This window comes from Triturus cristatus, chromosome 4_1, assembly GCF_964204655.1.
Source record: "Triturus cristatus chromosome 4_1, aTriCri1.1, whole genome shotgun sequence".
NCBI lineage: Eukaryota > Metazoa > Chordata > Amphibia > Caudata > Salamandridae > Triturus > Triturus cristatus.
Genome location: NC_140585.1, coordinates 21,959,037 through 22,103,215, shown reverse-complemented (window position 1 = coordinate 22,103,215; position 144,179 = coordinate 21,959,037). Strand labels below are relative to the sequence as shown.

General features: G+C 44.6%; 1 protein-coding gene and 1 long non-coding RNA gene across 2 annotated transcripts; one reads left to right on the top strand and one right to left on the bottom strand.

Moving 5' to 3' along the window:
* Window positions 1-7,619: 7,619 nt before the first annotated feature.
* Window positions 7,620-8,561, bottom strand: LOC146839346 (olfactory receptor 5V1-like). Its single transcript, XM_085650788.1, has one exon. The coding sequence runs from the start codon at window positions 8,559-8,561 to the stop codon at window positions 7,620-7,622; it is 942 nt and encodes a 313-aa protein (XP_085506914.1).
* A 31,430-nt stretch (window positions 8,562-39,991) lies between these two features.
* LOC146839345 (uncharacterized) lies at window positions 39,992-92,340 on the top strand. Its single transcript, XR_014981062.1, has 4 exons — window positions 39,992-40,122; window positions 40,653-40,717; window positions 40,874-42,270; window positions 91,679-92,340. It is a non-coding gene; the product is annotated as an uncharacterized LOC146839345 (long non-coding RNA).
* Window positions 92,341-144,179: the final 51,839 nt, after the last annotated feature.

Below are 144,179 nucleotides of genomic sequence, written 5' to 3'. Positions count from 1 at the left end.
ACATACATATAAAATACATACTAAAATACATAACACTAACATAAATATTGATATTATTAACATTGATAATTTTACTATCGATATTACTAACATCGATATTTGCAACATTGATATTTCTTACCATAAGTTCGATATTCTGGTTGTCGATATTCTTGATGTCGATATTCTGTTCCTACGATTTTTCAAACTCGATATAAATGTACTTCGATATTTAAAAATCAATATTTGGAATGTTCACCACCTACCTCACTAACAACCCACAAAATAGGACCAAAATAGTCATCCATGAAGCTCCAAAACCATTCTCCTTTTCCCTCCCAAAATTCATGAAAACCAAATCCCTGACTCGATCCTTCTTGGGAAACGCTCTAAGAAATTGGAATGCCCTTCCTAAGGAACTGAGTGACATACAATCTTACCTTAACTTCAGAAAAAAATAAAACTGTCTACTCTCAATAAATTCATAAACTGATTCATCTAAACAATTTGACATACCAACTACCCTGTCTAACATACTCTTTGATTACTCTGGTCTCGACCCCCAACACTCCTCTGGATACCCTTCCCTGCCATTTACTGTATTGATACCCAACTGTGTCCATCTCCTGTAAATGAGACATGCTTACCTGCTGCCCACCCTGCACTGAATGACAGTTCCCTCCCACTTCTACTATGCCCACTGTGAATGATGTAAATGATGTAACTCCTGTAAAGCCCTATCCTATGGTTGAGCTCCTGTACTTGATCAACATATATTCTTGTAAGGCGCTCTGATGCCCTCAGGTCTAGTTCGCACTATAACAGCTCAAAATAAAAATAAATAAATTAATATTTGATTTTACTCTGCTAATTTGGTGGATTTGATGTAGTGGAGGGTAGTGGCATTTGCTGCTAGAGAGTATCTGAATTATTAGGGTTCGTGTTCCCACATTGTCACTGGTGTGCCCCTGTGCTTCATGATATACATATTCTGAAATGTATTTGGGGTGAGGGCTCAAGCCCACCTGCACCTCACTTGTGCTATTTAAGGCAACATCAAGATTAAAGTCAAAACAAAAGCTGAAGACCTGATCACAGATGCACAAGCAGAGTTTTTCCAACACCTGTAGACCATGAGCGAGCCTTCTACAGGGTGTGTTATCACAACCATTCGTCTTGACCCACCCGTCTGGTATAGCAGATGTAATCCATTTAGCAAATATGGAAGAACGCACTTAAAGTATAAACTTGCAGTAACCATACCATCAGCAAAGGTTGTAATGTAAAGAAAGTTAATGTTAGTTTGCAACGATGGCGCGACCTGTGCCCGATACTCGCATACATTGGTGAATAGCTGGTCACCAATGGTACCCCAGATCCAAAGTGCACAACTTCCCTGCCCCTGGGCTTCCATTGTAAACTCCGTCCAACAATATCCAACCGTCCTTTGAAGGTTGAGGCTCCACAGTACTGCAATTACTTTTTTGAAGACAGATGATGTCCGATTTATTGTTCAAACATAATGTTGCTCCACATTTGCGAAGTTAGAGTCTGACAATATGAAAACCTTCGTATTTGAATAAGCATATTCAAAACCCGACGCATTTCGGGAAAACCCTTCATCAGGGATAACTATATAACAGAAATGAAAAACAAGAAGGGCTAGTCAGGACAAATCATAGGGAAAGTGAAAAAGGTGTGATTGCGACCTCGTATCCCATGCAACACTCAGGTGCAGGTCACATGTCTGTGTGCTTTCCAGGGTTACTCGCGAGAGACATCCATGGTGAAGATATAGATGATGAACTTCCATCTATCAGATACCTGCAGGAGATGACCAGTCACCCGACCTTGCTGAACATGCAACCTCAAACCACCATAATGGTGGTTCATCCGTAATATGTCGGAAATATACGGATGTAGAACCATAAAGTGCTCACAATCTGCAAGATGCCTTCGGTGCGCCCGAAATTATCAGTATAAAGTGAGATGCAAGTGACCGAGTGTGAGATGCATGAATGGAATGGAGTATTTGTAGAGTACTCTCCTACTCCGAGGAGTGTCACACAGCCCCACGGCAGAAGACTCACGCCCCCCAGAGACAAAACAAGTGAAGAGAAACCAAGATCATTGACAATGACCCCTGGTCGCTGTCTTACTTACAAACATGACGAGGCAAAGTCCTGCCCGGTCTCCAGAAGGTAAATTTACGTGGTGAGCAGGCAGCGCTCAGATGCTACTGGAGACAATTGCAAGACGGCCCTTTATGGTTGGGCTACCCCTGGGAACACTGCGCGACCACTAGGAAAATGGACACTAAAATTGGTAGAGTGCAATAACGTGTAAGCCGGGACAACGATGGTCCAAGATGGTTATGGCGGAACCTTTGAGAGAGGACAGCGTTACGTTTTGTGAGGGAAATCCTCCACCTTGCGGTTCACCTACTGACACGTTCAGATCTGCTTAATGTTTAACATTGTCCCCTCTGCTACCTTTACATTGGATCCACATATACACCAGTGGGGTAACTGGCGGAACATCAGCACTGCGCATGTGCTTTTGGATTCGCTGGGATTATGCACAAGTATTAGAGGTATATAGTTGTCTCAATTCCAGCTGGAGACTGGCCGGCATAAATGTAATCATGTGTCCGCCTGTCCTGTGCCCTACGCTGGCCTGTGGTCAACCAGTGTACTCAGGGGCATATTTACAAGCCCCTAGTGCCACTTTTCAGGACGTTGTGGTGGTGATACGGTCCTTATTTACAAGGCAGCATTAAGCCGTTTAAAGCCCCCTTTCATGCTATACTTAGCATGAAAGGGGAGGGCGATGGCGTTCCACCACAACACCCATTGATCTTGGAGCTGCCCCCTATTTACAAGGGTGGTGCAAATAAGAGGCAGGGCCAAAATTAAGACCAGGGAAAACCTGGTCTTAACCTGGAAAATTAAGAGAAATGTTTAATTTCTCCTCATTTTTGGAGCTTCCATGTGTGCTGCGTTGTGCAGCACACATGGAAACAGCAACATACCAATGATTGTTTATGTACAGGAAGGTCTCCCTTGTTGCTCATAAACAATCATTTGAAACATAGAAGTTAGAAAATGCCATTTAAAGATTGTTCTGAATCAAAGTTCAGTTACTTTTAAACCTATCCTGGGAGCAATTTCTACTATGACAAAACTGGGAAATTATCCCTGAATAGATCTTGTGCCCTTATATTTTCCTGGGATGCATTTTTTACCTGGATCTTTCACAGTCTGGCACCTGGCAAAGTTTTGAGAGTGTTTGAGTGACGTGAAAGACAATCTCTTCTGATGGTGTGGTCGTTGCTTTACATTTAGATTTTGTCTAGATGACATCTCATCATTAACTTCTGAATATGTGCCGCGTACACATATTCTTAGTTGGAAGGGCCCTCATCACTGCCTCCAGGTAGACAGGTGTGTCGCTGAATCTCTTGCACCACCCAGCAGGGGATGCTATGAGGCAAGCGGCATGCTCACAGAAACACCACACATCTGGGCAATTGAACTATTATGGTTATAAGATTGTGCTTAGCTGAAATGATGATTATGCCAAGAACAGTATGAATGGATGAAAACCTAATGCTCGAGAAGTCCTTATCTATGCCAATCATCCAAGTGCTTACCAGGAAGTGTAACGTCAAAAGGAGGTGACCTACCACCCTGTACTTGCGTCAACGCAAAGAATGTATGTTTGACAAGACAATACACAGGGGACATAAGAGTGTGTTTAAAGACTCACGGCCTGGTTTAGAGTTAAGCCGATGGGTTTCTCCATTACAAACATGATGGATATCCTGTTCCACTGTATTACAAGTGCCAGAGAATGTAATGCTCTTTTAATGGGGGATCTGTCACTTTTCAGATGGAGCAACCCGTCCGCCAAACTCCAAATCAGGCCTTCAATTTAAATACATATAAGCCACCCCTTAAAGTAGGCCCTGGGGAGCCCCAAGGGCAGGGTGCAGTGTATTTAAAAAGGTGGACATGTACTTTTATGTTGTAAATGTCTAGGTACTGAATGACTCTTAAATTTGTTTTTTACTACTGCAAGGCCTATCCCTCCCATAGCTTAACATTGGGATTACTATTATTACATTTTATAACTCCAATTTCCAATTGGTAAAATATACCAATTTCAGGTTTAGTGACTCTGGTGGATTTTAAGTTGCAGACCTGAAAATGCCACTTTTAGAAAGTTGGCATTTACTTACTTTAACCATTCTGTGCCTTCTGCCTGACTCTGAATACACATCTGGGGTGGGTGATAGCTAGGCTTGTTCATTGCCTCTAGACAACCACACACAATGGTAGTTCAGATGTGACTTGGTGGGCCTCAATGGGCCATTAATTGGCTTGATACGGTGGTGGGGCTACACGCAGCCTCACTTGCACCTGAATAGGCTGTGCCCTGTCTCCACATAATAGATCTAACAACCATGCATTGTCATTACAGCCAGCTTGGAGCCAGGTAAGGAGAGAAGGGGATTCCCTGCACTTCAAAGCCAATGTCTGCAAGCGCAAGCTTATCCCACCTTCCAGAACCAGGGCACCAAAGTATAAATACTAGACCTCAGACCCCACTATTTGAGTATTCTTCTGGATCTGTGGATACTCTGCCGCGAAGAAGGACTGTTGTGCTGCTGAAAGGACTGTCACTCTCCTGACTTCTGCAGTGCTGCCCTGCTGACTGATGCCCTCCATGCCTGATAGCGAGAAGGACTAGACCTGCCTCTCTCCAACCCAGAACCAAAGTGACTCCATGGGCTTGCTGACTTGCCTCCTGTTTTCTGAAATCACAAGCTACAAAAGACTTCCAACTCACCTGCTACTGCACCCGGACCCTGCCATCTGTGAGTCTACCCTGCCAAGTGGTGCTACCCCAGTCCAGGACCCTTAGAAGTGTGCCTTCTGCAGTCCTTTTTGGAACCGATGCCAGATGTCGGAAGGTACTGAGTTCAGCGGGGGCAGGCGGACCCTTGTACATGACCCAGCCTCCAGTACGGTTGGTGAAAGCTTGTGACTTTCCTCCTGTCTGCTGCAACCAAATAACCACAGTTGTCGCTTTGCGCTTTGATGCACTATTTTCACCTTGTTCTCTGAAAAGTGATATCTCAGGTACTACTTATTGCATTTTTGTCGTTTTGTTTTGCTTTGTTCATTAAATTAACCCCTTCCCCGCTCATGACGGAACCGTTCCGTCATGAGCCACGGTTGCGCTGTGCTCATGACGGAACGGTTCCGTCATGACAATCCTGTTGGCGGCTGCTCCGCCTGCGCGGCGCTGTTTCCCCGCCTGTGCGGGGGGACAACGCAACTGGGCGGAGTCATGACGGAACCGTTCCGTCATGAGCACAGCTCAACTGTGGCTCATGACGGAGCGGCTCCGTCATGAGCACAGGCCCACCGCGCTGCCCCCCTGCCCCCCCCAGCGCTGCAGCGGAATGTCCCCAGCAGCGAAGTGGTTAAGCTCTATTTTTCTAATCAGATGTAGTGCTTTTTTGTGCGGTGTTTTCACTGTTTTACGTGTTGCATAAATACTTTACATGTTGCCTCTTGAGTTAAGCCTGACTTCTCTGTGCCAAGCTACCAGTGGATGAGCACAGGTTAATTTAGGGTGCGTTTCTGACTTAGCCTGACTAGGATTGTGGTTCTTGCTTGGACAGGGTACATACCTCTCCCAACCAGAAACCCAATTTCTAACATGCAGTTTTCCAATTCCAGATCCAAGGGGGCTCTGCTTACTGGAAAACTGTTGTGTGGAACTGACAACAGTGGCAATTGCTTTGGTGCGCTACAGGCTGGGGTCCATTCTTGCCAGAGCCACCCTGTCAACCACAGAAGTCACAGGCTGTAATGTTTTGAAAATATATCCCATAGGATGGGAGAAAACTCTCAGCTTGTCAGGGACTTCAGTTATGATGTTATAAAACAGCTTTGGGTCTGACATCAAAATAATATCAGTGATCGCAGCCCTCAGAGCTTGGTGGGCCGGCAGTCACTGTTTTTTCCCCAAATTGGCTTCCTCCATGGGGGGAGGACATGCTTCAATGCAACACATGTCTTCAAATCTCTTCAACTCCCGTACAGCAAGTGCCCCAAAGGATAACTTTAGGACATGGAAAAAAGGGAATATAGAAATGATAAAGCTTGGAAATTATGATCCCCGTAGTACTTCTCTACATATCTGTATCTGTCCAGGCGTTCATGGTTCTAACTACAGAATGAAGTGTTCTTTCTGCTCTTAGGTGTACAGAAAGAATACCTTGGTAGCCCAGGAAAGGTATCTTTTCTGCCAGGGCCTGGAGATGTGTGCACTGGTGGGTGACCCTCTTCAGAGTCATTACATTTTACCATCACTCTGTCGCAGTACATGCCAGTTGGTAATAATATGTATACCATAGCAGCTGGTTAATCACAGTCTTTCCCACCTGCCAGAATTGTTTACCTTTGTTGCTTTTTTTCAATCTGTCCTCCTCTACCTCACTTCCTACCAGACAACCTCAACACCTGCTCCCATCTCAGACTTAGGATACTTTTGCGATTTTCCAGGTGGCCTGCCAGAATGTCAGGTCAGTGCAGACCCTCTTCTTCCCTGGTTGAGAACATCTGTAATAGGGAGAGGTCCCACCAACCTTCCTTGGTTCTTGATGCCTTCAGCTCACCTGCCGGTGCAGCGGATGCACTAAAGGCAGAGTAGAAGTCAAGTGGAAACTATGTTTTCGTGGTCTTGCCTGACTGTATTCCCAAAACTAACCCCCAAAGACTGAGATTGTTTCAGAAAAAAACTAAATGGCCCAGAGGCACATGGTCATTGTTTCTTTTCCCTGACCTGATGCATCGTGGATCCATTCTGGGATAATCTTTAACCTCCACTCCCCCCTAAATACGACTGGCCGACCATAAATGATACCCACAAGTCCATTGCAGGGCGGACCGCCATTTCAAGGGTTTCTGCGGCCAAAGTCAGCTGATGCTGCACCCATCTTGTGTTATGTTATATCTATTAGTATAAAACACCAATCCCTCATTACGGTAAGTAGTAGCTCCAGTGGAAACAGTGAATGAAGCCAGGAACCCGTCGTTTGACAGGACAGGTGAACCACCAATCTAGAGCACTAGTCCTGTGATGGAAAATCCTTATTAATCCTTTTACTCTCTATTCTCAGTGCATTTAATTGTATTTACTCTTCATCTGTGTCAACTCCCCATCCTCCTTTCAATATCTCTGTGACTGCACTCTTTTCAATCAACTAGCAGAGACAGAGCTCTGAAATAGGAGGTTGTAGGACAGGGCTTGTCTGTATGTGATCAAGAGCTACTTATGAAAGCTTGCACTTCAGTGAAAGAGGGATAAATGTACACAGCTGCCCTCCAACTGAGTGCCTTGGGGCAGAATCATGAATATGATTCAAGTTCATCAGGGAAAAGAAGCATAGCTGTGTGCCATAGACAAACCTGGAGCCAATGAATGTATGCATGTGATGGTATTTACCGAGAGCTAACCTAGCTACAATGAAGTGTAGCGCTGCACAAGGAGGATACATAAGGTGTCGCGGAGTTAGCAGAACTGATGCACTTCACCTTCCGACACTCATCCATCTGTATCTATGATCACTTTGTCGCTCTTTGCATTCTATCAATGGTTTTTTTGACTGCCTGCTTTATCTCAGTGTTTCGAAGACTATAAATCAATGGGTTCACCATGGGAGTCAAGATGCTGTAAATCACTGACACAAACCTATCAACGGAGAATGAGTTAGTACTTGTGGGACGGAAATAGGTGTAAATCAGAACTGCGTAGAAGATGATGACCACTGTCAGGTGGGAGGCACAGGTGGAGAAGGCTTTTGCTCGACCCTCAGAAGACTTGATGTTCAGAATCGTGGTGATAATGTAAGCGTATGACACAGTCTTAATGAGGAGCGCCCCGAAACCGACAAACCAGCCCAGCGTAAGAATCACTAGTATGTTAATGAATGTGTTGGTGCATGAAAGCTTCAGCAGAGGGGGGAAGTCACAGAAAAAGTGTTGAATCTCATTGGACCCACAAAACGAGAGCTTGCTCATCAAAGTCACATGTACAGCGGAGTTAAGGAATCCTACAACCCACAAGCCAGCCGCCAGCCAGGAGCAGGTACTCTGGTTCATGATCATGGCGTAATGTAGAGGGCGGCAAATTGCAATGTAGCGGTCAACTGCCATGGCAGCCAAGAGAAGTGCCTCTGAAGACACCAGGCTAGCAAAGAAATAGAGCTGGATCATACAGGCAGTGAACGAGATAGTCTTCCTCTCGGCTAGAAGGTTTACCAGCATCTTAGGAACAGTGACAGTGGAGTAGCCGCAGTCTAGCACGGACAGGTTACAGATGAAGTAGTACATACCGGTGTGAAGACGTGGGTCTAGGCATATTATTGTGATGATGAGAATGTTTCCAGCCAAGGTGGCCAAGTAGATCAGTAGGAAAATCAAGAAAAAGAGACCCTCTACCTCAGGAATGGAAGACAGGCCCAACAGGATGAATTCTTTCACAAGAGTTTGGTTGGTCCAGTCCATAGCCAGGCCTTTTGTCTACAGAGGAATATTGGAGAGAAATATAATATCAACAATCATACAATATTAAATTAATAAAACAATCTTTTTAGTCATTGTATTAACAAACCTAACCGTACTTATCACAATACATTGTTATGCTAAAACACATATGTATACATCTTATTATGCAGAGCGTTCATGTGTTAGTTCTCTGTTGAAAACAACATTTTTGTTCCATAGTACAGGTCATAATTGTCTGCTAGATATTAGCTTGCAGTAGCTGCTTTTAGCAAACTAAATTATACTCATTTTATAAATCTTGGAATTGGTAACATGTATTCGGGTGCACGCCTGCTCAGGAGTTGTACATAACTCAGAGTGGTATTCATGTTAGTTATGGCAGTTGCTTCTCAACCCCTAAACTGGGGTGGCATGGTGAGCAAAAGAATGATGGGTCTAACCCAGATCTTCTTGACTGAGGGTGAATGTTTTTATTTGTTCTGCATTCCGTCCATTAATTGTGTGTCCCTTGCTTTCTCGCCCCAAGTGCGCCAGGTATGCCCAGACGTGGGTCCTGGGCTCACTGTGCCACTGGAATCAAGCTATCCTGGCTGAAGAGGGGTGAAACTCCGAAACCGGTCCTAGGATGCTTGTTTCCGGTCCAGGGAGGACCTGCCTGGCAAGTTCGGGCGGACTGTTCCCATGAGGCACAGGGTCAAGACTGATTTGCATATGGCCGGGTTAAACTGAGGTGGCATGGTGAGCAAAAGAATGATGGATCTAACCCAGATCTCTTGACTGGGGGTGAATGTTTTGATCTGTTCTGCATTCCGTCCATCAATTGTGTGTTTTTTGCTTTCTCAACCCCCAGGGACATATCGCTCTCTGCTGGAGGACCATATACTATACTTTGAAATCTCTTCCTGCCTGTAGGGGATCTTGATGCCTTTAGTTCATTCCCCAGAGAAGTAGATGCACCTAAGGCCGGGCTGAATGCCTAACGGGCTTAATGTATGTTTTTACTGACTGATTGATTCTTTTTTCTTACTGAATCAATTTTCTTTTGAAGAAATTTGTTTCAATAAAAATAAAAAATAAAAACAGGGGCATTGTTTTCCTTACCTCGATCTAGACAGGGCAAATCAGTGACGGTCACTCCACCCTAAATATTGTGGGGCAACATCTACTGTCACCCAGAAGTCCACTGGTGGATGAGCTACCAGGTCAAGGGTCTCTAAAGGCAGAGCCAGTTGAGGTACCACACTGCTGGAAACCCTGTGGTTTACCTGATTCAAAATAACATGACAGAACAGCAAAAGGTTGGATGGATGGCCACTGTTGGTGTTGATGGTTGTTCACCAAACATTTAAACCTTTTTTATTTTACATAAACAAATGCTGAAAGCATAAAACTCCTTCTGTAAAACACGTAAATGATAAAGCAAAGTTTAGTCTCACAGAGTGGGGTGGTTATTATTAATTTTACGTCCCCCATCACCAGCATTTACCTGGCAGTGATGCACAGAAAAAAGGGCTTTATACTGCACACCCTATTTAGGGTAGACAATGCAGTCCTTCCTCAGAGAAAGCTATCCATTGATAGAGGCGAAAGGGGCTCCATCACTAGAAAGCATATGGATCGCCTATGTCAAATTGACGAGCGCGAACCAAGAGTTTGACAGATAGGGTACTCTGTCTGCCAAACTGTAAATCACACCTTATATTTTTAATCTCTACTCAAAGTTCAGAAAGCCTGTTATCACTCTATAAATCTTTAGGTGTTGGTCCTGATGCTCATGCTGTCCCTCCTGAAATAGATATTGAACCATGTTAAAATTTTAATACAGCTCGTCACGGCAGAATTCACCCAATTAGAGACTATTCTTGAGCTTGTCATTATGTCGAATTACTTTATATATATTCACTATATATGAAATAATATCTTTTGCACAATGGTATTTTTTTATTGTAAATCAAGGAAAAGTATTGCACAACTTGACTTTAGTGTAATGTCATGTACTTATTGTGTAGTTCATACAGTGCTGAGCAAGCAGCAATTTTCTCTGTGAAACATGTTGGCTTTTACAGTGTTCACATGTTGCATGAAGGGGTACTGTTGAGGTAAACAATAAGATGATGGATGATTCCTTTATCGATAATGTGAGAATTTGGCCTGGTATATGCTGTCCAATAGTTATAGTGGGCACCTTGCACCAGTCCAAACTACCCTTATTTATGATTAGGTTATAGACAAGCTTTATTAAAAGCTATCCTAGGGGTAGCTATGGAGAGCAGCCTTCAGGCTAAGTCTCGAAGGAATGTAAAGCAGCTTGGTTTACCAGATTATAACCTCTTGAATGACCAAATGAAAAGAGAACCACACAAGGTATATATAAAATATATGTATTTATTACTAAACACTCTCTACTAACCTCTTTATGAGATTGGAGCACAAGATACACAATATTAAATCACTAGAATGACAGTAAATAGCACAATATACATTGGGCCCCAGGGGGAGACCAAACCATATATTAAGAAAGTGGTATAAGAACCATGTCTTGACTAGACACAGTGCCTAGAGCACGTAGAATCACTGGGACCCTAATGAACCTCTCAAGGTAGTTACACAGGAGACCCACAGAGGACACGTTCAGTGTGAGAACACAGCCGCAAGCTCCATACAATCCTATGGGAAAGTCGCGGTTGGAATTTTAAAGATTAAGGACACTTAGGAGAGGACTTTGAGCAAACCCTTTCAGACTTAGAAGGTTCTAAGGCCAGCACCCATGTGAGCACCAGAGTACTAGTGTTACCTAACCCAGGGGAGCCGGGTACATAGGTGTCAAATGTTGTCGGGAATCTTCCTCGTTTTCTATGGCGGGATGATGCAAAGTGCTGCTGCCGCGAAGAGAAGTGTCCGGTGTGATCCAAGCCTGGATCAGAGATGTGAAGAACCTGCAGAGAGGACAGAGTCTGGGTCACTTCAGGGTGACCAGGGGCACGGTAGACCGATGCCCACCAATGTCTGGTGTTTCAGTTGCAAAGAGGTGAAGCTTGACTCCGCTGCCACGGGGACCAGGAGATGTCGACAGCAACCAGAGTCCACAGAAAAGCTGTCCCAAGAAGGATGTCGAGTGCTGGGGGGGTCAGTGTCTGGATTGGAGACCAACAAACCTTGACAACTGTAACCAACGTGGTGAGAGTAAAAAGGCTTTCGTGTGAACCAGCAAGGTCCTGTGGACTCCCCAAGTGATGTAGAGTCAGGGCACATCTGGAGCAACCAGGTAAGCCCACTGAAAGTTAAAGTACCCTTCTCAGGGACCCACAAGTCGACAGACAAGGGCTTGCAAAGGGACCTCAAGAGGAATCACTAAATAACAGCCCACGGGACACTTGTGGTGTGTAGGCCAGTAATCTTCAGTTGAATCACTGCCGGTGGTCTGGACTACAAGTAGCCAAAAGCACAGCCTTAGGGATCGCCAAAAAGCATATGCTGCTGCAAATGTGCACAGTGTTCAGGGGTTCGGGTTGCACGGTCCCCACAAGGACTTTGGATCTCAGGTTTGCTGAGAGCATGGATCGGCTGCGGGGAAGCTTGGAAACCCACCCCCTGGGTTGCAAAATCTTCGGAGTACTTCAGGAGCTGCGTAGTTGCAAACCGGACAGATGCGTCTTTGATGCCTGTCTTTCAGGGGAGTAACTCCTTTACTCCAAGGGAGATTGTTCGGTCATCCAAAGTCGTGTAGATAGTTGAAATTCTGGGATTCTGTAGCAGAGTTTCGTCCAGGTAAATCTAAAGTCCAGTAGCCCGGGGTTCCTACTTTATACCCAAGAAAGGGGTGGGACAAACTCTGGCGACCCACCTATGGGAGGGTCAGGACAGAGGGGTGGCTACACCCATTTCCTTTGTCTAGTTTTGTGCCAGAGCAGGGGCTGGTAGCACCTGCAACCGGTTTGAACTGGACTATACACAGGGACACCAAATGTGCCCCCAGTGCAGACATCAAAGCACTCTCAGAGTGCACCCACCCAGCCCCAATACACTAAAGCCTGTCTGGGAGGTGGTCACACCTCCCTGTGACAGGAAACCTATCGTCCAGCCTCCCCTGCTGTATTTTCGTCCAGCGTTACAACAGTGGGCAAAAGAACGATGGATTTAACCCAGATCTCTTGACTGGGGGAGAATGTCTGCATTGTCAGCATTCCATCCATCATTTGTTTGTTGTAACGCTTTTCGCCCTAAGTGGGATGGGTATGCCCAGACGTGGGTCCCGTGCTCACTACGCCACTGGAGTCAAGCTATCCTGGCTGATGATGGCTGATAGCCAGAAACCGGTCCTAGGATGCTTGATTCCGGTCCAGGGAAGACACGGCTTGGCAGTTCGGGCTGGACTGTTCCCATGAGGCACAGGGTCAAGACTGATTTGCATATGGCCATGTCTGAACTGGGGTGGCGTAGTGGGCAAAAGAACGATGGATTTAACCCAGATCTCTTGACTGGGGGAGAATGTCTGCATTGTCAGCATTCCGTCCATCATTTGTTTGTTGTAACGCTTTTCGCCCTAAGTGGGATGGGTATGCCCAGACGTGGGTCCCGTGCTCACTACGCCACTGGAGTCAAGCTATCCTGGCTGATGACGGCTGATAGCCAGAAACCGGTCCTAGGATGCTTGATTCCGGTCCAGGGAAGACACGGCTTGGCAGTTCGGGCTGGACTGTTCCCATGAGGCACAGGGTCAAGACTGATTTGCATATGGCCATGTCTGAACTGGGGTGGCGTAGTGGGCAAAAGAACGATGGATTTAACCCAGATCTCTTGACTGGGGGAGAATGTCTGCATTGTCAGCATTCCGTCCATCATTTGTTTGTTGTAAAGCTTTTCGCCCTAAGTGGGATGGGTATGCCCAGACGTGGGTCCCGTGCTCACTACGCCACTGGAGTCAAGCTATCCTGGCTGATGACGGCTGATAGCCAGAAACCGGTCCTAGGATGCTTGATTCCGGTCCAGGGAAGACACGGCTTGGCAGTTCGGGCTGGACTGTTCCCATGAGGCACAGGGTCAAGACTGATTTGCATATGGCCATGTCTGAACTGGGGTGGCGTAGTGGGCAAAAGAACGATGGATTTAACCCAGATCTCTTGACTGGGGGAGAATGTCTGCATTGTCAGCATTCCGTCCATCATTTGTTTGTTGTAACGCTTTTCGCCCTAAGTGGGATGGGTATGCCCAGACGTGGGTCCCGTGCTCACTACGCCACTGGAGTCAAGCTATCCTGGCTGATGACGGCTGATAGCCAGAAACCGGTCCTAGGATGCTTGATTCCGGTCCAGGGAAGACACGGCTTGGCAGTTCGGGCTGGACTGTTCCCATGAGGCACAGGGTCAAGACTGATTTGCATATGGCCATGTCTGAACTGGGGTGGCGTAGTGGGCAAAAGAACGATGGATTTAACCCAGATCTCTTGACTGGGGGAGAATGTCTGCATTGTCAGCATTCCGTCCATCATTTGTTTGTTGTAACGCTTTTCGCCCTAAGTGGGATGGGTATGCCCAGACGTGGGTCCCGTGCTCACTACGCCACTGGAGTCAAGCTATCCTGGCTGATGACGGCTGATAGCCAGAAACCGGTCCTAGGATGCTTGATTCCGGTCCAGGGAAGACACGGCTTGGCAGTTCGGGCTGGACTGTTCCCATGAGGCACAGGGTCAAGACTGATTTGCATATGGCCATGTCTGAACTGGGGTGGCGTAGTGGGCAAAAGAACGATGGATTTAACCCAGATCTCTTGACTGGGGGAGAATGTCTGCATTGTCAGCATTCCGTCCATCATTTGTTTGTTGTAACGCTTTTCGCCCTAAGTGGGATGGGTATGCTCAGACGTGGGTCCCGTGCTCACTACGCCACTGGAGTCAAGCTATCCTGGCTGATGACGGCTGATAGCCAGAAACCGGTCCTAGGATGCTTGATTCCGGTCCAGGGAAGACACGGCTTGGCAGTTCGGGCTGGACTGTTCCCATGAGGCACAGGGTCAAGACTGATTTGCATATGGCCATGTCTGAACTGGGGTGGCGTAGTGGGCAAAAGAACGATGGATTTAACCCAGATCTCTTGACTGGGGAGAATGTCTGCATTGTCAGCATTCCGTCCATCATTTGTTTGTTGTAATGCTTTTCGCCCTAAGTGGGATGGGTATGCCCAGACGTGGGTCCTGTGCTCACTACGCCACTGGAGTCAAGCTATCCTGGCTGATGACGGCTGATAGCCAGAAACCGGTCCTAGGATGCTTGATTCCGGTCCAGGGAAGACACGGCTTGGCAGTTCGGGCTGGACTGTTCCCATGAGGCACAGGGTCAAGACTGATTTGCATATGGCCATGTCTGAACTGGGGTGGCGTAGTGGGCAAAAGAACGATGGATTTAACCCAGATCTCTTGACTGGGGGAGAATGTCAGCATTGTCAGCATTCTGTCCATCATTTGTTTGTTGTAACGCTTTTCGCCCTAAGTGGGATGGGTATGCCCAGACGTGGGTCCCGTGCTCACTACGCCACTGGAGTCAAGCTATCCTGGCTGATGACGGCTGATAGCCAGAAACCGGTCCTAGGATGCTTGATTCCGGTCCAGGGAAGACACGGCTTGGCAGTTCGGGCTGGACTGTTCCCATGAGGCACAGGGTCAAGACTGATTTGCATATGGCCATGTCTGAACTGGGGTGGCGTAGTGGGCAAAAGAACGATGGATTTAACCCAGATCTCTTGACTGGGGGAGAATGTCTGCATTGTCAGCATTCCGTCCATCATTTGTTTGTTGTAACGCTTTTCGCCCTAAGTGGGATGGGTATGCCCAGACGTTGGTCCCGTGCTCACTACGCCACTGGAGTCAAGCTATCCTGGCTGATGACGGCTGATAGCCAGAAACCGGTCCTAGGATGCTTGATTCGGGTAAAGGGAAGACACGGCTTGGCAGTTCGGGCTGGACTGTTCCCATGAGGCACAGGGTCAAGACTGATTTGCATATGGCCATGTCTGAACTGGGGTGGTGTAGTGGGCAAAAGAACGATGGATTTAACCCAGATCTCTTGACTGGGGGAGAATGTCTGCACTGTCAGCATTCCGTCCATCATTTGTTTGTTGTAACGCTTTTTGCCCTAAGTGGGATGGGTATGCCCAGACGTGGGTCCCGTGCTCACTACGCCACTGGAGTCAAGCTATCCTGGCTGATGACGGCTGATAGCCAGAAACCGGTCCTAGGATGCTTGATTCCGGTCCAGGGAAGACACGGCTTGGCAGTTCGGGCTGGACTGTTCCCACGAGGCACAGGGTCAAGACTGATTTGCATATGGCCATGTCTGAACTGGGGTGGCGTAGTGGGCAAAAGAACGATGGATTTAACCCAGATCTCTTGACTGGGGGAGAATGTCTGCATTGTCAGCATTCCGTCCATTATTTGTTTGTTGTAACGTAGTTTCGTCCAGCAGCAGGAGGGCAGACGCGTGTCTGGCAGCATCCATTTTGTGATGCCAGGGTTTTGCAAAGCTGGTACCGGGTGTACTGGTGCTGCCATATTTCTCCCTCTAGTAGGGTGGAATCATACCTCCCACACCAGTTACTTGTGTGGAGGTATGATTCCAAGGTGTTTGACACTAAACACAACATGTTTCCGTGCAACCGTTTTAAAGTTAGCATTTACCGCATGGTTATAATGCACTTAAGAGTATATGGTTGTCTGCATCACAAACAACCCCGGAACAAAGGTTTTGAAAACTGCAGAGGGGCTCTGCTCATGCATGGGCACCCTCTCACATGAAACCCAGCACCCTGCCTTCAGAATTGATAAGGCCTGCCATAGGGGTGACTGATAGGTTTACATGATATGGATAGATATAGGTAACCTAGATCTAAGTAAGGGGTGCATACACCACCTTACACAGGCTGCTTTAGCAGACCTGTTGTGCCATTTGGAATGGTCTCCCAGGGGTGGCATAATACATGCTACAGCCCCTGAGAGGCCTCTGGGGTACCTATGCCCTGGGAATATATAGTGTACCATATACTTGGGACTTATAAGGGTACCCCAGAATCCAATCTGTGGTGTACCTAAAATACATGAACAACCAATTTAGGGTGAAAGCAGATAGACTGGGGTCCTGATTAGCAGGATCATAGTCAAACTAAGTCGAAAACCAGCAAAACACCAGGCAAAAATTGGGGGTAACCATGCAGTCAGATTTCACCTTCCTGCAAATAAGCTAACATGATTCGTTACACCTACCAGCGTTGTTTGTATTATAGTTGAATCATATAATTTGTGAAAATAACTTTGTATTCAATAGTGTTTTTATGGGTTAATCTTAATAGTATGTTTTGTATTTTTTCTTAGTTATTTGTACAAATTTACTAAATTATTTTCTTATCAATTTTATTGATAATTATAATTAATGTATATTTAATTATAGAAGCGGGATGTCGGGTCTTTAGGGTAAAAGGTGGGGAGATTAGTAAAATCAATTAATATTATGTCGTTCGTATGCCAATTTTTATAAAATATAATAACTGATAAAATTGTTTAAATTGATTGTTTTTTAATTTTAACCAATTTTATTATAATGTTTAAAATCTATACGTTTTCTCTAATTTTTAAAACAAATGTGTTTATTAGTGTGCATATAATTTAAGACATTTTGAAATTGTTTAAGATAACTTATACATTCAAATACAATAACCAATATCAGTTTACACTTTTTTATGTTTACCACAAAATACTTTTCTATTTGTCAATATTTATTTATGTTTACATGTACTTTGTAACTTATATATTTATTTAATACAAATTAATCCTAATATATGTTGGTTTTCTACTTTTAGAAATAAATACTAAATTAGTTTATTTTAGTTAATTTGTGTATAAAATATTTAAGAATGATATATCTAAATGTAATATTAAAATGTATTTATGAATTTGTGTTTGAATGTTTAATTTCTATGTTAAAAACCTTTTGAATATGTATGAAAATAAATGCATAATATTAAAAAATGTTTTCAATTTTGAAAACCCTGAGTTTTATTTTGATTTTATGTCATTTGAAAAAATTGGTAAATTACAATATTAAATGAAATATATATGATTAAGGTGATCTTATACATTAGAAGTAAATATTTAATGTGATAATGTTAAATATATAGGAAATATTTATTTTCTAAAAGTCGATTATAAGTAAGGTTTTCGTTTATTTGAAAAACGTTTTTAGGAAGTTTTACTTGGAGTATGGATAGTAAATGTAAAACTTTAGTGTCCAGTAACTTCCCCAAAATTATTTAGATTTGAGTAAGATTAGTAAATGTGACTTCTTTACCTTCCAATACCTTTTGCAAAGTGGTTTAGATTGAAGTGAGAATAGTTAAATTAAACCAGATTAGTTTAAAATCCTTTGCAAAAATTGAAGTAGGAATAGCAAATGTATTTCCTTTAGTGCCCAAGACATTTTCCTCAAAATGGTATCGGTGGGTATTGATTTTCCATTTTTCACATTGTTGTACATTTTTCACTTTTTCATTTTTTCTCATTGTGGTGCATTTATTTTTTTGTACATTATTACAGCTGTTTCACATACATATTTTACACAATGTTACAGTTTTCAAGAACATTTCAATAAATTCTGTGTTCTTTTTATACACACAATTTTAAATACTTTACATCATTATTTCGTATTTTGATATTACTTTTTTCGACATGCTTTACATTATATAAGCATTGTAATATGTTTAAAATATGGTTGCATAAAAATTGGTTTCCATGGGATGAATGCATTTTATTTGTTTCATTTAGCTGTTATTTTTTGCTGCTCGCTTACCTTTTGCAGAATCTTTGTCTCAATTTTGGATCATTTTCCTGGAATTAATGGCCTGATTATGAGTTTGGAAGTCTTACTACCATGGCCGTGGTCCCAAGAAGACCCTTGAGCTGGCTGTCTTCTGTCTGCCTTATTACGATGCATGCAGCCTGAACCGCATCAACAGAATGTGTTCTGCCTGTGCCGTGGCAGACTGCAATGTTGGCAATGGGTACTCTGTCACGATAAGAGCCGCAAGTTCCCGCCGACCCATTTACAAAAACACAGTTGGACTTGCTATCCCCTTGCAGTGGTTCCATGATGGCGACCGTTGGATGGATAGGAATACTACATACCTGATGTCCATTCGCAAGGCAAATACACATGCAAATCACACTAGAAAACACACCCCATTTCAGACCAGATCCTTTGCCGCTGCACTGCAGCAGAGCAAGTTAGAGCCCAATTTCTGATGAGTAAAGGCATCCCTTTCTTACACCATCCCTTCAAACACGCTCCACACACTTTTGTTGCACATTTTCACACATCCCTAAGTGGATATTTTCTTTTCATTGTCACTTACTTCAATTTGAAGTTATTTTACGCCAAACAAATCCACGTTTTTCAGCGGCTGCGTTGTCAGTCATGGTGGATGAAATTATAAGAGCAGAGCCACAGTGGTTTGGAGCCCAAGTCCAACACAATCCTCTCAGTGAGAAAAGGGAAATGTGGTCCAGAATAGTCAACACAGTGAATGCTGGAGGTTCCACCCTGCGCACACAGGAGGGAATTTGGAAGAGGTGGAACAACCTGAGGCGTAAGATGTGTTCCCTGGCCTCCAAGCAACACCTGGAGGCCCAGAAGACTGTTGGTGGCACTCCCAGCTCCCCAATACATCTGCTTCCCTGGGAGTAGAAGTTCTTGGCCATCTTACATTCTGATGAAGAAAGAGTGGAGTCTGGTATGTTAAACCTCACTAACTGTCACAATACCTCAATGTACTGTTTGCTCTCAACTCAGCTTTTGCCATTGTGTTGCGTAACTTGGGCTTCATTTACAAGCCCCTGAGCTCTGCCAGAATGTCACTTTTAGTGACAGTCCAGTGGCACACACTGCAGGACCATATTTAACAGGGCACGTAAAACCACTCTGAGTGGCTTGTCATGGCCTTGCAGATATGGAATGAGGCATCAAAGCTAAACAAAGCAACACAAACAAAATTCCCATGTGTCAAACCCTACCTCAACAAACACCTTTCACCTGGATTTTCCAGAGCTTGAAGTATTTTACCTTAACTGGTTCGGTGTTGAGGACAGAATAGTTCTGTCCTGAGCCGCAGTCCTCCTGTGCTGAGGAAGTAACCATTCCATCCTCGGCAGATGACCAGGAAATCCTGCAGCTGTTTACAGCAGAGGGGTTTCCATAAGCCCTCTAGATACCAGGGATTTCTTTTTAATAAAGGAGGGGTGGGGCATGCCCACAATGGGCATGAACATGCCCCCACACCACATAAATAGGAATCAAACTCTCTCTGCTTCCTTTAGGGGATAGGTGAGGCAATAGCCCCGGATCTGACACTCAGGTGGCAGAAAGCCTGCTAGGCACCAGGAATTTTTTTTCTTAGTGTAGGAGTGTGGGCTGCCTAGAATGGACATGCCAATGCTCCCACCCCCACAAAAAAATGTGCACAGTCTTTCTTCCCTTCTGGGAATATTGTAGTAATAGCCCCCGATCTGCCTCCCCCGCAGGGGGGCAGAAAGCCTACTATGCACCAGGGATATTTTTTCTTTGTGCAGAGGTGGGGGCTACCTATATGCGCAAAAAGGAATCCCCCAATTAATTTTAGGACTAAGAGGAGGGGAAAAAGGTAAATACATACAAAGAGACCTCTTATCTGACCTTTCCAATGTCACAATGGTGATTACTCACATATAGACATTCCCCATAGACAAAATTACATTACAAAGCCAAATTTCTTTTTCATCATTTTATTTGACAAAACATTCATATAATTTTTTTTAGTATCAAATGTATATCATTGTTGTGTATTTTCATAAAAGTATTCCCACACGAGAATTAATTCAAACAACCAATTAGATTGAAAAACAAAATAATTAACTCAGCTATTTTGTTTAAGAGAACAATTTTGAAAAACTCACTTTTGACAAGACAAATTTGAAGTACCTCCATAGAAAAACACCATCACCCTTTCATTCTCACCTATCATTCTACTCATACATACCATCAATCAAACCACATAAAACAATCACTACAATACACGTCTAAAATGGTATCCTACTGATAAATTTTGATCCATAGATCTAAAGGTCTATAGTAAACAATCAAAAAGATGTCTTATTCAATATGTTGGCAATTGATTCTTCTGTAGGTCTCCCAGATGTGTGATCACTGGTCTACGCACGTTTCGGAGACAAGTACAGATTTTATGTCTCCTTCTTCAGGACCAAGAGTATAAGAAATTCTTTATCATCTGTGTGGCAAACTGGGGGTTCTCTGCAATAGTATAATAATAAATAATATAAGACTGGGGAATGTCAGCTATAAATTTAACTTATATATTAATGCTCATGATTAAATAAAGCCCATAGAAAAAGGGAATTTATTATATGAGATGCATCCTCTTATCACTTCTGATAGAGTTAATCAGGTATCTAGAAACAGGGAAGTATAGTACCAGAAGTTAGAATATCCCAAATGTGCTCTAGAGAAAAGATGCAGTATAAAAATCAAATCTCTTAGTGAAGTGCTCAGTGATAATCAGAACAAGTTTGAAAGTTACCCATAGGTTCTCAAGATAAGAAAGACACATAAAGTCAAAAAGAGGATATTTTTGAAGAGGTGCCTACATATATAATGTAGCATAGGATTCTCTCTGGCTCAAAAAGGAATGGTCCGTATTCCAAGTTAGTGTCATCCAATGCAATTACTGTTTGGAAATGATTCTGTTGTCAGAGATAAAAATGAGACTTCGTTTTCTATACATTGTCCTTTACTTTGATAATACTGGTCTATAGGACAAAGTTGTAGCATCGTGCTACAAAGAACCACGGACACTTCTTGTGGTTTTAACAGGAGCTTTATTATCAGCCTCTTCTCTCTGCCTTGTCCCTACGCTAACCGCCTCTATCCGGTCCTGACTCCTCCTCTTCCTTCCACCACCCTGGCTCCGCCCTCCCCAACTACTAGGCTGCTAACTCCATTACATCTCCCCCTTTCTTAATAAAACAAACAATCAACAATGTTTCAGTCCATTTCTACAATGAGTCTCTTGGGTGGCTGGATTTCAGGACGTGGCCGTAGTGACATGTTCCCAGTGGACACGCCCGGCACGGACTCACTCTGCTGACCTCTGCCTCCTGTATCACTAGGATCAGGTTCTTCAGGTGCGGGAGTGTCAGTCGGGCTCAACCCAGGTCTTTTGGTATCTCTCAGACACCTCTTGAAGGGGGAGGTGTTCCTGGTGATTCTGCATTGTTCAGATGCCGCCGTCAGCATCGTGCCCTTCTGCTGGGTAACTAATAGTGGCTCGTCACGGAATCGGGAATCAGTCTTTCTCTGCTGCTCCCGTTTAACGACGACATGATCCCCTTCATGCAAGGATGGAGACCTCGCCCTCCTCTTGGCATCGGCACACGATTTCATTTTGTCCTTATTATGCTTGTCAGTCACGGCTATTTCCTGGTGCATGTAATTTGGTGATATCGCTTGCAGAGCACCTTCCCCTGTCAAGATGTGATTTCTCACTGGCCGCCCTAGCATGAGGGTCGCAGGGCATTGTCCGGTGGTGGGGTGGGGAGTTGCCCTGTAGGCTCTTAGAACTTCATTCAGAGCTGCCTGCAGTTCATTCTTCTCAGCAGTGGCTTGCTGAAATGTCTTTTTGATCGTAATCATCAATCTCTCAATGGTGCCATTCTCTTGTGGCCAGAGTGGTGTAACTTTTCTGTGTTCAAAGTCCATGTGCTTCGCAAAAGCACTGAATTCGTGGCCATTGAATGGGGGCCCATTGTCTGTTTTGACTTCCTTGGGGAAACCCCATGTTGCGAATATCTCATTTAGCACTTTGAGAGTGCAGGAGGCGCTCGTAGACGATATTATTTGTGCGATGGGAAATCGTGAATATTCATCAATTATGGCAACCACGTATTTTCCAGACTGCAGCGGTCCTTAGAAGTCCATGGCAACTTCTTGCCACACTCCACTGGGTAAGGTGGTCATTTGTAGTGGTGGCAGAGGGTGGCGGGGCATGTAGTCAACCAGGTTCTCCGCTTTCCCCGGTTTGGGAAGTACTTTGGGAAACTTGCTGACACAGTTCTTATTGTCGTTGACCGTGAATAAGACTTTCACCAGATGAAGACGCTCCGCAGTGGGGAGGCTAAGGAGGCAGTCGGCTTCAGGCCCTTTGATGACATGTATGACCGCCTGTACAGTGATGTCGCCATGGGTGAGAGTTGTGTGAAATTTACCCAGACAGGGGAGTGGTCTTTTGGACATCCACGTGAAGACGCGGACCGGTGCAAAAGTTAGTGGGGGTTTCGGGACCATTTTCTCGTGTTCCGCAACCGGGATATAGTTCAGCGAGGCTCCGCTATCCCATATAAATTTGGTGTCGTGATTCCCCACTTTAATAGCTAGGCGTGGATACTTTTTCAGTTGATCAGGGTCCGCAATCAGGTTCAAGTGTTCCACAGTGTAGGTCGAGTCTTTGGAGGAAGATGATCTCGAGTCCCGAGATGGGGATCTGCGTCCCCAGCGTGACCTGCGTGATTCCCAGCTGGAATGTGATGAATCTGGGGACCACCTGGGCTCTCCTTGCACAGCTCTAATGTGGTGTTTCCTTGTGTCAGAGCGGGACGATCTCATTGTCCCACCTCGCCTTTCTTTGTGATAGTCCCCACACATGGCTTCGAAGTGGTTGGATCGCCCACATTTCCTGCATCGCTGACCCATGGCCGGACAAGTGTCTGTATGGGGATAGTCATAGCCACACCGATAACATCGGCCAGTCCGTTCCGGCCTTTGGTCCCTTCGCCCTGTTTCTCCTCTCCTGTACTCCGGGCACCGTTGGTGAGACGACGGTCTCTGTCTCCATTTATTCTCCCGCGAATACTTCCTTCTGCTACGAGGTCGGTCTTGAACACGGTGCGCTTGCTCATGACTGACGTTGTGGCCTGTTTCAATGGTGACAGCGTGTTCCTCCGCTTGGTCATATATGCGGGTCATTTCTTCAATCTCTTCTAATTCGTGGGGTTTCCTCAGTAGCCGTCTCCTGAGTGTTTCTGAATGGCAACCGGTTATGATTTGCGATTTGATGGCAGCGTCCGGCGAGAAGGTTTCAAACTCGCAGTATCTCGACAGCCGTCGTAACCGGGTGATGAATGCACTCATTGCTTCCTCCTTCCCTTGGCGTGCCTGGTGGAATGCATGGCGCTCATAATCTACGTTTCTTTTATGAAGGAACTTTTTGTTCAGTGCCTCACACACTTTGTCATACGTCCCCGTTTCAGCAGGCGAAAGATCCTTGATGATTTTGCTTATTTCTCGGCCTGCCAGGTTGCGGAGGGCGATTAACTTCTCTTTGTCTTCCGTCACCTTGGATCCCTCAATATAATCTTCGAAGTCTTCTAACCATTCTTGCCACTTGGGGCCCATACTCCCTCCTGTGGTCACGGGCAGAGGTTCCGGAGCCCGCAGGTGTGATCCTCCCGCAACAAGGAGCTTCCGTTGTGGTGAGGTCGCCATTGTGTCGTTGTCTTCTTTCCACTCCTTCGTTGGTGCTCGTTTCTTTATGTGTTCTCGCCAATGCTTGTTTATTTGCTCTTGTCAACGCTTGTTTATTTGCTCTTGCCAATGCTTGTTTAACTGCCCTCGTCAAGGCTTGTTTATTTTCACTTGACAATGCTTGTTTGTTTGCCTTCGACAATGCTTGTTTATTTCTTCTTGCCAATGCTTGTTTGTTTGCACATATCAATGCTTGTTTGCTTGTACTTGACAATGCTTGTTTACTTGCTCTCGTCAATGCTTGTTTATTTACACTTGACAATGCTTGTTCGTTTGCACTCGACAATGCTTGTTTATTTCTTCTTGCCAATGCTTGTTTGTTTGCACATATCAATGCTTGTTTACTTGTACTTGACAATGCTTGTTTCACGTCCCTTCACCAATGCTTGTTTATTTGCACTTGACAATGCTTGCTTATTTGCTGGGCGCCTGACTTCAAAATGGCCGCTCTGCAACACTCAGTGGGACTGTCTCGAAAGCTGCCTGACTTCAAGATGGCCGCCGTGCCTGCACACACACGAGGCTCTCTCTCCGGGTTCAGTCAGTCCTCTCCATGCTGGACTCACCGGCGGGCAGCTTCAAGGGTGGCACTCTTCGCGCTCTGCTTATTTTCGACGGCGACAGCTAACAGGTGAGGTCGGGGCGGGCTCCCGCCTTATTCTGCAGCCTCCCGCTTTTCCCTCGCGACAGCGTGCCAAAGCTCACGCATCGGGCGTGAGATCAGCCGACATCGACGGGCTTTCAGCTCGCGTTTCAATGCGCTCAACAGCGCTCGCTGGCAGGCTTTCGGAGACAGCGTCTCCAGCGTAGAGGCACTCCTCTCTTCACTCTGGGGCACAAGGCAGGGTCGGGGTAGGCTCCCGACTTCTGTACTCACTGGTGGCATTCAAATATCACGCATCCAGCGTGAATCGCGCTTCGGAGCGATCGGTCGCTTCGGACAGGTCCACACCTGCTCCTGGGGCTGCTCCCGGCTCTTCAACAGTCTCGGGGGCTCCTTGGACAGTGGGGCTTGCTCATCCCACCCTCGTCGCCAGTTGTAGCATCGTGCTACAAAGAACCACGGACACTTCTTGTGGTTTTAACAGGAGCTTTATTATCAGCCTCTTCTCTCTGCCTTGTCCCTACGCTAACCGCCTCTATCCGGTCCTGACTCCTCCTCTTCCTTCCACCACCCTGGCTCCGCCCTCCCCAACTACTAGGCTGCTAACTCCATTACAAAAGTGATTGTATCTTACCCTCTAAAAGGTCTAATATGTAAAAAAAACAGAGGGTGATAATTGTTCTAGGTTCCTGTAGAGGTCTTACCTAAATGAGTGGGACACATGGTTCCACAAAGAATATGGATAAAGCTGTTGTCTTCTCCTATAGAGGGTCCTATTTATAGGGATTTCAATTCGCAAGATTTCATTCTGTAATAAAGAAATCCTGTAAGCGATCGTTTAGACTTGGCTGGTTATAGATAGCAACAAAAGCAACACAGTCGTAACGTTTACACATATCCGACAAAGGTATGGTTCAATGTTGATGGGGTTCCATACAAGTTAATTAAGGGTAAATACTCAGTATTGGAGTGAGGAGAAAGCATACTTGCTAGGACAAGTGTTTTATTTGTTTTTGTAGATGCTAGAGTGCTGGCCTAAAGTCTATCAGGAACGATAAGGTGCTTCAATTATACATCTAAAAGTAAAGGAAAGGTCAACCTGTGGCAAACATCAATAGTATAACTCTAAGCTCATTTATTCAAAGCTCTAACAGTGGTATTCCGTCGAAGAAACTAGGCTGCACGATGAACATAAAGCAGCACTAAGACGATGTTATACATTTGCATATCCCACACGGGATACCTATCGCTTAAACCTCTCTGATTTATGTGCTTCTCATTGTCTTACTGCTCCATTGTCCAAGTACATGGGTTAACAGTAAACAAATCACTAAGGATGAGTCTACCAAAACTCTGCTAATTACACAGAGGCAAGAAACCTATACAAGGAAAAAAGGTACACTTGTACCTCAGCTAACAGAATCCTTACCCGATGTTTTACAGAGGTGACCCCATCCAAATCTAACCCAATCAAGAGGTGCGGGCACTACCGCGTTTGTTTTTTATGACGCACTATAGCGTGCGTCCTAATAGCACTCGCGATATTACGTATGTCGGTGCACGGGCTTCTTTTGGGAGATTATCATTATGGTCGCCATCTTGGAGTGCTACAAAACAATACGCATACCCAGTATTTTAAAATTGGGTGTGACATATAGTTGTCTCATTACAGAGTTAGCTTCAAATGATCCTTACCACTTATAGCGACTATATTTTCAAAGAGAACACAACCCAGTGCCTCGTAATTATATAAAAAATGGTTGCTTCTATATACTTAGGTCTTGCCAGCAGTTAACCTAGTAAGAGAAAAAGCTGTGTCTCATTGAGAGAAACGGTATAAGAAATTTTCTATTACAAACTAAAGAGATACTGTGGCTACTAACTTCCTTACCCAATAACTTTAAAAGTTAACGCCATCCAAGTCACGCCAGTTCAAAGGGACAAAAACTGTCCCGCTCATGTTTTTTATGTGGTGTAATTGTAATTGCGTGCATCTACGTCACGCTCGCGATATTATGATGGTTATTGGGGCATAAACTACATACAAAGGATTGCTACTATGGTCGCCATCTTAGAATGATAAAAGGTGCGATCCATGCATCCGTTTATAGTAGATGTAATGAGTGTAACATAGTCTTATGCGGTTGTAATGATACCAAATTAGGCACACTAACAATACAATGGAAACCTCGTGTAGGTGCCCTCCAACAGTTTAAAAATGATTTTTCTTGGTCTTACCTAAACGTAAAAATTTGCCAGCAGTAAACCATAATTAGAGGGAAAGCTGTGTCCCATCGAAACAAAGGGGATAAGAGATTTTCTGTACAAAATAAAGAAAAGAAATACTGTAGCTACTTATTTGCTTACCCGGTAACCCTCAAAGATTGCGCCATCCAAGTTCCGCCAATTCGAAGGGACAAAAACTATCCCGCGTATGTTTTTATATGATGTAATCGCGTGCATCTACATCATGCTTGTGATATAATGATAGTTGTTGATGCACAAACTGCATACAAAGGAATGCTGCTGTGGTCACCATCTTAGAATGATAAAAAGTGCGATCCATACATCCGTTTATTGTAGATATAATGAGTATGATATAGTCCTATTCAGTTGTAATGATACCGAATTAAGCACACTGACAATACAGTGGACACCTCGTACTAATGCCCTCCAACAGTTTAAGATTGATATTTAGTGGATTGTGATGTAGGCACCAAACGATGTGTGGCACTAAAGTAAATGTCCATGGTGCCTAAAGAGTGAGCAAGTGATAGTGAAAAGTATTTTCGATCAAGTAGATACAGATACCTCAGTGAGGGAAAAACGTTTATTTTGGTTATAAAACCACCAGTCGGTCCAACTGATTGGTCCAGCTGATCTGCTCATAGGCTTTACACGATGTCTGGTGTTGTTGGCCATCCATATCAATTGAGATACGATACTAAAGAGAAAATATGGCCCTTGTTAGTGATGATAACTGCTGTGCTCCAAAGGGGTTTTTCTTTTATTCAAGATGTATTATTTTTGCAAGTGAAAGATAAGGCTATAGCACATATTACTAGTTTACTTCGTGGACCCTGCCCATCCTGGATAGGGAGGCTTGGCATCTTGTCCCAGGATGTGCTTTGTTACAGGACCTCGAGAGCGGTCGGCTCTCGACCCCTGTGTTCAGAAACCTGTCTTTTGATGGCCGCTGGTGAGCAGCCACTCGGTTAGGACCATAGTGTTAGGTAATTTTTCAGGGTCATCTCTAAGATGCACTCTGAGTGCATTTTTCATTAAATCCCACACTTGCATCAGTGTGGGTTTAATGTGCTGAGAAGTTTGATACCAAAGTTCCCAGTTTTCAGTGAAGCCCTTATGGTGCTGTGGAGTTTGTAATGACAAACTCCCATACCATATACTCTTTATGGCATTACTACACTTACAATGTCTAAGAATTGATTTAGACACTGTTGTTGTACAGGGCTCATGCACCTGTACCCTCACCACTGGTATAGTGCACACAGCTGAAGGGGTGACTTAGCTATTCCTGGGCAGTAGGTAGTAGGCATGGCATACAGGGATGTGTGCCATGTCGACTCTTGACTTTGTTCTGCACCAAACTAGGGGTGGGCAGAATTTGCGAAATTCACTTTCGCAAATTATCGCGAAAATGTTAAAAATCTCCGCAAACACGCGAAAATATCGCGAAGAAGCGGAAGTTTTTTTCCCGCCCATTCACGGTATTTTCTGCGTGGTCGCGGCTCGCCAACTTACCCATGCGGTTGCTCGCGGACGCGGCCATCTTGTTTTCACTTGTCTCGCGGTGCATGATCGTGAGAAGAAAGACGTGATCGCGCGACGAATGACGTTACTGCGGGTGCGAACTGTCGCGAGACAGCGCAAATGGATACCAACAATCCAACATCTCGTGGAGAACGCGACCGGATCCGGAAAACTTGTCGGCGAACGCGGGGATTCAGGTAAGGCGATCGCGCGCACGCGAGAATGTATTATTTTACAGCGCGAGCAAGCAAAAAATTTCCGGTAAAATGCGGATTGCGGAAATTTTGACATTTTCGCACTCTCCGCTGAATGCGAAAATGTCAAATTACGATTGGCTCCTGAGGCGAAAAGCCGGGAGCGGGGACTAATTACTTTTAAAATCATTGTGATGTGATACTGTGTTTTTTAACTGTTACCCCCACTTACCTGAACATTTGGCTTCTCAGAAACAGCGCTACTCGCTGCAACGACTCCCTTCCTTCGGCCGCCATTCCCGAGGGCGAGGCGAGACACGCCCCCTCGGCTGGCCACGCCCCCCCGCCAAACTTACAAATAGAGCGCGCCAACGCTAGGCGCCGCATTCACGATTGGCTCCTGAGGCGAAAAGCCGGGAGCGGGGACTAATTACTTTTAAAATCATTGTGATGTGATACTGTGTTTTTTAACTGTTACCCCCACTTACCTGAACATTTGGCTTCTCAGAAACAGCGCTACTCGCTGCAACGACTCCCTTCTTTCGGCCGCCATTCCCGAGGGCGAGGCGAGACACGCCCCCTCGGCTGGCCACGCCCCCCCGCCAAACTTACAAATAGAGCGCGCCAACGCTAGGCGCCGCATTCACGATTGGCTCCTGAGGCGAAAAGCCGGGAGCGGGGACTAATTACTTTTAAAATCATTGTGATGTGATACTGTGTTTTTTAACTGTTACCCCCACTTACCTGAACATTTGGCTTCTCAGAAACAGCGCTACTCGCTGCAACGACTCCCTTCTTTCGGCCGCCATTCCCGAGGGCGAGGCGAGACACGCCCCCTCGGCTGGCCACGCCCCCCCGCCAAACTTACAAATAGAGCGCGCCAACGCTAGTCGCCGCATTCACGATTGGCTCCTGAGGCGAAAAGCCGGGAGCGGGGACTAATTACTTTTAAAATCATTGTGATGTGATACTGTGTTTTTTAACTGTTACCCCCACTTACCTGAACATTTGGCTTCTCAGAAACAGCGCTACTCGCTGCAACGACTCCCTTCCTTCGGCCGCCATTCCCGAGGGCGAGGCGAGACACGCCCCCTCGGCTGGCCACGCCCCCCCGCCAAACTTACTAATAGAGCGCGCCAACGCTAGGCGCCGCATTCACGATTGGCTCCTGAGGCGAAAAGCCGGGAGCGGGGACTAATTACTTTTAAAATCATTGTGATGTGATACTGTGTTTTTTAACTGTTACCCCCACTTACCTGAACATTTGGCTTCTCAGAAACAGCGCTACTCGCTGCAACGACTCCCTTCCTTCGGCCGCCATTCCCGAGGGCGAGGCGAGACACGCCCCCTCGGCTGGCCACGCCCCCCCACCAAACTTACAAATAGAGCGCGCCAACGCTAGGCGCCGCATTCACGATTGGCTCCTGAGGCGAAAAGCCGGGAGCGGGGACTAATTACTTTTAAAATCATTGTGATGTGATACTGTGTTTTTTAACTGTTACCCCCACTTACCTGAACATTTGGCTTCTCAGAAACAGCGCTACTCGCTGCAACGACTCCCTTCCTTCGGCCGCATTCCCGAGGGCGAGGCGAGACACGCCCCCTCGGCTGGCCACACCCCCTCCAACCCCCCGACCCATCGGCATAAAGCATGTGTCTTGGTAGGAAGCGCAGCGGACGAGCGCAGCGGGCGCGACGATTGCGCGCCGAAGGCGCGCCTAAGGCAAGCCCGTCTGCGCCCGTCCGCGGCCGGACGGGGCTAGGGGCACGACACCATGCCAATTTTATCTCCTACTCCTCTGAGGAGCTTATCACCCTCCAGGGCCACTTGCCACTCTCGGACTCTGTCCGCAGGCATATCACTTCTCTAGGGATTGCACCCTCTCCCACTCCTACTCTGCCGTTTTCTCCGCCCGTCTGTTTCCCGCAATGCCCTCTCCCACCCGGCCCTTCCCCTCCCACCCCGTCACTATCCATCCTCTTGCTTAACACCAGGTCTGCGGTCAAGCACCATCATGAGCTCTTTGTCTTGCTTGATTCTGAAAAGACTAACTTATTGCTCTTGACCGAAACCTGGTTCTGTGACTCTTCCCTGCCCGTTCTCTTGGCTACCCTCCCCTCCTCCTATGTGGCCTTACGCGCTGACCGCCCAGCAGGTAGGGTTGGCGGTGGAGTGGCGATTATTGTTCGGTCGGAACTAAATTTTCAACCCATCCCCTCTCCCCCCATCTCCTTCACTGAATTCCTCACTGTTCGTTCCCTCGCCCTCTCCCCTCCTATCACCTGTCTCCTAATGTACCGTCCTCCCCAGTCTTTGCCTCTATTCTTGCCGGCTTTTCAAGACCTTTTGGCCAACATGGTGGTCAATTATGCCTCGGTCTTGGTATTAGGGGATTTCAACTACTGGCCCTCGGACCCTTCTGAGTGTACAGCCTCGAAAGAATTCACAGAAACTCTCACATCTTTAAATTTCATACCACACATCTCTGTCCCCACTCACTCCCATGGTCACACTCTTGACCAGGTCTGGTCTCTTAATCTTCCAGTTTCCCCGTTGACGGTCTCCCCCTGTCCCTGGTCCGACCATGCCCTTATTTCCTTCTCCGTCTCTCTCAACCCGATATCCAAAGTCCCCCACGCTAAAAACACCTGGGCGCTGAATTGGAATAGAGTTGACTTTCCCACTCTTATGTCTCACCTTCAGAATTCTACCCCGTCCCTCTCCGATCTCTCGTCCGATTCCCAAGCCAACACTATCAATACCTGGTTGGCTAGAGGTTGTGACTCAGTGGCTCCCCTGCGCCGCATCTCCGTCCGGCGACCAAAGGAATCTAACAGGTGGTTTAATGACCACCTAAAAGAACTAAAGCTGTACGCTCGACAGGCAGAAAGGCACTGGAGGAAAAATTACTGTTCCTCACTCAAATCCCTTTATCTGAAATCACTCGCCGACTATAAGATCGCAATCATTTCCGCCAAAACCTCCTATTTCTCAACCAAAATAATGTCTGCCGAAAACAAACCTAGGGAGATCTTCAGCATAGTGCAGGACTTGGCTTACTCCGACAGGGCTTCACCTCAAATCTCCCCATCCCAGCCCCTTTGTAATCAACTAAACACTTACTTCCTCGATAAGATCGCTACCATCAAAGCCAACATCCCCCCCCCCTCATCAGCTTATGTCGACCCCTCTCCTCCTACTGTTCAAAATCTTCTCACCTCCATCCCTCCCATCACTGAAGAGGTATTCCTAGACTTACTCCCCAAAGTAAAGTCAGGCTCTCCGGCAGACATCTGTCCGGCGCGAATTCTCCAACGAATCTACTCCTCTTGTCCTGAACCCCCCATTACCTTTCTTAACAGCTCCCTAACGCAGGGAGTAGTGACCCCTATGCTCAAATCAGCCACCATAGTGCCCATCCTAAAAAAACCTGGCGCTGACCCATCCATCTCAGCCAACTACCGCCCCATTTCCCTGCTGCCCTACTTGGGCAAGGTGCTGGAACGCTATGTCACCACGGTACTCAGCACCCATGTAGAGGCCAATGGGGGATTGGCTTCCCGCCAGGCTGGCTTTCGACCTAGGCACTCGACTGAATCAGTCGTGGTATCAGTCCTGGACAACCTCAGGAAGGGTATGGACCATAACAAACACCAGGCCCTGTTACTCCTCGATCTCTCGGCCGCATTTGACACGGTAGACCACACCATCTTACTGTCCCGTGTCAAGGCGGCTGGAATTGAGGGAGCAGCCCTGGTGTGGCTTTCCTCCTTCCTGAGGGACCGCACTCAGGCGGTCCGGCTCGGAGATTTTACAACCATCCCACTCCCCGTCACGTGTGGTGTCCCCCAGGGTTCTTCCTTGTCCCCCCTACTATTCAATCTCTACATCTTCCCCCTCATCTTCGCTCTTCAACAGCTGGAGGTCACCGTGTTTAACTACGCGGATGACCTCCAGCTCATCTTTGATCTATCCTCTTCTCCCCTTTCTGTTTCCAGCTTCCAGTACACCATGACATTTATCAGGGACTGGATGAACCATAACCATCTCAAGTTGAATCCGGACAAAACCGAGTTGGTTCTTACCGGAGGTTCTTCCAGTCCCTGGAATTCTCTCTTCTGGCCCCCTATCCTTGGTCCCGCCCCCACTCCTTCTACCACAGTCAAAACTCTGGGGGTTAAAATGAATAATCAGCTTACCCTCCACTCTCAAATCAGCTCTGTAGTCTCCTCCTGCTTCCTCACTCTCCGAACTATCCGCACTGTCGCTCGCTTCTTCTCCCCCCAGGCACTCAAAATGATCATGGCCGCTCTAGTCATATCACGACTGGACTACGCCAACGCCCTCTACAACGGCATACCAGCATACAGTCTAAGGAGGCTACAGGTGGTCCAAAACCAAGCCGCCCGACTGGTTTTTGGTCTCCCACGCTACCACCACTCCACACCCCTCCTCAGGGAGCTTCATTGGCTCCCGATAAAGGAACGTTCTCTGTTCAAAACCGCCTGCATGGTTTTCCAGGCTCGTCAAGGCACCGCACCTGCTTTCATCTCCTCACTAATAACAGAATACGCTCCCCCTAGACAACTTCGTTCCTCTTCCAAGTCCTTTCTCCAAATCCCACGCTTCAGACGCAAAAAGTGGGGTGGGTCCAACTTTTCCACCTTGGCCCCCACTTTCTGGAACTCCCTTCCAGACCACCTACGTGCGTCTACCCACTATCTATCCTTCCGTAAGGATCTTAAAACGTTTCTTTTTAATCAGGCATTCCCTGTGTAAACCCCCTCTCCGGCCCAATCCCGGGCTCCCTTCTGTCTCTATAGCCAATCCCCTCCACTAGCGCCAAGAAACCGTTCGGTGCACGCTGCGCTTTATAAATGTTTTAAATTAGAAATTAGAAATTATCGCAATTTCCGCCAGCGGAACGGAATTTTAGCCCAGGCCTACACCAAACCACGCAGCCTGCAAAGGCAGTGTGTGTGTGTAAAGGTACAGGGCCTCTAAGCGTGGCACAGTAAGTGCTGCAGTCTTTAGAGGCCTTCCCTGGTCATAGAGCCCTTGGTACCTAGGGTACCATTTTCAAGGGGCTTACATGTGGTCAGAGAGTTGCTAATTGGGTTTTGCAACAGTACAGTTTAGGGAAAGAACAACAGACCTGGGTACCTGGTTGTCAGGAGCCCAGGGCACACTCAGTCAAAGTACATCAACATTTAGGCAAAAATTGGGGGAAACCATGCTAAATGGGGCACTTTCCTACGCTGCCCATAGATTCCAGAACCTTTCATCAAAAAAATGTGATGGAAATTTGTTTTTCAGACAATTCTTGCGTTTGCAAGTGATTCTGGGTAGAATAAAATAGAAAGAGCCACACAAATCCGCCCATCCTAAATTTACCTATGTGTCTATTTTTAAAAAAATGTAGAGGTTTGCTGGGTTATCCCCAGATGCTTGCTGAGCTAGGGGTGAAAATTCACCGCTATGCACTTTGCAAAAAGGGTAATTTTTTGTGGAATAATGTGATATGTCCATATTGCATTATGGGCCGTTTCCTGTCGCAGGAACTAGGCCTACCCACACAAATGAGGTACCATTTGTATTGACTTGGGGGTATGCTGGGAGGAAAGAAGGGAGTGACTGCCCACAGATTCCATAACTTTCAAGAAATGTAGGGAATTTGTGATTTTATAGTAAAAATGTCATGTTTTCAAGGGATTCCGAGTAAAACAACCTAGTGAGAACCACACAGGTCACCCATCCCGAATTTTCCTATGTGTCTAGTTTTCACAAATGTATAGGTTTTCTATGTTTCCCTAGATTCTGGCTGAGCTGGGACCTAAAATTATTAGCTAGGCACATTGCAAAAAAAGGGTCAGTTTTCAGTCGAAAAATGTGTCCACATTGAATTTTGGGACATTTCCTGTCGTGGGCACTAGATCTACCCACACTAGGTAGGTACCATTTTTATTGGGAGACACAGAATTGTAGAACAAATGTTATTACCAATTTTCATTCTCTGCATTTGTGCCTTACAAATGTAAGACATTGTGTAAAAAAGAAATCATTTTGAAAAATGCTCCCTAATTCACATCCCTGTATACGTAACCATAAGTTCAGAGCTCTGAATATAACCACTGCTTCTGAACTCCATATCTTGTTCCCATATCATAGGTTTCCCCACACCTATTTTTCACTCTTTATATTTTACAAAATGAATTGCTATATACCCTGCACACAATGAAGAACCATTGCAGGGTGCAGCTTAGCTATTGGCTCTGGGTACCTCGGGTTGTGGGTAATCCTACAAGCCCTATATATCCCAGCAACCAGAAGGGTCCAGCGGTCATAACAGTATATTGCTTTCAAAAATCTCTCATAATTAGAAGGTGAAATTGTAGGCACAAATGGCTGTTTTCCTTACACAAGTTAATTATTTTTTGTTTCACAAATGACCCTTTGCTGAATTTAGATTTTTGCATACTATTCAGAAATGTATAGCTTTGCAGAATCCATTGTTGGTTTTACACTCATTTCTACCATTAAATGGAAGGAGGTTGAAGCACAAAAAAAAGGAAAAATAGGTAATGTCCCAGTAAAATGCTTTAAATGTGTAGAAAAGTGTGGTTTTCCGACAAAAGTGTGAGTGTTCCTGAAAGCTGGTAAGATGTTGATTTCAGCATAGAAAAACCTTCATTGATACCATTAACAGGAGAAAAACAGGGCACTTTCTTCTGCAACACTTTTTCAAATTTTTCCCATAAGACCCAAAATGTAGCTCTATTTAGGCTAATTTCTCAGTCCCCTCCAGGGAAGTGCACAAACCCAGGGTATATTTATAATGCTCAAGATGTTGGTAAAAAAGGACAAACATTTGGCAAGGATAACTTACATGGACACAAAGGTATGTGGTCCTAAACTCAAACTACACCTAATAGCCAAAAAAAGGCTTAGCACGAGGGGGAGGCCTAGCAGCGAAGGGGTTAACATACTCCTCACATCGTCACGAAAAGAGTTGCTGTAATAGTCAAAGTCATTAAATTTTACAACATTCTTACAATCATGAGAAGAAGTTGTCCATGAGATCTTGACGCAAGTCAGCTCCTTTCTCTTGACCACTATCGTCATAATTTGGCATTTCAGGATCCTCACCCGGTGGCACCTCACGTTTTCCATACTCTGAGATATCAGGGATGTACAGTCGCGGGGCGATGTTATGGAGCATGCAGCAGGCCACAGTGATTTGACACGCCTTTCTGGGTGAGTAGAGGACGGCCCCCTCAGTCTTGTCCATGCATCTGAATCTGGTCTTCAGGAGCACAAAAGCCCGCTCCACTGGCTGCTGTGTCCTTCCATGGTCCTCACTGAAGCGGAGTTACTCTGACGTAGTTGGATTACTCAGAGGTACCGACAACCATGAATGGTTGGGATACGCAAAGTCTCCTAGATAGAAAACAGACATAAGTGCAACAATAAGTTAAACATTTTCTGATTACACTGCCTGACACTAACCACACAAAGTTAGGACAAATCATACTTACCAATAAACCAGGCCTTCTCTGGTATTAGTTGTGACATCAGGTGGGGCATGGTGCTGCTCCGCAGGTTGAAGGAATCATGAGCTGATCCTGGGACAATTGAGATATACAAATCCAGTAAACAGACAACTTTAAGGCTGATAGAATGGAAGTGCTTCAAGTTAAGGTACACTTGTTACCTGGCTTGTGGCGGTCCTAAGGCAAAATCAGTGCCATCAATGGCTCCCACCACATGTGGGAGGCAACCAAATCTATGGAAGTCAATCATCAAATTGGCTAAATCCTGACGCCTGTGGAACTGGATGGAGCTGTCAATGAGTCTCATCATTGCTGAAAGCACATCTTGTAGTGCACCACTGACCATTGGTTGTGACATACCACCAGATATAGCCACAGTGTATTGAAAGGAACCTGTGGCCAGAAAATGCAAAACTGCCATAAATTTTACAACTGGTGGGATACATGTGGGATTAGGGTTTTGAGGAAGGATGTCAGGCTCTGACTGATGATATAAATCGTGGATCATTTGCCTTTTCAAACAAAACGACTTGATGACATCCCTTTCTTCCATGGTCTGAAGGTCAGGAAATGGGCAGTTCACTGGAGGCTGTCATTTCACGTGTGAAGTGTAAACTATTTTGAACATTGGTCACAGTGTCAAGAGTAACAACACCAAATAGTAGAGGGTCCAAGGGACGTATTTTTAAAGACCAGCAGAAAGGGTGTCCCCTATTAACAACATTTTATAACACAAAACCTCTCTGGGTCTAGACTAACAAAGTGTGTCTTGAATAACACACTATAAGAGGGTATGTTGACTATCAATCAAGGGGAGAAATCCCTTTAGGACGATTACCCTCACTCACCAAAGGTGACATGCTCCATCATTGGGGAATCTCCTCTCGGAGGAAAGACCTAGTTCCACCGAGGGCTACAACCCCCTCACTTTGAGGGAGGAGCTCAGGGATGTTTAAAAGTTGAAGCTACTACTTCAAGGGATCCTAAAGTCCCAGGATAAGTGAGATACAATGACAAAGAACCGCAGAGCAAATGATAATGAAAGTGATTTAAAACTACCTAGTGAGCTACAAATAGAGCTAGCTTTATTAATTTGTTCCCACTGGCAGGAATAAAAAGCAGTGCAACAGCAGTATGGAATTTAGACTGCTGGTTGTACACAAACGGTCAACATGTTTCAGCCCTTCTGATCAAACAGTATCTGGGCTTTCGTCAGGACCATCAGAGAATACAAAGCTGCTGCTTGAGTGACAAAATCATAAAAGTGCAATATAACACAAAATTAGCGTAATACTGAGCCATCATCCATTGTATCCATCAGTGATACTGGAAATACCTAAAAAACAAAAATTAGGCATTTTGCAAAGTCAAAATCCCATAGTAAGCAAACGAGACTCACAGAAGAAAAATACATTACAAGGGCATCGTTCACTAGTCCCTTGCTCCAGCCAAATCAAGTAGGTAGAAATTAACTCACCCGATTTGTTGGATATTGAGAGCCTCACCTCAACCTGGCAACAGCTCAGGGAAAGGGGCCCCGCTCTACAAAAAAGAAGTATAGAACTGTGCGTCATATGACCATTACAACACACAGGTTACTTATAAAGAGACAAAGGAAAACACGAACTGCTCACAAGTCAAGAGTAAAACAAAAAAGTTAACCAGAAATTGAATTAAAACTGCTGCTATATACTAGTGCATATAACTTGGTTTGAAAATAAATGCTTTACATGATGTATGCAAATACAAACAGGATAAACATTCCAGTCTCGTCATATCCTTATGTTACTGCTGTATCTTTGCAAGTAATCTTCATAATCACCCATCCAATATTTGCCCCCATCAGATATAGGGTATTGACACACTTGCACTTGAGTGCCACTAGGCAGAATGTAGCCAAATACAAAGGGTCTCTCTCGAAAACCTGTGCATACGCCGTGAAAGATTAATTAATTACCAGGCGTCGATAAAAACACCCAAAACACATAATCTCAATTGACCCCTCAAAATCGCTATCTCAATACGTATATTAAAGACTACATGGGGTGTCAAAGAGGGTAGCATGCACTCACCTATCCGTCGGTACCCCGTCGCAGACTGAGGCTGTGACTGGAGGCACCGCCCGGAAGGCGCCAATGAAATTTAAAACCCTCCGCTCTTCGTCCACAGACCCAGCGAAGGACCCATAGTGGACCGAGGTTCGCCTGATCAGCGGGAGGACGGAGTTAGCGCGCCTGCGCAGCTCCCTTTCACTGATCAGTTGAAAGAAAGGAACTATCCAACTAAAGTGATTCATAACTCAAAAAAAAAAGAGCGGCCAATAACAACAGGCAGGCATTGATTGAGCTTACTGCTCCTAAAGAAGTGGAAAAGAGACTCACACGTGTGAATACCTTCAGTGGTTATTCTAATGATATTAAGAAAAGTATTCTTAAACACTGGAATATTCTGAATATTGGAGCCTCTCCAATACCATTGCCACTTTTTGCCTTCAAAAGAAGCTCTAATATTAAAGACCAAGTTGTGCATACAAGACCTAAGTTGAAGAAAACAGGTTTTCAGACTTCCCTATGGGGATTTCCTCCTGTACAGGGACATTTCCCTTGCGGCTCGTGCGCGGTGTGCCCACAAACTAGACACACCACAGAGATAGATATTGGGATGGCTCGACCATGGAAACTATCTAAACACACGAATTGTAACAGTGAGAAACTGATATATATGATCATATGCCCATGTGGTTTGCGCTACGTGGGCATGACAACGCGCAAAGTGAAGATAAGGATTCTTGATCACAAAAGCACTATACGCTGTAACAGAAGATCTACCAAGATGACCAATCATTTTATAGATTTGAATCATGGAGGAACTGATTTGGAATGGGAGGTTTTAGAGCAACCGTTCATTCCACTGCACATGGCTGATATCTCCAAGTTTCTATTTAATCGTGAACAGCGTTGGGTGTTCAAGCTCCACACAGATACCAGGGGGCTGAATGATGATATCCCCTGGTTATCACTGTGATTGCGCTCATGTTAAGACTTAACAACAGTGGCTTATTGATGTGGTCCTGTCAGTTTTGCCATCACAAACAGAGGCTCATGCTTGCCTGATACTTCAACAATTATTTCTCTAGATTAGTCTATAAGTGCAATTATGCTTGAACTGAACATTTACATCGTGGCTTGGTATATAGTATTTCATACTACCTAGGGTTAACCATTATAAGTTTGAGGACAGGTGACATTTTCATTTATGTCGATCTGACTGCATGTCATACATCATTATACACATATTTTTTGACATGTCCATGAGCTGATTAAGGGACTTTCTATTTGATAATGTTTTGGGTCTATTTAAACATATTCGGGTATAGTACGGATAGGTTACCTGTTGGCACAATGACTGTCCGCTATAGCCCGCACTACAATTTCACTGGAGAGATATTTCCTCTTGTGCCTGCACTTCATGTGTATTAAGCGTTATTGCGCTCTAATTTTGAATTTCGAACATTTGTTGACTTTGCCTTTGAATCCCAGTCCTGCTTTCATTGAGGGACTTACAACGGGACTTTCTACACAGACCTTGCCAGCACACGCTGATCAGTGAAAGGGAGCTGCGCAGGCGCGCTAACTCCGTCCTCCCGCTGATCAGTGAAAGGGAGCTGCGCAGGCGCGCTAACTCCGTCCTCCCGCTGATCAGGCGAACCACGGTCCACTATGGGTCCTTCGCTGGGTCTGTGGACGAAGAGCGGAGGGTTTCAAATTTCATTGGCGCCTTCCGGGCGGTGCCTCCGGTCACAGCCTCAGTCTGCGACGGGGTACCGACCGATAGGTGAGTGCATGCTACCCTCTTTGACCCCCCATGTAGTCTTTAATATACGTATTGAGATAGCGATTTTGAGGGGTCAATTGAGATTATGTGTTTCCGGTGTTTTTATCGGCGCCTGGTAATTAATTAATCTTTCACGGCGTATGCACAGGTTTTCGAGAGAGACCCTTTGTATTTGGCTACATTCTGCCTAGTGGCACTCAAGTGCAAGTGTGTCAATACCCAATATCTGATGGGGGCAAATATTGGATGGGTGATTATGAAGATTGCCTGCTAAGATACAGCTGTAACATAAGGATATGACGAGACTGGAATGTTTATCCTGTTTGGATTTGCATACATCATGTAAAGCATTTATTTTCAAACCAAGTTATATGCACTAGTATATAGCAGCAGTTTTAATTCAATTTCTGGTTAACTTTTTTGTTTTACTCTTGACTTGTGAACAGTTAATGTTTTCCTTTGTCTTTTTATAAGTAACCTGTGTGTTGTAATGGTCATATGACACACAGTTCTATACTTCTTTTTTGTAGAGCGGGGCCCCTTTCCCTGAGCTTTTGCCAGGTTGAGGTGAGGCTCTCAATATCCAACAAATTGGGTGAGTTAATTTCTACCTATTTGGTTTGGTTGGAGCAAGGGACTAGTAAATGATGTCCTTGTAATGTATTTTTCTTCTGTGTATTTTTCTTCTGTGAGTCTGGTTTGCTTACTATGGGATTTTGACTTTACAAAATGCCTGATTTTTGTTTTTTAGGTATTTCCAGTGTCACTGATGGATACAACTGATGATGGTTCAGTATTACGCTAATTTTGTGTTATATTGCACTTTTATGATTTTGTCACTCCAGCAGCAGCTTTGTATTCTCTTATGGTCCTGACGAAAGCCCAGATACTGTTTGATCGGAAGGGCTGAAACATGTTGACCATTTGTGTACAACCAACAGTCTAAATTCCATACTGCTGTTGCACTGCTTTTTATTCCTGCCAGTGGGAACAAATTAATAAAGCTAGCTCTATTTGTAGCTCACTAGGTAGTTTTAAATCATTTTCATTATCATTTGCGCTGCGTTTTTTTGTCATGGTATCTCACTTATCACGGGACTTTAGTATCCCTGGAAGTAGTAGCTTCAACTTTTAAACATCCCTGAGCTCCTCCCTCACAGTGAGGGGGTTGTAGCCCTTGGTGGAACTAGGTTTTTCCTCTGAGAGGAGATTCCCCAATGATGAAGCATGTCACCTTTGGTGAGTGAGGGTAATCGTCCTAAAGGGATTTCTCTCCTTCATTGATAGTCAACATACCCTCTTATAGTTTGTTATTCCAGACTCACTTTGTTAGTCTAGACCCAGAGACGTTTTGTGTTATAAAACACAGTGTCAAGAATAACATATATGAAGAGTACGCCAAACGTCACGTGACAAAACATAACTGATTCTAAAAACATTACACATTTTCCCATAATAATTGTCTACTGTCCAACATCGACCAATAATCCCAATTGTGGTCTTCACATCTGTCTGTAACATAAATGTGCACATTTTTCATCCAAAAATTTATTATGTTAACTATACATTTTCTATGAAAATACCGTTACTGGTGGTGTACAGTGCACCGCTCTAATATAGCTTTAATGCACAGTAACACACTATAAAGATGTTTGTGTAATGGATATTACATGGCAGTGGAGTAGTACATAAGTAAACATTTAACACTTCTTTTGGAGTGGTGGTGATACCCTGAACAGTCACCAATACAGTACTTCCCACCGCTAAAATAGTGGATGCTTGACCTCGCATATTGGAAATTCAGAACCTGCCACCTCCGACGGAAGTTGACCGCGCAGTGGGCGTTTTTGTCCAAGATGGATAAAGCCATAGGCTAACGTTGGTTATTGTGACCGTAGAGGACCAATGGTGATGACCACTTATGTGGCGTACATGTATGCTGCTGTTTGAAAAATACCTAATTTGCCTTCTGACAGTGCTGCTATCAATGGCTCCTCCACTTTAGCTGATGTTTATCACCACTGGGGGCAATCATGCCAGGCCAAGCAGGTGAGAGGACCCGTGCCGTCTCTGCAGAGGAGCTGGAGTTGCTGGCTGATGAGGTCATTTTCCCTGTATGGCCAGCTCTATGGTTCACCAGAGGAACAGGTAACTATTTTACATACATGTTTAATCTTTGTAACTCCATCATTTTCATCCCCAAAGGGTACAATATACCTCGGAGGTCCAGAGTGAAGTCTGATTACTGTTGTAATATTTTGTGGTCCCTACATAAAACAGTTATGTAATGGATTGTTGAGAGCTATACGTTATGCACTTACCATCACCATTGTGATCTGTGATGTGTGGTAAGCCCTAGATCCTACTTGTGGTGCATGCACATATCTATGTATCCATAAATTGAATGGTACCAATTATATATTTACTAATCAGATCCTGGTGACTATGCAAACAAATGTATAGACTTTTAAGCATAAGCTGTGTATGTATACTGTAAGATGTAGTTGAAGATGATGTTAGCTATGTGTACAGTCCACAACTCACTATGCCCAGATCAGGGCTCGCCAAACTGTTGTCTGGGAGCTAGCTATAACTCACAGACCTCCTCATAGTGCCACACAACCTTAAGGTCTGGTATTGGATGGCCAGAAGATGTAAATTTATGTACTGAAGTGGTGAAAATGTAATGCTCATGTGGTATCAGTATGCTCAGCCTGCAGACAGCAGGCCCTGAAAATGTGTTGTGCCTAGTCTGTGCCGTGACCCAGGCCGAGGCAGAGTTACTCTTGCAATACAACTGATGCACAGAGTGATATTGCTGTAGACCTCAAGATCCATGGATGATCCCAAAATGAGTTTTCAGAACCAACAGTAGCCCTGACTACTTTTACGTGGAATACATTTGGAATGGTGACTGAGTTAACTCCTTGAACTGATACTTCTTTCCATTGACACACATTGTCCATGTGCCTCATTTACTCATTGGAGGCCTCTTTCTCCCACAGGTCTGTTTTCACTTTTCCATAATTCATGCTTGCTCTGTACAGGCCTATTGCACATGTGACACATTAGCAGTAGAGCTGGTTGGTTACTTCAGCAGAAATGTTAAATTGTGAATCACAGGCTTTGTTACATTCAACTAATCAATCAATCATTCAAAAACATTATTTGGCTGCCATGCAGTCATGAAAGTACAGAATTATCAGTAATATATTTAAAAAACTTTCTCATACACCAGCTGGTTACAATATTCATGTACAATTTTAAAAGATGAAGAATAAAAATCTATGTAAGGAGAACCTACTTAAAGTGCTATCTGCTTCTAAAACACTGCTACAGTACATAGCTCTACGTTAACATACAGATGGAGGACAGCAGCTCATTAAGGTGCATTGAGCATCTAGAGCGTTCAACAGTCTTTAAAGCAAACTTAAGTACTAGCATGATTCATCATCGTGAAGTTGTTTTTAAAAAAGCAGTGACTGAGTGCAATGCATCAGTTTATTACACCTAATTAAAGGCATTAAAAGTATTTTGGAGTTTTTTCGGCAAAAAACACCAAAAAATGTAAAATGCAAAATAGATTCTTTAAACATTCAAAAAATCAAACAAGATATACTGTCCTCCCGGTAACAGGGCCATATATGGGTAACGGTGTGTCCTGTGATGACAGATATACCACACAAATGCATTCAGATGTATCATGTCAACCAATCAATCAATCAATCAAACATTTATAGAGCAGGCCAAATCACCCATGAGGGTCTCGAGGCATTGGAGCTGTTAGCTTCTGCGTGGGGGTTTGATCATTCAAGCATCCAGGTCTTTAGTTCTCTTCTGAGTTACTGGAGTGAAGTCGCAGTCCTGAGGTACAGGGGGAGATTGTTCCAAGCCATGGCTGCCAGGTGTGAGAAGAAGCGTCCTCCGCTATTGGCTTGATGGATCCGTGGGTGTCTGTGAGGGAGAGAGCAGCTGATGGAATGTATCTGGTGGGTTGGTGGAGGGTCAGGCATTTGTTCATATATGCTGGTCCTTTATTGTACAAGGCATTTTAGAAGTGGGTCAGCATCTTAAACTGGCATCTCTTCTTAATCGAGAGCTAGTGTAGATTCTTGAGATGTGGTGTGATGTGGGTCCTTTCAGAGAGGCAAGTATGAATTTAAATGCTGAGTTCTCTGTTGTCTGGAGACTTTTCAGGAGGCGTGCAGTGATACCCATTTAGAGCATGTTTCCGTAGTCCTGTCTGCTCGTGATGATGGCCTGTGCGACGGTTTGTCTGGTGTCAGCCGGGAGCCACCTAAAGATCTTGCGGAACATCCAAAGATTGTGGAAGCAGGCGGATGAGACTGTGTTGACTTGCTTCTCCATGGATAGCTTGATATCCAGCATGATGCTGTGGATGAGGGAATGGTCTTTTGGGACGGGGCTGTGACGAGCTCCACAGGTCACCATGCACCCTTTCATGGAGAGGTGTTGTTCCTAAAGATGAAGACTTCCGTTTTTTGGGTGTGGAGATTGAGACAGTTGTACTTCATCCAGTCTGAACGTTCTGCAATATCCCATGAAGCAGTCCACATATCCACACATCCTCAGAGAGGAAGCTCTCAGTGACACACATGGAACCCATTTCATAGTTATCTACGTCTTGGGATGTAGTGTATAGTATGGTACCAGGCTGTATGGACTGTATGCATCAAGACGATGGGCCTGGCTGGAAAGGTGTCTGTATAATAATGCACAAGTAGTTTACCCTTCAGAAGGTTGTCACACTGGTGTGTCGTGTTTCATTGTAACTCACATCACAGATCATGTAGGATGACCCTGGGCTACATGATGTCATTGGGCTGGTATAGTCAGTGTAGGACATGAATGAATGAATGAAAATATTCTTATATAGCGCATGGCTACCCGGAGTCATCCCAGCGCTGCGGAGGAGCGTAAAAGAGCAGGTGGAATTATGGGAATAGTCATGCCTTCAGTTGTTTGCAAAATGTTAAGTAATTGGCTTAATTGCGGATAGAGAGGAAGGGAGTTCCAGAGTCTCGAGGCGTTGTAGGAAAGAAGGCCACCCCCTGTCCGGGCCCTCTTAGTTCTGGGGACTTCTGCTAGATGAAGTTGGTCTGAGCGGAGACTTCTGGCGGCTTTGTAAGGCTTAATAAGGTTTTTGATGATGGGGGGGGCCTTTACCCTGAAGGCTTTTATGTGCGATGCAAAGGGCTTTGAAGTGTGTTCTTTCTTGTATCGGGAGCCAGTGGAGTGCTTTCAGGGCAGGCTTGGCTGAGCAGCAGTTATTAGTGCCCATGAGGAGCCTTGCTGCCGAGTTTTGGACCACCTGTAGTCTGGAAATAACTGAGTTGGGCGCGCCCAGATAAAGGGCATTGCAGTAGTCCAGCCTAGAAAGAATGAGCGCTTGAATTAAGAGCTTTCTAGAGTGGACAGGTAAAAGAGGGAGTACTTTCCGTGTGGTACGGAGCATACCATAGCAGGTGGCGGCAGTTTTCCTAGCTTGTGTTCTAAAGGTAAGATCATGGTCGAGCCAGATGCCCAGGGTCTTTATTTCCTGTTTTGGCAATGGTGCAAGCCCCATGCACGGCGTCCACAGATTGTTAGAGTTAAAAGTTGCTTGGTTGCCTAACAGCAGGAGCTCGGTCTTTTCACCGTTAAGTTTGAGGTGGCAGGAGCTCATCCAGGTGGCGACTTCTTTGAGACATGAGCAGAGGTTCGTGGGAGACTGCTCTTCCTGGTTCAAAGTCACAATAAGCTGGGTATCGTCTGCGTAGGTGACCAGTTGGATTCCAAAAGGGGCAACTATCTGTGCTAGTGGGGACATGTACACATTAAAAAGGGTAGGGCTCAAAGAAGAGCCCTGGGGGACCTCACATTGGAGTGGTACTGGTTGGGACCGGGTGTTGCCTTCGAATACCTGAAAGAATCTTTCTTCCAGGAACGATTCCAACCAGGACAGGGCCTTGCCTGTCACTCCCACTTTTTTGAGATGGTGTAGCAGGATACGGTGGTTCACCGTGTCCAAGGCTGCACTCAGGTCCAAGAGCATGATGACTGGGGATCCTCCGGTGTCAAGAATCTTTCTTTACTCCTCCACCACCGCTATCAGTGCAGTCTCAGTGCCCTGGCCGGGAAGGAAGCTGGTCTGGGAGGAATGAAGCAGTTTAAAGGTTTCGAGGTGCGCGGAAAGTAGGTGATTTACGTATTTTTCTGCGACCTTGCTAATTTCAGGGAGTAAGGAGATGGGGCGGTAGTTGCCCAGCTCCGTGGGATCTAGGTGGTTTTTTTTTAGTAGTGCCTTCACCATGGTGTTTTTCCTGTCCTGGGGGACTATACCCCATGCTAGAGAGGCATTGATTAAATTAGCGATAGGAGTGATAATAGTGGGTGTTGATAGCTTCAGAATATTGAAAGGGGCAGGGTCGCTTGGGGAATCACTCTTAATTGAGTTTAAGATGTGAGGGAGGAGTTCCTCAGTGAGTAGAGCGTATGCTACTAGGTGGATGGTGTTTTTCTGAGGTTCCAATTCGAGGAGCTCAGGGAAGTGATCAATATTATCAGGTGGGAGGAGATTAAGGATATTTTTGATTTTGGTGGAGAGAAAACCTGCCAATTCCTCACAACGATGGCCAGTCGGGTCGGGGGCTGGGGGGAGGTCGGGAATTCTCAAGAGTTTTTTTGCGATACGGAATATTTCTTTAGAAGAGTTGGAGGACAATTGAATTTTTTCCTCCTAGTAGGCGGCCTGTGCTGCTTTAAGTGCTGCTTTGTAGGAGATAATTGATGCTCTGTAGGCTAATTTATGCTCGCTTGAAAAGTCTTTCCTCCATACTCATTCTAATTTTTTGCATTGCTGTTTCAGTTTGCGGAGGTCGGGGGTGAACCAGGGAGATTTATTGGGTCCGGTTTTTTGTAGACTGGTTTTTCTGGGGAGTACTACATCTAGTGAGTTCTCAATCCATGTGCAGAACTTTCTGTTGGCAATTGAGGAATCGGGGTCGTGTGTGGGTGAGGTCTGTTTCAATTGACAAGTCCAATCCTCAACGCTTACTTTGGGCCAGTGGCGAGCTTGGGGGCGGGATGTCAGTAGGTGAGTGCGCATGGAGGACGGGTGCCATGAAAAAGGGACTAGAAAGTGGTCTGACCAAGGGAGGGGGATGGGCTCCTTTCCTTTTAATTCTGCTATGCTTGAAAAAATAGGGTCGAGAAGATGGCCCTTCGTATGAGTGGCGAGGTGATTCTTTAGATGCAGCTGGTAGGCTGCAAGATCCTGGGCAAGGTCATCAGCCACTTTATCTAAAGGCTTGCCAAAGTGTAAATTGAAATCCCCAAGAAGATTAAAATTGGGCAACGCACTAACTAGGTTTAGGACAGAGTCAAGTATTGAGCTACAGAATTGTCCATGTGCTCCTGGTGGGCGGTAAAGGAGAATGCCAGCAAAAGTAAGTGAGGGGGTAAATTGGATAGAGAATAGGGCATTTTCACAATCTAACAGGGGGCTATCTAGGATGCGGAAAACTAAATGATCTTTGAAAACAATAGCGATCCCTCCACCCTTGCTGCTTGTTCTGTCTAAGCGCTGGATCAGGTAGCCCGGGGGGAGTGCTTGAACAACATCAGGGTCTGAACTAGGCGACAACCAAGTCTCCGTAATGAACGGAGCGTCTAGTCCTGTGTCATGTAGCAATATAGAAATTTCCACAGCATGTTTGGGCATGGATCTGCAAATCAGCAGAGCCATGTTGAATTGGTTCCCTGTAGGTGGCAGGCTACTTAGCATTGGGGGCAATTTGTACAGACAGTGTGGGCATTTCTCTTGAAGTGTCTCCCTGGGGATGGAGTGACTGCTCCATCACATCTCCACATAGCCAACAAGCATGGACCCACAACATCCCCACCATTGCATCCACAGTCAGCACAGACAGCACTACCCCCACCCCCAACCACCATCACTTCCACACACCCACCCCACTCAAGCACATCCACTGTCACCATGACATTGGCATCCACACCACCCACACCCAGCATTTCCACTGCTGCAACATCCACAGATACACCAGTCACATTTTACACACCTAAAAAATATAGACACACGAAATCAAGCACCCAACAGACACCACAGAAACAAGCCAACCCCCTACTTGCAGCACATACTCCTGACACACATGTACCTGAACCTGCAGCAGACCCAAACGCATCACACACAGTCACTCCCTTTACCTTCAAGACCCCACTCCTTACCATTTCCAATACCAAGTACCCTATCAAATATCCCTCATTTTCCCTTGCCATCACCCCTTCCAAACTTCCAACCACCACTTCCAAAGACCTAAGTACTCCTCCCAGACCCAATACCACTCCTTCCACCTCCAAATCCATCCCTCTTACTGACCCATCCACCCCTTCCACTTCCCTAGGCACCCCTGCCAAACCACCCTCAACTTCCCATTCCCAAAGCCCCACTCCTAAATGTAATTTCACACTTTCCTCTTCCAAAACCACCACTTTCTAGCCCAAGGACACCCTTCTCAAAACCAAACACCCCCATCCCAAATAAGATTCTGAGGTGCCTGGCCAATGGCTGCTACTTTGTGAGGAAGTTACCCTAGCAGTGTCAGTTAGGGCACATTTTGTGGCACAGCAGTGTACTAAGCCACACAAATTGTATATGGACTGCCCATTGGACTTTTGTTATGTTTGGACCCTGTGATAATTTAATTTAATTAAATTATGCTTTGTTTTGGAACTCATTAATCCTGGCATTACTATTCCCTAGATAGTTTTGGGAACCTAACAATGTTGCAGAGTTTAAATTGTGATGCAATGTTATTGTGTTCACACTTTATGGTAGGTTATGCTACCAATATTTTTGGAGTGTACTTTGTGTGCATGCACAATTTGATATGGTATGCGATGCTGATTAGTTTATATGAGCAGGCATTCATCATAGTGATGATGGCTTGCACCACCTAATTGATCTGAATAATCTGATCTGATACATTGTAAATTAGGGAGGAAAAAAAACACCTATAGTCATACATTGCAATTTGTAATGTATGACTATAGGTGTTTTTTTTCCTCCCTGATTGGTGAACAATATAAACAAGTTTGTATATTTAAAGCTTGGCCCAGTTCAAGAGTCAACCAGGAAAAGGGTAAATGTTGCATGGATGGATTTGTGGGAGGATTCCAAATTGGGCCAGACATTGAATGGGGTGTTATTTCATATGCTAAGATTTTAGCTTGTCTTGGGAAATGTGTACATAATTGTGCTTGGTCGTCTCCCTATGATGTATGTTGAATATGTTTTTGATGTGTGCAAGTTAGTTTTTTGCTTTTCCATACCTGGCGGCTGGTTAGTTGCTGTAACCTTTTGTGCTATGTTTCTTACACAATATGCACATATGAATGGCACTTGGTGATGCTATTGTTTATCCCTGATGTACTTTAAGCCAGTGGCCTGTGCACAGAGACATTTAGCGGCCAAGGAAGCCAGACTTTCAGGGTGCCCCCTGATAGATCCAACCCTGTTCTAGAGTTTCACCATGATGACCTTGAAATAATTCTCCAACAGATTTGTTTAGTTCACATTTTCCCAAAACTACTTTTTAATGTGGGTGATGTGTGTCTAGTACAGAAATTGTACCGAACAGGTGTGCTTTTGTTTCACGAAACATCCATACTTAAGTGTAATTCATATTAAAATAGGTCCTAGCATGTGACAATTGGGAGGGTGTCACAAAGTTTATTTGATGTAATATTATTAAGGAGCTGCTGTTGTGTTACAATATTAAAAACAAAAATCACTATCCATGGATATTAGATGTAAACAGATTTGAAATTTGGCAGGGTGTGCCTCTGCAGTGATCTGCCCGATGTTGGCATCTAAGAAGTGAATTTAGATCCTACATTCAAAGCTGTTTAAATAGGGACCCACAAAATAGGTTTGGGCCGGGACACCTAAACACCTCAAAATGCCCCTGCCTTTGCATCTATTTACTGGAAAGTCAATGGAAATGGGGTAGATTGTGACTTACCATTGGCTAGGCCCAAGACAGTGTCAGTTTGGAATGTCATCAAGCAGCAGTGGCAGGACATGTACAATTGATTCCATGGTGGCACAGAAGGTGCAAAGCGGAGTACAGGTGTGTTTCAGCAATATATCCATCCCTTTCCACCAGCTCACTTGTGGAGGTTTGACAACCTCATTCATGTTGGTGAGAAGGCACGATGTGATTGGGGTGGGGAAAATACTGTTGGGCCACCCTTTGACAGAGGCATTGGCCTATCCAGCGCTGTGGTTGTCAAGATTTCGTAGTGGCAGTGGTGGTGCCACAGAGGTCTTTCATCGATGAAACCATGTGCATCATAATGTGGCTGGTGGACCACTAACTGGGTGGTGGTAAATCTGACGCCATTTCGATAGGGGAACCATGACCACCAAACTCATAATCAGGCCTTAAGTCTGGGGACTGTGCTGCTGTTTGTCAGAGCAGGTAAGGCCTTTTTTAAGGATTTTTATAGGGTTTTGAATGTAGGTTGGTATAGGGAATACTAGTAAATGGTAGTTGTAGTCTTAGTTTGTGATCTTTTGAATGTTTACTAGTAGTTTTGGTAATTTTGTTTACTAGTATTTTGTGATAGGCTTAGCTAATGTTTGCTAGTAATGTGTTGTTATCTTATGTAATATGTTTTGTTATGTGCTTTGTATAAATTACTTTTAATGTTTATCTTACATTTGATTATACTGTTTTTGTGGGTGGGTATTGTATCATATGTTACAGGGTTACAGATCATAAGGTATTGTGTGGCCATTTGGATTTTGCAAAAATATCTGGCTTCTAGTAAACAATTTTTTCAATTTTGATTTCTCTAGATTTTTCAGGTTTCTGGGAACGTTTCCTTTTTAAAATTTGTTGTGGGTTTTTGTGGTTCATTAGGACTTCTGATTGTTTCTGTTGATGTCTATTGCACCTGTCTGATATGTAATTATTATATTTTTTACAATAAGTTTTCAATTTTTTGTGGATTATATTTTTGACTATATGGATACAAAGGAAAATCTGCATCTAGACAACAGTTAGCTATATTAAAGTACTTTGTGGCAGGTGGAAAATGTTATATTGTATTACGTATGCATATTGTATGTGATTGGTACCTGTTATAATACATTTTATGTGTTGTAGTTAACTTGTTCGGATATCGCGTCGAATGTGGTCCTCATTCGGCCCGACGGCACCTTTAATTCCCATAAAGGCAAAACAGCTAATACACCGAAAGAGCAAAATAATCACTTAACAATCATTTCTTGGAATGTGGCTAATCTTCAGAAATTGTTAAAAAAAGATTCTGTCCTAGACTACCTTCAAAGCAGTGATATAATTTGTCTCCAGGAGGCATGGGCAACATCCACTACAGCTCTTCCCGGGTATTTTGAAAATCATGTCCTGGCTTTAATACGTAATATTTTTGGGCAGCCAATGGGCGGTCTCTCTGTTTACATCAAGCACTCTCGAAGGCTGGATGTAATTTCACTTGCACCTCCCTCAACTGGAATTCAAGTATTACTCATCAATGGAGTAAAAAATCATTATATTCCACTCAGATTACTATTATTTAACTGTTATGTTAATCCAGTCTTACATCAGAGAAACCATGCTCTCGATGATCAGGCAGCCATTATTGGAGACTTTTTCATCAAATATCCTCATCACAATCCATTTATAGTCCGGGACTTCAACAACAGATCTCTCGACAAAACAGGAAACGGAAACAAACATCCAAAAGAGGTTGCGACACTTCAAGCCTTATTTGATGCCTGTTCTATATCATCTGCTCACAATCTCAAGAAAGCAAAGGACCAAACATGGGCCCCGCTTCCAACATACAGGAATATTTCTACAATTGATTACCTATTAATTGGCAGCACATTAGCTTCGCACCTGAATGATTTTGACATTGACAACCGAGCAGAGAGTGACCACAGGCCCCTTAGAGCATCCTTTTGCCTTTACACGCCTGAATCTTGCAAATTTACGTCTGTAGGCGTATCTACGGGCGAGGAACGAGATAAAATCCCTCGTAGGATAAAGTCTAACACCAATCTCGGTACAAAACTGTCTGCATGGTTTACTAAAAATGAACAATTAAACACTGCTCTCGGCTCTCAAGCCCTCTTGGATTATTGGCCTACTCTCCTGATAGACCTGCATCGGTCACTGGGGGAACATTGGATATTAACAAAAAAACAGGCGCCAAACAATCTAAACCAGCTCCCAAATAAGGAAATGTCGGAAAGCAAACTGAAGCGTCAAAATCCCCCAAATGCAGGACAAAAAGTGGAAAAAGCACTGCGATGCGCCATAAATGGATCACTTCGAGCTGCCCAAAAGAAACGCGCATGGCAGCAACGCACTAAACGAATATAAGAATCCTGGCTTAAAATCTCTCTTCTTAAAGAAAAAAATCCAGCCCCATTTTGGAGATACATCAACCAAGTCAGTAATAGTGGCCAGTCCAAGGATAACGGAGTACCTGAGAACGTCTGAGTGAACCACATTATTCAGCTCTATGGCAGCGGGACAGGGGAGTCGTCAGTTCTCTCGCCTCCTCAAGGACCAAATAATGAAAACACCCAGGGCTTAGGCATCTCGGCAGCCGAAGTAACAAAGATCATTAGTCATATGAGGAATGATGGTGCGCCAGGGCCAAATGGAATGCCCGCAACAGTTTTTAAATCAAATCGTCCATTCTGGGCAGACATCTTTACACCTCTTTTTAAACAAGCTTTTCTCACAGCTACAATTCCATCCACCTGGCAGGGCTCAATATTACATCTACTTCATAAAAAAGGTAACCGCTCAAATCCTGCAAATTATAGGCTAATAGCTCTATTGGATATCGAAGCTAAGGCCTATGCCCGGGTCCTGCTGGCAGAACTTGAGAACTGGGTCACAGAAAATAGCATTCTTCCTCATACTCAGTCCAGCTTCAGATCAGGCTGCTCCACGTCGGATAATATAATAGCGCTGTCCTATCTTTCGTGGAGAGCCACTCTGGTCAATCATCTACCATTTATTTTGCTGCTTTGTGGACTTCAGCGCAGCTTTCGGCAGAGTCAACCGAGGGACTCGATGGAACAAATTAAACTCCTGGGGGATACCATCTGCACTTCTCTCTGCCCTGATATCTCTGCATCAGAAAACCTGGGTGAGGATTAAAACAAGCGCCACAACAGTATCTGCAAAAATCGCAACTAAAAATGGTTTAAAGCAAGGCTGCGCATTAGCCCCACTACTATTTAATCTCTACACTGCTGATCTGCCAAAAGAACTGGCAAGTGCAACCTTGGTCGCCCCTAACTTGGGTGGCACACGACTACAGATTATGCAATACGCTGATGATATTATTATCATGGACCATACAACAATAGGTCTACAAAGAGCGCTCACTGCCCTTAACATATATAACATAAAAAACAATCTTCTGATGAACGAATCAAAAACCAAAGTCATGATCTTTGGGAAATACAAAAAAAAGAAAAATCTGTCTTGGTGAGCAGGCGGTCTACATATTGCAACCTGTACCAGTTACAATTACCTAGGAGTCTGGTTCAATGAAAAGGCTAATCAAGTATCCCATCTTAAACATCTCCGGCTCAAGGGAGCAGGCGTTATATACAGTCTGAGGCGCTTGAATCGGCACTTGCACAGCCCTACAGCCGAGCCAATTTTAAGGGTTCTACGCGCCAAACTGCTCCCGGAAGTGTCCTATGGCCACCTGGCTTTCCCTGGCAAAATGGATATATTTCAAGCAAAATATCAAATAAAGGCTTACAAGAAAATATTTTTGGTTCCCCAGCATGCTAGGAGGACGAGACTGAGACTCGAGCTGGGCCTGGAAAGCGCAGATCTTCACTGCCTGGGAGATTTAATTAAATTCTACATCCATACTCTACGTGCACCTGCTCAATCCATGAAGAACAATTGCAATCAGTATTCACGGACGAACTTTCTCCTTGGTACAGACAGCTGCACGTGGCCATCTCCACATTAAAGATTGAAATTACCAACTTTACTAATCCAATCATTTCCCTGCCAGTGTGGAAAAAAACGATAAAAAACCAAGTCACCTTAGTGTCATTTGAGAGAGATGTTGCTCGGCTTCCAAAACAATTGCTCCTTGCAGCTTTGAATGACTCGTATATCAAGGGGAAACCTCAACCATATTTTAGTTGCTCTCTTCAATCACTGACTCGTAATAAAATTATTTATATGAGGCTGCTAGCACTCCCAATTCATGACTTCAACCCGCTGTGGGCTCGGAAGAATGGCCAGCTAACATGTAGGCTTTGCAACTATTCATATGAGTCCTGGTTTCATCTGTTATGTTGTTGCCCTCACCTTGCCAATGACCGCCGACGCCTACTGGCCCCAGTTTACCGGGAAAAGTTACTGAGACATTGCAGGGAAGCATCGGATTTATTCTTCAGTAATAACTCAGCCCAAGTCTTAGCAAGAGCTGCGAAGTTTGTTAATATTATCCTAATTGCATTGCATAATGCTCAGCATTAAGAAACTTGTCAAACTCTATCCTTACTTGCACATATGAACGTCGATAAGAGTCAAACTCTTTATGATAAGCACTGTGACACTTAATTTAGATACAGCTGATTTATAAATGTATACCAAAATTTTCTTTTTCTTCTGCTTTTATTAACTCTTATATTTTAATCCTTGAATTTTATTAATACGTTTGTATGTTATGGTTTTAATTAACTGTAATAAACTTGATTGATTGATTGATAGTTAACTAGTTCTATTTTATTTTTAATTATGATACATATTAATTCTATTCATCAGTCTTATTTGTAATTTTAGTGGTATTTTTTTTGGCTGCTATATAAAAATATTTTGTTAAATATCTGGTATTAAAATATTTAAATTAAGCTGATTTGGATTATTCCTTTAGTTTATTGGGTGCTGTGTAGGAAACATGCTTTTTATAACAGGGTATAAGCAATTGATTTAAAGTAGTGTACTCCTTTGTTAATAAAGATTTTTGCTTTACACTGTAGTATGTGGTAAATTCTGTTGGTTTGTTTAATAACTTTAGGTTTAATGTGGATTTCTGATTATACCATTAGTAGATGTTGGTAGCTTTGTTCTTTTTGTAGGGATTCTATGAATCTGTAGAGTTCAGGTTGGGTTCTGCCCAGTGTGGCTTAGAAATCCTTGTGCCATACTTTTTTAGCCTTGTTGGGTTTGGCTACTTCAGGCATGGTGCTGTTGTAGTCTTTCCACCAGGGTATTTGAAAAATGGGTTGGCAGATGTTTACAAAGTGGTACAGTCTGTCAAACCAAGTGTCAAAAGTAGTCCATTAGGGAACTTAGTTTGAGTTTGTTTTGTTTGAAGGGGCTTTCCATAAGTATGTTGTATTGTGACAAAGGCTAGTGCAATCAATATTTTTAATTTCAAAGGCAAATTAGCTTTTTGTTGAAGGTGTCTCCAAATGCTTTGGTTAAAGTAGTAGTAATAGCCTTGTATGGCTATGTGTGGGATAGTTTGAACTGGCTGTTCGAGCAGTAACGGCACCCCTCCCCCCCCTCTAAGCGCCTCGAGACCCTACGGGTAGGTAGTGCGCTCTATAAATGTCTTTGATTGATTGATAGCTTGTTCAAAATATATTATTATTTTAAGGGGGGAGTAATTGTTTGCCTTAATTTAAATGTGGTCTGTAAGTTCATAGTCAGTGCTACTTTGCTTATTTAGGTAGTAGGTCATATATGACAGGTATATTAGTGTTTTGATAGTCACTGTGTATGGTGTGTATCTGAGTGAATGGTTTGGGAGCACATTTTGAATGTCCCATCCATCATCCATGTTTGACATTGGCTTATTTTTAATAAGTTATCTGTAGGAAAAAATGATATTGTGTTTATCATTGCTAAAGTTATCATAAAAGAGGAAGGGTTCTTCATTATGTGTGGTTGGTAAGCAGTGTTCAGGAATTTGGATCTTGGTACCTTCTAGTGGCAGGACAGTATCACCGGTGGCCTGTTTAGTTTGTGCCATTAAGCATCTTAAGGGGGATATGGCTAGCAGCTGGCCCGTGATGTGTTCGGGAAATTTAAGGAGTATGAGCTACATGCAAAAAGATTAGAAATAGCTACCTCCGGATTACAAATGTGCATTGCAGTTAGTAAATAACTGATTCTAATGTGTGAAACTCTTTTGAGTTTTGCTTTGTGATTCCTAGTGGGTCGCAAATAGACCTACCTCATGAATATCAATGAGGTAGGTTGCAATTTGTGACCCATTAGGAATCACAGCCATCCCAAATATGATGGCCTGCTGGAGTCAGCAGACACCATATATGTGATTGATTTTTAATAAAGCAATCTCTTTTTTTAACACATCCCATTTTCCTTTAAGAAAATAGGATGCATTTAAAATAACAAATTAAACTTGAAAGTTTCATTTTTTAAGAGCAGGCAGTAGAACGTAGGACCACTGCCTGCTCTTAAAAATATTTTTACAACCTTTCTCAAAGGAGGAGGGGACCCTTTGGGACCCCTTCCCATTTTCAAATGAGTTACACTCAACTTTCTATTAGTGGCAAACTGTGATTGCTTTGCAACAGCATTTCAGTTACAAAGCATTCATACATACCTTTCTGATTCGGTATTAGGAGGGGACACCCTAAACATGCCCCTTACAAATACCAAATTGCAAAACCCAAAGTTACTGAATCTCAATTTGGACTTTGTACATACCAAAAGGCATTTCTTTGGTCACTAATGGCCTGATTCTGTGAATTGGGCAATTTGCAACCTCTAAAATGCTTGTACATCTAGCCATGAACCTTTTAATATTTTAACTGTGGGCACTTGGGAGCTAGTGATTGCCTCTCAAACCTTATAATGCGTGCCTTACTTCAATTTCGGTTACTTTTAGGGTGTGGATGTGTTCACTTAAATTAGTACTAATATCATCTGTTGTAGTGCTGCTCACATAGCAAGAGTCAGAGTAATATTTAGTACATTTCCAATTAATCTTATCCGTTCTTATACTTTCTTGGTTGTAAGTGTAGCCCATGAGAGAGTAATTGATTCCCTTCCGGTGATGTGATGTATTGTGCTCTTTCTGTCATTATGTCTGAAAATAGTGTAATAATACAAACATGGTTACAATCTTCTTTGAGTTGATGGTAATAGCATTTCCCAAATGCACATTTCACATTTAGGAAATGCTTTGTTATATGTGCATATGAAATCACAAATAGGAAATCCCTGTTTGCGATTTCCTATCGAAGGAATCACAAAATGCTATTTTGTTCCATTAAGAAATGCTAATTTGCCTTTCCATATAAACAAAGGCAGATAGGGACCCGCAAAATGAGATTTCTACCCTGTACAAATCTACACAGAATTTCTACTCAGTAGAAATCGAAATTTTGTGATTCCTAATCTGTCTTTGTACATATGGAAAGGCAATTTAGCATTTCTTAATGCACCTAAATTAAGATTCGGTCCATTAAGAAATGCTAATTCCTTTTGTACACATTGCCCTTTATATTTACATTTTTAATACATTTCTTAGTGACATACACAATTATGATACTAATTTCTTATTTTATACTTACATATGTATACTTGCTGGAAATTGCAGTCTTCATTTTCAGATTTTTTGTTGAGGGTGTTGTAATGTGGGTCAGGGAGCTCTTATTCTGTTGGGTAAAAAATGTTTTAGTTTTATTTTACACATTTGTTTGTTGGTAGGTAGTGGAGCCTGAGGGAGTTCAATTATATTTTCACTGTTTTAGGGTGACTTGGTGTTTAGTAATTTTTTTAATTAACTTAGGGCCTGATTACAATGATGGGAGACTGCCATTTCCAACAACTTCACTGCCCGCCACATTTAGATGGTGGGTGGCTGTTTGGCAGTTGGAAAGACCGACTGCCATGGATCCTTTCATTGGAGGCAGAGTAATGCCTACAATGGTGGCAGTACCTTACAGGCACCGAGTAGCCATAACTATGTTTCCGTCCGCCAGCCCGTTCATTAGAGGTGAACCCGTCTTGAAAAGGCTGGCGGAAAGGAACATTGATGGCCCCTAGCTGGGGATATGTGTGGGGTGTCTGTTTTGTGTTACAGACCGAGGCACTCGCCACAATACAAAACATAGGCAATTCGACTGCCATGGTGGTGGTCATATTATAATTATCCCTGTTGGACCGCCGCCTTGTATGCGGGCAGTCCCAAATACGATACCATGGCGGACGGACTGAAGTGTGCCGCCATCGCAATTGGGCCTGTACTTTTTGTGTGCCCTTTTTCAGGCATGTGATTGAATTTTTTTATTAGAAGTTTCTCAATGTTGTAGTAAGTTCTCTACTTTATCTAAAGGTAAAGGCTTAAAAACAGTATGTTTTGTTAGTTATGTGTTATTTTACTTTTTCCAAAGAATTCATTTATGACTTCATTTACATGAATGTTTTACTTACAGTGGGAAGTAGTTTTCAGGTTGTGTTTGGAAAATCCAACATAGTATCATCTTTTTGCACCTTTTGTAGTTTTTGTAATACCACATAACCACATGTTCTGCTCTTTTTATATAGTTAATTTAATTGATCATATATTTGTATTGGTTAATGTTCTTTTAGTTTAAATTGTTTTCAGTTATTGCCTTTTATGGTTAATGCTAATAGTGCTTAATTTATATTGCGGAAAATATATTTAGATATTTTTCTTTTAGTTTGAATGTATTATTTACGTACATGTTTAGAATTATTTTCGTTTAATGTGTTAATGTCAGTACTTGTTGGAAACTTGTAGAGGGGTAATTTATGTTTGGTTCAGTAAAGTACATTTTTATAATGTTCTTACATTATTTATTTGTTTTCAACGATTATTTGTAATTTTTGTTTAACTTAAAAGGTTGATATTTTTATGTTTTGTAATAAATATGATTTATTTTTGGTGATATTAATGTAGTCTATATTGTGTCACTAGAGAGAGCAGTATTCGCTCCAAATTGGCTGCATGGGTGTTAGTACCCAAAGTATATGAATGTAAAACTCAACTCTCGAATGGCCCTACTGCTCCGAGACCATATATACAAAAAAACAAAATGTACATACGAAGGGAGTGCTTAGGAAGTACAAATAAATTAATTTGAAAGTTCAGAATTGTAATAATGATAAATGTCTCTCCAAATTCTTGTCACATGAAATACAATCCTCTTGAGTATTCAATAAAGCAGGAGCCATGGTATAATGTTTCAATGAAAATGTCTCTTTGTTCTTGTTGTAACATGAAACAGCAGCCCAGCCAGTACGTTTCAGCTCCAACATGGAACTTCATCAGGGCTGAAACTGAATAAAATATCCATTTATGTGCGAATATAAATAAGAACAGGAAAGATAACACCAAAAAACATGAACCTCACCATCTTGTTTATGCATATTTACATAACATTTCTTTGAAAAACATACTATGGCTCCCTACCCAACAAAAAACATTACAAAAAACATATACCACCATCATACAACACCTAACACTTGCGATCTAGTACTTATAATAACTTTATATTAATAGGTCTCTATTCAATCCATCATCAGTCTTGTTGGGCACTTTATACATTGCCTATATTTTATAACATATGAAACGGAAGTACCTATGCATTTACATTCAAACATGTGTAGTGTGTAATTATTATGGAACTCTTTAGCTCGCCAACGATTACTACATTCTGAACAAAGAATGTTGCAACAAGTTAGGTTATGTTATGGTATTTCAAAATTTAGTATACCTTCTCTTGATTAAAAAAGCATAAAAGATGTAGAAAAAACTTACATTACTTCTACCATGTTTAAATCCCTTAGGTAAATTATGAACAAGTATTAGAAAAACTACAAAAACACCTCACTGTAATACAACTTGAACAATTAATACCCAACGTATCTCCCCTTTTCTCAGTTTTATTGAGTTTGTTTGGTGATTCCTCATCGATAGTGTACACCAAAATATCAAGAAGGTAATCTTTCCTTATCCCCAGTGGAATCCATGAGAAGTGAATAGTCTCAAGGCATGTATTCAGATCCCTGTCCCATTTTCTATAACTAGGACATGCACAACTTATGATCATCTGAACCCACAAATATCATTGTGAAGTACTTTAACCAAATATTAATCAAAATCAAAACTATTCGGTCTTTCTCCTCAAGCTCCCATGCCCCTAATAATCGGCCCATGTATTCAAAACAGCAGCCCCAGAGTCCATGTCCACTAACCTGTGTGTATTAAATAGAAGGACGAGACATCCCTTCCAGGCGAGGCCTTCTCATATGTCATTGTTCATCTCAACCACCTATTTAAGTTATAAGCAGATCAATCATGTTGTCCAAACATTCAAAATAACCAATCCGAAACATCACCTAATCTTACAACCTGATGCCAATTGACTCTGTCCGTACCTGAAAGGAAACCTGATTGGATGAGTGTAGCATCCAATGGCTCATCTCCATATGGTTTTGTGAACAAAAAGGAAAAGAGTTCACTGTATTACAACAATTCAGCAGGGGGGAATGCTATCTCTCTCATCCAGGAAGGCTACCCCCCACCACAGACCTACTTATAGTTCTGATTGTCACAGACAGGTAGCAATTTAAAAACCTGATGGAATGAGTGTACCATCCATTAGCTTATCTTTATGCGGTTCCATGAAAAAAGAGAGGAAAAGGAGTCATTGTAAGACAGCTTGACAGTAAGAGAGAAAAGTAGCCCTCTCATCCAGGAAGGCCACCTCCAATCACAGACCTTATAGTTCTGATCATCACAGCCAGTTAAAAATGTCAAAACCTCATTGGAAGCGGCGTGGACTGGCCACTGCTGAAGATGGCCGCCTAATCTGTGAGCTCCGCCACGAGTGGGGCTTCAAAGGGAGTTGGCGCTCATTAAATGCAAGACCTTCAACATAATTTCAGCATTAGGAATGTCATAAAGTCAATGAGGAGCAGATGTGCCGGTTTTCTTTAGTGTGGGTGACTCGGTTCCTGAGGAATGGAAACTGTGCATTCTTGACACCGGAGACCTGTGCTGAGAGGAAGCCCTGACATCACTGGGCAGCCCTTCCTTTTCATATTTTGAAACTTGTTTCTATCCACAGCACAGCTTAAATAACTGCGCTCTCTGAGGTGAGAATTACAGGACACTGCATAAATCTCTTCAGAGGATATGTGGATGTTTTACTTTCAGCGCCAATACTTCAGCCTCTGACAGGAGCCAGCTGCCTCTGCTCGAGCCCTGTGGAATGTGAAATGCGATACTGAAGGAAGATAAGCTGACTGGATTTGTGCCTCTTGAAATACAGAGACTGAGAAAAAAGCACCAGAGCCTTTCATTATGACTCATGACTTCTGCTGACTTCAGTTAAGGTCTGTAAATTTCATTTGGAGTTCATATGCTTGCTCTTTAAAATAATTACCTCAAGAAGTGCGGGAGGGGCTTCAGCTGTTTATAACTCTGTGAAGTCTACATTCCTCTGAGGAATTAAATGTGGCTATTTTGTGGTGCTGAATTACCTAATTATAATGAACAAAGGCATTACCTTTTTGTGAGGAAAATCTGAGTAATCTGCGCACAGTCTGCAACATTGTCTACCAGGGCTTGCATATTTGCGCTGTGAAGTGCCTGGTATGTCGACAGAGGCTCTTTGGTGAGAGAGACGGTGGAGTCTTTCATCAAAAATGAACAATCCTAGTTGAAATATAATCGATGTTGGAGCAGTTCATGTATTATTTTTGAAAAATATCCTCTTACCCCTTAACTAAATTAAAGTAAGGTTTTGTGAAGTTTATGTATTGCTGGGAAGTCTGCCCTATGAAATTAAGCAGTAGTGTTGTTCAGAACACAGTTTAACGGAACACATGCCCAAACTGCCTTTGAGATTCTTTTGTGGATATATGTGCAGTGCTCAACTTTCTCTAATAAGCCTCGCTTTTTAACTTATGTGCTGAGAGACTCTGGTCCTGTCAGCCTACCTATCAACTTGAGCCTGGAGTTCTACAGCTTTCCGCTTGCAAAGTTCTGCTGGTCACACCTGAGCTTCCTGGTTTTTTCTCATGCGCCTCGGTCTGCTCACCACACACGCTTATTTGCTCACAGCTGTGAGGTGCCTAGAGAACACACTTTAATCTGAAATTTTGAAAAATAACAGCTTTACAGTGGCAATACTTCTGAGAGATTCTGAGAGACTTAGCAGAAACCAAAATGTCTACTGCCAAACATGGAAATAAACCCTCTAAACAGCCTCTTTTCTAGAATGTACATAAGCAGTCACAAAATACAGATGCCAATAGCTCTTCCTCTACAATAGACAATGCTATACAAACTAATATGACTATGCAAGGGCAAACCATGGATCGCATCCTACAAGAAATATCAGCGGTCAGTCGCAGACTTGAAGGCATGGATTCAAATATTTCCTCATTAACAGCAGAGACTACAACAATATGAGCAGACATTGCAGGATTTCAAGCCAAGACAGAAGAGCTTGATCACAGGCTAATAAATGTAGAAACTCGTCTAGACTCAATACAAACAGAGAGCAAGAGCTTTTATTTTTACGAAGTAAGTTAATAGAGTTGGAAGACCGAAGTAGACGGGATAATGTTCGCTTTTTCGGTTTTCAGGAAAATATTGAAGGTTCAAACGCTAGAACATTTCTACAAAATATCCTTCCAAAAATGATGGACATTGCTTTTGACGCTCCACTGGAGATACAGCGCGCACATCGAATTGGTCCATTACGTAAGGAATCTGCAACAAACTCACGTCCCCTCATCACTTGTTTTTTAAGGCATGAACAGACAAGGCAAATATTAATTTCAACACGCACTCATGGTCCATTCTCATATAATGGGTATGAAATTCGTATTGCAGCTGATTTTTCCAGAGACACTAATGAGAGACGCAAGGCCTTCCTTTCATTTAGACCTCAATTACGTCAGCTAGACATTAAATATGGTCTATTTGATCCTGCTCATCTCCGAATTTCTAAGGATGGAATAGCTAAAGACTTCTATGACCCTGAGGACCTCCGTATATTTTTAGACAATTGGAAACTGAAACAAATGGAAACTCAGCAGTCCACTCCAGATCTGTCATATCACGGTTCTTTTCCTCAGGCATCAAGCAATCCACGGCGTAATGTGTCAGCAGTCCTCGACAGAGTCAGGGATTTTGAAAGGACGATTCGCAGTCATGAGGACAAGAATGCTGCTCTTCAAACTGCATTTGCCTTCACTAAGGAACAGCATAGGGATAAATCTCGGTCGCCATTAAAATCCACTTCAAATGCAGAAGGTGGATGACTCAATACCTCTCTACAATTTTGATCAAAATTAACCTATGCTCATACTTGTAACCTTAAATGACTAACCAATGAACTCATAACATACAAGAACTGAAGGAGTTATCTCGCCTGCGGACAGATGAGTATTAAAATCTTATTTGAATAAGAATGTGGATGATTTAATGTTTTAATATACTTTTGTTCAGATTTAGCTCTGTCTTCACACCCATTTTCTTCTAGGTGTTAGATCAAACATAATGAACTCATGATATAAATGGGGAGAAGAAGACATATTGTCATCAGTTTGCTGAGTAATACAGTTATTGTACTGTTCCTTATTACTCTTTCTTTTCTCTCTTTTTTCTTTTCTTTTTGTTTCATTCCATCTATTATATTAACTATATTGCCTTCAAACACTGGGTCTATCCCTCTCACTGTTTTTACACATATCTGATTGATATTCTTGGTATTTATTTATTCACTCTAGGATTGTGGTTATTACAGCTCTTCATACTGATAATCCCAATCTTTTAATTCTTCACATATTATTTAATTATCTACAGGGTTACAACTCCCTCTCTCCTTATCTTATCTTTATTCTATTCTTTATTTTCAATTTAATACTCCAATGGTTTAAAAATGTGTTTCACGATTATATTCTAATGATATGTTCTTTAATATTACCATGATACGTCTTCATATGAAATATAATAATTCTCCTGCTTCTACATGTATCATTCATTGCAAGAGCCTTATGATTACTGATAGGTATATACAATATAGTTTTTTATTTCCTTCTATTGATTATGTAATGTTAGTACTACTGTTTTTTACTACCAAAATTACTGTTTACCTTCTCCCATTCATATGGTAAATATTCTCTGTATCAATCAGCCATAGGTTTTAATGTTACAATATTACAATTTATTGTTATATTTCTTATTAATAGTAAGAATAGTAAGAATACCTGTTATTATATACATTTTAAAGACATCTTTGGATTTATATTTGTCAACCACTCCTTCACTCTCCTGGTGGGGCCCCTCCTCGTGGCGGAGTTCCATTAGTGTTTAGACACGTGGTTAAAAGTCCTGAGATCCCTTGTGCCATTTTATACTTGGCACTCTTTCCCCCCTACCTTTCCCTTTGTCATTTACACTACATACTACTCCATCTGTTGAACACACCTCTAGCTATCTCTAAACATATATTCTTCCATCATCAAATAGCATTACCATTTGATTCATTTAATATTTACCTGATCTTTGTTACAGTCCAAAGTCCCTTTTTATCCTCTTACTTTTTTTTTCTTTCCTATTCTTATCTGACATGGCCACTTCACACAATCTTGGAGTAATAACCTGGAATGTTCATGGATTGACACATTATATTAACCCCTTCATTGCTCATGATGGAGCGGTTCCGTCATGAGCATCGGTTGGGCTGTGCTCATGACGGAACCGCTCCGTCATGAGCACAACCCCTGGGGGAAGCGCTGGTGCTTCCCCCCTGGGGCATCGATCTTGCCCCCACAGAGGGGGATGGCAGCGGAAGAGTTTCTGCTGCCACACCTGACCCCCCACGCTTCCCCATGACGTCAGCGCTCAGCGCACGCCGACGTCATCAGGAAGCGCTGGGACGCCTGGAAGCCATTTGCTTCCAGGCGTCCCAGCAAGGAGGAGGTAAGTTTTGCTGGCTGGTGGGGGTGATTTTCTCAACGATTGAGGCATCGGGGGAGAGTAAAGAGTGGGGGGGCAGAAAAGCCCACTAGAGCCAGGGATTTTTTATTTATAAAAACGGAAGCGACACCTTGGGGAAGGGTCGCTTCCAGGCCCCTAATTTATTTTAAATGTGATCAGCCTGTGTATTTGGCTTTTCTGCCCCCAGGGGGGCATAATACCCCCCTAGACACCAGGGAGTCCTTTTATTATGTAAAGGAAACAACCCCTTGGGCAAGGGTCGCTTCCTTAGGGGGCACATTTTTTTAAAGTGTTTTCTGCCCCCCCTTTTTGTCGTTTCTGGCCCCGGGGGCGGCAGAAAAGCCCACTAGAGCCAGGGATCTTTTTTCTTTTTTTAAATGGAAGCGACCTCTTGCGGAAGGGTCGCTTCCGGGGACCTCATTTTTTTTTAATGTGTATTCCATCCCCCCCGGGGGCAGATCAGCCAGTGTATTTGGCTTCTGCCCCCATAGACACCAGGGACGTATTTGAAATTAAAATGGAAACGACCCCTTGGGCAAGGGTCGCTCCCAGGGGGCAGATTTATTTTATACATTTTTTATTGTTATTTTATACATTTGGTTAGTTATTTCTGCCCCTTCTGTGGACAGATTTGCCCCTTGTTTTGTGGCCTTTTTGCCCTAGGGGGAGGGGGGGGCTGTAAACCCTACTGGGCACCAGGTTTTTTTTTCTTTTGCTAGGGGGGCATATGTCTGTCTACTGTTTTCTGCCCCGCCCTCAGACAAGCTCACCCGATCTCTTGAGCAAGTTCACCCCCATTTTTGCACTGCCCTATTAGAAGGGCCATCTGGCAGATTGACCAATTGGGTAGTGACAGTGTGTTATAATGTTAATTCTTTTATTTTTTGTGAATTTCAATTGTAATGCTTTTTTCCTCCCATTTTGTTCTAGTTGAAAGCTTTTCCTCTTTAGACTGTTCCAGGTTACGGTTTCGTTACTTTTGGTTCTGCTGCTTGTGTAGTTGCTTGTGTTTGGTTAGAGACTTTTTTTTGTACAATGTAAATCTTTTTCATTTCTCTGCATGAATGTGTTTTTGCAAATGATGTAAGAATTGCAGTATGTTTGGCTTCTGTTTTTCGAGTGTCAAAAACTTTTTGCATTTGTGCTCAATGTGTATGTTGTTTTGTGAGTAATTGTTTTTTTTTTTTTCTTTCTAGTGGGATAACGTTTTTGCTGTCTCTCTGCAGAGTAGGTGTTGGTGAGTGTAGCGGTCTCTTTCAAGTGAATCGTATAGTTTTTGAGTATATTGATCTTTGTGGAAAAGGCACGCACAGTTTTGGTTGATGTTGACTTGTTTGTGCAGTTTCCTTTCTTAGTAAGGATAATGGCTAGCTGCAGGATTACTGCTCAGCAGGTTGTTGGATGCTTTTTGAGTCTTCCTCTGACCATGGTCCAGAGACTGATTCTGAAGCAGAGGTGGGAGGGGAAGACTCAGGCAGGGAGTTTTCTCTCCACATGGTATACTCTCAGTGCGGATGAAGCTACTCTTAGTGCGGATGAAGTGCCAGTGTTAGAGGAGGACATTGGTGTGCCGATAGTGCGGCAAGAGACGTCTGGGCTACAGCCTGGGGCTGCAAGGCTTCCCGTTGGTGTAGTGCGGCAAGAGGCATCTGGGCTGCAGCCTGGGGCTGCAAGGCTTCCCGTTGGTGTAGTGCGGCAAGAGGGATCTGGACTGCAGCCTGGGGCTGCAAGGCTTCCTGTTGAAAGTGCTGACATCTGGGTTGCTCCAGGGATGGTGCAGCCAGCATTGCCGGACTTTACTGGTGTTCCAGGGTGTAGAGTGAATACTGAAAACGTTTTGCCAATACATTTTTTTCAGTTGTTTATGGATGATGTATTTTTGGCAGAGACTGTTGAGCAGACTAATTTGTATGCCGAACAGTTTTTGAGGGACAACAGTGCCAGCCTTAAGCCCCACTCTAGAGCTACCCGGTGGACTCTCACAAATCTGGATAAGATGAAGAAGTTCTTGGGTTTAACTTTTTTGATGGGCTTGCTAAGGAAGCCATCAATGTCTTCATATTGGTCTACTAGTCCCTTGATGGCAACTGCTATATTTCCAGCAGTCATGAGTCGTGATCGGTATTTGCTTCTGCTTCGGATGATGCATTTTGTCGATAATGGTTTAGCGTTGCCACAAGATCACCCTGATTGTGACCGTCTTTTTAAGATTCGGCCGTCCTTGATCACTTTGTTGATCGATCTATGCTCCAGGGAAAAAAATAGCAGTGGATGAGTCTTTGGTGTTGTAACTTAGGGGTTATCGCGAAAATGTTGAAAATCTCCGCAAACTTGCAGAAATATCGCGAAGATGCGGAAGTTTTTTTCCCGCATGTTCGAGATTTTCTGCATGGTTGCGGCTCGCCAACTTACCCATGTGGTTGTTCGCGGGCGTGGCCATCTTGTTTTCAGTTGTCTCGCGGTGCATGATCGCGAGAAGAAAGACGTGATCGCGCGACGCATTACGTCACTGCGGGCGCGAACTGTCGCGAGACAGCGCAAATGGCTAAAAACAATACATCTCATGGAGAACGCGACCGGATCAAGAAAACTTGTCGGTGAATGCGGGGATTCAGGTAGGGCGATCACACACGCGCGAGAATGTCTTATTTTACAGTACGAGCAAGAAACAAATTATCGCTAAGCTGCGGAATGCGGAAATTTTGACATTTTCGCGCTTTCCGCGGAACGTGAAAATGTCAAATTATCGCAATTTCCGCGACTGGAATGAAATTTTAGCTCAGGCCTAGTGTTGTTCAAGGGCCGCTTGGTTTATAGGCAATATATTCCTGGTAAGAGGGCACGCTATGGAATTAAGCTGTATATGCTGTGTGACAGTAGGACTGGATATGTCTCTAATTTCAGGGTGTACACCGGTAAGGAATCCAGGATTAACCCCCCTGGTTGTCCGTCCACTTTTGGAGTGACTGAGAAAATTGTTTGGGAACTTGGTAGAGGATTTTTTAACAAAGGCCACCATTTATATGTAGATAACTTCTACACTGGTGTGCTGTTGTTCAGGGAATTGGCCAAAGTGGACACTGTTGCTTGTGGCACAATCCGCTCGAACCGTAAAGGTTTCCCAAAAGAACTTGTTTGTCAAAAGCTTGTGCGGGGACAGTGCAATGCGTTGCCTTGCGAGGAGCTTCTAGCTGTGAAGTTTTCAGACAGGAGAGATGTCTACATGCTGACTACCATCCATGATGAAAGCACTGCACCTGTGAATGTTTGGGGTCAGGTTGCTGAAGCGCGCAAAGCTGTGTGCATTTTAGACTATAATAGGCACATGGGTGGTGTTGACAGAGTAGATCAGAGGTTGGAATCTTACGCTGCTCTTCGTAAGGCTTACATTTCGTACCAGAAGTTGGCTATCCATCTTTTCCACTTGGCAACCTTTAATGCTTTTGTTGTGTTCCAGGATTCTTGCCCTGAGTCAAAGATGACTTTTGCTAATTTTCAGGAGTCTGTAATAGGCAGCCTTGTTTTAGTGGAACAGGCAAGTGTTCCTAGAGTTGGAGTGGTGGAGGATGTTGCTAGATTGAAAGATCGCCACTTTCCTGATCACATTCCTCCCACACCCTCAAAAGACTTTCCCAGTAGGAGATGTAGAGTCTGTTGGCGAAGAGGTACGCGGAAGGAGACTCGTATGTACTGCCCCGAGTGTCCTTCTAACCCTGGACTGTGTGTCCCTGCTTGTTTTAGAGCGTACCACACGCAAAATAATTTTTGGGAGCATCCATGAGTGGTAAAGTGAACTGCCTGGTCTGTATTCTTTAAAAAATGTGATTCTGTTTCAAGGTTGGCATTAGTGCAATGTATTTAGTTTCTGATTTTGTGTTAGTAGATTTGTATCTATTTGCAATTTGTTTTTATTTTTGTCTCAAAAAAATCCTAAATGTGATGCCGGTGTGTGTAGGCTGGCGCTTGGCTGTTGGTGTGTGTGGACTGGCGCTTGGCTGGCGGTGTGGATGGACTGGTGCTTGGCTGGCGGTGTGCGTGGACTGGTGCTTGGCTGGCGGTGTACGTGGACTGGCGCTTGACTGGTGTTGTGCCTGGACTGGCGCTTGACTGGTGTTGTGCGTGGACTGGTGCTTGGCTGGCGGTGTGCGTGAACTGTCGCTTGGTTTGCAGTGTGCGTGGACTGGCACTTGGCTGGCGGTGTGCGTGGATTGGTGATTGTCTGGCGATGTGCGTGTATTGGTGATTGGCTGGCGGTGCACCTGGACTGGCACTTGGGTGGCGGTGTGCGTGGACTGGTGTTTGGCAAGTGGTGTGTGTGGACTGGCACTCGGCTAGCGGTGTGCGTGGACTGGCGCTCGGCTGGCTGTGTGGGGGTAAGGGCTTGCTGCTGGTCACTACACACACTGCTAGCTGAGTGCCACTCCACGCAATCTATCAGCTTGTGTAGTTGCTGTGTCAGGAATGTGGGCATGTGAAAGTGATGGGCCCTTGAATGGCGCTGTCTGCTGGTGTGAGTGTTGTTATGGGCCCGCGGCTGGCGGTGTGAATGGTTTTGTATGTGTCACATGTATGAAAGGTGTATGAATGGCCTGTAAAGAGGTTGGTACCTTGTCGTGGCTTTACAGCTCACGAGCTGTGAGTCAATGGTTCAGTTTCTCGCCCTTTCAATTATTAACAGTGCATTTCATTTTTGTGAAATCACTTGCTTTTACAATTGTATATACTGAACCATCACTCACCCTCGTGCCAAATCCAACCAGTATGTGTGTGTGCTTGAGGATTAGATGGCTGTGCAGTAATATTTGTCTTTCTGAAGCAGGGTGTACCTTGTCCCTTTTTGTGAATGTTGTAATGTGTTGTTTTTTTTGCCTGATGGTGTGAATGGTCTTGTGTGTATCACGTAAGAAAGGAGTGTGAATGGCCTGTAAAGCGGTTGGTGCCTTGCCGTGGCTTTACAGCTCACGAGCTGAGAGTCATTGGTTCGTTTTTTTGTCCATTTAATTATTGACAGTGCATTTCATTTTTGTGAAATCTCTTGTTAATAAAATTTAATATACTGAACCATGACTCGCCCTCGTGCCAAATCCAACCAATATGTGTGTGTGTTTGAGGAATAGATGGCTGTGCAGGAATCTTTGTCTTTTTAGTTTCTCTGCCAAGGTGTACTTTCCATGTAAGAATAACCCACCAACTGTAGATATTGTTGAAAACCCATGGGAGTTCATGGTGATGTCTCTCTTGTGAATTTCAAAAAGTAATTTTATTCACAATGTCCTGCAAACCTCAAAATGTCTGTCACATTTTCCTTGCAATATTGTTCCAAAATTCACACTCTGTAGAAACAAACAACTAATTATGTCAAAACGATCTGGTTTTGCAAGGGGGGTCACCTGGGTTTTTGGACCAGGGCTCGGCGGCCATCTAGGGAAACCTACCAAACCCATACATTTCTGAAAACTAGACACCCGGGGGCTTCCAGGAAGGTATGGCTTGTGTGGATCCCCCAACATTTCCTTACCCAGAGTCCCCTGCAAATCTCAATTTTAGCTGCAAAAATCACTTTTTTCACACATTTTTGTGTGGGAAAGTTGTGGCATCACTGGGCTCACACAAATTTACCACCACCCAGCGTTCCCCCAGGTCTCCCAGTAAAAATGGTGCCTCACTTGTGTGGGAGGCCCAAGTACCCGCGACATGTAAGGCCCCTAAACGTAGTGAGGCGACATCAAATTGGCACTATGCCGACCCGCAGAAGTGAGGTACCATTTTTCTCGTAAGACTTTCGGGAACGCGGGTGGGTGGGTGGAAATTTGTGGATCCACGTAGATTCCGGAACATTCCACCACAGAAATGTGGGGAAAATGTGTTTTTTTGGACAAATTTTTAGGTTTTCAAGGGATTCTGGGTAACAGAACCTGGTGAGAGGCAGTCAAGTCACCCCATCCTGGATTCCCCTGGGTGTCTAGTTTTCAAAAATGTATAGGTTTGCTAGGTTTCCCAAGGTGCCCGCAGAGCTAGGGTTCAAAAACTACAGCTAGGAACTTTGCCAAAAAAGGGTCCTTTTTCACTGCGAAATTGAGGTGTGACCACATTGCGTTTTGTGCTGTTTCCTGTCACAGACACTAGACCGACCCGCACAAGTGAGGTACCATTTTTCTGGTAAGACTTTGGGGAATGCGGCGTAGGTGGAAATTTGTGGATCCACGCAGATTCCAGAACTTTCCACCACAGAAATGCAGGGAAAATGTGGTTTTTTGGACACTTTTTTAGGTTTGCAAAGGATTCTGGGTAACAGACCCTGGTGGGAGGCAGTCAAGTCAACCCATCCTGGTTTCCCCTGGGTGTCTAGTTTTCAAAAATGTATAGGTTTGCTAGGTTTCCCAAGGTGCCCACAGAGCTAGGGTTAAACTACAGCTATGCACTTTGCCAAAAAAGGGTCATTTTTCACTGCGAAATTGAGGTGTGACCATGTTGCGTTTTGCGCCATTTCCTGTCGCGGGCAGTAGGCCGACCCGCACAAGTGAGGTACCATTTTTCTCGTAAGACTTTGGGGAACGCGAGGTGGGTGGAAATTTGTGGATCCACGCAGATTCCGGAACTTTCCACCACAGAAATATGGGGAAAATATGGTTTTTTGGACAATTTTTTAGATTTGCAAGGGATTCTGGGTAACAGACCCTGGTGGGAGGCAGTCAAGTCACCCCATCCTGGATTCCCCTGGGTGTCTAGTTTTCAAAAATGTATAGGTTTGCTAGGTTTCCCAAGGTGCCCGCAGAGCTAGGGTTCAAAAACTACAGCTAGGCACTTTGCCAAAAAAGGGTCATTTTTCACTGCGAAATTGAGGTGTGACCATGTTGCGTTTTGCGCCATTTCCTGTCGCGGGCAGTAGGCCGACCCGCACAAGTGAGGTACCGTTTTTCTCGTAAGACTTTGGGGAACGCGGGGTGGGTGGAAATTTGTGGATCCACGCAGATTCCGGAACTTTCCACCACAGAAATGTTGGGAAAATATGTTTTTTTGGACAATTGTTTAGATTTGCAAGGGATTCTGGGTAACAGACCCTGGTGGGAGACCGTCAAGTCACCCCATTATGAATTCCCCTGGCTGTCTAGTGTTCAAAAATGTATAGGTTTGCTAGGTTTCCCAAGGTGCCCGCAGAGCTAGGGTTCAAAAACTACAGCAAGGCACTTTGCCAAAAAAGGGTCATTTTTCACTGCGAAATTGAGGTGTGACCACGTTGCGTTTTGCACCGTTTCCTGTCGCGGGCACTAGGCCGACCCGCATAAGTGATGTACTATTTTTCTCGTAAGACTTTGGGGAACGTGGGGTGGGTCGAAATTTGTGGATCCATGCAGATTCCGGAACTTTCCACCACAGAAATGTGAAAATATGTTTTTTTGGAGAATTTTGTTAGGTTTGCAAGGGATTCTGGGTAACAGACCCTGGTGGGAGGCAGTCAAGTCACCCCATTATGAATTCCCCTGGCTGTCTAGTGTTCAAAAATGTATAGGTTTGCTAGGTTTCCCAAGGTGCCCGCAGAGCTAGGGTTAAAAAACTACAGCTAGGCACTTTGCCAAAAAAGGGTCATTTTTTTACTGCGAAATTGAGGTGTGACCACATTGCGTTTTGTGCTGTTTCCTGTCACAGACACTAGACCGACCCGCACAAGTGAGGTACCATTTTTCTGGTAAGACTTTGGGGAATGCGGCGTAGGTGGAAATTTGTGGATCCACGCAGATTCCAGAACTTTCCACCACAGAAATGCGGGGAAAATGTGGTTTTTTGGACACTTTTTTAGGTTTGCAAGGGATTCTGGGTAACAGAACCTGGTGGGAGGCAGTCAAGTCACCCCATCCTGGATTCCTCTGGGTATCTAGTTTTAAAAAATGTATAGGTTTGCTAGGTTTCCCAAGGTGCCCGCAGAGCTAGGGTTAAAAAACTACAGCTAGGCACTTTGCCAAAAAAGGGTCATTTTTCACTGCGAAATTGAGGTGTGACCACGTTGCGTTTTGCGCCATTTCCTGTCACAGACACTAGACCGACCCACACAAGTGAGGTACCGTTTTTCTCGTAAGACTTTGGGGAACGCGGGGTGGGTGGAAATTTGTGGATCCACGCAGATTCCGGAACTTTCCACCACAGAAATGTTGGGAAAATATGTTTTTTTGGACAATTGTTTAGATTTGCAAGGGATTCTGGGTAACAGACCCTGGTGGGAGACCGTCAAGTCACCCCATTATGAATTCCCCTGGCTGTCTAGTGTTCAAAAATGTATAGGTTTGCTAGGTTTCCCAAGGTGCCCGCAGAGCTAGGGTTCAAAAACTACAGCAAGGCACTTTGCCAAAAAAGGGTCATTTTTCACTGCGAAATTGAGGTGTGACCACGTTGCGTTTTGCGCCGTTTCCTGTCGCGGGCACTAGGCCGACCTGCACAAGTGAGGTACTATTTTTCTCATAAGATTTTGGGGAACGCGGGGTGAGTGGAAATTTGTGGGTCCACGCAGATTCCGGAACTTTCCACCACAGAAATGTGTGGAAAATGTGTTTTTTTGACAATTTTTTAGGTTTGCAAGGGATTCTGGGTAACAGAACCTGGTGGGAGGCAGTCAAGTCACCCCATCCTGGATTCCCCTGGGTATCTAGTTTTAAAAAATGTATAGGTTTGCTAGGTTTCCTAAGGTGCCCGCAGAGCTAGGGTTAAAAAACTACAGCTAGGCACTTTGCCAAAAAAGGGTCATTTTTCACTGCGAAATTGAGGTGTGACCACGTTGCGTTTTGCGCCGTTTCTTGTCACAGACACTAGACCGACCCACACAAGTGAGGTACCATTTTTCTCGTAAGACTTTGGGGAATGCGGCGTAGGTGGAAATTTGTGGATCCACGCAGATTCCAGAACTTTCCACCACAGAAATGCGGGGAAAATGTGTTTTTTTGGACACTTTTTTAGGTTTGCAAAGGATTCTGGGTAACAGACCCTGATGGGAGGCAGTCAAGTCACCCCATCCTGGTTTCCCCTGGGTGTCTAGTTTTCAAAAATTTATAGGTTTGCTAGATTTCCAAAGGTGCCCACAGAGCTAGGGTTCAAAAACTACAGCTATGCACTTTGCCAAAAAAGGGTCATTTTTTACTGCGAAATTGAGGTGTGACCATGTTGCGTTTTGCGCCATTTCCTGTCGCGGGCAGTAGGCCGACCCGCACAAGTGAGGTACCATTTTTCTCGTAAGACTTTGGGGAACGCGAGGTGGGTGGAAATTTGTGGATCCACGCAGATTCCGGAACTTTCCACCACAGAAATATGGGGAAAATATGTTTTTTTGGACAATTTTTTAGATTTGCAAGGGATTCTGGGTAACAGACCCTGGTGGGAGGCAGTCAAGTCACCCCATCCTGGATTCCCCTGGGTGTCTAGTTTTCAAAAATGTATAGGTTTGCTAGGTTTCCCAAGGTGCCCGCAGAGCTAGGGTTAAAAAACTACAGCTAGGCACTTTGCCAAAAAAGGGTCATTTTTCACTGCGAAATTGAGGTGTGACCACGTTGCGTTTTGCGCCGTTTCTTGTCACAGACACTAGACCGACCCACACAAGTGAGGTACCATTTTTCTCGTAAGACTTTGGGGAATGCGGCGTAGGTGGAAATTTGTGGATCCACGCAGATTCCAGAACTTTCCACCACAGAAATGCAGGGAAAATGTGTTTTTTTGGACACTTTTTTAGGTTTGCAAAGGATTCTGGGTAACAGACCCTGATGGGAGGCAGTCAAGTCACCCCATCCTGGTTTCCCCTGGGTGTCTAGTTTTCAAAAATGTATAGGTTTGCTAGATCTCCAAAGGTGCCCACAGAGCTAGGGTTCAAAAACTACAGCTATGCACTTTGCCAAAAAAGGGTCATTTTTCACTGCGAAATTGAGGTGTGACCATGTTGCGTTTTGCGCCATTTCCTGTCGCGGGCAGTAGGCCGACCCGCACAAGTGAGGTACCATTTTTCTCGTAAGACTTTGGGGAACGCGAGGTGGGTGGAAATTTGTGGATCCACGCAGATTCCGGAACTTTCCACCACAGAAATATGGGGAAAATATGGTTTTTTGGACAATGTTTTAGATTTGCAAGGGATTCTGGGTAACAGACCCTGGTGGGAGGCAGTCAAGTCACCCCATCCTGGATTCCCCTGGATGTCTAGTTTTCAAAAATGTATAGGTTTGCTAGGTTTCCCAAGGTGCCCGCAGAGCTAGGGTTCAAAAACTACAGCTAGGCACTTTGCCAAAAAAGGGTCATTTTTCACTGCGAAATTGAGGTGTGACTACGTTGCGTTTTGTGCCGTTTCCTGTCACAGACACTAGACCGACCCGCACAAGTGAGGTACCATTTTACTCGTAAGACTTTGGGGAATGCGGCGTATGTGGAAATTTGTGGATCCACGCAGATTCCATAACTTTCCACCACAGAAATATTGGGGAAAATGTTGTTTTTTGGATACTCTTTTAGGTTTGCAAGGGATTTTGGGTAACAGAACCTGGTGGCAGGCAGTCAAGTCACCCCATCCTGGATTCCCCTTGGTGTCTAGTTTTCAAAAATGTATAGGTTTGCAACATTTCACTAGTTGCCGGCAGAGCTAGTGTTCAAAAACTACAGCTAGACACTTTGCCAAAAAAGGGTCATTTTTCACTGCGAAATTGAGATGTGACCACGTTGCGTTTTGCACCGTTTCCTGTCGCGGGCACTAGGCCGACCCGCAGAAGTGATGTACTATTTTTCTCGTAAGACTTTGGGGAACGCGGGGTGGGTCGAAATTTGTGGATCCATGCAGATTCCGGAACTTTCCACCACAGAAATGTGAAAATATGTTTTTTTGGAGAATTTTGTTAGGTTTGCAAGGGATTCTGGGTAACAGACCCTGGTGGGAGGCAGTCAAGTCAACCCATCATGGATTCCCCTGGGTGTCTAGTTTTAAAAAATGTATAGGTTTGCTAGGTTTCCCATGGTGCCCGCAGAGCTAGGGTTAAAAAACTACAGCTAGGCACTTTGCCAAAAAAGGGTCATTTTTTTACTGCGAAATTGAGGTGTGACCACATTGCGTTTTGTGCTGTTTCCTGTCACAGACACTAGACCGACCCGCACAAGTGAGGTACCATTTTTCTGGTAAGACTTTGGGGAATGCGGCGTAGGTGGAAATTTGTGGATCCACGCAGATTCCAGAACTTTCCACCACAGAAATGCGGGGAAAATGTGGTTTTTTGGACACTTTTTTAGGTTTGCAAAGGATTCTGGGTAACAGACCCTGGTGGGAGGCAGTCAAGTCACCCCATCCTGGTTTCCCCTGGGTGTCTAGTTTTCAAAAAATGTATAGGTTTGCTAGGTTTCCCAAGGTGCCCACAGAGCTAGGGTTAAAAAACTACAGCTATGCACTTTGCCAAAAAAGGGTCATTTTTCACTGCGAAATTGAGGTGTGACCATGTTGCGTTTTGCGCCATTTTCTGTCGCGGGCAGTAGGCCGACCCGCACAAGTGAGGTACCATTTTTCTCGTAAGACTTTGGGGAACGCGAGGTGGGTGGAAATTTGTGGATCCACGCAGATTCCGGAACTTTCCACCACAGAAATATGGGGAAAATATGGTTTTTTGGACAATTTTTTAGATTTGCAAGGGATTCTGGGTAACAGACCCTGGTGGGAGGCAGTCAAGTCACCCCATCCTGGATTCCCCTGGGTGTCTAGTTTTCAAAAATGTATAGGTTTGCTAGGTTTCCCAAGGTGCCCGCAGAGCTAGGGTTCAAAAACTACAGCTAGGCACTTTGCCAAAAAAGGGTCATTTTTCACTGCGAAATTGAGGTGTGACCATGTTGCGTTTTGCGCCATTTCCTGTCGCGGGCAGTAGGCCGACCCGCACAAGTGAGGTACCGTTTTTCTCGTAAGACTTTGGTGAACGCGGGGTGGGTGGAAATTTGTGGATCCACGCAGATTCCGGAACTTTCCACCACAGAAATGTTGGGAAAATATGTTTTTTTGGACAATTGTTTAGATTTGCAAGGGATTCTGGGTAATAGACCCTGGTGGGAGACCGTCAAGTCACCCCATTATGAATTCCCCTGGCTGTCTAGTGTTCAAAAATGTATAGGTTTGCTAGGTTTCCCAAGGTGCCCGCAGAGCTAGGGTTAAAAAACTACAGCTAGGCACTTTGCCAAAAAAGGGTCATTTTTTTACTGCGAAATTGAGGTGTGACCACATTGCGTTTTGTGCTGTTTCCTGTCACAGACACTAGACCGACCCGCACAAGTGAGGTACCATTTTTCTGGTAAGACTTTGGGGAATGCGGCGTAGGTGGAAATTTGTGGATCCACGCAGATTCCAGAACTTTCCACCACAGAAATGCGGGGAAAATGTGGTTTTTTGGACACTTTTTTAGGTTTGCAAGGGATTCTGGGTAACAGAACCTGGTGGGAGGCAGTCAAGTCACCCCATCCTGGATTCCTCTGGGTATCTAGTTTTAAAAAATGTATAGGTTTGCTAGGTTTCCCAAGGTGCCCGCAGAGCTAGGGTTAAAAAACTACAGCTAGGCACTTTGCCAAAAAAGGGTCATTTTTCACTGCGAAATTGAGGTGTGACCACGTTGCGTTTTGCGCCATTTCCTGTCACAGACACTAGACCGACCCACACAAGTGAGGTACCGTTTTTCTCGTAAGACTTTGGGGAACGCGGGGTGGGTGGAAATTTGTGGATCCACGCAGATTCCGGAACTTTCCACCACAGAAATGTTGGGAAAATATGTTTTTTTGGACTATTGTTTAGATTTGCAAGGGATTCTGGGTAACAGACCCTGGTGGGAGACCGTCAAGTCACCCCATTATAAATTCCCCTGGCTGTCTAGTGTTCAAAAATGTATAGGTTTGCTAGGTTTCCCAAGGTGCCCGCAGAGCTAGGGTTCAAAAACTACAGCAAGGCACTTTGCCAAAAAAGGGTCATTTTTCACTGCGAAATTGAGGTGTGACCACGTTGCGTTTTGCGCCGTTTCCTGTCGCGGGCACTAGGCCGACCTGCACAAGTGAGGTACTATTTTTCTCATAAGATTTTGGGGAACGCGGGGTGAGTGGAAATTTGTGGGTCCACGCAGATTCCGGAACTTTCCACCACAGAAATGTGTGGAAAATGTGTTTTTTTGACAATTTTTTAGGTTTGCAAGGGATTCTGGGTAACAGAACCTGGTGGGAGGCAGTCAAGTCACCCCATCCTGGATTCCCCTGGGTATCTAGTTTTAAAAAATGTATAGGTTTGCTAGGTTTCCTAAGGTGCCCGCAGAGCTAGGGTTAAAAAACTACAGCTAGGCACTTTGCCAAAAAAGGGTCATTTTTCACTGCGAAATTGAGGTGTGACCACGTTGCGTTTTGCGCCGTTTCTTGTCACAGACACTAGACCGACCCACACAAGTGAGGTACCATTTTTCTCGTAAGACTTTGGGGAATGCGGCGTAGGTGGAAATTTGTGGATCCACGCAGATTCCAGAACTTTCCACCACAGAAATGCGGGGAAAATGTGTTTTTTTGGACACTTTTTTAGGTTTGCAAAGGATTCTGGGTAACAGACCCTGATGGGAGGCAGTCAAGTCACCCCATCCTGGTTTCCCCTGGGTGTCTAGTTTTCAAAAATTTATAGGTTTGCTAGATTTCCAAAGGTGCCCACAGAGCTAGGGTTAAAAAACTACAGCTATGCACTTTGCCAAAAAAGGGTCATTTTTCACTGCGAAATTGAGGTGTGACCATGTTGCGTTTTGCGCCATTTCCTGTCGCGGGCAGTAGGCCGACCCGCACAAGTGAGGTACCATTTTTCTCGTAAGACTTTGGGGAACGCGAGGTGGGTGGAAATTTGTGGATCCACGCAGATTCCGGAACTTTCCACCACAGAAATATGGGGAAAATATGGTTTTTTGGACAATTTTTTAGATTTGCAAGGGATTCTGGGTAACAGACCCTGGTGGGAGGCAGTCAAGTCACCCCATCCTGGATTCCCCTGGGTGTCTAGTTTTCAAAAATGTATAGGTTTGCTAGGTTTCCCAAGGTGCCCGCAGAGCTAGGGTTAAAAAACTACAGCTAGGCACTTTGCCAAAAAAGGGTCATTTTTCACTGCGAAATTGAGGTGTGACCACGTTGCGTTTTGCACCGTTTCTTGTCACAGACACTAGACCGACCCACACAAGTGAGGTACCATTTTTCTCGTAAGACTTTGGGGAATGCGGCGTAGGTGGAAATTTGTGGATCCACGCAGATTCCAGAACTTTCCACCACAGAAATGCAGGGAAAATGTGTTTTTTTGGACACTTTTTTAGGTTTGCAAAGGATTCTGGGTAACAGACCCTGATGGGAGGCAGTCAAGTCACCCCATCCTGGTTTCCCCTGGGTGTCTAGTTTTCAAAAATGTATAGGTTTGCTAGATCTCCAAAGGTGCCCACAGAGCTAGGGTTCAAAAACTACAGCTATGCACTTTGCCAAAAAAGGGTCATTTTTCACTGCGAAATTGAGGTGTGACCATGTTGCGTTTTGCGCCATTTCCTGTCGCGGGCAGTAGGCCGACCCGCACAAGTGAGGTACCATTTTTCTCGTAAGACTTTGGGGAACGCGAGGTGGGTGGAAATTTGTGGATCCACGCAGATTCCGGAACTTTCCACCACAGAAATATGGGGAAAATATGGTTTTTTGGACAATGTTTTAGATTTGCAAGGGATTCTGGGAAACAGACCCTGGTGGGAGGCAGTCAAGTCACCCCATCCTGGATTCCCCTGGATGTCTAGTTTTCAAAAATGTATAGGTTTGCTAGGTTTCCCAAGGTGCCCGCAGAGCTAGGGTTCAAAAACTACAGCTAGGCACTTTGCCAAAAAAGGGTCATTTTTCACTGCGAAATTGAGGTGTGACTACGTTGCGTTTTGTGCCGTTTCCTGTCACAGACACTAGACCGACCCGCACAAGTGAGGTACCATTTTACTCGTAAGACTTTGGGGAATGCGGCGTATGTGGAAATTTGTGGATCCACGCAGATTCCATAACTTTCCACCACAGAAATATTGGGGAAAATGTTGTTTTTTGGATACTCTTTTAGGTTTGCAAGGGATTTTGGGTAACAGAACCTGGTGGCAGGCAGTCAAGTCACCCCATCCTGGATTCCCCTTGGTGTCTAGTTTTCAAAAATGTATAGGTTTGCAACATTTCACTAGTTGCCGGCAGAGCTAGTGTTCAAAAACTACAGCTAGACACTTTGCAAAAAAAGGGTACATTTTCATTGTGAAAATGTGGTGTGTTCACGTTGGGTTTTGAGCCATTTCCTGATGTGGGCACTATGCCTACCCACACAAGTGAGGTACCATTTTTATTGGGAGACTTGGGGTAATTCAGATTTGTAAAGCAACTGTTATTACCTATTGATTTTTGATGCATTTGTGCCTTCCAAATGAAAGACTTTGTGTAAAAAAGAAGTCATTTTGAAAAATGGCCGCTAATTCTCATGCTAGTATGAGTATTCCCAATTTCGAAAATGTGCAAATATGTCCTGTTTCTAAATTCTGTAATTTGTTCCCATTTCAAAAATACATAGGTGTCTTTCATACCGATTTTTCCATGTATACATTTTCCCACAATAATTGCTATATGCCCGTAACATAATAAAAAACCATTGCAAGTTGCTGCTCAGTTTTTGACTCTGGGTTCGTCGGGTTCTTGGTGAATCTACAAGTCCTATATATCCCCACAACCAGGAAGGTCCAGTGGATGTAACGGTATATTGCTTTATAAGAGATGTCATAATTAGAAGAAGTCACAGGTAAAAACGTTGACTCAAAAGGCTGTTTTTTTCATCTAATTTTCATTTTTTCCTATATTCAACTGTTAATTTCTATAAAGAAACCTTGATGGATCTACACAAATGACCCCTTGCTGAATTTAGAATTTTGTCTACTTTGCAAAAATGTATAGCTTTCCAGGATCCATTATTGCTTTCAGACCCATTTCTACCTTTAACTGGAAGGAGGTTGAAAGCACAAAAAATAGCAAAAATAGGCTATGTCCCAGAAAAATGCCAAAACTGTGTGAAAAATGTTGGTTATCTGACAAATGTCTGTCGTTCCCTAAAAGCTGTGAAAATGGTGATTCCAGCCCCACAAACCCTTTTTTGATACCATTTGCAGAGAAAAACGCTTTCATTTGCAGCCCTCTTTTTCCATTTATCCCCAAAAAATAAATTTGCTGTATTTTGCCTAATTTCTGGGACCCCTCCAGGGTAATCCACAAACCCTGGGAACCTTTAGAATCCCCATGATGTTGGAAAAAAAAGACGCATATTTGGCGTGGATACCTTATGTGGTCAAAAAGTTACAGGGGCCTAAGCGCGCTCTACCCCAAATAGTCCAAAAAAGGCTTAGCACAGGGGGGGAAAAGGCCTTATTTACAGTCCAAGCATGTGTACATAGCTCTCCTCCAAGAAACCCACGTTGATGCCAAAGAGTCTGAAAAATTACGTAGACTGGGTGGGTCGAGTTATACACAGCAGCATACAGAAGAGACTGGTTGTGGTAAGTGCAGACCTACCAGTACAGTGCTTGCTTGGCAATGATCTAGAGACTTCAGCCTGGGCTGAAGTAGAGCTCAGGACACATGCAGAAATGTTAGGGATCCCTGCTCATGACTTTGCTGTTACTAGGTCACAGGCCAAAATGGATTCTGTAATAATGGACCAGGTGACTCCCAAGAGGAGGAGCAGTAGGGTTAAGGCAGTGCCTTCCCACCGGACTCAGAATGCAGGTCAGTCTCCTCATGGAGATGATCTTGAGCCTGAAAAAGGAACTGTCCCAGAGGAGCTTGAACCTGATCAGGTTGAGTTCTTGGGGACAGGGGGCCCTTCCAGGTCTGATCTGAGCCATGAGCAGAAAACCTGCCCCTCTCTTGAACCCCTCAGAAAGCAAGCTGCTGATGAGGCTGCTGGGAATGCTAGTGGCACCCATAAAGTTTATTGAGATGATGGACTCCTTTACTCAGAGAGTAGAGACCCCAAGCCTGGTGTATCCAGGAGGTTGGTTATACCTCTGATGTTTAGGGGCTTCCTATTGACACTAGCCCATGATATTTCCCTAGCAGGACACCTGGGCCAGAACAAGACTTGGTACAGAATTGTCCCTCACTTTCACTGGCACCACATGTCTGAAGACCTAAAGAGTTTTGTCGCTCCTGTGTGACCTGCCAAGCCAGTGGCAAGGCAGGTGGAACCACAAAGGCCCCCCTGATACCACTACCTGTGGTTGGGGTTCCCTTTGGGTTGGGATTGACATTGTTGGTTCCATGGATCCTCAAAGAGCATCTGGGCACAGGTTTATACTGGTGGTGGTGGATCATGCAACCAGGTACCCAGAAGCAATTCCCCTAAGGACCACTACAGCACCTGTGGTGGCAAGAGCTCTCCTGAGTGTATTCTCAAGAGAAGGCTTTCCTAAGGAGGTAGTATCTGACAGGGATGCATACTTCATGTATAGTTACTTAACTGCTATGTGGAAGGAGTGTGGAGTGAACTACAAGTTCACTACACCCTACCACCCACAATGCAATGGTTTAGTTGAAGGGTTCAACAATACCTTAAAGGGCATGATTAAAGGACTCCCAGAAAATCTTAGGCGAAGATGGGACATACTCTTGCTCTGCCTTTTATTTGCATACAGGGAGGTGCCTCAAAAGGGGGTTGGTTACAGCCCTTTTGAACTTTTGTTTGGTCACCCTGCCAGGGGTCCATTGTGTCTGGTTAAGGAGTGATGGGAGTTACCTCTCAAGCCCCCCAAAAAGGACATAGTGGACTATGTACTTGGTCTCCGCTCCAGGACGACTGAGTATATGAAAAAGGCAACCAAAAACCTTGAGGCTAGTCAGGAATTACAAAAAGCCTGGCATGACCAAAAGGCTGTACTGACTGTCTACCAGCCAGGACAGAAAGTGTGGGTGTTGGAGCCTGTGGCCCCAGCAGCCCTAAAAGGACAAATGGAGTGGCACCCATACAATTGTTGAACAGAAAGGGGAGGTCACCTACTTGGTAGACCTTGGAACCCCTAGGAGTTCCCACAGGGTACTTCATGTCAACAGAATAAAACCATATGTTGACAGGGCAGACATGGGCTTGCTCATGGCTACTGATGAAGGACAAGAGGTAGTGAGTGACTCACTCCCTGACCTGCTTTCTCAGAACCCTGATGATGGGTCAGTTGATGTTGTAGCCTTGGCAGGCAGTCTCACTGCCCAGCAGCAAAGTGACTGCAGAAAACTTCTCAGCCAGTTCAGACATATGTTTTCGCTGACTCCAAGTCAGACCACCTGGTGCACTCATGAAGTGGACCCTGGGGACAGTCTGCCTGTGAAGAATAAGATCTACAGGTAACCTGACCATGTCAGGGACTGTATAAGGACAGAAATCCAAAAGATATTGGATTTGGGAGTGATTGAACCCTCAGTTAGCCCTTGGGTTAGTCCAGTAGTCCTGGTACCTAAACCTCACACCACATATGGCAAGAGAGAAATGAGGTTTTGTGTAGACTGCAGGGGTCTCCATGCAGTCACTAAGACTGATGCCCATCCCATTCCCAGGGCAGATGAGCTAATAGATACTTTGGCCTCAGCCAAGTTTCTAAGCAAATTTGACCTGACAGCTGGCTACTGGCAGATCAGACTAGCTGATGATGCAAAGCCAAAGACAGCATTTTCTACCCCTAGTGGGCACTATCAATTTGTGGTAATGCCCTTTGGTTTGAAGAATGCACCTGCCACTTTCCAAAGGTTGGTGACTCAAGTCCTTACAGGCTTGGAAGACTATAGTGCAGCATATCTAGATGATATTGCTGTCTTTAGCTCCACCTGGGAGGATCACCTGGTCCACCTGAGGAATGTTTTGGAGGCCCTGCAAAAAGCAGGCTTAACTATCAAGGCTACTAAGTGCCAGATAGGGCAGAGTCAGGTTGTGTACCTGGGCCACCTTGTAGGGGGAGGCCAGGTTCAACCATTGCAGAGCAAAACGGCAGACCTTAATGGACTGGATTGCTCCAACTACCCAGACTCAGGTGAGAGCCGTCTTAGGCCTGACTGGGTACTATAGAAGATTTGTCAAGGGGTATGGATCAATAGTGACACCCCTGAATGACTTAACCTCTAAGAAAATGCCCAAAAGGTTCAGTGGACAATTAACTGTCAAAAGGCATTTGATGACCTGAAGCAGGCCATGTGCACTGCTCCCATTCTGCAAAGTCCTGACTACTCTAAAAATGTCATTGTCCAAACAGATGCATCTGAGTTGGGGGTAGGGGCTGTACTGTCACAGTTGAATGATGAAGGTCATAATCAACCAGTAGCTTTCATAAGTAGAAGGCTGACCCCTAGAGAGAAACATTGGTCAGCCATTGAGAGGGAGGCCTTTGCTGTGGTTTGGGCTCTGAAGAAGTTGAGGCCATACTTATTTGGTACTCACTTAATTGTTCAGACAGACCATAAGGCGCTCTTATGGCTAAAACAGATGAAGGGTGAGAATCCCAAATTTCTCAGGTGGCCCATTTCCCTACAGGGGATGGACTATACAGTGGAACATAGACCTGGGAGTAACCATGCCAATGCAGATGGACTCTCCAGATATTTCCACTTAGAACATGAAGAGTCAACTGGTCAAGGTTCGTTTAATGTCCCTGCGTTTGGGGGGGGGGGGTTGTGTAGGAGAGTAGGATCTGCTTCACATGGTGTTTCACTGTTTTTCGACTTTAGTCTGGCTGGGACCCTGCTAATCAGGGCCCCAGCCTAGCTGCTTCCTCTCTAAAATGATTCCATGTACTTTAGGTACATTACAGATTAGATCTGAGGTGCCCTTCTAAGCCCCTAGTATATGGTATACTATGTACCCAGGGCATAGGTTCCCCAGAGGTCTACCAGGGGCTGAAGCATGTATTATGCCACCCCTGGAAAGCCACCCAAAATGACACCACAGGTCTGCTACTGCAGCCTGGGTAAGGTGGTGCATGCACCCCTTACTGGGATATAGGTTCACTATATCTCACCATATACCCACATATAAACCTATAAGTCACTCCTATGGCAGGCCTTATAAATCCTGAAGGCACAGTGCTTGGTTCCTATGTGAGAGGGTGCCCCTACATGAGCAGAGCCCCTTTGCAGTGTTCGGAGACCCTTCTCTGATGCTGTTGGTAGTGCAGCCTGACCATATACTCTTAAGTGCATTATAACCAAACGGTAAATGCTAACTTTGGACTGGCTGCACGGAAACATGTCATGTTTGGTGTCAAACACCTTGGAGTCATACCCCCATGCCAGTAACTGGTGTGGGAGTATGATCCCACCCTTCTAGAGGGAGAGACATGACAGCACTGGTATACCCGGTAGAAACTTAATAGAGCCCTGGCATCACAAAATGGATGCTGCAGCCACAGACACGGGTCTGGCCTCCTGGTGCTGATCGAAACTCCAGCAGGGGAGGCCTGGAAAATAGGTTTCCTGTCACAGGTAGGTGTAACCACCTCCCAGACAGGCTTATGTGTATTGGGGCTGGGTGGGAGCACTCTCTGAGTACTTTGAAGTCCTGCACTGGGGGCACATTTGGTGTCCCTGTGCATAGTCCAGCTCAAACCAGTTCAGGGGCTTCCAGCCCCTGCTCTGGCGTGAAACTGGACAAAGGAAATGGGTGTAGCCACCCCTCTTTCCAAACCCTCCAATAGGTGGGTCCCCAGAGTATGTCCAACCCCTTACCTTAGTATAAGTATGGGACCCCTGTCCTTAGGACTTTAGATTACCCTGGACGAAACTCTGAAGCTGAATCCTGGACCTTCGACACTCTGCTCAAGACCAGAGGACTGAAGAAATCTCCCTTGGGGTCAAGGAGTGATTCCCCTGCTTGGAAGGCACCAACGAAGCAATTTGCCGGTCTACATCATCGAAGCTCCCGCCGGACTCCGAAGTATTTGCCACCCAGGTAGAGGATTGCCAGACATCTCAGAGGCCGACCCGAGTCCCCAGCAAAGCTGAGACCCGCAGCCCTCGTGAGTAGCGTGGAACCGGAACTCCTGGTCACCGTGCATTTCTGCAAGTGCATTGACTTCTCGACGTCTCTTGAAGTCGTGCTTGGGCTTTGGGCTGACTTGTAGCCCCCACCTCGAGCACTGAATCCGCCGAGGATTGTCGGCCTGGTCATTCTGTGTGACCCGTGGGCTGCCATTTTGTGTTTCGTCTCGAGGTCCCTTCGTCGACTGGTGGGTCCTTGAGGGGGTAACTCTGATTTTCCTGGGGCTTTCCTGGTCGCTCCAGACGTGCCCTGACTCCCATCCAAGTGGTGAGTCCCACAGACCTTGCTGGTCTGCACCGAAGCATCTTTCTCGTTTCTGCGTGGGTTGCTGTTGCCAAGGATTGTTGTGTCCAATCCGGGCATCAACGCTGCAGCACTCGACCTCCTTCGTGGGACAGCTCGAATCCAGCTCCTGGTCGTCCTCAACGCCTCCTGGACTTCGTGGCTGAAGAGTCAAGGTTTCACCTCTTTCACCTGAAATCACCTGACATCGGTGGGTATCTGCTCATCGCCTTCCTCGTCACTGGCAAGTGACCCAGACTCTGTCCCCTCTGCTTTCAGGTTCTTCTCATCCAAGCTTGGATCTCTTCGGACACTTCACATCTTCATGACAGCAGCACTTCTTCGCCAGCTCCCACTGAAATCGATGACGCAACCCAACACCAAAAGACACCTATGCACCCGGCTTCCCTGGGTGAGGTAACACAAGTACTCCGGTGCTCCCATGGGTGCTAGCCCTAGAACTTCTTAAGTCCAAAAGGGTTTGGTCCTGACTCATTTCTAAGTGTCCCTAATCTTTGAAAATCTAACCGCGACTTTCCCCATAGAAGCTAACGGGAGCTCGCGGCTTTGTTCACACACTGCACACGGCCCCCGTGGGTCCCGTGTGTCAGTACCTTGGGTGGTTCCTTGGGGTCCCAGCGATTCTACAGGCTGTAGGCCTTGTGTCTAGTTAAGTCGTGCTTCTTATACCACTATTTTAGTATATTGTTTGGCTCGCCCCTAGGGCCTGACGTGTATTTGTGCTATTTTACTGTGATTATTGAAGTGTAATTTATGTGTTTTGACCTCTAGTCTCATAAAGAGACTAGGAGGGTGTGTTTAGTAATAAAGACATATATTTTATATATATACCTGGTGTGGGTATCTTTCATTTAGTGACTCAAGAGGTTATAGATTGGTAAAACAAGCTGCTTTACATTCCTTCAAGACTTAGCCTGAAGGCTGCTCTCCATAACTACCACTAGGACAGCTTTCAATAAAGGTTGTCTTTAATCTATAACCAATTAGGGGTTGTGTGGACTGATACAGGGTGCTCACTATAACTTATGGACAGCATATATCAGGCCAACTTTTCACATGTACCATCTATTAGCTCATCTTTATACGCTTCTGTGAAAAAAGATAGGAAAAGGAGTCATTGTAATACAGCTTGTCGGTAAGAGAGAAAACTGTCCCTCTCATTTAAGAAGGCCACCTTCTTATAATTATAATTGTCGGAGTCAAGGCTCCCAAAAACATTGAAAGCCAAAGCTTTCACAGCGTCTGTGATTTATCACCACAACCCACAATAGAAACAAGCATTGGTAATCCATCGGTTTCGCCTATGTGATGAATAAAGTACTGTTTTTATCAATTATGGTCCGGAAGAAGGAAAGAGCTCCCCGACAAATAACATGAAAGTGGAGAGGATGTGGTGCAGCAGCCAGAATTGCTGACTTGAGAGCTTGGGATCCTGGTTTGATTCTCAGCAGCGCTGCCCAACATCCTGTGATTCTATGCAAATAACTTAATCTCCCTGATGATAAATTGTTATATAAATATGTTGAAAGACTAAAAAGCAAAAAAGAGGCAAAAATAAATAGTTCCACTAAAGTGGATGTTAAAAGTATTTCAGCTACAGGAAACTGATAAGGGAAGCAAACGAGAAACACACATTGGTAAATGCAGGAATACATGCTACAGCCAATACAAATGGAGGAAAAGTAAGTAGCATGCACAGGAACCAATGAAAAGCCAGGAAAGAGAGGAGGTGGGCTCGAAGTCCCTTTAAAGTTTATATTAAAAACAATAGATTACTCAAGCACAGTGCAAGGGCTGTGCAGGTGAAAACCAAAATACGGGTCATGCAGGCAAGTGCAAGTCTCAAAAGACATTGACAAATGAGGCCGCTGTATTTCTAAACAACTCACATATAAACTAGGCAGATGTGATGAGATAGCACCATTTACCAGAATGAACATCAAAAGATCTCAAGCATCAGCACCATGGTTTAATGACTCATTAATAAAGGCCAAAAAAGAATGTAAACAGCTGGAGAGCAGGTGGCGGAAGGACTATTGCATTAAGATGAAGGAGGAATATAAAATAGAACTAAAAAAATACCACGCGCTTATTAAGAAAACAAGATGTGAGTTCTATACTGGGAAAATTGAAAGGGCCAGCAGCTCCTCCAAAGAAATGTTCTCCATACTAAAATCCCTCCTGTCTATTGAAAATCCAACTAACCCTATAACCTCCTCAGAGGAGTCCTGCAATAAAGTGGCTGATTCGTTTGCAGAAAAAGTAGCAAAAATATATGACACCTTTCCAGAAGAAGCACGTCAGGGCAGGAACCCAGACTGCAGACCAGACACTGCATTCAGGGGAGAAACCCTGGATGAATTCAAGGTGCCAGAGTTAGAAGAGCTAAAGTACATTGCTAGCGGAATCAAATCTGGATCTCAACTAGACCCAGCCTGCCCAGAGACCCTAATGCAGGGAGGAAACATCATTATGCTGCTTATCTCTGAGTTAATTGCACACTCCTTCCAACTAGGGGAAGTTCCCCATAAATGGAAGCAAGCAATAGTTCGCCAACTTAAAAAAAGCTGGGTTAGAAAACCTACGCCCCATCTCGCTACTGCCCTTCTTTGCTAAAATTGCAGAGAAAGTAACAAACAAGTAGCTAACTAATCACATCAACAAGAATGATCTATTACACCCCTCTCAATCAGGTTTCAGAGCGATGCACTCAACATGTGCTCTTGGCCACTGAAAAACTGAGACAATATGCGGATGAAGGACAGACAGCTGCACTGATTCTCTTGCATCTTAGTGCGGCTTTTGATACCATTTCCCACGGTCTCCTTCTTCAAAGATTAGAGGCATGCGGCGTGAGGGGCTCAGCTCTGCGCTGGATGACATCTTTCCTCTCTTCAAAGTGTTTCTAAGTCGCACAAAATACGCATATATCTAAGAGTATCCCTCGGTCACCGGGAGTCTCACAGGGATCCATCCTGAGCCTCACATTATTCAATCTATATGTGGGACCACTCGCAGAGCTAGTGGAAGGTCATAACGTGACCATTGTGTCATATGCTGACGACACTCAGCTAATTGTCACACTATCCCACAACCCGGAACAGACAGCCTATCAATTCTCCAAATATCTGGAGGAGGTAGCAGCTTGGATATCCAACCATTGTTTGAAGCTCAATGGAAGCAAAGCAGATGTGTTGATCGTGGAAGAGGCCCCCTCCATTTGGACATCGGCTTGGTGACCTGAGACGTTAGGCCAACTACCAACTCCGAATGAAGAATTAAAAAACCTAGGAGCATGCTTCGACTCCAAATTGACATTTGACAGCCAAATCCGGTATGTGACGGGGAAATGCTTTGGGACCCTTAAAGTCCTGAGAAAAATCATTGACCTGTTACCCATCAATGAAAGGAAAATGATAGTTCATGCCTTGTTCACCTCCCAGATGGATCATGGCAATGTTCTATATCTGGGTGCATCCAAAAAGGGCTGACAAAACTCCAATCGATACAAAACGCAGCAGCCCGCCCAGTGTTGAACCTCCAAAAAAGAACATCCACAACAAAAGCTCTGGCAAACCTGCACTGGCGACCGGTGGAGAAGGGAATTGTGTTTAAAGCAATGTGTTACTGTCACTGAAACCTGTCAAAGAAAGGTCTGAGGTATCTCCAACAACTGATTACATCCTAAACTCCAAGCCAAAACCTTAGATCCAAAGGCAGGGCCACTGTCACATGCCCCTAGATTTGTGCAGAGTCTCCACGCCGCTTCACTGAGAGTCTGCTAGCTAGCGCGGGGACACACCGGTGGTGTAATCAAGCGCTTTATAAACGGATAAATAAATAAATACATTTCTTCAACAATCTCCAAAGAATCTAAGCACAGACGGAATCTCTCCCATACATTGTGATAAGTTAGGTTAAGGTGATCCAACTTATCAACTGTACAGGCCAGAGAGGAAACAGAGAGAATAGTGTGTGATTGGGTGTAAATAACAACCAATCAAATCTCTCAACATTGTTCACATCGAATTACAGAAACCGATGTTCTGGACCAAGGAATTTACGTTAAAGATGCTAGAATTTACAAGTGATGCGGGCCAGAGAGGAAACCAATAAAATCACTTGTTGATTGGGTCTAAACAACATCCAATAAAAAGCTTCCATATTATTTGTACTGAATTCCCCATATCGTCAGTACTAAATTAGAATTGCCCATGTTATAGGAAAAAGATTGGACAATTGTGCAAACCCTACCATTTATCCGCCATCATTCAACCTAATGTGTCTCCTTCTTACAAGAAAACAGTACATGATGGAAAACAACCTAGTGAAAATAAATTCCCCAACAGTAGAGGATGTGGCCTTAGGGCCAGAGCCACCGACTTTGGAGCTGGGTAACCAGGTTCAAGCCTCAGCATTGGCTCCACATCTTGTGATTCTGGGCAAATCACTTAATCTCCCCTTGCCTACCAAAAATGAATGTGACCTTGTGCAACGTAACTAGTGCTCGTGTAAAGCGCTCCAATATCTTTGGTTGAGTTTGCGCTATATAAAAATCTGCAAAAAAAGCCACAGAATACAATACGGACTAGCCCACCCCTCCCCCCCCCCCCCCCCCCCCCGGCCAGTTCTACTCATTGGGGCAGATTTATGTTGTCTGGCGCATCTCTGCAAATCAGCAGGGATGAGCTAGGAAAGATGCGGCACGCAAGTTTACCCTTGCGCCACCCATGATGTGCTGGAGCAGAGTTTTCTGTTGAAAATGTATCGGGTTTTTTATTTAGAAGCTCCGGTTTTGTCTATATGTGTTTATTTTAAAATACTAATTTGTAATCAGTAATTATTCGTTTTGTGTGAAAAGTTTGATTAACCAACATGATTAACGAGAGAAAATTACACGTGGGAATGCATATATGTTGCTTAATAATAATGTGCGGGTTTTAATTAAATGAATGTTGCTAAATGTTGTTTGTTTTAAAGTGCAAACCGCTTTTGAAATAACGTGTACTAATGCTTATTTATGTTGCAGATGGCTAGCTAATTACATACACATAAGGGTATTAGTGGGAATTAACACTGTTTAATCATTGCGATGATTTAGTAATATTGTTTGTATTTCTTTCGATTAAGATGGTTCGTTTGGCCTAAGAGAAAATGGCTGCCGTTTATAGCCTGCACTCGAGTGATCGAATTTTGATGAGAGGCCTTGTTGAAAGTCATCTGACTATGGCTTCTGCTGGAGTTTTGAAAGTTTCCATGATGACAGCGACTCCAGGCAAATGTCCAAGTAACCTTGGAGGAAAGAGAGCCACAATGAACTTTGTGAATACAGTGGTGGTTTTCTGATGATTCCGAGGAAGAACATTTGTGAAAGTTACATTTGCAAACTCGAGTTTGTTTCCTTCTTCGGTTTTTTTCATTTTTGTGATTTTTTCTGAGCGGAGATTTTCCTAGATGTTGCAAGTGACATCCTTTCCTGCTCGCTCTGCTCAGCGGCTCAACGGAAATTCAAAATATTTTATGTTACTTTATTTTGTTAATTTCAGTATAAATATTACTAGACTAGAGAGGCTGTTGGTCACTTCTTCCTGAACCTATGCTCAAGGGGATCGATGCTGTCGGAGCGGACGGTGACTCTTCATGGCGGCTTGAGAGACTTTAATTTGTTGCCGTGAGACCTGTCCTGACTTAGAAACGACATTTAGCTAGAATAGCTAATTATGAGAATAATGATTTGCTAATGAATAATTTTTCTATTTGAACTAATTTTAGATAAAATTACCTTATGTTTGAATTACCGTGTCGATTGATTATTTTTGTCAGTTATTGAGTTCCTTATTGTGACTATTATTGTTTAGATAATGATTCAAAGCAATATCATTTAGATTGCATTGACCTCATTCCAGATATAGGGTATTTAGGAGTTTCTCTCAGTTCAGTACGGATAGAGTAATAGAATATATGTTGTAAAATGGGCCCAAGCGTATGATGAGTGTATGTGCGTGTATCTGTGAAATTATTCTATCTGTGGAAGAAGGGAGAATATGTATACTCTAATCTGGATCAATTTCCTGGTAGCAGAATTTGATGGTTTTGATTATTGTTTTGATTAGATTGCTTGTACATTGGCTTATTGATTGTTGATTATTGATTAATGTTGGTATATGTACTAATACTATATGTTGGAATCGTCGTGTTGAGTTTTATGTAGTGCTTCTGGAATTTGGAAGCTGGTAGCAGTTCCGTAGTAGGGCAGAGGGAAGTATACTGCTCTCGGAAAAGACGGGATTGTTGGAATTACCTGTATGTATGCAGGAAAAACGTGTGACAATTGAAGTTGCGCGTCACATTGTCTGGGTTCGGAATCAGTGACATCGTCGTGTGTTACTATTAGGGATATATTTCAGTATAAGAGGAGTGTGTATGGTAGTGAAGGTTATCTGTGAAACTCTGGTCTTAAGTCCCAGGGATCCGTAAGGTTTGCCGTTAAAGCTTATCACTGGAGAAGTAATAGGTGTTCTCTGAGCTTGTTTGAAGAACTGAACAGAGGTAAACACTGTTTGGTTAATGTGTGTTATAATTCTGTAGTAGGGCAGACTGTTCGCTGTTCTCGGGAAAAGCAGGATTCTGTGTGTATGTACTACATTTTCTTGTATGAAAGTGCGTGAATGTATGAGCATTTAATTGATTGTAAGACTCCTTGGAACAGTCCAAGAGGAAACAGTTAATGGATGCATGTTAGAAGGGCAGAGTAGAGGGATGTGCTACTGTGTCAACGAGAGTATAAATTCCGTAGTAGAGCAGAGGTAAGCGCTGTTCTAGAGAAAAGCGGGATTCTTGTGAGAGATTTTCTTTACTATTCTGTGGTTAGCGAAGCAGACAATGGAGATGTGTATATGTTGTAACTAATAGAATTTGTGAAAACCAAAATCTACTGAAGAGATTTTGTAAAGGAGGGGTAGTCGAGTGACAGGAGACAAGAGTGAGAAACTGCAGCGACTGCTGACGTAAGAAAGACCGCGCTCTGATTGGATAGTGAATCAGAACAGTGCTCGCGCTGGGATTGGTGCGTTAGTGTGAGCCGCGCAAGGATTGGAAAGAGTCACTCTATACTCTGGTGACATAGACGCTCCAGGATTGGTGCGTTGGTTTAAGTCGCGCTGTTATTGGACAGAAAAATCGTACTGCATAGTTGCGTTACGGAAGGGATTAGAAAATTTTGGTAAACGCAGAAATGTATTACCAAGAAGAGAAAAAGAAGAAATCCTTGTTCGGAAAAATTAAGAAATGGTTTGACAAGGATAAAGATATTAAAACAAGAGAAGGTGAATTGTTACCTCCAACGAAAACGCCTGCATCCTTCATGGTTGCGAAATATCGGTATCATACCTGTATATGGTTGGAGAACTGGGCTAGGTACACTAAGGAAGATGGTGTTTTAGCATTCCCAGAACATGGTTCATTTAATCTGGCCGTGTTGAGAAATTTACGGGAAAAAATGTTGTGTCTTGACCCAAAACCGAGGCCGACACAGTTTGAGGCTCTGGTAGAATGGGAAGATGAAGTACATGAGCGAGAAAAACAGAGGTCTGGAGGCAACTATAGGTATATGTTTGGAAGGAAACATGATCGTGAAACTCATCAGGATAGAATGAGGAGATGGCGAGTGTTAGAAATGGGGTTTCTGGTTGGCTAAGGCTTGCGCCAAAGTCAGGCAGAAACCACCACTCTAGTCAGGGCAAGGAAGTTACACGCCAAAGATAACCCCTGCTCACCCCCTTGGTAGCTTGGCACGAGCAGTCAGGCTTATCTCTGAGGCGATGTGTAAAGCGTTTGCGCGCGCACCCAGCAACAACACCCAAGGCCCACCACAAAGGAAACTCCACACAAGGTATTCTATAAAAATAACCTTTGTATTATACACAACACATTAGATAAAAACACACACTCTACAATGTGCCAACCGGCACGGGCAGAATTTACAAGGGATTATATATACAGGGGACAGGGCCACATGGACCACTGTCAGGAATTAGCACTTTGTAGAAATAGCACTTAGAACGTAGGAATAATATTTTAGAACATAGCACATACAATCACTGTAGCACCAAAATAGAACATGTAGCACCCAACCAGTAGCTACTGGTATCAGGTAAGTACCACCTACGCAACCCTAACCACCTTAGGACAATATTGCGCAGGGAATCAGGACCTCACTAGCACCACCTGTACTAGGAGAAAACAACCACCTAAGTATCACAATACCTGTAGGGGTCTAAGCACATAAACACATGATGCATAACATTCAGAGGTGTAAAGCACAGCACATGACGCATAAACACATTCAGAGGTGCAGAAAAGGTACAATGGCGCCAAAACTCACATTAGCCACTACTGTGGCAGTCCCTGGGCCAACTGGCCTAGTAGGGGCAAGGACGCCCTGCGTCCAGAAAAGTCAGGGCGCGCCGGCGCAGGCTGCGCAAGCCAGAACACCGAGGCCACAACCTAAACTTTGCAGCTGCCCACTAAGTGCTGGGCAGCTGGACAAACTGAGTGAGGGCACTACTGTGCCTTTGGAGCCCTCCCTGAGCTATGACAATGGGGCTGCCTTGTGGGCCTCAATCAAACAACCACGGCGTTGTTGGAGTCCTGCTCAGGGACTCAAGATCATCAAAGAAATGCCCCCGTCGTCGGAGCCTTTGTGCTCTACACAACTTCTGCCCCCGTGGAGCCTCGTGGGCTCGTGAACCAGGAAATGCCTCCTAGAGCCTTCTAGGCTCGAGAAACAATGGGGGCAAGGTGGGAGTGGCCCGCTGCCATCTGGGGCCACTCGAAACACGGAAGAAGTGCCCCCGTAGGCGTGGGAGCGGCCCGCTGTCTTCCGGGGCCGCTCTGGGTGTGAAAGAAATGCCCCCGACGTTGGAGTCCCACACGGGGGACTCTTCAACCCAAATGACCCTGTTCGCTTAGAGCCTCCCTGGGCTCTTATCAAACACTGGGTGCCTCGTGGGAGCGCCCCCGCGCTCGGCAACCTCCTCGGCTGCTTCGTACGCCCTCCCGGCCAGAGCCCCACTCACCGGGAAGGAGGTGCCGGTCTCAGTCACCGGCCGCGTTAGGGTGGAGTCCCGCTTGGGGACTCAGGAGGGCGACGCTTCTCTCCCCTGTCCGGACGGCGCTTCTCTCCTCAGTACCCCGGGGCGCAGGGTAGGCTCCTGCCGGCTCCGGGGCTTGCAACCAAACGCGAGTCCTCGGTGGGAGGCGGGGTAGGCTCCCGCCCTTCTACTTCCGGTTCTGGGTGTCCCGGAGGCCCGCCCTCGGCCGCCTGACTTCCTGTGAGCCCGGCCGCGGCGGTGATTTCCAAACTTGGCAATCAGAGGGGTAGGCTCCCTCGCGATGTGAAATATACGGCGGGGTGGGCACCCGCCGTGAAATTACGACAAATAAGCGGGGTGGGCACCCGCCAACGACTCCGGCAATGTCCCTGGCAGGGTGGGCACCTGCCAGAGGAATTCAGAATCTGTATAGACGGGGCAAACGCCGGGTGGGCACCGGCTGTTAGAAATAAAGCGCTCCTGAGCGCTAAAGGAAAATAAAAGCGCTTCCAAGCGCCTAGGGACACAGATAGAGCACTCCCAGCGCTCCAGCCCAAAAAGCACCACAAAGTCCAACAAAGTTCTTCCCTGCATGCAGCAGGGCAGGGGGGGGGCAAGGCTGGACCCAGAGCCAGCTCACTGGGCCTCCAGGCAGGGAGGTAGTCCAGGTGGCGGTCCTCTGGTCCAGCAGCAGCAGCAGCCCCCCCTCAGGTAAGATCCTGGCAGAGAACAGTTTCTGTGGGGACACAGACCCATTTTTATACAGTCAAACCCTTTGTTCTGGGTTCAGGGTGAGGGGGAAAACCAGTCGCAGCTGGTTGGGGAGCACCCTTGATGTGCTCAGCCCCTCACTCCATTCATTGGCAGGGCTAGGGTCGTCAGTCGCACCGCAGGGGGCGGGGCCAGCATTGTGTGTGGAAAACCCTGTCCTATTCAGGACCCAGGTGTACTCCTCCCACCCATCTAGCTGCTGATCTCCCCATTCACCACTGGGTGACTCATCCTGACTCTGGGGAATCCCTAGCCCGTCACATGACATGACCAGCCAATCACGCGACAGACACACTGCACACAGAAGTGCCCACTTCTAGAAGTGGCACTTCCACACTAGGTACATGCACGCCGCACACATCATCGCGCAGCATTCACTCCCACGAGTCCGCACATACCAAACTCGGGCCTGCACGCCCCACGCATCAGGAACTACTAGGGACACATACATTCCCCATGCATTCCTATGGGAGGGCAGGCCTATCTCACCACATGCACTCAGAGCACGCACGCACTTTACCCTGGGACACAGGGAAAGTGCGCAGAAACCAAAAAAATTACCACACCAAGTCACCAATAAAAATCAAAAAAGTTCAGGGGTGAACCTGCCAGAAGGGCCAAGTCCAACAGCGAGATGCTAGTATGACAGATGGATTATATTCTATGAGGACAGTTGATGAGAAGGGTATGGAGAGGGTTCCTGAGGCAGAAGTGAGAAGATATGGAATTAGCGATTATGAGGATGAGGTTTTGAATGACATGATTTACAAGAGGCCACCTCCATATAGACCAGAACCAGAAGAGAGCACACCAATTGCTACTCCAATGAAAGATACATCATGTATCATTGAGACAGAAATTGTGACACCTGACTTAAGAAGTGGTAACCCTTTCAGAGAAAAGGAGAGAGAGAAAAGATGTGGTGATGAGAATACGAGAGAATTAGCCAAAACTACATCAGAACTGACTGAAAAGATTAGGGAATTGACGAATAATCTAGAAGCTGTTACGGTGCCTGTAACAATAGGTCCGGTTATGCCTGTTTTTGATAAGCAAAAGGGTGAAAATGGTTTAGTGGTTCCATATGTTGGGAATAAGATAACAAGTTTTGCTGGTCCTTCAGGAGACTCAGGAAAAAGGGCAGAGAGTAATGATGATGTGAGACAATCCAGACTTGACACATACAATGGAGAATTAGAGGTACAATCTAATTTGAGATTGGATACTGGTGATGCTAGTTTTTCAGGGATGCCAATTTTAGAACCACAGAGGATGCCAGAAAAATTGGTTCCAGTGAAAAAGAACTACTGAAATAACAGCTGAAGATTTGAATGATTGGATGAGAGTTCTTCAAAAGAGGGATAAAGATTCCCAGGCAATTGATGTGGCTAGGTTACGCATAGAATTAGAAGAGCTTGTTGTAAGGACAATTCCAACGGACATTCTTAAAAATCATCATGATGGTGAATTGTTGTTCATGTGCAAAAACATTACCTGGAGAGCTAAAAATACGCATGACAGGTTGAGAGCAATAGCAAGTGAACAAGGAGTTGACATTGATAAGGTGAAAGCATTGCAGAGGTCTTACAGGATGGATTTTACGGACAAAGATATTGAAAATCTGAATGGTGCTGGTAGAACAGGACAGATCAAGGAAATGATTGCTTTATTGCGAAAATGGGGAGATGTAGAAAAATGGAAGGATAGATGGTATAAGAAAAGGGAAGAATCAGTGGATAGGACTTATTCAGCATTTCCTGTGAGAGAAAAAGAGAAAACAGTGAATGCTTATCCTATGAGAGAAATACCTGGAGGAGGATATGTACATGTTCCATGGACCAGACAGGATATTTTATCATTTACGAATGATTTCCCTCGACTGAGAGAAAAGCCCGTCGAGTGGTATAGGCAGGTAGACAGGTTTGTGAAATTGTCAAAAGTGCTGTGGATTGACTTGAATAGTTTGTTTGACATAATTGTTCCAGCAGACTTGTGGGCTGAGTGTAAAATAGTTGTAAGTTGGCCTACTGAAGAATATCCAAGAGATCAGAGAACAGGAGCACCAGATCCAGAGGTAATGAGGAAATATGATCAGGTGATTGTATTCCTGAAAAATAAAGTACCTCCAAAAGAGACAGACTGGGTTAAGATAGATCGAACACATCAGGAAGCAAAAGAATCAGTTCATGCTTTTTATGAGAGGCTGATACTGGCTTTTAAACAATTCAGTGGAGATGAACACCTAGGTGACAAAGACTTGAGTCATTTTGTATACAGATTTGTATATGGCCTGAGACCTGAGATTAGTGAAATAATTCGTGAACATACAGTGGATTGGCAGAGTAAGAAAATAGATGAGATTTTGAGACATGCAAAATACTTCAGTGATGAAATTGAAGCCAAACAGAGAAAGCTGAAAGAAAAGGCAATGTGGGCACAAGTGAAAGTTGCGGAGAGACAAGAAGCACAGTTGGTGGAACAGGCAAATAATTCAGGAAATAGGCCCAGATATGCAGGGAAAGGAAAGGGGAATCTGGAAGAAGCCAAGAAAAGGTTCCCTTGTCACAACTGTGGCTTACTGGGACATTGGAAATCTGAATGTAATAATCCACCATTAGCGAATAATGAAAGTAAAACATTAAATCAACAGGTGCAGAACGAGGGGAATAATCAACAGCAGCAACAACAGAAGGTTGTGAGACAGCAGAGCCAAGAGCCAAAACCGCCCTTGCCGCAGAATAGAGGGTTGCAAAAGTACAGTAAGGATTCAGGATTCTACAATGATGAGCAGGTAAACAAACCAAGGCGTTCTAACCAGGTACAACAGTATTTGTTAAAGAATGAAGGGAGTGAGTCTGAAGGTGATTATTGACGGTGCCGAAGAGAGGAGGAAGAGTGCATACTTGGTGCAACTCTAGAAGTAGACCAGACAGGACCATTTGTAGATGGGAAAATAAATGAAGAAAGTGTTACTTTTTTAGTAGACACAGGTGCAACAAGATCAACTGTCAGGTCAGCAGACATTAGAAATCTTCCTCTCTCGGATGAAGCAATCCAAGTAGTTGGTGTAGCTAATACACAAATCAAGACGCGTCTTACTGAACCAGTAAGGGTACAGATAGGGACATTTTCGGATATGCACAGATTTGTGGTCTGTGACACTAGTCCAGTGAACTTGCTAGGTAGGGATTTATTGTGCAAGGGAGAGGATGTGGGATTAATGAATAATGTAGATCCTGTGAGAATTTCAGTAAAAGAAGGAATTACTTATCCTAACATTCCTCAGTTCAAAATGACACCAGAGATAATTGAAGGAATAACTCCTATTATTGAGAAAATGATTCAGCAAGGAGTTTTGAGAGAACTACTGAGTAGTCCGTGTAATTCACCGATAATGGGGCTAAAGAAGCCTAATGGGAAGTTCAGAATTGTACAGGATTTGAGAAAGGTTAACAAGATTGTGGTGGCATGTTGTCCCATTGTGCCAAATCCGTCAGTGATTTTGTATCAGATTCCACATGATGCTGAGTGGTACACAGTGATTGATTTGTGTCATGCTTTCTTTTCAATTCCATTACATCATGACAGCCAGCCGATTTTTGCATTTAGGTTTGGCCAGCGTATTTTAGCATGGTGTCGTATCCCACAGGGGTATACAAAGAGTCCTTCGATATTCAATCAGCTATTGAAAAAATCATTGGAGAGTTTGATCATGCCTGAAAGTTCAGTACTAGTGCAATATATTGATGACCTACTTGTGGCATCAAAGACACGTGAAGCTTGTGAAGTAGATACCATAGCTTTGCTGAATCATCTGGCAGATGGAGGATTAAAGGTATCTCCAGCCAAATTGCAATTTTGCAAGAAAGAGGTGCATTATCTTGGACATAATATTGAAAAAGGTCTGAGAAAAGTGACTGATGACAGAATCAGAATCATCAGAGGAATGAAAGCTCCAAGGACCCAGAGAGAAGTAAGGATGTTTCTGGGAATGGTGGGTTATTGTCGTCAGTAGATTAGTAATTTCTCCCTGCTAGCAAAGCCACTGATCAAGCTGACAAAGAGTGAGATAAAAGATCCATTGGAACTAGATGGAGAACAAATGGCAGCATTTGAGGAGTTGAAGAGCAGAATGTGTGAAACTCCTGCTTTGGGTATGCCAGACTATGAAAAAGAGTTTGAGTTGTACTGCAGTGAGAGAAATGGATGTGCACTTTCAGTGTTAATTCAGAAGCACGGACAACTGAGAAGGCCTATTGCGTACTTCTCATCGACACTTGACCCTGTAGCTGTCGGTTTACCAGGTTGTTTGAAATCTGTAGCTGCAACATGTAGAAGTCTGGAACAGAGTGAGGGAATAATAATGGGATATCCTGTAAGGGTATTCGTACCTCATAATGTAGCAATTCTTTTGACAAGAAGCAGAACTCAGTACATGTCACATAGTCGGCTGACTAAATATGAAAAAGTTATTTTGGGAGCATCAAATGTGACTCTTGAGAGATGTGTGAATGTGAATCCAGCAACATTGTTGCCAGATTATGAGAATATGGGTGTGAAAGAAGATGATCACAATTGTTTGGATGTGCTTGATTACTGTACAAAACCGAGACCAGACATAAGGGATCTTCCATTGCCTGAGAGTGATCATGTGCTGTTTGTGGATGGATCATGTCTGAGAAATGATGATGGTGTGCTGAGTGCAGCATATGCAGTATGCAAGGTTTCAGAAGTGATGGAAGCTTCATCATTAAAAGGAGTAAAATCTGCACAAATTGCTGAATTGGTGGCATTGACGAAAGCTTGCGAAATTGGAAAAGATCTGAGAGTGACTGTGATGACTGATAGTCAGTATGGATTTGGAGTGGTGCATGATTTTGGCCAGCTTTGGCTACAGAGAGGTTTCCTGACGTCGAGTGGGACTCCAATAAAGAATGCTGAAGTGATTGGAAAATTACTTGAGGCGATACAGCTGCCTAAAGAATTAGCAGTAGTAAAATGTGCTGCTCATGGACAAGGAGATGATTTTGTAACAATTGGAAATCGTTTTGCGAACGATATAGCACAGTATTGTGCTAAAAACAATCACTCGATTAATAGGGAACGAGAAAAGGAAATGTCTTTTTGTACTGTGATGTTTACTAATGTCCTAGAAACGTGGGATGAGGTGAAACAGTTGCAGGATGAGGCAGGAAAAGAAGAAAAGAAAGACTGGATCAAGGCAGGTTGTGCCCCAAGAGAAACAGATCATGTTTGGATCTATAGAGATGGTAGACCAGTTATGCCAAACTCTATGCTGTCGACAATGGCAAGAATGTATCATGGCCAAGGACATTTGGGAAGGGATGCGATGATCAGGTCTTTTAAACAGACTTGGTATAATGTAAAGTTCAAGACGATTGCAGAAAGCATTTGTCAAAGATGTTTGATTTGTCAGCAATTTAACACTGGAAAGAAGACAGTGGTGAGTCTAGGAACAATAGGTAGAGAAGGTGGTCCTTTTACGAGAATGCAGGTTGATTTCATTGAAATGCCCCAAGTGAACAGATTGAGGTATGTTTTAGTGGTAGTCTGTTTGTTCTCAAGATGGGTGGAGGCCTATCCGACTAGGAGAAATGATGGAATAACAGTGGAAAAGTTACTGTTAAGAGAATTGATTCCTAGGTATGGGTTTCCAGTAACGATTGAGTCTGATAGAGGTGGACACTTCTATAATGAACTCATGAGTTTAATTTGTGAAGCATTGAGCATACAGCAGAAGCTACATTGTGCATACAGACCAGAGGCTTCTGGTGTTGTTGAGCAGATAAATGGCACAATCAAAAACAGGATTGGTAAGATGTGTTTAGCCACTGGAATGAAATGGCCTGATGTCTTGCCTCTAGTGCTAATGACTATTAGATCTTCTCCAGATAGAACTACTGGTTTAAGTCCACATGAAATTTTGATGGGACGTGCGATGCGACATGCATTTGTACCTGTCAATAAGTTGATGACAATAACTGATGACATGATTTTGGATTACTGTAAAGGCCTGGCTGACGCAGTTCATTCTGTGTTTCACCAGGTTGGAGAAGACGCTACTACACTTGAGAAGAAGCAAGCTCATGATCTGAATCCAGGGGACTGGGTGAGGATTAAAGTGCACAGAAGAAGAAATTGCTTGGTCCCAAGGTGGGGAAGGCCAAGACAAGTTATTTTGACTACAACGACTGCTGTAAAGTGTGCCGGTGTGAAAAACTGGGTACATGCAAGTCATCCTCTGAGAGTTCCAAATCCAAAGGAAGGAACTGGTAAGGAGTATTTTGAAGAATCAGATTCAAGTGATGATGAAGAAACCGAACCAGTAACAAAGAATCGGAATGTTGAAAGAGCTGATGGAGAAAATGAAGCAGGTGATTCTTTCTTTCCAGGAGAAGCTTCAAGAGAAACATTGAGAGTTTCAAAAGGGAAGTCAGATTCTGTGAGAGAGCCTGAAGTTTCAACAAGCAGTGGAGAAGAAAGAAGAAAAAAGAGCAGTTCCGCAGAGACTACTCCTGAATCAGATGAGGAGGTTGAAAATCTAATTGAGATAACATCTGAAGAAGCAGGGTCAGAAGAAGATAGAGAGGGACAGATTGCGGAAGACCCCCGAGGAGGTGTAGGGAACATTCCTGATAAGTTAGGTGAAGGGACAAATAGACAGCAAGAAGATTGCGTGTCGGAGACCCGAGGAGGGACAGAAATAGGGAAATCTCAATTAGTGAAAGTAAAAACTGTGGAACAAAAGAAAACTGCGGAAGAACAAGAGGCAATTGAAACAGAATCAGATGAGAGTGAGAATGAGAAATCAGAGGGTCGAGTTCTGAGAAAGAGAACTTGGATTGGAGAAAGGAATAATAAAGAAACAAGAAGAAAGAAGGTTGTAAGAGGAGATCTTTGGCCTAACAGCAGAGTAAAGAAGTTGAGATACAGACTGATAAGAGCAAATACATCGAAAGCTGAACAAGTGAATGAAGTGTCGAGTCAAAATGAAGTGAAGAAAAAGGAGCAAAAGAAATCAAAGGAACCAGAGGAGATAAAGAGAATTAGAAGACCCAGCCAAAAGTACAGATCACCGGAATGGTCTTATGTGGCACTGTCTGAAGGAGAAGAAGAAGAAACAGTGAATCAAGACAATCCGGAGGGGATCTTGAGAAAAATGGTTGAGGAAGAGGAAAAGTCTGTGGGAATCTTAAGTTATCCTGACTGACATTGGAGAAGAGTCGGATGCACAGGATGTTGTTGATGATCTGATACAATTTGATGTTGCTGAAGATGAAGTGAAAAGTGATGAATATCCAAATTGAATAAACTGAAGAAATCGCTTGGAGAAAAGTAAAAGGAGGAAGTTTTAAATTAAGCTGTTTGAAGTAATCCAGAAATAAAAATTGCAGTAGTGGAGTAGTAGAGGCTAAGTCAAAAGACAAGGTCAAAGTAGTAAAATGGCTAACATAGAGAATAATAAAAGTAGATGTGCCTTTTTTGAAAAATGGTGTAGAATGTGCTGTTGCTGTACTGGATTATTAATGCTATTATGGGGAGTTTTAGCTTTATTAGTTACTTTTAGAGTTACAATAAGTACATTTGAAATGTATACTGAGAATGTGACTAATGTAGAAAAGAATTCACAAAAGGTAGTTTCAACTAGAACTAGTAACATGAACATACATAAAGATAGGTCAATTAATGATTTTTCTAGTAATGTTTTTTCAAAGTTATTGTATGAATACGTGAAGACAATGGAAGTTAGGGATTGCTACGTATGTATGCAGTTACCTGCATCCGTTTCAGAAGGTGTTACTTATCACCATTTACCAGCTACGTATGGAATTTCATGTAGTGTGTTAAGTAGTGTTTTTTATTTGTTAGGGAAAATAGATTATGAAATGTCTAACAAAGATAACATTTTTGGACAATTGTCTATGAATAAGAGACTAAATCCTGCTAAGGAAGCTAACGTTTTTGGTGAGATTTTTATTGAAAAAGAAGAATTAACATTAGATTATATTTTTAAGAACAATTTAACTTGCAGTTTGAAAGAAGAGGAGAAGGCTTTCCTAAACATGGTAGAGGAAAGGAGAATGAGCATGCATGAAAAAGCAGGAAAATATAAAGTGAGTGAGACAATTTGGGACATTGAGATGGGGAAAGAGTTGAGGAATGGGGCTAGTCCAACTTTAGCTCTAGATACATCACAGAAGGGTAAGCTTTGCATTACAAGGAAGAAATCTCAATATGATACATATTTTGTTGGGACTAGTGAATGTCATGATACATACTTCATTGCAACAGGATGGGGTTTTAAAGGTGGAGAAGATCCAGTTTTCCCAGGAGTGTATTATGTTTGTGGGAACAAGGCTTATTACAGATTGCCTGACCATTGGTATGGCACATGTTATGTGGGATTGGTCTTTCCAAAGATTTTCCATATAGATAGAATAGAAGATGTAGAACATATTAATCTACTAACACGCTTTAAGAGAGAAACTTGGTCTGAAATTGTTGGAGATATTTTTGGCGCTTTAATTCCAGCAGTGGGAATTTCGTTAAATGCATATAAAATTCGAAAATTGTCAACAGTGGTGGATCGCTTATCGACAAGTACCGCTGGAGGGTTTCTTTTGGTGAATACGGAGATGATTGCCGTACGTGCCATGTCTATGCAAAATCGACTTGCCCTTGATATTTTATTGGCCAAAGAGGGTGGAGTTTGTGGAATGCTGAAAGTTCAACATTGTTGCACTTACATTCCTGACGAAAGTAAAGACCTGAAGGTCTATATCAAAAATATTACTGATTTGCATGAAAAATTAGTACCACTGGAAGCTGAAAGTATCTGGACCAGAATAGCTAATAAGATAGTTGCTGTTAAGAATTTTATTGCAAAAATAGGTAGTACTATTTTAGGTAAGATATTGTTTCCTTTGACCTGTGTGATTGTTGCTTTATTGATGTTAAGATTGGTGTGTTTGTGTTGTAAAAACAGGGGAGGGAAAAAGAAATCTTGAAAAGAGAAATAAAAGGTCAAAAAGAGATCCGCAAGAAATAGAATTAGAAGAATTGAGGGAGAGTGTTTACTTGGAAACGAAGAGGGATGATGAAAGGGAGTCTGGTGTGTAGTGTTGGGAGAAAAGAAAAAGACATTTCCAAATTCTCATAAAATGGGACTAAATTTTTTTTTGGGTTGTTTATTTGGTGATGATATCACCAAAGGGGGGATTGCTGGAGCAGAGTTTTCTGTTGAAAATTTATCGGGTTTTTTATTTAGAAGCTCCGGTTTTGTCTATATGTGTTTATTTTAAAATACTAATTTGTAATCAGTAATTATTCGTTTTGTGTGAAAAGTTTGATTAACCAACATGATTAACGAGAGAAAATTACACGTGGGAATGCATATATGTTGCTTAATAATAATGTGCGGGTTTTAATTAAATGAATGTTGCTAAATGTTGTTTGTTTTAAAGTGCAAACCGCTTTTGAAATAACGTGTACTAATGCTTATTTATGTTGCAGATGGCTAGCTAATTACATACACATAAGGGTATTAGTGGGAATTAACACTGTTTAATCATTGCGATGATGTAGTAATATTGTTTGTATTTCTTTCGATTAAGATGGTTCGTTTGGCCTAAGAGAAAATGGCTGCCGTTTATAGCCTGCACTCGAGTGATCGAATTTTGATGAGAGGCCTTGTTGAAAGTCATCTGACTATGGCTTCTGCTGGAGTTTTGAAAGTTTCCATGATGACAGCGACTCCAGGCAAATGTCCAAGTAACCTTGGAGGAAAGAGAGCCACAATGAACTTTGTGAATACAGTGGTGGTTTTCATGATGATTCCGAGGAAGAACATTTGTGAAAGTTACATTTGCAAACTCGAGTTTGTTTCCTTCTTCGGTTTTTTTTATTTTTGTGATTTTTTCTGAGCGGAGATTTTCCTAGATGTTGCAAGTGACATCCTTTCCTGCTCGCTCTGCTCAGCGGCTCAACGGAAATTCAAAATATTTTATGTTACTTTATTTTGTTAATTTCAGTATAAATATTACTAGACTAGAGAGGCTGTTGGTCACTTCTTCCTGAACCTATGCTCAAGGGGATCGATGCTGTCGGAGCGGACGGTGACTCTTCATGGCGGCTTGAGAGACTTTAATTTGTTGCCGTGAGACCTGTCCTGACTTAGAAACGACATTTAGCTAGAATAGGTAATTATGAGAATAATGATTTGCTAATGAATAATTTTTCTATTTGAACTAATTTTAGATAAAATTACCTTATGTTTGAATTACCGTGTCGATTGATTATTTTTGTCAGTTATTGAGTTCCTTATTGTGACTATTATTGTTTAGATAATGATTCAAAGCAATATCATTTAGATTGCATTGACCTCATTCCAGATATAGGGTATTTAGGAGTTTCTCTCAGTTCAGTACGGATAGAGTAATAGAATATATGTTGTAAAATGGGCCCAAGCGTATGATGAGTGTATGTGCGTGTAACTGTGAAATTATTCTATCTGTGGAAGAAGGGAGAATATGTATACTCTAATCTGGATCGATGCACCGCATTTACAATGTGGCACATCATGGAGCAGGGATAAACAGATGCGTGTCGCATCTGGGGCGTAAAGTTGGCGCAGTGCTGAAGTAGTGTTGCGTGCGACGCGCAACTCCAGCACTCTTCCAACTTGCCCTATCTGTAACGTGGTGCGTCAATCCTTATGCCTGCTTCAAGCAGGCGCAGGGTTTTGACACATCAGCGTTGGAAAAGTGACTCAGTGAAATCTTGTAGATTTCACTGAGTCACTTTTCAGGGGCGTTTCTGCGACGGAACGCCCCCCCTGAGTAGAAACGCCCACATGAAACCTGACGCAGGTTTCATGTGGCGCAGGGCTTTACACCGAGATGCATCTCCATAGATGCGTCACGATGTAAATAGGGCGCAACGTGGCGCAGGGTTTACGCGGCCGCTGCGTCACAAAAGTGACGCAACGGCAGCGTAAAAGTGGCACAAGTCCAACATAAATCTGCCCCATTGTATCCAAGGAATTTGAACTTTCTTGTTGTGGAGTGACATGCCTTGATATGCTGGGCCAGTGGAGATTTAACATCCAAATGTTTTTCTGCCCTTGTGTGTTCTAGTATCCTTGACTTCAATGTTGCACTTCTTTTAATGCCTTCTTCTAACAGAAGTCTGACATCAGAGGGAACAACATTCTTCCTCACTTTAACCAAATTCACCTAGGTAGGATTTCATTTCGAAGGTGGTCATCTGCCTTTATTATGAATCATATGACGTGCCCATCAAGATTCTCTTAACCCCTCTTTGAGAGATAACTTATTGTCAATTTCCCTCAGAACACAGCATTCCATCTTCCTGTTAATCCGTTCCACATTGGCTTGTGGAAAATGTAGGGACATTTTTAAGTGTATGCTAGACCTTCCACGAGTGTTTTAGTTAAAGACCTGACAAAACACATGCATTTCATGAGAGACAAGTTGCATGCCATTGTCCATTCTTAATGAATCAAGAACAACTTCACAAGAAAAGTCATCCTTTGTTCACTTGGTGATAACAGTTCCAACATACAAACAATATCAAGAAATGCAGCAAATCATCTTCTAGGAAATCTGCAGGCTGTGGAAAGGCCAGTGTTCCAACCACACCTGTCACCAGAGTTAAATCCACATTACAAGAAGCAGGACACCGATATGTTTTATTCTCTTGGAAGAGATAATATGATCACCAGCTATGCAGCCAGCATCTCTTCACTAACTGTCATGATTCATTCCCCACAAATTCCAGAACCTTATTACCCTGTCTGAATTCTCCCACAGCAGTGACTGCATAAATAATAATGCATAAGAGCATTTCTCCCAAATCTAGCCTGATTATACCACAGTCTTGCCCTTGAAAGAGGAGACTGGATGATACGTGCTGCAAATACCTGCTGATTTGCTCCCTGTTTCCCTTTTATTGTCCAATATTATTCAGTAGTGGCTGGCAGGGAACAAGAGTGGTAGGGCAGAGGGGGTGGCGGAGGGGTACAAAATACAAAAACACCCACTTACCTTCTCACCAGGTCTCTCCTCCATTGTCTTTCCTCCATAGCCCCTCATTGTCTGTCCGCAGGAAGCACCCAGGCTCCCCCCTAAGCCAATCACAATGCTGCAATGCAGCTTTGGAATTAGTCTGAGTGCTGCGCTCACATGCGGTATGGAAGCCTGGGCATGTTCCGCCCCAGGCTGTGTAATGCAACCTGGTGGGGATAAATCAAAGTGCGCACAACTGTTTGACTGGCACAAGATGGCCGACCAAACAGTCATGCACACTTGGAGTGAGCAAACCACTCCTCTCCCTGTGCCACCTGCTACGCCCCATCCCAGCCCGGATCCCATGAAATCTAAAAAGATAAATACCAATGCTATTATCATTTTATTTTTCCTTTTCTGAAAGCAGTGGGGCGACATTTCTCAGCCTTTGCAGGGGAGCCGCCCCAGATGGCATTGTTATACCTGTTACGCTTCTTAAACCTTCAGTGCAGGTCAACATCCTCCTCCAGGGGCACCACATGTCCACATACAACTAGATTTTAATGAATCACAAATCAATCAATCAAGGATTTGAAGAGCGTGACAAATCACCCCTGAGGGTTTCAAGGAACTTGAGAGTGCAAGTTGCTATGCTGTTATTCTGTTCAATTGAACAGCCAAGTTTTGAGTACTTTCCTGAACTGATGTAGCAAAGATGTGCAAAGATGTGGCCATGAGGTGCAGGAGAAGGGTGTTCTAAGCTTTGGCCGGCAGGTGTAAAAAATATGTCCTACGCTGTTGCGACAGCGTAGGACATATGATGCATGTCAATGATAAAGAGGGCGGCAGATCGCAGGTGTCTGGTAGGTCAGGGAAAGGCCATGCGTTTGCTTATGTATGCTGGTCCTTCAATGTGCAGGGCCTTGCATGCGTGCAGCAGCACCTTGAACTGGCATCTCTTTTGAATCAGGAGCCAGTGTAGTTTCTTGTGGTGTGGTGTGATGTGGGCACATTTGGGGAGGTCGAGGATGAGTCTTGGTGCTGCTTCCTGTATTTCCTGCAGTATTTTTGGGAGGCGTGCAGTGATTCCTACATAGAGTGTGTTCCCGTATTCCAGTCTGCTGGTAATGAGGGCTTGCATGACTGTCCTTCTGGTGTTGATTGGGAGCCATCTGAAAATCTAGCGGAGCATGCATACTGTGTGAAAGCAGGGTGATGACACTGCGTTTACTTGATTCTTCATAGAGAGATTTCTATCCAGGATGATGCGAGGTTGCGGGTGTAGTCTGTCAAGGTGGGGCAAGCTCGGTCTGGCCACTAAGCGTCGTTACATGGTGAGGTGTTGTTGTGAAAGATGGTTGTCTGTGTTGAGCTTGAGATAGTTGTCCTTCATCCCTTCTGCGATGTTCATTATGCATTTGTGCATGCGCCATGTCAAAAATAGTCACAGCAGACAGCCTTTGCCTCAGTTCTTAGCAACACGATCCCACATACCCAGTGGAAAAAAATCTGTGGAATCAGAATGCAATGCGCATTCAAAAGAGAAAGACTAGAAAGGCTTCACCTTTTCCCCTTTAAAAAAGTACCCTCATCTCACTACAACAAAAGCAATAAATAGTGATGAAAGAATGAAAAGAAATATCATTACACAAACAAAATACTACAATAGGAAAAAAATATGATCACATGAGGTTCTTCGACAAAGCAATGCCATTTGAATTCCAGATATATCCATCCTCTAATTTTAAAACTCCTTTGAACTATTAAAAAACATAATAGGAGAGCAGGTATTTTCATTTTTTCTTCACCACCCAATCACAACACCTACCAGGACATCAGCAATAGCGCTGTATTTATCATATTAAACCTTTATCTTGAATTGCGTATGTTTACTTCTACAACTACTTAGTCACCTGCACTTCATCCCCTTTTTATCTTTATTCACAACAACCGGAAGAAAGACATAAGGCTGTACATGACATTCCTTCTGCAAAGGTTCACATGGCATAACCCCAGATAGAAGCTACACCTGTACTCCTCAACTTGCTTATAATTCTCACTCTTCCCGTCCTTCCAGCACATCTTGATATTTACCCATGTTGAACCTTCCTACCAGACAATTATTTTACAGATGATACAAGCAGGTTTCTTCTGAGCAATGCCATGCTGCATTAGAAAATCTTCCATCAACTGAACCTCATTGTATGGTAAAAGCATCTTTGGATAACTATCCCTTTAGAACACTTAATCAATGAGCTTGATGACCAAATGAGAAGAAAATTCCTGACAAAATGAATCTCTGGCCATCTGGAGTACAAATCCATGAACGTCAACAGCTACATGGGCATTAAACCTAAAGCGAATCGACTCAGGATGCCAAAAGCCATCTCTTGCCAAGGACAAACTGAAATCATTAGAGGTGGGCGGAGCTTGTGGAGTTGCACTACCTGGAATTTCACTGAGTTTCAAAAAACCTCTATGGAATTTCGCAGAGCTCCACGATTGGGCGGAATATTGCGTCCCCACCTCTATGGTCGTTCCCAAAGTGCTGTAAACAGCAGATACTATTGTTATTTTTTCAACGGAGGAAGTACATCATGTGCAGCAGACAAGCAGAGGGTGTCTGCCGAGCACTTCCCCGTGCCCAGGGGTTGCAGACAAGCAGAGAGTGTCTGCAGAGCACTTACCCATTCCCAGGGGCTGAAGACAAGCAGAGGGTGTCTGCAGAGCACTGCCCCGTGCCCAGGGGCTGAAGACAAGCAGAGGGTGTCTGCAGAGCACTGCCCCATGCCCAGGGGTTGCAGACAAGCAGAGAGTGTCTGCAGAGCACTTCCCCATTCCCAGGGGCTGAAGACAAGCAGAGAGTGTCTGCAGAGCACTTCCCCGTGCCCAGGGGCTGAAGACAAGCAGAGGGTGTCTGCAGAGCACTGCCCCGTGCCCAGGGGCTGAAGACAAGCAGAGGGTGTCCGCAGTGCAATGCCCCGTGCCCAGGGGCTGCAGACAAGCAGAGGGTGTCTGCAGAGCACTGCCCCGTGCCCAGGGGCTGCAGACAAGCAGAGGGTGTCTGCAGAGCACTGACCCGTGCCCAAGGGTTGCGGACAAGCAGAGGGTGTCTGCAGAGCACTGCCCCATGCCCAGGGGCTGAAGACAAGCAGAGGGTGTCCGCAGTGCACTGCCCCCTACCAAGGGGCTGCAGACAAGCAGAGGGTGTCTGCAGAGCACTGCCCCATGCCCAAGGGGCTGCAGACAAGCAGAGGGTGTCTGCAGAGCACTGCCCCATGCCCAGGGGCTGCAGACAAGCAGATGGTGTCCACCTCCCACTGCCCCGTGCCCAAAGACTGCAGACAAGCAGAGGGTGTCCGCACAGGCACTGCCATGTGACCAGGAGCTGCAGACAAGAGGAGGGTGTCTGCAGAGCACTGCCCCATGCCCAGGGGCTGCAGACAAGCAAAGGGTGTCTGCAGAGCACTGCCCCATGCCCAGGGGCTGAAGACAAGCAGAGGGTGTCTGCAGAGCACTGCCCCGTGCCTAAGGGTTGCGGACAAGCAGAGGGTGTCTGCAGAGCACTGCCCCATGCCCAGGGGCTGAAGACAAGCAGAGGGTGTCCACAGTGCACTGCCCGTGCCCAGTGGCTGCAGACAAGCAGAGGGTGTCTACAGAGCACGGCCCGTGCCCAAGGGGCTGCAGACAAGCAGAGGGTGTCTGCAGAGCACTGCCCCATGCCCAGGGGCTGCAGACAAGCAGATGGTATCCACCTCCCACTGCCCTGTGCCCAAAGACTGCAGACACGCAGAGGGTGTCTGCCGAGCACTGCCCCGTGCTCAGGGGCTGCAGACAAGCAGAGGGTGTCCGCACAGGCACTGCTCTGTGACCAAGAGTTGCAGACAAGAGGAGGGTGTCTGCAGAGCACTGCCCCATGCCCAGGGGCTGCAGACAAGCAGAGAGTGTCCGCAGAGCACTGCACCATGCCCAGGGAATGCAGGCAAGCAGAGAGTGTCCGCAGAGCACTGCACCGTGCCCAGGGGCTGCAGGCAAGCAGAGAGTGTCTGCAGAGCACTGCCCCATGCCCAGGGGCTGCAGACAAGCAGAGGGTGTACACAGAGCAATGCCCCATGCCCAGGGGCTGCGGATACGCAAAGGGTATCCGCAGAGCACTGCCCCGTGCCCAGGGGCTGCAGGTAAGCAGAGGGTGTCTGCCGAGCACTGCCCCGTGCCCAGGGGCTGCAGACAAGCAGAGGGTGTACGCAGAGCAATGCCCCATGCCCAGGGGCTGCGGATACGCAGAGGGTATCCGCAGAGCGCTGCCCCGTGCCCAGGGGCTGCAGGCAAGCAGAAGGTGTTTGCAGAGCACTGCCCATGCCCAGGGGCTGCAACAGGAACTGGGAGAGGGTCCCCTCGGAGCTTTGTTCCATCGCTGAAGCATCCACATGCAAGCCGCGTGAGAGAGCAGCAGTTGGCATGGGGGGAGCTTTGGGTAATGGCCAACGGTTCCTCATTTACCTTCTGCATACTCCTAAACCTCTCATCATTCTCACACCAGCTACTCTCAGCCGAAGTAAATCACAAACAGGATTGAGAACTGCATGAGATGTTGATCTTTAGTAAAGATGGACTGCACAGTGTTTTCCAATATTGGACACTTGAGAAGGATGCAGGTCATGGAGCAGTTTTGATAAAGAGAGCAGTGCACAGTTTGGTTGAATAGGGACAGCAGCACATGCTGTGGTTCCTACTGATAGCCATGCATGGGACACAGTGCACAATCCTACAGACAGCCAGCCACAATACAGCTTGAGAGACACAACCCAATCTGCAGTTTGAATCAGGCAGTAATGTATGCTCAAGTTTGATGCAGACTGCAGTGTATGTTTCAGTTTAATGCAAGCAACAGTCCAGGATGCAGGTTGGTGAAAGGAGTGCATGGGACGGTATGATATAGGCAGCAGTGCATGAAGCAGTTATATACAAGCAGCAGTGCATGGTGCACATTGATACAGACACCATGCATGGTTCAGTTTCATAAAGGCAGCAGTGCATGAAGCAGTTATATACAAGCAGCCAAAAGCCATATCTTGCCAAGGACAAACTGAAATCATTAGAGGTGGGCGGAGCTTGTGGAGTTGCACTACCTGGAATTTCACTGAGTTTCAAAAAACCTCTATGGAATTTCGCAGAGCTCCATGATTGGGCGGAATATTGCGTGCCCACCTCTATGGTTGTTCCCAAAGTGCTGTAAACAGCAGATACTATTGTTATTTTTTCAACGGAGGAAGTACTTCATGTGCAGCAGACAAGCTGAGGGTGTCTGCAGAGCACTTCCCCATTCCCAGGGGCTGAAGACAAGCAAAGGGTGTCTGCCGAGCATTTCCCCTTGCCCAGGGGCTGCAGACAAGCAGAGGGTGTGTGCAGAGCACTGCCTCGTGCCCAGGGGCTGAAGACAAGCAGAGGGTGTCCGCAGTGCACTGCCCCGTGCCCAGGGGCTGCAGACAAGCAGAGGGTGTCCGCAGTGCACTGCCCCGTGCCCAGGGGCTGCAGACAAGCAGAGGGTGTCTGCAGAGCACTGCCCCATGCCCAGGGGCTGCAGACAAGCAGAGGGTCTCTGCCGAGCACTTCCCCGTGCCCAGGGGCTGCAGACAAGCAGAGGGTGTCTGCAGAGCACTGCCCCATGCCCAAGGGTTGCGGACAAGCAGAGGGTATCTGCAGAGCACTGCCCCATGCCCAGGGGCTGAAGACAAGCAGAGGGTGTCCACAGTGCACTGCCCCGTGCCCAGGGGCTGCAGACAAGCAGAGGGTGTCTGCAGAGCACTGCCCCATGCCCAAGGGGCTGCAGACAAGCAGAGGGGGTCTGCAGAACACTGCCCCATGCCCAGGGGCTGCAGACAAGCAGATGGTATCCACCTCCCACTGCCCTGTGCCCAAAGACTGCAGACACGCAGAGGGTGTCTTCCGAGCACTGCCCCATGCTCAGGGGCTGCAGACAAGCAGAGGGTGTCCGCACAGGCACTGCCCTGTGACCAGGAGCTGCAGACAAGAGGAGGGTGTCTGCAGAGCACTGCCCCATGCCCAGGGGCTGCAGACAAGCAAAGGGTGTCCGCCGAGCACTGCCCCGTGCCCAGGACCTGCAGACAAGCAGAGAGTGTCCGCAGAGCACTGCACCGTGCCCAGGGGCTGCAGACAAGCAAAGAGTGTCTGCAGAGCACTGCCCCATGCCCAGGGGCTGCTGACAAGCAGAGGGTGTACACAGAGCAATGCCCCATGCCCAGGGGCTGCAGACACGCAGAGGGTATCCGCAGAGCACTGCCCCGTGCCCAGGGGCTGCAGGTAAGCAGAGGGGACCCTCGGAGCTTTGTTCCATCGCTGAAGCTTCCACATGCAAGCCGCGTGAGAGAGCAGCAGTTGGCATTGGGGTGGAGCTTTGGGTAATGGCCAACGGTTCCTCATTTACCTTCTGCATACTCCTAAACCTCTCATCATTCTCACACCAGCTACCCTCAGCCGAAGTAAATCACAAACAGGATTGAGAACTGCATGAGATGTTGATCTTTAGTAAAGATGGACTGCACAGTGTTTTCCAATATTGGACACTTGAGAAGGATGCAGGTCATGGAGCAGTTTTGATAAAGAGAGCAGTGCACAGTTTGGTTTAATAGGAACAGCAGCACATGCTGTGGTTCCTACTGATAGCCATGCATGGGACACAGTGCACAATCCTACAGACAGCCAGCCATAATACAGCTTGAGAGACACAACCCAATCTGCAGTTTGAATCAGGCAGTAATGTATGCTCAAGTTTGATGCAGACTGCAGTGTATGTTTCAAATTAATGCAAGCAACAGTCCAGGATGCAGGTTGGTGCAAGAAGTGCATGGGACGGTATGATATAGGCAGCAGTGCATGAAGCAGTTGTATACAAGCAGCAGTGCATGGTGCACATTGATACAGACACCATGCATGGTTCAGTTTTATAAAGGCAGCAGTGCATGAAGCAGTTATATACAAGCAGCAGTGCATGGTGCACATTGATACAGACACCATGCATGGTTCAGTTTCATAAAGGCAGCAGTGCATGAAGCAGTTGTATACAAGCAACCAGAAGCCATATCTTGCCAAGGACAAACTGAAATCATTAGAGGTGGGCGGAGCTTGTGGAGTTGCACTACCTGGAATTTCACTGAGTTTCAAAAACCTCTATGGAATTTCGCAGAGCTCCATGATTGGGCGTAATATTGCTTGCCCACCTCTATGGTCGTTCCCAAAGTGCTGTAAACAGCAGATACTATTGTTATTTTTTCAACGGAGGAAGTACTTAATGTGCAGCAGACAAGCTGAGGGTGTCTGCAGAGCACTGCCCCGTGCCCAGGTGCTGCAGACAAGCAGAGGGTGTCTGCAGAGCACTGCCCCATGCCCAGGGGCTGAAGACAAGCAGAGGGTGTCTGCCGAGCACTTCCCCATGCCCAGGGGCTGCAGACAAGCAGAGGGTGTCTGCAGAGCACTGCCCCGTGCCCAAGGGTTGCGGACAAGCAGAGGGTGTCTGCAGAGCACTGCCCCTTGCCCAGGGGCTGAAGACAAGCAGAGGGTGTCCGCAGTGCACTGCCCCGTGCCCAGGGGCTGCAGACAAGCAGAGGGTGTCTGCAGAGCACTGCCCCATACCCAAGGGGCTGCAGACAAGCACAGGGTGTCTGCAGAGCACTGCCCCATGCCCAGGGGCTGCAGACAAGCAGATGGTGTCAACCTCCCACTGCCCTGTGCCCAAAGACTGCAGACACGCAGAGGGTGTCTGCCGAGCACTGCCCCGTGCTCAGCGGCTGCAGACAAGCAGAGGGTGTCTGCACAGGCACTGCCCTGTGACCAGGAGCTGTAGACAAGAGGAGGGTGTCTGCAGAGCACTGCCCCATGCCCAGGGGCGGCAGACAAGCAGAGGGTGTCTGCAGAGCACTACCCCATGCCCAGGGCCTGAAGACAAGCAGACTCGCTATTTCTCCTGAGGCGGATGCCGGGAGTTGCACACACACACACTTGATATTGTGATTGCATTTAGACTAAATTCTGCTCTCAGCACCATTTTTTAAAATTATTCATTTTAACCTGTGTTAATGTTTATTTTTGCTTTTCGGCACTTTTTAAATTACCTTGACCTCACCCTCACGCGAGACTCAGCCGATTAAGGGCTCAGTCCGGCCTCGATCTTAGGAGGCGAGGGGAAGGAACGCGGCGGCCATCTTAGGGAGGTATCTCCCAGGCTGGGTGCAGTACTAGTTGTTGAGGCACTACAAGGCACTCGGGGCTAGTATTTAAGCATACGGGTATGCCTCCGCGCAGCGGACGCGCAGAGCGGATGCGCCATCCTCGCGCCGAAGGAGCGCCTAAGGAAAGCCCGTCTGGGCCCGTCCGGGCCAGGATGGGCCCAGGGGCCAGGGCTCCTGCCAGAACAGACCGTCTCTGTCCTCTGATTAGGTACAGCCGGGATGAGCTACTTAGGCTCAGAGGTACGGACAGCCTGCTCTGTAGTAAATTGCGAACACATATAAGGAATATTTCACCCTGTACCGGATGTAATTACAACTTCACCCTTGAGAATTCCATCAGCACTCGAGACAGGCTGTGTCTGTATCATCTTGCATTATTAAATTGTCGCTCATTACCAAGGCATGCCACCGAGATTTCCCTGCTCTTAGAGGAACGAGATCTAGATGTGCTATTTTTGACGGAGACATGGCTGAGCTATAGCTCAGACTCAGATCTCGTTCGAGCATTACCCCACAACTATTCTATCTTGAGACACGACCGCCCAGAGCGTGGGGGGGAGGGATTGCCATTATTTATAAATCCACACTGGGTTGCAGGGTTGAAAATGCAGCAATAAAAGGTGCGGAAAGCTTAACATTTGCTATTTCCTTCTCCTCCACTTGCACCTTGTCGGGCCTCCTGCTCTATAGGCCACCAGGGCCCTATGGCCAATTCTGCGAGGACCTCCCTATTAGCGCTAGTAATTACGCTAGTACCACCGCTAATTTCACGTTACTGGGTGATTTTAACATTCACTCAGACGAGGAACACTCACCAGCTTGCATCAGTCTGAATGCAGGATTGGAAGTGCTCCAGTTGAGGCAATTAGTGTTAGGCCCTACCCATAGAGCTGGACATACCCTTGACCATTGTTATACCAATCTGGATACTCTTAGCTTTGAGAAATTAATTGATACTCCCTGGACCGATCATAAATTGCTGCTCCTCTCCTTTGCCCCATGGGTATTGCCTGGACCCTCCAACATGACGAAGAGGTCCATACGGGTTTGGTCTAAACTTCCAACTGAGAGTTGAAGGAAGAAACTGATGGAAACACTACCAACACTCACCCAGGACCCTTTGGTAGCTGATATACAATTTAACCAATGGGTAACGTCCTCTCTGGATGCCACCCTCCCCAAAAGCGAACTTTTTCACAGAAGTGGCAATAATAAAAAACCATGGTATTCTCTAGAATTGAAAGCCCTTAAACGCCAATGTAAGCAACAGGAGAGACAATGGCGGAAAAACTACTCAGAAGTTAGTAAGGACACCTATAAATTGGCCCTGAAGAAATACAAACAAGGAATTAAATCTGCCCAGTCAACCTACTATCAGGAAAAAATTGATTTGGCCTCCAATACTCCCAGGGAAATTTTTAAAATCTTTAAATCCTTGGTTACTCCCCCTGCTCCCATTAATGACCCTGGGTTGGCAAACTTGCGCTGCAATGAATTAGCACAATTCTTTTCCAATAAGGTGGATAACATCTTTTCTTCATTTAAACTTATGCCCAGTGAATCGATCCTGCCCCCTCCAATGGACACCGGTAACCCCGGATTGGATGAATTCTCCCGGCTAGATGGTCCTACAACTATGTCCCTCCTGAAAAATCTGAAATCAGGCTCTCCGGCGGACCCGCCCCCCCTACCATTCTGAACTTGGTGTCAGATACTGTGGCCCCGGTTATTCAAGAGATGATTAATGCCTCACTGGCATCAGGTATGGTTCCCCCTTCCTGGAAGCAGGCAAAAGTGAAAGCACTATTGAAGAAGCCAAACCTAAACCCGGAAGATTGGGCCAACTATCGCCCTATCTCCTTACTGCCAACTATCAGTAAGCTCGCGGAGAAGCACGTCAACTCGCTGCTGGGATCTTACCTTGAAAACAGCAATTCCCTCCATATCACTCAGACAGGATTTAGAGCTAAGCAGGGCAGGGAAACAGCCCTAATTACTGTTGTAGAGGAAGCTAGGAAGATTGTGGACAATGGAAACAGCGCAGCCATTCTGTTATTAGATCTTAGTGCTGCCTTCGACACCGTGAATCATTCCATCTTGATTCACAGACTGATGGAAGTAGGTGTCGGGGGAGGCGCACTGAAGTGGCTGCGCTCTTTCCTGTCCGATAGGACCTTTGCGGTCTTTGAGGACGATGCCTGCTCCCCCCAAAGGCGTCTGCAGTGCGGTGTTCCCCAGGGTTCATCCCTCAGCCCTACCCTATTTAACATTTATATGAGGCCTTTGGCTGAGGTTGTGCTGCCCTGGGGAGTACAGCTGGTAACGTACGCAGACGATACGCAGCTTATCATCTCCCTGGCCTCCCAGGATGCTCCATTTGAGAATCTTTCCTTATGTCTCAACAAAGTACAAGAATGGATGGATCGATCGTTCTTAAAGCTGAATGGAGCAAAAACTGAGGTTATGTTGCTGGGGTATAAACCATCTAATACGGTAGAGGGCTGGTGGCCGTCTAATCTTGGCCTTCCGCCTTCACCTAAAGAACAAATTAAGAGCTTAGGGGTCTGGCTGGACCCAGCCCTAAACTTTGGTGTTCAGGCTCGCAAGGTGGCAGGAACTTGCTATGCCATCATTAGACTACTTAGGAAGATAATTAAGCTTCTCCCGTTTGAGGCCAGGAGAATACTAGTGCAGGCATTGATTCTTTCACGCCTGGACTATTCAAATGCGTTGTATTTAGGTACCACACAAGCAACTATTAAAACCTTGCAGACAGTGCAGAACTGCGCTGCTCGAATGCTGCTGAATGTCCCTCGCCGGACTACGGCTAAGCCAGCGTTGCGTCAACTCCACTGGCTGCCTGTCCAGCAGAGAGTAGAGTTTAAAGCTTTGATTACGGTCCACAAAGCAATTAATAAAAAAGGACCATCCTTGACTCAATCAATGTTCCACTTATATCATTCTGGACGTGCCCTAAGATCTGATAACAAGAAGCTGCTTGCAATCCCTAAAACCAGGAGAGTGCGAATGGGAGGCAGGCGTTTTTCTTTTCAAGCCGCCACCCTTTGGAACAACCTTCCCGATCCTATCAGAATGGAAGTTAACCACCTTAGGTTTAGGAAGAGGTTGAAAACCTTCCTGTTTGCCTGATTCTTCCGAGATCTAGTCGAGCTGAAGCGCTGGGAAGCCTCCGGGTAGCTATGCGCTATATAAGACCGTAATCATTCATTTATTCAAGGTGTCTGCAGAGCACTGCCCCGTGCCCAAGGGTTGCGGACAAGCAGAGGGTGTCTGCAGAGCACTGCCCCATGCCCAGGGGCTGAAGGCAAGCAGAGGGTGTCCGCAGTGCACTGCCCCATGCCCAGGGGCTGCAGACAAGCAGAGGGTGTCTGCAGAGCACTGCCCCGTGCCCAAGGGGCTTCAGACAAGCAGAGGGTGTCTGCAGAGCACTGCCCCATGACCAGGGGCTGCAGACAAGCAGGTGGTGTCCACCTCCCACTGCCCTGTGCCCAAAGACTGCAGACACGCAGAGGGTGTCTGCCGAGCACTGCCCCGTGCTCAGGGGCTGTAGACAAGCAGAGGGTGTCCGCACAGGCACTGCCCTGTGACCAGGAGCTGCAGACAAGAGGAGGGTGTCTGCAGAGCACTGTCCCATGCCCAGGGGCTGCAGACAAGCAAAGGGTGTCCGCCGAGCACTGCCCAGGGCCTGCAGACAAGCAGAGAGTGTCCGCAGAGCACTGCACCGTGCCCAGGGGTTGCAGACAAGCAGAGAGTGTCTGCAGAGCACTGCCCCATGCCCAGGGGCTGCAGACAAGCAGAGGGTGTACACAGAGCAATGCCCCATGCCCAGGGGCTGCGGATACGCAGAGGGTATCCGCAGAGCACTGCCCTGTGCCCAGGGGCTGCAGGTAAGCAGAGGGTGTCTGCCGAGCACTGCCCCATGCCCAGGGGCTGCAGACAAGCAGAGGGTGTATGCAGAGCAATGCCCCATGCCCAGGGGCTGCGGATACGCAGAGGGTATCCGCAGAGCACTGCCCCGTGCCCAGGGGCTGCAGGCAAGCAGAAGGAGTTTGCAGAGCACTGCCCATGCCCAGGGGCTGCAACAGGAACTGGGAGAGGGTCCCCTCGGAGCTTTGTTCCATCGCTGAAGCATCCACATGCAAGCCGCGTGAGAGAGCAGCAGTTGGCATTGGGGTGGAACTTTGGGTAATGACCAACGGTTCCTCATTTACCTTCTGCATACTCCTAAACCCCTCATCATTCTCACACCAGCTACCCTCCGCTGAAGTAAATCACAAACAGGATTGAGAACTGCATGAGATGTTGATCTTTAGTGAAGATGGACTGCACAGTGTTTTCCAATATTGGACACTTGAGAAGGATGCAGGTCATGGAGCAGTTTTGATAAAGAGAGCAGTGCACAGTTTGGTTGAATAGGGACAGCAGCACATGCTGTGGTTCCTACTGATAGCCATGCATGGGACACAGTGCACAATCCTACAGACAGCCAGCCACAATACAGCTTGAGAGACACAACCCAATCTGCAGTTTGAATCAGGCAGTAATGTATGCTCAAGTTTGATGCAGACTGCAGTGTATATTTCAGTTTAATGCAAGCAACAGTCCAGGATGCAGGTTGGTGCAAGAAGTGCATGGGACGGTATGATATAGGCAGCAGTGCATGAAGCAGTTATATACAAGCAGCAGTGCATGGTGCACATTGATAGAGACACCATGCATGGTTCAGTTTCATAAAGGCAGCAGTGCATGAAGCAGTTATATACAAGCAGCAGTGCATGGTGGACATTGATACAGACACCATGCATGGTTCAGTTTCATAAAGGCAGCAGTGCATGAAGCAGTTATATACAAGCAGCAGTGCATGGTGCACATTGATACAGACACCATGCATGGTTCAGGTTCATAAAGGCAGCAGTGCATGTGGCAATCTGATACAGACAGCAGTGCATGGTGCAGTCCGATACAGACAGCAGTGTATGCTACAGTTTGATACAGACAGAAGTGCATGGGTCAGTGTGATGCAGTGGCACTGCATGTTACAGTCTGATACAGACAGCAGCGCATGCTGCAGTGTGATACAGATGGCAGTGCATGGTTCAGTTTGATAATACACAGCAGTGCATGTTGCAGTCTGATAAAGACAGCAGTGCATGGTTCAGTTTGATAATACACAGCAGTGCATGTTGCAGTATGATACAGACAGCAGTGCATGGTTCAGTTTGATAATACACAGCAGTGCATGTTGCAGTCTGATACAGACAGCAGTGCATGGTTCAGTTTGATAATACACAGCAGTGCATGTTGCAGTCTGATACAGGCAGCAGTGCATCGTTCAGTTTGATAATACACCGCAGTGAATGTTGCAGTCTGATACAGGCAGCAGTGCATGGTTCAATTTGGTAATACGCAGCAGTGCATGTTGCAGTCTGATACAGACAGCAGTGCATGGTTCAATTTGGTAATACGCAGCAGTGCATTGTACAGCTTGATAGAGACAACTATTCTGATGAAATTCAACTTTTTGTGTAATTCAACAGCAACCTGCCGGCTCCTGTCAACGCTTTTCATAGATGCATGAATGACGTCATCCGCTGGATGAACTCTAGCTACCTCAAATATAAAGGGGACAAAACTGAGTTTTTGTGCTGTTCTGCAAATCAAGTCCCTGTTATATTCCTGATAAATATCTGGCCAGTGCCAACGGATGAAGAGCTGACACAGTCCGAATTGGTCCACAACTTTGAGAGTCACATTTCACAGGAATGTCAGGTGAGCACATGCTTTTTGCTACCTCATTGTCTCCTGACGCTCCTTCCTCCAAATCTCTAAGCAGCTTAGACTAATGCAATGCCCTCCTGACACAGTCCAAGTCAGACATTGAACCGACCCAGGAGATCCTCAGCTATCAAGGCATTCAATTATCTTCACTGTTTACCATTTATAGATTTAAGAGCACTGCAGCGCCTTGGCCCAGTGCCCTTGCAAAGCAGAATGAAAAGACACTTCATAGGGAGATGCCTCCACTCCACGACAGCTAATTCAGGAAGACAAGACAGGGTGGGCCAGCTTCCCTGGTCAGAGCAGCCCAGATTTGGAATCAGCCACCTGCCATCCTTGTCTATTGTACTTTATAAACGCTCGTAAAACTACGCCATTTTTGACAGTAGTGGGCTTCCTTCTTAGTCCCGGTAGAGTCCTTAAAGCCACAATACCAGTATGGTGACAGTGCACTCTATAAACCTTTTAAATAAACAAATACACAGACAGCAGAGCATGGTGCAGTATGGCGCAGCAGTGCTGTGTCCAATTTGATACAGACGGCAGTGCACGGTTGTAGGAGAGTAGGATCTGCTTCACATGGGTACCCCAACTTTTTGCTGGTGTTTCACTGTTTTTTTTACCTTAGCCTGGCTGTGGCCCTGCTAATTAGGACCCCAGCCTAGCTGTTTCCTCTCTAAAATGGTTTCCATGTTGTTAGAATCCGGGGTCTCTGGTTGGTGCAGGTATGCACTTGCGACAAGCAGGGACCCTTTCCTCTAAGTCAAGGCAAAGGATTACTCGTGAAAAATAACCCCTGCTCACCCTCTAGGTAACGTGGCGCGAGCAGTCAGGCTAGATTCCAGAGGGCATGAGGTTAAGCATTTACGGTATCCCACAACAACCACCAACCCACCACACAGAGACTCCAGACTGTAATTGTAAAAATAAAGCTCTTTATATATAGACTCTTTAAGCAGGCTTCAAATACAGTGTTTCACTTTCAAATAGGGTTCCAGTTACTTGTTGGCAATGTTCCAGGAGGCCACAGTTCTTAAAAGGCAAAGTTAGGTGCAAATTCCCACTTCTTGGGGGCCAGTGCGCACCTTAGCGCCTTCCATACGTCTCGTACCGGCGTTGATACGCGCCATACGATGCGGGTACGATTCCCTCTTCGCCTCACGCTTCCCGCGTGAGCAAGCGTATGGGGATTTAAACGGTACGGGCCGTACAGTCGCAGGTACGCTCCGTACGAGCTTGGTACGAGTCCTACTTTGCCTCACGCTTCCCGCGTGAGCAGGCGTATGGGGACCCAAGCAGTACGGGCCATACAGTCGGAGGTACGCGTCGTACAGGGGCGGATGTTCAGGGCATCGGCAGACATCAGAGGGGCGTCCCGCGTCGCGTTGCAGTCCCGCTTGGTCAGAGGACGGCGATGCTTGGTGGGGCGCCTCAGGACTTCCACAGCTCACTCGAGGGGTGAGGAAGGAGGGGCGGCTCGGGGGTGATTTCAGCGCGAGGCGCTGCAACTTCGTCCAGCGGTGGTGAACCTTAGCGGCGTCAGTCCTTGCGATGGGCTCTACGGCTCAGGGGCCGCAGAGCCTCAGTGCTCAGAGGGAGACAAGCCTGCCTTATGATGCGAGCTCCGGCTCGAGGGGGCAGCAGTTTACTTTGATCAGGCCAGTCAGGGCAGGCCATCACGGTGCTCACAGCAGCACAGTCAAGCAGGGGTCGCGGTGCTCGGCAGGATGGGGCGCACAGGTTCTTTGGAGTCAGGAGGCAATTCACCCGCAGCAGCTTCCTTTTCCTCTTGGGAGGGGTAGCGCCCACTGTTCCTGGGGTGCAGTTCAGGGGGCAAGTTCACCAGCAAGCCCTTGGAGATTGTTCACAAAGCACAAGTTGATTGCAAAGTCTTTCTCAGTCTTTTCCTCTCCTTCTTGCAGCAAGGCACCCACCACAGGCCAGTCTCTCAGGCTCAGAGACAGTAGTCCTCCATGTAGCTTTCCCAGGTCCTCCTCTTCAGGCAGAGTTTCTTCTTGGCGTAAACAGGATCTGATTTCTTAGGAGCAGGGCCCATTCTTTTGTACAGTTTCTTTTGTTCTTTGTGGCCAGGGGGCCTGTGCCTGGCTCAGTCCGGTTTTGGAGCACTTTGTTGTGGTGACTCTGCTCTTTCCTTTCAGTGCACAGGGCAGAGACATCAGACGCTCCACAGGGGGTGGAGCCAGCATTGTGGTGGCAGAGCACAGCCCTATTCAGAGTCAAGGTGTACTCCTCCCACCCATCCTGGTGTAATCTCTCTACCCACCACCAGGCAGCCAGCCTGTCTCCTGGAATTCCCCAGCCCTGCCCCTCACTGAAACAAGGCAGCACACACACACACACACAGCAGAGGCGGACTGAAATGGCTAAGCAAGTAAATACTAACTTTCTAAAAGTAGTATTTACAAACACAGGATATTAAAATAAACTTTACTAAAAGAAGTATTTTATTATTCTGAGTTCAGGCATACTAAACTTGATTTTCTACCATGCTCTCTGAGTCCGCTGGGATTATAGAGTGTAATAATTCCAGCAGCCCATTCTGGCCTATGGAGAGCGGGTAGCCTTCAATAGTGAAAAACAAAAATGGCTGTAATTCACTATTAGGACATGCTACACACATCAGGGCATGTCCTACCTTATGCCTACAATGCACCCTGCCCTGGGGCCTACCATAGGGGTGACTAATATGCAGTTAAGGGAAGGTTTAGGGACTGGCAAGTAAGTGCACTTGTGCAGTCACAATGACAGTACCAGACTGCACGCAGGTTCTGCAATGGCAGACCTTAGACACATTTTTCTAGGCCGCTTCTGTGGGTGGCACAACCAGTGCTCCAAGCCCACCAGCAGCATTTGTATTTACAAGCCCTGACACTCCTGGTGCACTTTACTAGGGGCTGATAGTAAACCAAATAAGCCAAACATGGACACCAATCAATGTATACACTTTTCATAGGGAGCACTTGCACTGTGGCACTGATTGGCAGTGGCACAGTGCCCTGAGCAGCTAACACCAACAAAACACATGAGGCACATCAGCAAAAAGTGGAAGGGAAACTCACGCCAAGGTGCCAGGTCTAACACATGTACATTAGGTACATATCTAATTGGATTCTGGAGTGCCTTATAAGCCCCTAGTATATGGTATACTATGTACCTAGGGCATAGGTACCTCAGAGGCCAACCAGGGGCTGCAGCATATATTATGCCATCCCTGGGAAGCACTCCAAAATGACCCCACAGGTCTGCTACTGCAGCCTGGGTAAGGTGGTGCCTGCACCCATTACAGTGGTATAGGCTACCTATATAACTACCATTGCACACACATATAAAACCTATAAGTCACTCCTATGACAGGCCTTAACAATCCTGAAGGCAGAGTGCACTATATAAACGCTGGTAACAGCGAGCATTGCAGCTGTGAGGGGAACGGCCAATACTTTCCAGCTGTGAGGGGAATGGCCATCACTGCCACCACCTGTCACCATTCTGCCGTGAGGGGAATGGCAGACGCTGAACTACAGCTCCCAGCATCCCCGCATTAGCACCTGCTGTGACGCTACCTCCCGCGCCCAGTGGCGTGATAAAACCTCTGCCGGCCTCCCGCAGTGCGGGACATGCGCGAGCATGCCCGGGCCATGCCCGGGCAAAGGCCGGGCCAAGGGTGGGCAGGTCATTGCTAGGAAGAAGCAGGGCAGGGCCACCCCCCTTACAACTATCCTCCAGATTGTTTCATCCAACAGCGACCACATTGTAAGGTACTGTGCTTTCTGATTTATCCTCTCTATCAGCAGGCAACAAATAACTGTGGATGTGGAATCACCGCCAGACACTGGGGATATTTTTGCTCTGACTGTTTATGTACCCACTCGGCAAGTTGCCTTTCTACTGTTTACCTGCCGTTCTCACTGCTTGGGCGGTGTTCCTGCGCCCACAGCATGGGGAAGAGGAAATTAACAGAGGGCAGCGGAGGAGGTGCTGGTAGCCAAATCTCAAAGAGGAAAAAGTCTAGGAAAGCTTCTAAACACCCAGTCAGTAACTGTGTTCTTGATCGAATTGACACCCTGATCACGGAATGTGAGTACATTCTCGTGGAAAAGCAAACTAAGTGCACACACTGCGGCAGCTCAGCTAGTAGACCTCTATCTAGAGCCCCATGACTATTCCCAAACCGCACCACCATTATTCCATCAATGTTACAAAAGGCACCCCTCCATAGAGAACCCATAATGCCACAGAAACCATCACCAGATGACTTGGAGTCATCTCCACATCCTACCGCTTCACACCCTGACCCTGACATCAGAATCCAGCAGTCTGAACCGGCAGTACCCTGCACAAATAGGTTTCTGCCTCTTCAGGATTCAATTGAGGTTTGCTCTGGAGATGTGCCCTCACTGCCACCACCATGTGCAGACATTGTCACTTTAGGACAAAAAGCAGAGCCTCAGGACACCCATTCCATTATAAAAGCACTTAAAGCAGATATAGGCATTATGAGATCCATGCTAGAGGGCCTAACCACCTTAGTTAAAAAGTGTAGTAACAAACTGGACGTCATGAATTTTGTAGAGGAAGTTTATTACAGGAAAGCTACACAGCAGAGACAGAAGACAGGACCCAAGTGCAGCTGAGAGCAAACTGCCCTGTGCATATTCAAATCCTAGAATGTCCAGACTGTGCACCTAGGCAACATAACTAACATTCTTTCTGAAGTTGCTAGAGAGACAATACAGTACTTAACATGTAATACATTTTAAGAGATAGCACTATATAATGGATAAGTGAGAATATAACATATCCTCTTTTCTCAATAATAACGGAAAATTAAAAAACATAAAATATCAATGAACATAAAAATAAGGAACTAAACAATAAAAATAGATTACTCTTATATGAAACAAAAGGATGACATTCATGGAACACTACCGATACCTTTTGGGAATCATTTTCGTTCTGGTGCTTCTTCTCAGAGAAGCATGAGATACAACAATTTTTTGAGATGGAGCAAGATCAACATTCTTAGGACAGGGAGCCCTAATGTAAGATCTACTCTTAACTTTAACAATTTTCCCTACATTCCACCAGTTACCACCTTCAACCTGCACCACATTTTTCCCAACACGAGTAACAAGAACAGGTGGCCCAAACTTGCTCTCACCCTTTTTAACATGTATAGAGGATTTAACACAAACAAAATCTCCCACTTGCACTTCCACCAACTTGGCAGACTTCTTCTCATCAAACCAGTTTTTTTTGTCTAGATTGCGAGACCTTAACATTTCCCCTTACTATGTCCATAAGGTCATTAACATCATGAACAGATTTAAACAACTTGTTCATCCAACCCGGCATGAAACAGGTATTAGCCTTTCTTCCTTTTAATAATTCAAAAGGTGAAATCTTAGTTGATGAATGGGGAGTGGTCCTATAGAACCACAGCATGCTATTAATAGCATTGTGAATGTCAGAGTTAGAAGATTTTGCCCACCTTATACAGTCCCCTACCACTCTATTCATTCGTTCTACCTGTACCATTTGACTGTGGGTGATATAAAGAACTACGTACATATTTTATGTTACAAGACTTTAAAAACAATTCAAATTCTGTGCTGATAAATTGAGTACCATTGTCGGTCACAAGTGTTTCTGGAAACCCTTCTCGCATAAACACCTCTTTTAAAAATGAGATCACACTTGAAGAAGAAGTATCCTTAACAAGTTTCAATTCAGGCCATTTTGAAGTATAATCAATTAAGACAAAAATAAAACAACAACCTCCTTGTAAAATTTCTACAGGACCAATGATGTCTAGACCTAATTTCGACCAAGGAACAGGAGGACATTCAATGGGAAGAAGAGGAGGCGTCTTAATTTTCAAACCTTTATCAGTACTCCTATAGATTGAGCATATGTCAACCACATCACAAATGTCACTGTCCAAATAGGGCCACCAGAAATAATCATGGACTCTGCGTTTAGTGAGTGTCAAACCCAAATGTCCCTCATGGCCGTGGTGATGACATTCTTTCTTAAACAGTGTGGAGGAATGAGTATGTCGGCACGAACTAAAACCCTACCTTCAATTGAAAGTTCAGACTCCACTTTCCGAAAAGGTTGCAAATAGTGCGGCAAAACACGCTCTCTCTGCCAACCACGTCTCACATATTCACACACCTGTTGAAGAACTTCATCCTGAGAAAAGGCATTTAACCAGCACTCTTCAGTACCAACACTATGCTCAGATAAATCGATTGCGGCAATGAAACAGTCATCAGAATCATTATCTTCGTCATCTTCCATCTGAGGTTCCTTCCTATTCACATTAGAGGGAAATCTAGACAAAATATGCAATGGTATTCTCGCCAATCTAGGAATTTTGAGTCACAACACACCCCAAACCTACTTGACTCGCGTCAACAGTGATACATGTAGATAGAGAGGGATCATAAGGTTTAAGAGCATCACTGTTGGCAAGTTGCATTTTAACAGTACTTAAAGCTGCAGTACATTGATCAGACCAACAAAAAGAAACTTGTTTCCTAAGCAATGAACTAATCGGACGAACAATTGAGGCATAATTCGGGATAAACTTTGAATTATATTCTAGTAATCCTAGTAAAGACTTGACACCTATTTGTCAACTGGAATCGTGGCATCAATATTGGCATCTAACAGACCCTGTCTAGGCCTGATTCCCTCTACTGAAATGTGATGCCCTAAGTACTCAATTTCATCACTAAGAAATTTATACTTTTCAGGTTTCACAACTACTCCACGGTCCTTGAAAATCTCAAACACTTTCTTCAACAGAACATTATTTGATGCAATGCCTTTGGTATGTACAAGTTCATCGTCTTGGAAAAGAAGAACACCTTTAATTTCCCCTAACATGCTTTGCATGACTCGTTGGAAAACTGATGTCGCCGAAGCCAGTCCGAACGTCCTCCATTTATACTGGAATGTTCCTAATGGAGAAATAAAAACAGTGAGATGGCGGGATTACTGTTCTAATTCAATCTGGTGGTAAGCGTTGGCCAGATCTAATTTTGAAAAATACAGAGAACCTCTGACACATGAAAACAGATCATTAATCTTAGGGAGGGGATGTGAATCTTCCCAAATTTCCTTATTAAGAGATCTGAGGTCCACACAAACGCGCAACTTCCCACATTTCTTGCATGCCACAACAAGGGGAGACAGCCACAAAGAGGACTCAGTTGGTTTTATAATTCCTTGTTCACATAATCGTTTTAGTTCAGCCTCAAGATCCTCTCGGACACTGAAAGGTACCCCCCTTAATTTGTGCTTTACAGGTGATGAACCTTACTTCACAATGATTCTATGTTTGAACCCAAGAATGGTGCCTAGTTCACTAGAAAAAACTGTGGGGAATTGATCTTCCCATTTAAAATTCTCCTCTCCTTCAGAAGTTACAAGCACTTGTTCAGAACGTCCGGGCTTTAAGATCATACCAAACAAGCCTTGGTGGTACAATCCTAATATGTTCAAACCCTTGACGGCAACAAAAATCTTGCCACTAATTTTTCTGCCTTTAAATATAAGATCGTCCTCAAAATACCCTATTAAGTCTATTTTCCGACCTTCATAGGATACCGGTGAACAATCAGGAGGTAAAAGAACTCTCTCACCCCATGTTTCTAAAAACAGTTCCTTGGTTAACATAGTGCTTTTTGCTCCAGAATCTACCAGTAGATTTAGAGGCTTTCCACCAACAAGGATCTCAACATTCGGATCAATACATTCAATAGGGTCTTCAACATAGAAAACATGATCTGACATTTCAGTTACTACAGAAACAATTTCAGAATCAGATTCACAATCTGTTTCTTGGACACAAGCAACAGATCTTTTTTGATCATTGAATTTTTTCTTAAAACGTACTTTAGCAAAATGTCCTATTTTTTTACAGTAACTGCACACGACATTTGCACCGGGCCATCTTGCACCCCTTTGATGTTGTAAATTTCCATATCTGTTGCACATCTGCTTGACATTTTGAGTAAGAACAGCATTTTTCCTTGAACTTGGTTTCCTAGAATTAGAGTTTTCATTGTCGGACTTCAAAATTGCACTTTGTTTCAGTTTAGAATTTGATGAAACAATATTAATAGATTCAGTTAGTTTGTCCTCTATCTCTTTCAAAGATACTTGTGAAGTCTCAATGCTTTTCGCAATTTTTATAGTTTCATCTAAATCAGGATTTGAAAGAGATAGTAATTTCTGACGTATTTGTTTGTCACTGCAGTGACAAACAAATTGATCTCTGATCAATTGGTAGTAGAATGTTTCAAATGAACAATCAGAAGCTAATTTGCGAAGAGCAGATATATATGCGTCAACGTCTTCTCCATCCCTTTGCTGTCTCATTGAAAGGTGTCCTCAGCGTGTTGAAAACTAGAAACAGCGATATGATTAAGCATTCACTGAAGACATGAATTCTCTATAGTTAACTTGTGTTCCTGTCTTATGTTGACTAATGTCTGGACTCCATCTTGTATTGCCACGTCTCCACGTGCTTTGCATGAGAAGAGTCCTACCTTTTTGCTAGTAGCTCTCGTAATCTGCCTAGTAACAGTCTATAAATAGTTCCTTTGTCCGTCTGGCGCATGCCCAGACTTGACCACATCTGTTATCAGTTAGTTCTTGTTTGACCATGTTTTCGCGGGCTCAGGAAACCGTAACTCCGCCCACATATTGATCCTGTATCGAAAATGTCCATAAATGGTAATAACTTGTGCTCTACGTTGTATCCACCCACTTATGAGCCCCTCTGTTGTGTATAAAAGGGGACTGTGTACGCAAGTTCTGTGTGCTACTCTATGCAATACTGAAGAGTGTTGTGTAGGTTGTAGGACCACCCTTAAGGGTTAATACATTCTGTCTTTGTATTTGCAGTTTCCGTGCCATCTTCCTTCTAGCTTTTGTTACAGGAGGGCGAACCCTTGTATTCTACGGGCCTAGCTGGGGCCTGAATTCATCAAGCGGCACAAGGTATATGGGTGTCCCCCGCGGTACAAACTATCCAAGTGCTCAAAGTGATGATGGTCTCCAATTTGGACATGATGATAACTTTCATGCCGATGACCATGATGATAATGCCTCTGAATTTCCGGATGAGTATATCCTCGACCTAAATGAGGACGCGCAAGATCTTGATTCCCACCTATTTGATGATAACCTACCTTCCTAAAAAGACATTATCATTGACCCCCTGGGAGAGGAGATGTTTTCTCCCTTTAATATCAAACATCCCAGGAGTTCAGAGTGGATTCCACATGATCACGTTTGCAAATTTATTGCAAAATGGCTAAGGAATCCTTTGGAGAGGGAGACCCGCAATCTTTTAAGAGCAGAATGCTCTAGACCTTCGATCGAGGGTAGGGTTTGCCAGACCCCAAACCTCGACCCCGAACTAATAACATATCTTTTCACACTTGGTAGGGATCCCAGAAAGGGTTTAGAGAGATCCCGTAAAATCTGCCAAGATCAGGCCCTGGATATTCTAGGTCCTTTAGCTAAAATCATCGATGCTGCAGAAGACAGCTATCTTGATGGCTCTCCACTGAACACCCATATGATTCGAGGTTGGAGTCAAAGGGCCATAGTTTTGCTGGGCAACGCAAATGCAGGTCTTAACTCAGAGAGGAGAAGAGTAGTCTTAACTAAGATTAGTCCCAAACTAAGTGACTTAGCTGACAAAGAACCCTCTCTCAATCCTAAGGGTTTGCTTTTTGGTGATGACCTAATTAAAAGCCTAGGTAAATACGTTTCTACCTTCACGGCCTTGGACAAAGCCCATCAGAATATGAAAAGGGTCTTCAATTCCAACAACATTTTTGGCAGGGCCGGAAGAAGGGGCCAATCTTCCGGCCGCTTCAACCGCAGGCCCTGTTCGCGATCCAGAGGTTACGGTGGAAGAAGATACCAACCCTCTAATCAGCCTCAATTCTACCCGCCAAGAGGAAGGGGCTTCCACTCAAGAGGCTTCAGAGCGAGAGGACCGTCTACCAACACCAACCCTCAGAGTGAGTACTACAATCATTTATCCTTCCCCTTCTTCTTCACCAAAGGTGGGAGGCAGACTGAAATTCTTTTTTCAGAACTGGAAACTCATCACTGAAGACCCTTGGGTTTTAAATACCGTGGTCGGATTTGCTATAGATTTCACAGAAACTCCAGTTCAAAATTCACTGCCCAAGGAAATTCCCCTCACTTTAGCTCAAGAGAAAATAATAGAGGAGGAAATCTCCTCAATGCTTCAGAAAGGTGCAATTATAGAAGTCCCTATGGACTTGCTGAGGTTTATAAGCACACTCTTCCTTGTAGGAAAAAAGGACAAAGTTTGGAGACCCGTCATAAACCTGAGGGAACTCAACAAATACCTTGTTTACAGACACTTCAAGATGGAAGGCATCCATCTTCTCAGATACCTTTTGTTGGAAGGGGACTGGTTAGTCAAATTAGATCTGAAGGATGCCTACTTTACCATTCCAATGGCCGAGGAACATCAACCCTTCCTTCAGTTTATTTGGAAGAACCGTCTCTTTCAATTCCAAGCTCTTCCCTTCGGCTTCTCCTCAGCAGCTTGGTGTTTCACCAAGGTAATGAGAGCAGTCACCTCATCTTTAAGAGAAAAGGGTATTCGTCTTATCATATACCTAGACGACATCCTTATCCTGTCTCAAGATCACTCACAAATTATTTAAGACCTGAAAACTGTAGTAGACCTTTTAGAGAACCTGGGATTTATCATAAACAAGGAGAAATCAATACTATCCCCCTCAAAGACTATGGAATTCCTGGGTTTCACTGTAGGCACCACAAATTGCCTTCTTCTTCTTCCACCAAAGAAGATTTCCAAAATCAAGAAAGAGATAAGACATGCCCTAAAGCAACAAAATCCATCCTTAAGAGAACTAGCCAGGCTCCTGGGTCTTCTCTCTTCTTCGATTCAAGCTATCTTTCCGGGCCCCCTAAATTACTGAGCCCTTCAAAGGATAAAAGCAAGGGCTCTGAGATCAGGCCTCTGATACGGAGATCGTGTTTGCCTAAACCAGGAGGCCATTTTGGAGCTGATGTGGTGGTTAGACAATTTGGAAGCCTGGAATGGCAGAGCGATCTTTGGTTCGGCGTCTCCTGGATCAGAACACTGGAGGGATTTGGTCTCAGGAAGAATCTGATCACCACATCAATTACCTGGAGTTAACCGCAGGTCTTTATGCTCTGATGAGTTTCAAACACTCTCTTCAAGGCAGATCAGTTATTCTGAAAATGGACAACATGTCCGCTGTCGCCTACATAAACCGCTTGGGAGGTACCAAATCGGAAGACCTCTCGAACTTAGCCAAGAAACTTTGGATGTTCTGCCTGGAACACAAGATTTCATTGAGAGCAGAATATCTTACGGGGAAATCCAACCTTTGTGCGGATTGGAACTCGAGGTTCCTCTTAGACCACAGCGACTGGAAGCTCAACACATCTGTATTCGATTCCCTCAACAATTTTTGGGGTCCTTTCCAAATAGATTTCTTCGCGAGCAGACTACATTCCAATTGGAGAATTATTACAGCTGGATGCCCGACCCGGGTGATCTAGCGGTAAACGCATTTCTCCAATCTTGGGAAGGGATCAACGCTTATGCCTTCCCTCCATTTAACATGATCCAGAGAGTCCTGCAGAAAGTGAGACATCAACGCTCTTCCATTGTCCTGATAACTCCCTTTTGGCCATCCCAAGCCTGGTTCCCAACTGCCCTAGAACTCACTTACGATCTTCCCTTCCTAATTCCTTCCCTCGCGGACCTTCTTACAGAAATAGACAGTCAAATTCACCCTCTTGTTCAAACAGGGAGTTTGACCCTTCTTGCCTGGAGAGTGTCAGGAGATCCAATGATCTCGCAGGACTTTCATCGACAGCTTCAACCCTTCTCGGTGAATCATGGGCCTCTGGTACACACTACCGGTACAATAACATTTGGAAAGTCTGGTTTCGTTGGTGCCTGGAAAGGAACCTGGATTCTGTGGAAGCACCTATCGTTGATATAATTTACTTTCTGGTGGAACAATTTGAAAGGGGTCTTAGTTACAGATCTATCAATTGTTATAGATTAGCTATTTCCGCAGGTCATGCTCTGATCAACGGTAAAACGGTAGGTAAAAATCCCATTATTTGTAGAGTTCTTAAAAGTATTAGATTACGGAGACCTCCTAAACCAAGATACCAATCTCTCTGGAACGTCAAATTAATTCTTGATCTTTTCTCTAGCTGGCCTGATAACTCTCTCTTGAACAGAAAGAAACTTTCCATTAAACTCGCTACATTACTTTGTTTAATATCTTGCCGTAGGGTCTCTGGTGTTAAAGCTCTTGATATCTCTTATAAATCCTATGACATGTTTGGAGTCAAATTTGAAGTGTATAGAAGAACCAAGACTAAGTCTGATTCTATCTTCTACCCACGTTTTGAGCTATACAAAAAGCTTTGTGTTGTAGACTGTATGAAAGAATATGATTTCAGAATGAATGCTCTTCGCCCCTCTGGTGTGAATCAGTTACTTATCTCCTTCGTTCAGCCTCACAAAGGTATTTCCTCTGCCTCTATTGCTCGATGGATTAAAATTGTTATGAACCTAGCAGGTATCGATCTGAATATTTTTAAACCACATTCTATCAGCGGTGCACTGGCCAGTAAGTCCTTCTGGTCCGGAGGTAATTTGAATGATATTCCTGAAGCAGCTGATTGGTCTAATTCTAAAACTTTTGCTCATCACTATTGCAAACCAATCGCTCTTATGTCTGATGTTGTCTTACAAGGCTACCAACATGCATAATGGTAGCCTCCGGTCTTGTAATGAAATTGCGATTCTCCTATTACCATGACTATAGAATCTGGATTTCAATAAAGACTCGGAGGCTAACAGTTTCCCCCCACCCTCTCCTTTGGGTGGTTGTTTAGACATTCAATATACATTTCTTTATTTCAATTCTTATATACTCATGTTTTGCTTATTGCTATGTTTATCATAAATGCTTAAGTTTTTTCTCTTACATTTACCTCATCACCAATTTTTACCCTCCTTGGAATATTCATATTTTTTATCTCCTTTTTTCAGATAACCTTTCATAACTTCTTGGTTTTGTTTTTCGAACCAGTTCATTCAACTTTCATCTTTTCTTCTTCGTAATGGCTTAAATAATTATTATCGTCTTTCCTTAAAGTTTATAGGACTTCTCCTTCCATTCTCCACATTTGAAAGAGGCTTATTGTCATGTGCTCATGCCTTTTATCTGTTTGCTAATGTTCTATTATGGAACCTTTGCTTTATGATGTATGCGGCTGCTTGGGTCTGCATTAAAAGTTATATGCATAATGGTAGCCTCCGGTCTTGTAATTAAATTTGTGTCGTAACACCATTAAACTAGTTCGCTTGTGAAATCTTGTTTTCAATTTTGTAATAGCATCTTGGAAGACATCAATATCATCACCAGGAGGATGGACAATTTCAGGGAGATGTTTGTAGACAGACCTTCCTTCGAAACCAAGAGAATGAAGGAGTAGAAATTTCTTACGTTCATTGCTGAACCTAGATGCACCAATGGCACCAAGATATGTTTGAAAGGCATCAAATCAAACCTCCCATCTAATGGGAGGATCACCAGCAGACTCCAGAAATGAAGGAGGAGGATTTACTGATTACTTAATAACAAAAAGTAGAACTCCACGAAGAGAATTAAAAAAACAAAAAAATATTAAACGGAGGTCGGAGTGTAATGTTATACAGTAAAGGAGCACATGTATCACTAGTTCAAAATTTTTAATTGAAAAAGAAATAAATGAAGAATACTTGCATAAAAGTGAATGAAATGTAAAGTGTCAAAATCCCAGAAAAAATGAACTTTGATGATGATTTGAGTGTGTGAATCACTATGGTAACCCGCTGGGTGATGAATATTTTGGGAGCGAAAAACCGAATAAGGGAGAACCGGCACACTATCCGAACACGGATCACTGTACCCAAGTATTTAATCTGTTACAGAGAACAAAATCGTAGGAGAACAATTACGTATATTTCTCTTCATTCACTTTGATACGCTTTACTATACTTCTTGAGAGTTTCTCCATGAACTTTTTCTCATCCAAGTTACTTACTGAGTGAACTTTATTGGATCTACCATTGGCTACAAGACTATTATAGTACTTTGCCCTGAAGAAGCCCATGCTTGGGCGAAACGCGTTGGCTGTACTGAACTTTGGCATCATCTTGAATAAAGATCACGTTAGAAAATACTAGCAACATCGTGGACTCATTCTCTACCTAATTCTCATGTGTTTTGTATCTCATTCTTCTGACTTATCATATGTTGCCTCTCATACCCCGTGTTAAAACTCTTTAATTTATGGTCATTTAGCAGCTGACCATTTGAGGTGGGCAATATTATACTACACTTATGTGACATGTCTAGGCTGTGCAGCTCTCTATAACCTGGCTGCTAGTCTTTCTTAATTTAAATCACATGTATCACTAGTTCAAAATTTTTTATTGAAAAAGAAATAAATGAAGAATACTTGCATAAAAGTGAATGAAATGTAAAGTGTCAAAATCGCAGAAAAAATGAACTTTGATGATGATTTGAGTGTGCGAATCACTGTGGTAACCCGCTGGGTGATGAATATTTTGGGAGAGAAAACTAAACAAAGCTGAATACTCCTATATGGATAAATTAGAAACAATATTTACATAACAATACACATGAGTGTGCAGATCACTGTTAACGTCCGCAGGAAAGTGCATTGAAACGATATTCAAATTGTAATTCAATTGAGTGTGCGGATCACTGTTGTTCCGCTGAAGATATAAAAGAATAAGGGGTGTGAGACACAATGACAGATATGTGTGCTAACCACAGTAAAGATCCGCCGTATTGACTTTTACAAGAATTGCATTAGACAAGCCATTTGTAATAAAATATGTGTGCGAATCACAGTAATGATCCGCCGTGCTGGCTTTTAAATGCAACTTTTAATTGCGTTGCACTAAACAAACTACCTGTAATGTAATTTGTGTGCGAATTACAGTAAAGATCCGCCGTCTTGACTTTTAACAGCGTTGCGCTAGACAAACCATTTGTAATGCGCACATCAGACCAATCCTCGAAGGTTGCATTGCTAGGCAACGTTAACAAGCGCTCTGACGTGAAGAGAAATGTCACAGGAGAGCTTACGAAATAGTCAGGCAACCAGGAATAGCTATGCGCATGCACCGTATTTACGAGTAGGCCGAATGACGATAGGCCGAAATCCACGTTGACCCAACAGAACACACCTTCACCACACCCACAATCTTCGATGGAAACAAGATCATAACGGGTTGGAGCGCCACTGCAGGGTAAGTTTGAAGTAGATAAGATAGAGTTTTAAGTATTGCAGATGACCTGTGCACACATGATAGTATCAACAGTTTGAATTACTGTCAGTCATAAATAATACAATTATAACAGCAGTCAAGTGGCGTTATCTTTCTTTGTGGTTTTAATCGGTGATCAGATGCCCAGCCAACAAGTGTTTCATCAGGGTGTGAACCCACAACTTCTTCAGGGCTATAGGGCAGATGGTCTGAATTAAGAGATTCTCTCCGCTGGTTGTAATTCCGTCCCGGCTGAATAGGTTGGTAATTCACAAAAAGGGCAATGAATAAATTGAGGTAAGTACCAGTACAGGAGCACTTTCGTGATCCTGGTATAGGGTACGGGCGAGTACGCATATGAGTTGATCGCTTCATAGGAGTGACTTATAGGTTTATATGTGTCTGTATATATATATGGATATAGGTAACCTATACCACTGTAAGGGGTGCAAGCACCACCTTACCCACGCTGCAGTAGCAGACCTGTGGTGCCATTTTGGAGTGCTTCCCAGGGGTGGCATAATACATGATTCAGCCCCTGGTAGGCCTCTGAGGTACCTATGCCCTAGGTACATAGTATACCATATATCAATCAGCATAATTTTTATATACTAGGGGCTTATAAGGCACTCCAGAATCCAATTAGAGATATACCTAATGTACATGGAAACCATTTTAGAGAGGAAGCAGCTAGGCTGGGGTCCTGATTAGCAGGGCCACAGCCAGACTAAGGTCGAAAAACAGTGAAACAGCAGCAAAAAGTGGGGGTACCCATGTGAAGCAGATCCTACTCTCCTGCAACGCACCATTCTGCTACCCCGACAGTACCTGCTAGAAGTCAATCTTCCTTTGATCATGCAGAAAGGAGAACAAGCAACTCTACCTACATCACATATAACAGTCATAGGAACCTAGTTCTAACACAAGACCCTCAAAGGAATCACAGGGCTGTATTCCCACGACATGTTGAACCTCCCTCTCCAGGTGGTTAACATCAGCTCCCCCCTTTGGCCCCTTTAGGCACCACATATCCAATGCAAGCTAAAAAAATCTATATGACTAACGTCCCAATAATCAGTGTAAGAAGCGCGTACGAGAGCGAAGACTCACTGATTATTAAAGTCCTCCATTGGATCCGCCACGTCAGGAGTTGTCGATCTGTAATCAGAGAGGACATCCTTCGGGCACGGAGGTGTACCTCGCCTACCAACTCACTAGATTGCATTGAGGTTATATTTAAGAGAAGAGAGCTAGCGGAAAACATTATTACCATGGAGTTTCGCACCTGTCCTCCTGATGGTTCCTCTATTCAATTCAGGCACATCCCAACATACGAGCATGATAAAACAGCAATTTTGCAACAATTAACCCATCCAGCAGGTGCCTCCACGCTCGAGGACAACGACTGACTACAGAATCCAGTTCCTCAATGCCCTGACTTTTTTAATCATTGCCCTTGGCCCCAATGATACAGTCAGCTCCCTTGGAAATATGATTTTATGCAATACCCCATACCATAATGAGGATAGCCTCCAATGCAGGGCAAGCGCAAGTAGAACTCCTATCTCTCCTCAAGATGAGATGAGCAGAGGCACTTTTATGACTTATCCTCGCAAACACTAGCCCACTTGTTAAACATCAATCCTATTTCTACTGAATGCACTGCTTTTTGCCCCGCACCCCATCAACAACTAAAGATTTTATCATAGAATGTGTCAGGACTTAATAGTAAAATCGCACTAAGTCCCAAACTAAGTGACTTAGCTGACAAAGAACCCTCTCTCAATCCTAAGGGTTTGCTTTTTGGTGATGACCTAATTAAAAGCCTAGGTAAATACGTTTCTACCTTCACGGCATTGGACAAAGCCCATCAGAATATGAAAAGGGTCTTCAATTCCAACAACATTTTTGGCAGGGCCGGAAGAAGGGGCCAATCTTCCGGCCGCTTCAACCGCAGGCCCTGTTCGCGATCCAGAGGTTACGGTGGAAGAGGATACCAACCCTCTAATCAGCCTCAATTCTACCCGCCAAGAGGAAGGGGCTTCCACTCAAGAGGCTTCAGAGCGAGAGGACCGTCTACCAACACCAACCCTCAGAGTGAGTACTACAATCATTTATCCTTCCCCTTCTTCTTCACCAAAGGTGGGAGGCAGACTGAAATTCTTTTTTCAGAACTGGAAACTCATCACTGAAGACCCTTGGGTTTTAAATACCGTGGTCGGATTTGCTATAGATTTCACAGAAACTCCAGTTCAAAATTCACTGCCCAAGGAAATTCCCCTCACTTTAGCTCAAGAGAAAATAATAGAGGAGGAAATCTCCTCAATGCTTCAGAAAGGTGCAATTATAGAAGTCCCTATGGACTTGCTGAGGTTTATAAGCACACTCTTCCTTGTAGGAAAAAAGGACAAAGTTTGGAGACCCGTCATAAACCTGAGGGAACTCAACAAATACCTTGTTTACAGACACTTCAAGATGGAAGGCATCCATCTTCTCAGATACCTTTTGTTGGAAGGGGACTGGTTAGTCAAATTAGATCTGAAGGATGCCTACTTTACCATTCCAATGGCCGAGGAACATCAACCCTTCCTTCAGTTTATTTGGAAGAACCGTCTCTTTCAATTCCAAGCTCTTCCCTTCGGCTTCTCCTCAGCAGCTTGGTGTTTCACCAAGGTAATGAGAGCAGTCACCTCATCTTTAAGAGAAAAGGGTATTCGTCTTATCATATACCTAGACGACATCCTTATCCTGTCTCAAGATCACTCACAAATTATTTAAGACCTGAAAACTGTAGTAGACCTTTTAGAGAACCTGGGATTTATCATAAACAAGGAGAAATCAATACTATCCCCCTCAAAGACTATGGAATTCCTGGGTTTCACTGTAGGCACCACAAATTGCCTTCTTCTTCTTCCACCAAAGAAGATTTCCAAAATCAAGAAAGAGATAAGACATGCCCTAAAGCAACAAAATCCATCCTTAAGAGAACTAGCCAGGCTCCTGGGTCTTCTCTCTTCTTCGATTCAAGCTATCTTTCCGGGCCCCCTAAATTACTGAGCCCTTCAAAGGATAAAAGCAAGGGCTCTGAGATCAGGCCTCTGATACGGAGATCGTGTTTGCCTAAACCAGGAGGCCATTTTGGAGCTGATGTGGTGGTTAGACAATTTGGAAGCCTGGAATGGCAGAGCGATCTTTGGTTCGGCGTCTCCTGGATCAGAACACTGGAGGGATTTGGTCTCAGGAAGAATCTGATCACCACATCAATTACCTGGAGTTAACCGCAGGTCTTTATGCTCTGATGAGTTTCAAACACTCTCTTCAAGGCAGATCAGTTATTCTGAAAATGGACAACATGTCCGCTGTCGCCTACATAAACCGCTTGGGAGGTACCAAATCGGAAGACCTCTCGAACTTAGCCAAGAAACTTTGGATGTTCTGCCTGGAACACAAGATTTCATTGAGAGCAGAATATCTTACGGGGTAATCCAACCTTTGTGCGGATTGGAACTCGAGGTTCCTCTTAGACCACAGCGACTGGAAGCTCAACACATCTGTATTCGATTCCCTCAACAATTTTTGGGGTCCTTTCCAAATAGATTTCTTCGCGAGCAGACTACATTCCAATTGGAGAATTATTACAGCTGGATGCCCGACCCGGGTGATCTAGCGGTAAACGCATTTCTCCAATCTTGGGAAGGGATCAACGCTTATGCCTTCCCTCCATTTAACATGATCCAGAGAGTCCTGCAGAAAGTGAGACATCAACGCTCTTCCATTGTCCTGATAACTCCCTTTTGGCCATCCCAAGCCTGGTTCCCAACTGCCCTAGAACTCACTTACGATCTTCCCTTCCTAATTCCTTCCCTCGCGGACCTTCTTACAGAAATAGACAGTCAAATTCACCCTCTTGTTCAAACAGGGAGTTTGACCCTTCTTGCCTGGAGAGTGTCAGGAGATCCAATGATCTCGCAGGACTTTCATCGACAGCTTCAACCCTTCTCGGTGAATCATGGGCCTCTGGTACACACTACCGGTACAATAACATTTGGAAAGTCTGGTTTCGTTGGTGCCTGGAAAGGAACCTGGATTCTGTGGAAGCACCTATCGTTGATATAATTTACTTTCTGGTGGAACAATTTGAAAGGGGTCTTAGTTACAGATCTATCAATTGTTATAGATTAGCTATTTCCGCAGGTCATGCTCTGATCAACGGTAAAACGGTAGGTAAAAATCCCATTATTTGTAGAGTTCTTAAAAGTATTAGATTACGGAGACCTCCTAAACCAAGATACCAATCTCTCTGGAACGTCAAATTAATTCTTGATCTTTTCTCTAGCTGGCCTGATAACTCTCTCTTGAACAGAAAGAAACTTTCCATTAAACTCGCTACATTACTTTGTTTAATATCTTGCCGTAGGGTCTCTGGTGTTAAAGCTCTTGATATCTCTTATAAATCCTATGACATGTTTGGAGTCAAATTTGAAGTGTATAGAAGAACCAAGACTATGTCTGATTCTATCTTCTACCCACGTTTTGAGCTATACAAAAAGCTTTGTGTTGTAGACTGTATGAAAGAATATGATTTCAGAATGAATGCTCTTCGCCCCTCTGGTGTGAATCAGTTACTTATCTCCTTCGTTCAGCCTCACAAAGGTATTTCCTCTGCCTCTATTGCTCGATGGATTAAAATTGTTATGAACCTAGCAGGTATCGATCTGAATATTTTTAAACCACATTCTATCAGCGGTGCAATGGCCAGTAAGTCCTTCTGGTCCGGAGGTAATTTGAATGATATTCCTGAAGCAGCTGATTGGTCTAATTCTAAAACTTTTGCTCATCACTATTGCAAACCAATCGCTCTTATGTCTGATGTTGTCTTACAAGGCTACCAACATGCATAATGGTAGCCTCCGGTCTTGTAATGAAATTGCGATTCTCCTATTACCATGACTATAGAATCTGGATTTCAATAAAGACTCGGAGGCTAACAGTTTCCCCCCACCCTCTCCTTTGGGTGGTTGTTTAGACATTCAATATACATTTCTTTATTTCAATTCTTATATACTCATGTTTTGCTTATTGCTATGTTTATCATAAATGCTTAAGTTTTTTCTCTTACATTTACCTCATCACCAATTTTTACCCTCCTTGGAATATTCATATTTTTTATCTCCTTTTTTCAGATAACCTTTCATAACTTCTTGGTTTTGTTTTTCGAACCAGTTCATTCAACTTTCATCTTTTCTTCTTCGTAATGGCTTAAATAATTATTATCGTCTTTCCTTAAAGTTTATGGGACTTCTCCTTCCATTCTCCACATTTGAAAGAGGCTTATTGTCATGTGCTCATGCCTTTTATCTGTTTGCTAATGTTCTATTATGGAACCTTTGCTTTATGATGTATGCGGCTGCTTGGGTCTGCATTAAAAGTTATATGCATAATGGTAGCCTCCGGTCTTGTAATTAAATTTGTGTCGTAACACCATTAAACTAGTTCGCTTGTGAAATCTTGTTTTCAATTTTGTAATAGCATCTTGGAAGACATCAATATCATCACCAGGAGGATGGACAATTTCAGGGAGATGTTTGTAGACAGACCTTCCTTCGAAACCAAGAGAATGAAGGAGTAGAAATTTCTTACGTTCATTGCTGAACCTAGATGCACCAATGGCACCAAGATATGTTTGAAAGGCATCAAATCAAACCTCCCATCTAATGGGAGGATCACCAGCAGACTCCAGAAATGAAGGAGGAGGATTTACTGATTACTTAATAACAAAAAGTAGAACTCCACGAAGAGAATTAAAAAAACAAAAAAATATTAAACGGAGGTCGGAGTGTAATGTTATACAGTAAAGGAGCACATGTATCACTAGTTCAAAATTTTTAATTGAAAAAGAAATAAATGAAGAATACTTGCATAAAAGTGAATGAAATGTAAAGTGTCAAAATCCCAGAAAAAATGAACTTTGATGATGATTTGAGTGTGTGAATCACTATGGTAACCCGCTGGGTGATGAATATTTTGGGAGCGAAAAACCGAATAAGGGAGAACCGGCACACTATCCGAACACGGATCACTGTACCCAAGTATTTAATCTGTTACAGAGAACAAAATCGTAGGAGAACAATTACGTATATTTCTCTTCATTCACTTTGATACGCTTTACTATACTTCTTGAGAGTTTCTCCATGAACTTTTTCTCATCCAAGTTACTTACTGAGTGAACTT

Excerpts from the sequence above, each read along its gene's own strand:
- LOC146839346 (XM_085650788.1), bottom strand. The coding sequence starts at position 8,561 with ATGGACTGGACCAACCAAACTCTTGTGAAAGAATTCATCCTGTTGGGC.